Here is a 107,480-nt window from a genome sequence, read left to right as displayed (position 1 = left end):
CAAGTCCTTTGGAGCGGTTTGAGGTCTAGAATGTGAGAATGGAGGGGTAGCTCAGCAACAGGAACTATCTTGGCAGAGGCTCACACCATCTCTCTGCCTCCATCTGCTTGGGCAGTCACCGCAAAAGAATTGGCAAAGGCTTGGAGGTCTGGCAGGACCATGGAGTTTCCAGACTCAGTGGGTATGTAGAAGCTCACAAGCTCTGGGCTAGCTTAAGAACGAGTTTTAGGGGGCCATTGTGGGAAGATTGTTTAGGAAATCCCTCTCCCCAATCTCTTTCTAGAATTCAGCACATGAAATACTCATATCTTAGAAATAATAGCCAATGTTTAAATACCAATTTTTATGTAACAGACACTGTGTTCAATGCTTTACAATTCTCATATCATTTGATCCTTACCACCTCCCTGGGAGGGAAGTCCTATTATTATTATCCCCATTTTACAGATAAGGAAACATGTACAGAGGTGATGTTAAGTGGCTTGAGTTTGACCTTTATCACAGATTTTCCTTTTCCTTGTGATTGTTAATGAAAAAATTAAAATATGAGATGTCCCAAAAGTTGATCTCAAAGAAGATATCATAGAAGCATGGCAAAGCCAATGTTTACAGAGCAGATTTGAGGGGCAGTTTTGCAGAGAGGGAAGTGGTACTATAATATGGGATTAAGTTCCCAGAGGTAGACAGGAAATAGGGGAAAGGGGCTGGTGTCCAACCTATTGCCAATACAGGCTAGAGAAAGAAAAGAAAGAGACTGTGTTGGCCAAAGGCTGGGAATCTAAGAGAGACTGAATATTTACAAAATGTTTTCTAATAACTGCTCTATGGGAGCAGGGAAAGTGTCATCATTCTCATTTTAAAGAAAAAGAAACTAAGGTTAAATAAATGTCTTACACAGGATCCCACAGAAGAGGACTATCACTCTTCCCATGACATCATGATAGAAAATGAATTCTCATCCAAGTGATGCTCTGATGCAGGCAACATTTTTTCTGAACATCCTTGAGAGCCTTACAAAATCCTAGATCCCTGCAAGCAGGGTAAAGGAGTAGAAAACATTATTTCTTCTTGAGAACTTTGGAATCAAGGGCTATATTATAAAGAAAAAGACCATAAAAACAATAAAATGGCAGTGAACAGAAGAAGGAAGTGGCACACCATTCCAATATCTTTGCTAAGAAAATTCCAAATGGGATCTGACATGACTAAAATGACCTAACAACAATACTTGCTGATTCTGGAGCAACTAGGTGGCTCAGAGGAGATCTGAGTTCAAATCTAGCCTCAGACACTTAATAGCTGTGTTGTTCTGTGACACCTTCTCTGTGTTCTTCATCTGTAAAATGAGGGCATGCTAGAGAAGGAAATGGCAAAATATTTCAATATCTTTGCCAAGAAAATTCCATGTATATCTATATCTTTACAGAGATCTATCTATAGCTATATAGATATCTCTGTATCTATCTATCTATACATTGTTTATATACATACATATTGTATTCAATGTCATTGGTTTCCTTTGCAACTTATATATTTTATTATATGCATTTAAAGATGTTATTCTAAGAAAAGATTCATAGGCTTCATCAGATTGTCACCAAAGGGGTACATGACAAAAGTAAAGGTTAAGAGCTCCTTCCATCTCATTAACCTCCCTTGTGACTCCCAAAGGAGGAGCATGTTTTTCCTTCAGAACAAATTATAATGAACTATAATTTGCTGACCTGGGCACCTTGGGCTGAGATTATTGGTTTATTGTATCACCATAGGCTAATTCTCAGTCAACCAGGAAGCCTTCTTATAAGCTGGTAGGCTTCCAATAATCAGTTTTATCCTACTTTCTCTCTCTCTTCTCCCAATGAAAAAGAAAATTCCTAAAGATAAGAACAGGGTAGTTGTGACCTAAAAAAAATAGTTCCCTTGCCCTAACAGGATTCATTTCCAAAGTTCACATTAGACAATTCCTATCATGACATAGCCTTAGAGCTTATACCAGCATTGGATGAACTTGGAGGAGTCAGAGTGAAGGAAAGCTTAACCCACAGAAGCTTTTATAGTAGCAAGGACAAGTCTATGCCACTTATCTCCTCAAAATCAGGACATCTTGTAATGTACCCTAAAAAGACATCCAATGCTTCCAAAAGTTCTCCTGCTGGAACTGAGGATTTAGGAGCTGTTTCTGATTTAAAAAATCACCATTTTCATTTTTCAGTGCAGTTTTCCAAAGTCAATACTCACAAGCCGCTATGAGAGGAAATAGTGCCTCTGGACTTTGAAAGAAATGGATCTGTGTCATTTCATTATTCAATTAGGCAGAAGAATGCTCACTGGTGTGTCTAGACCAGGAAGATATATGAGTGAGGCCGTCTTACATTGTCATTATCATTCTTCGGAATCTAAAGAGGCAATGGAACTTTAAAACAGGTCAATGAACTGGGAATCAAAAAAGACTTGGGTCCTAATGCTAGCTCTGTGTGACTCTGGGTAAGTCATTTACCTCTATTAACTTCAGTTTCCTTATCTGTCAAAGGGCAATATTAGTGCTTGCATAACTCACATGGATATCATGGTGGTCAAATGAATAAAGGTCTTCAGAAACACTAGAAAACTGTATTATAACAACAGTCAAGGAACATTTTTAGAAGACTCAATACTTCAAAGTATTTATATTCACTATCTCCTTTGATCTTCAAAACAACCCCATGAGGTGGCTAGGTGGTGCAGTAGATAGAGCACCACCCCTAGGGTCAGGAGAACCTGAGTTCAAATTCGGCTTCAGACACTTAATAATTACTTAGCTATGTGACCTTGGGCAAGCCACTTAACCCCATTTGCCTTGCAAAAACCTAAAAAAAGACAAAAAAAACCAATCCCATGAGGCACATCAGGTATTATTATCCTCATTTAACAGATGAGGTACAGAGGGGGTTCTGAAACAGGACATGTAGCTTGATTTTCTGACATTACCCAGTGTTCTTCCTATTATATCAAGCTCATATATAATTTTGGGTCAGTAAACAGGCAATTAGAGCAGACTCACAGTGGAGGGCGCATTTGAAGTTCCCTTACCGTTACCAGTTATTTATGAAAGACTTTTGACAATTGATTGAACACTTATCAATAACCAATGATTGATGATATTGAGAGTGTGGTACTGTGGAGAGAGAGCAGGATTTAGATCTAGCTTAGACTTGGGTTTGAATCTTGCTTCTAACATTTAGAAATGAAGAAACTAAGACTGAGGGAGATAGAGCATAGACCGTTATCACGGTCTCATAGCTAGGAAGGGGCAAAGCTAGGAACTATACCTAGCTCCTCTGAGAACTGGGAATGCTTTGTAACACTTTATTATTGTCTCGCTGCTAGCTGACTCTCAGATTGTAATTTAATGCAATGATCTGTAAATAATAGGTAGCTACATGGATAGCTAGCATTTATGATTTCATTTGAGCTTCACAATAACTCTGTGAGGTAGGTACTATTTTTATTCCCACTTTACAGAGGAGGAAAATGTGTTATAAAGAGGTTAAGTGACTTGTTATATGCCACATAGCTATTAAGGATTAAATGGGGAATTTGAACTCAGGTCTGCTTGACTTCAGTTCAGCACATAATTCAGTGTGTCACTTAGCTTCCATATATGATATCCTTCCAGATGTAGATCATTCATCAAACAATAAATTTTTATTGGGTACCTGCTACGTGCATATAGAACATGATATTCATAATAAGGTACTCTGCTTACCATTGAAGAGCTGGTCTATAATTAAGACCTCATATTCATACAGACTTGCAAAGTGTTTTACATTTTATCCTCACAACAACCCTATGAGATAGATGATTTTATTACTATGTCCATTTTACAGATGATGAAGAGACTCAGAGAGTTTGAGTTGTTTTTCTAAGGTCTCAAAGCTAGCATATTCTGAGAACTCAAGGTCAAGACCATCCTGACTCCAAGTCTCTTTCCCTCCCTCCCTCCCTCCCCCAATTCCACATTGCCCTTAAGAGAAAACAATAGGACCAAGTTACAGTTTATGTGACTGTGACTGGTCCATGACCATAATATCATCATTTTGATCCTCTTTGAGAATGAAAGATAGCAATCAACCAACCAACTAACCAACCAATCAAGAGAAGTTAATATCTGACTGATGGTGGGTATTTGTTGATTTACTCTCTCTCTCTCTCTCTCTCTCTCTCTCTCTCTCTCTCTCTCTCTCTCTCTCTCTCTCTGTGTGTGTGTAGAAGAGAAAGTGCTACAGAATAGCTTTCATGAGAATATCTTTATCCTTTTACCTCCAAGTCTAGTTCACATTTTAATTGACCCGAGGATGGGAGAAATGCTCCTGAAGGCAGTGTTTCCTTCCATCAGTTTCATCTCCTGACTCCATAGATGGCCTCATGCTATTCTTCTTCCCGCCCTGGTATGTATCCCACTAATGACCATGAAGATGGTTATCGTGATCTCCCTTATTCCTCACTTTGGCCAAATTACACATAGTTTTCTCTTTCGTTTGATAATTCTGCCTTATTATTTTTCAGAATTCCCCCCACTTCATTTCCTGAATGCATTTCTGGTCCTAAGTTGCCCAGGGCTATATCTCCATGAGAAAGGGCTAAACTCTTCTCTGGTTCAAGGAGAGAGGATGTTGTGTCTGTCCTATCTTAGTGTTTGTTTTATGTGACCAACAGCGATGAAATCTTTTTCCATCCACCCTTAGGCTGTGACCTTGGGAGAAGGGCTTAACGTTTTGCATGTTTGCCTCACCTGCCAGGTTTTGACATAATATTCTCCATAGTCAATAAGTGACAACTTGCCGTATGCTTCAGGGATATGGGCAGAGGATGAACCAGCACTGATTTAGCACCAGAATTCACAGCACTCAGTTTTTACTAGCTCTGCTCTGGCTGACTCTGTTCTTTCCTTTTTTAAAAACTGACTTCTTGGATTTGGGGTTCTCCTTGCTTAGCTAGAACTAAGCTTGCTTGTTCCACCCCTGTTTTATTTGATTTCCTGGGACTCTTCCTGGCAATGGTGATGCAGTAGATAGAGTGCTAGAGTGAGGAAGGCATGCTGAAATCCAGTTTCAAACATCCTGATTCAATTCAGAAAACATTTATTAAGCAGTCAAGCACTGTTCTAAGTGTTGGGCATAGAAAAAATGACAAAAGACTGTTCCTGGGTGAGTCATTAAGCCTGTTTGCCATAGTTTCCTCTTCTGTGAAGATAATAATAGCATCTACCCCAGGGTCAGGGTAAGGATCAAATGAAATAATAATTATAAAATGTTTAACAGATTTCAAATATGAGTTGTGGTAATGATAATAATGATTATAATTTCCTAGACTTTTAGGAAATGTAGATGGATGGTTCTGCATTTCCTTCAGAGGAAAAGGCAATACCTTTTTCTTTTCTTTTTTTGGTTTTTGCAAGGCAGTGGGGTCAAGTGATTTATCCAAGATCATACAGGTAGGTAATTATTAAGTATCTGGGGCCCAATTTGAATTCAGACCTTCCTGACTCTAAGGGCCAGTGTTCTATTCCCCTGTGACACCTGACTGCCCCACCTCCCTATCTTCTACATGAAGAGAAGTCATAGAAATAACATTGCAAATATAGATTGGATGCAGATTGGGCAAAACCTTAAATTCCACGATAAGGGAGGAAGGAAATATAGTGCGAGGCACTATTATGCCAAGTGCTTTGCAATATTATTTTGAAAATAAAACCGCCTTTTATTTTCACAACAAACTCAAGAAGTAGACACCATTATCACTCCCATTTTTACAGCTGAGTAATCTGAGGAAGGCAAAGATTAAATGACTTGTTCAGGGACCTATGATTAGTAAGTGTCTGAGGCTGAATTTGAACTCAGGTTTTCTTGATTCCAGAGACAGTTAAATGACACAGGGGAAAGAGAATAAGACCTAGAGTCAGGAAGACCGGAGTTCAAATCTAGTCTCAGACTCATACCAGCTATGTGACCCTGGACAAGTCACTTAATCTCTATTTGCTTTAATCCATTAGAGAAGAAAATGACAGCCAGCATGTTAACTTTGCTAAGAAAACTGCAAGGACAGTATAGTCCACGGGATCACGAAGAGTTGGACACAAGTGAATTGACTGAACAAGTTCCTTATTCTAACCTGTGCTCTATCCTAGTGAAGGAGGGGTTTGTGTCTTATCTGAGACAATGGAGAGGCATCCAAGGTTCCTGAAGAGGATAGGAATATAGTTAATAGAGAATGAAGAGTTCATGTATGGAGTGGAAAAAATGCTTTATGAAAGGCAAGGAAAAAAGTGGAAGAGAAAGAGGTAAATCTTAACTTGTCTCAAGAAGATGGAGAATGGATAAATCATGAATCTGACAAAGAAAAAAAAAAGCAAACACTGAATAAGCACTGGCTATTTAGAGGTGGGCAATCAATATGTTGTTTTTTATGAACTCTTTGAGAAATAGACATTTTTTTCTCCAAGAAATTATGAAGTGTATTTATAGGCAGTATCCCTTTTAGTAAGGAGTACTGAAGTGGTTACATGTGCTAAGCTGACCATCAATAGGGAAGGAAGAGTGCCATCATCATCATATATAGTGAGTTTAAAAGACACACAATTTGCCAACCCTGATGACCTGCATTTGTTCTTGTCCAATAATGTGGACATAGATATTATTGCCAGAAACAAGCTAGAAAACATTGCTGGAGATTATGAAGACCTTAGGTCCATGGGTGCCAGTAAAAAAAAAAAAATCTCTGCTGCTAATTGAAAGTAATAGTAAAGAAAAAGCAAGTTTGTAAAGTTGATTAAGATTTTGTCTTGTTTTTGTCCATGATCCCTTTTGGGACTTTTCTTGGCAAATCTCTCTCTCTCTCTCTCTCTCTCTCTCTCTCTCTCTCTCTCTCTGTGTGTGTGTGTGTGTGTATGTGAGAGAGAGAGAGAGAGAGAGAGAGAGGTGAACAATGCCCCACTTCAGTGGCAGAAACATGAGTTTCCTAAGCCATGTTTCCCCTAGCCTCACAAGTTCCCTTGGCATGTGGTCATGCATGTTCTCTGGTTATGGATGCTCTTTGTCCATTTACCTATTGATGGAGGGGCAACTAGTGACTGTATATTTATTAATCAGGGGTTTTCAACCTTTTTTATCTTGTGGATCCCTTTAGTTATTAAAAAAAAGCCCATTGTCTCCCCAAAATGTGTTATAATTCATATTATTAATGCCTGGGATTATAAAGGAAAAGAACTTTATTGAAATATAGTCGTCAAAATATTTTAAAAGATTTTTGAATCCCATACTCAGAACTGCTTCTTTAAATGTATTTTACATTTGGACTAAAGTATTCTCTGGTTGAAGTAGTAAAAGAAAACGCATTAACAGGGACTTCTGATCTATGTTCTTCAGTGAATGCTGACCTGCAAAGTCATGAAGCCATTCCTTGAAGCTGGGGTAGCCTTCTGGCAATCAGCATGTGAAAGGATCCCTGGACACTACAGGAATGCAGGTGACATAATGGATAAGAGTACTGGACTTGGAGTAAGGAAGACCTGAGTTCAAATACTGCCTGAGAGACTTTCTAGCTTACTAGTATGAGAAGTAGTATCTACATCCTTGCCCCTTGCGAGTTAGATTAGTTCTTTCCTGAAATATTTTGAAATCACTCTGGAGACTCAATTGATTTAATTGGCTGGAGGACTAAAGGCTCAAGCTGTTGACTACATTTCCTAGTTTCTTGAGTATAAAACAGTCACAAGGAGGCTTGGTTACTGTTCTGAAGCTTGGAGTCTAGATCACTCAGGGTAAATTCGATCATGGAGACATGGCTCGTGCCTATACAGTGACACTGGAAGGGTTTATTTTGCATGAGTGTCCAACCATTTAGCTCTTCTGGGCAGTATAGCCCAAGAAAAACTTGTCAAGGGCTGCATATAGAATTTTATATTTATATATGGCTACAATATAGCCCATATTAACAATGAGTACAATAATAAAATGTGATAATGCCACATGAGTAGGTTTTGAGGACCAATGTTTGGGCTTTGATGACATGATGAACAGACTTAATAAATAGGGTTATTCATGCAGCATTATATATTAAGGAGAAAAATGCCCACAAAAATCCAGAAACTAGATGTAGGTAGCATTTTAGTGAGGATAAATGCTAGGGGCAAAAAAAGAAAGGGTATTTCAATTTAGATGACTTCAGGCTACTTAATCAGGAGGATAAAGGTGGGGGGGGTTCCTTAATCTTTTTCTGGAAATTCTGAAATTCTCAGAATAATGCTTTTCAACTCATAGGATTACAAAGAAAACCAATTATAGAGAAATGCAGTTATCAAATTATTTTTAAAAACAAGTTTATGGATTCTATGTTAAGAATACCTGAAAATAAATGAAATGTTTGGGAATTAGGGCAAAACTGACAAGTACATATGTTAGTTATAGGAAATTTCAAACTATCTATAGTAATTTGTTTTCTGCCCAAAGCAGTAGAATGCATTATTGAGTCACCTTATAGATAGGGTGACTTTAAAAGTAGAAGTGACTGGGAAAATTGCTATTTTATGCATGATTCTGACCAATAAGGATGTGGTTGCTAAAGTAAAAATAATAGGAGTCTTGGCAGAGATGTATCACTTCATCTTAGAGGGATGGGACCAGTCTATGAAGTGGATGGGAAAATGATAATGAGTTAAGAGTAAGGAGAAAATAGTAATGAATGATAGGGAAAAATCCAAAGAATTATACTCGTTTTTACTTCATTTTTCTCTATGGATAATAATAGTGGGCCTGGGATATGGGAGAAAATATGGTTAATATAGAGTTGAAAACACAATTAAATTACACAAAGTTAAAAAAAAGAGTATAAGTTACCCTTAATGAATTCAAGTCATCAGACATGGATGAACAACATCTCTGGATCCTGAAAGTACTAGCAGATTTGAATGCTGAATCATGCTCAATGATCATTGAAGAATATTGTAAAATGGGAGATGTGTTATGTCCCAATTTTCTTTAAAAAATAAAAAAGAGAGAAATCTTTAAAGTATGGAACTTAACTTTGATTACTGAAAAAATTCTAGAACATATTAAAGGTATAGTTTGAGAACATTTAGAAAAACTAATGATTACTAAGGATCACTATGACTTCACCAGGACTAGTCATGTTTAAAGAACCAGGAGAATACTGTACATAACAGCAATATTATAGTGATGATTAACTGTGAACTCCAACAAAGACCACGATGAAAAATGTTATCCATTTCCAGAGAAATAACTGATTAACTCTGAGTGAAGATTGAAGAACACTTTTCTTTCCATTTTCTTTTTCTTGATTTTTTTTTGTTTTCTTTTGCAACATTGCTAATATGGAAATACATTTTGCTGGGCCATATATATAATTAAAATCATATTGTTTTTCTTTTTGAGGGGTGGGGGAAAGGGTAGAAGGGAGAAAGATAATTTGAAACTCAAAATTTTAAAAAATGTAATTAGAAATATTTAACTAACTAAATAAGATAGAATTTTGGGTTTTTTTGACGAGGCAATGGGGTTAAGTGACTTGCCCAAGGTCACATAGCTAGGTAATTATTAAATGTCTGAGGTCAAATTTGAACTCGGGTCCTCCTGATTCTGGGACTGGTGTGGTATCCACTGTGTCACCTAGCTGCCCCTTCAATAAGATATATTTTTTTTAAAAGAGTAGGTATTATCAAATAACCTTATTTGCTTTCTTTATAGGGTGAACAAGATTTGACTCATTTTAGAGCAAAGCGAAGTCTCAGAATTCATTGTGTCTGGGCTGAAATAAGAGTCATTAATGGGTTAACTTGGAGGGTGGTCTCTAATGAACACAGATCAGGGAAATTTGACCCTGAGTTGTTCAATATATTTGAGTTATGACTTGGGTGAGTCCATAGTGGATAGCCTTATGAAGTTTGCAGATGACCCAAAATGTAAGCACAACTAATATGAATGATAGGGTTTTGAGGTCAAAAAATTTTTGCAGCTAAGAATTATGAATTGGATTTAGTAAGAAAGAATTCATTATGGCTAAACAAAGTCTTCCACTTTAGTTAAAAATAACTGAACAAATGCAGGATGAGGAAGCATGACTGGAAAGTACTTGCCATAGGGGCAGCTAGGTGGTGCAGTGGGTAGAGCACTGGCCTTGGAGTCAGGAGGACCCGAGTTCAAATGTGACCTCAGGAACTTAATGATTACCTAGCTGTGTGGCCTTGGGCAAGTCACTTAACCCCATTACTTTGCCAAAAAGAAAGTACTTGCTATGGCAAAAAAATAAGGGGCTTTAGTTGACTGAAATATAACACTGGTCAGAAATGTGATATGAAGTTAAAAAAGTGAATGCTACCTTAGATTGCATTAATACAGTGCTCAAAAAGGGGAGCCAATAGTTTCACTCTAGTTTTCCCTGCTATCACATTTGAAATTTTAAGTTCTGTTTTGTGTCATATTTTAGGACAGAGGCTGACAAACAGGGATGTGATTAATAAAGAGTAATCAAGATGCCATGACCTTTTTTGAATGGATTATTACCTCTATAGCCTTCCCAACAATAATTTGGATTCTGCCCCTAAATCTCTTGGCTTTGATAAGTGAGCTTTTGTTTTACCTTGCTGTGGTTCAGGCTTCCACTTGACTTCCCACTCTGTTCTGGACCTACCCCAGTGTTGTCTTTCCCTATTTATGGGTTGTCTTTCTCTATTTGAATGTGAACTCTTTGAGAGATCTTCTCCCCTCCCCCCTCCCTTCCCCCTCCCCTGCCCCTCCCTCTTTCTCCCCCTCCCCTTTCTCCTCCTCTCCTCCCCCTCCCCCTCCCCTCTCCCTCCCCTCCTTCTCCTTACCCACTCCCTCCCCTCCCCTTCCTTCTCCCTCCTCCTCCCCCCTCCCACCCTCTCCCTCTCCTCTCCTCTCTTCTCCATTCCCCCTCCTCTGTTTTTCACTTTTCCAATAGCAGCTAGCTCAAAGAATATAAGGACATCTAACAAAACTCTCTCATCTTATTGATGAGGGAACTAAGAAACAGAATCAAAAATCAAACAGGTGGCAAGTACATGAAGTAGAATTTGAATCCAGGTCCTTTGATTTCAGTGCTCTTTCCATGGAATCACTACTGAATTAAGGTCTAACATAAACATCTCCTCATGTAATGTTTCCTTAGTAAGTATTTAAGGATCTACTGATCAGAACATAATAGGTTTTCTATGAGTATGTATTAGTTGAACTCTGGGTAGCTGAAGATGAGATGAGCTGCCTCAGTTGTTTGGCTGGACTGGAGAATTCCAATTTGCTGTAGATTTTTAATCACTGACTTTCTTCTGTCTCCCATCATTGCAGTTGGGAGCCCACCATGAAGCCTCAAGCATGAAAAAGGATATAGTTGTTTTGGGAAAAAAAATGTATGTGAGCTGGAAAGGAAATGTTTTCATGAGCTACTGAAAACCTTTTTTCACCGGCTACAACAAGAACTTAAATGTCTTGCAGCAGAAACCATTGGGCATTTAATACACTCAAGATTTCAATGTGGGGGAAATAGACTTATTAAAGATAAGTAGAACAAGTTCTCATTGATACTTTGAAGCAGAGCTCCTGGGTTCCTGGAAACATGGATATTTCAGAAAAATGAAGCTAGTTATGGAGAAAGTGAAGGAGGTGAGCAGCTGCAAGCCAAGTTGCCTCTGGTAGTGAGGCTGTGAAATACGAATAGCCATCATTGGGAAAACAGTGAGGACATTTCACTATTCATTCTCAAAGGGGCCGGGCCAGGGCATGTATGTGAGGATTGGGGACTAGGTGAAGGAGTTCTTGGAGTTTTGTAGAAAAGTTGTGATGGCAAGACACTTTAGTTTGGGCAGTTGGGATAGCAATTTCTGAGGGAGCTCAAAGCTTCAAAATGTTTCATAGGGTATCATATTTTTCCAATCTAATGAAGGAAGAACATAAAGACCACATCACCTCTTCTATACTCTTTAACCATGTTGTTGTTATTAATATTGCGATGCTCTAGCATTCATATTGCACTTTTAAGATTTGCAGAACACTTTATATATGTTGTCTCATTTGATCCAACAACCTTGCTTGGTAGGACCCAGTATGATCCCCGTTTTACATAAAGCTGAGAAAAACTACTTGCTTAGGGTCACACAGTGGAATTTTGAGTGTAAATCTGAATCCAAATCTAGTATTTTAGCTATTGTACTATCTAGTTGTCAAACCCTCTTCTTGATTGTGGTATGGTTCTACAAGTCCTTTGGAAATGGCTTCTTCATCCCTGCTCTTCCCTTCCCCATTCACCATCAGCAAACATTTATTCAGTGCTTTCTAGGTGTAAGGCACAGTACTAGATGCTGGGGGTGGGGTTGGAGGACAGAGGAGGGAAAGATACAGAGGCACCAGACAGACAGACATGTATTCCATCTTTGGTTAACAAGTTGGTGTGCCAGATCCCTGGTGGATTCATCCTGTAGAAATCAGACCCCATTAGCCTTCTCCCTCACCCTTATTCATGGGCTTCACTAGTCTTGTCAATCTTGTCATTCCTGGAAGTGATGTTCCAGCATCTGTCTGATTGCCGGTGGGAATCCAGATGTGCTCACTAAACAGGAAGAACTCATTTTTAAAAATCCAATCGAGTTCTTAATGAGATGCAATTTGCCATAAAACGCAATTAGTACCTGCTAATTTCTTTGCACACAATTGCTTTCAAGTATGCATCCCCATCTTCACACAAAATCTCATTAATCACATCAAAAGATCTCTCTCCCCATGTGGGTTTTACTTTAGCATATTTAAAAATAGTCTGAAGCTTAGGAATAGAAACTAGATCTGTTGTTTCATTGATATAGGGAATTGCTCAAAATAAGATTCCCTTCATCAGTGCAGGGCAGACCCTTTTTTTTCCTTACATACCAGTTTGGAGATTTGCCCTGGTCACTGATTTGTAAATCATTAGCCTAGAGTGACATTGTCTACATGTGTGAAGGGTGGGATTTGAACTCAGTTTTCATTAGTTCAGAGGCAGCTCTCTATTCACTAAGATGTACTGCCTCTCTTAAGAAATGAAAGAAACCAAAATTTAAACTCTATCTTTACTATAGTGAGGGCAATTGAAAGTATGAAAATAAAACTATATTATTTCTTGTCTTCTTTCTCCTCCTTTAGAATGTTTTCAGCATGAATATAATAAACCAGATTTCACACTGCTGATAGATTTATGGTTTTTACCTCAGTCAGCAATTTAATAATAACATTAATGGTGAAAGAAGTATGTTAGAAATAAACATTGGGTAGATCACAGACAATAATATTCATTTATTCATTTTAAGATCTCTTCCAGCTCTAAAATCTAGGGTTTTATAGAATTCTCCTGTCATTCTCTGGTTGGAGGCTTCCCTCCTGACATAGAAGACCTGAGCATACTTTGGAGATTTCTCATTTATCTGACCCATTGCCTAAAACCCAGGTAGAATCTGGGAGCTTCCAAACCTTGTCCTCCTACAAAAGACCCCTTTAATATGCACTCAGGATTACAAGACTCTAAAATGGACAAGCTACGGTCATACAGAAAGGACCTACACCCAATCCCCAAAAAGTCCACAAATGATTCATTCTTTCCTTTCGGTGAGAGGAGGGAGAGGCTTCTTTCTTTGCTCTCTCTCCTTGGGATGTGAAGCATCCATGAGCATACCAGCACTGTCTTGGGTGGGCTCTCAGAAAGGGTGGGGGATGGATTTTGCATTGGATTCTCCTAACATTTCACTCCCTTGCCACATGGCTCTTCTAACAGTTCAATTTCTGAATGATATCAATGGCTTGCTTTTTCGTTGGCTTCAAGAAACTAATAAAAGAATTAGGCCTGAACAAGTAAGCCATGATTTCTCAGTCTCAGTTTCTTCATCTGTAGATGGGATAATAATTTTTGTTGTTCAGTTGTTCAGTAATATCTGACTCCTCATGACCCTCTGAGTTTTCTTGGCAAAAATACTAGAGTGGTTTTCCATTTCTTTTTCCGATTCTTTTTACAGATGAGGAAACTTAGTCAAATGGGACTTGCCCAAGGTCACAAACTGTTGTCTGAGACATGAGTCTTCCTGACTCTAGGTCCAGAACTCTATTGACTATCCAGGATAATATTAGTACCTTATTTATAGGGTGGTTTTGAGGATTAGATCAGATAACATTTTTAAAGTGCTTTTCAAACCTTCCAACTCTATATAAATGCAAGTTACTATTATTCTTTGTGGCTATGTTCCCTACTTTTTCTTTCTGAGGTTGTTGGATCTGGTTTTCTCCTCTTTCCATAGACCACAGAAGAGAAAGGAACCATCCAGGTCTTCCTTGGACAAATCTCTCCCCTCAGGGGAAGAGTTTGTAACTAGGAGGGAGGATTTTCCATAGCTCTGGCAAAAGCACTAAGAATTGAAGTAGTTAATGAGCATCTACTGTGTGAACAATAGGTCTTGTGAGAATATGAGGAAAGATTTGTCAAGTTTTCTTTTTTAGAAGATATTTCAATAAAAAATTTTCTTATGATATTTTATTAAGAAGTTGATATGAGTGATAGATCGGATTATGTGGTACTCATGTGGGATGCAGACATTCTCAGGACAAGAGACCAGTTTTCTATCTTTGAATAAGGTGATAGAAGATGATTTTTTTTTTCTGCATGTGGTAATTGGGTAATGATATTATGTAGCAACCAAAAGGATTCATGATCAAACAGGAAGCCTTCCCTGATATATTTTAGTCTTTATATGCCCATCATTATCAAAGAATAAACAGAATGAGGATGGAGGTGGGGGCAAAGACACTTGCAACCAAAAAGTTAATAGTCCCTGCCCATACAAGGCACATGAGATGAGGATGGGCCAGTTCTTGGGAATGGGAAACTCACATTTTACTTACAAACATTCCATTTCCACTTAACTTCTGAGAGGAAATATATTTTTCTGTAAAATGAAGTCTACTTATTTAGGAATTCTCCAGAGGGTAGATTCAATAGCTCCCAAAGGGAGAATCCTCTCGTCTTTGGGCAATAGAGTTATGATCATGGCTTTGGGAGGTGGAATCTCAAAGGAGGAGATCTTCTCTCTGACTCCCAGTTTCTTTATCTCCTTACTAGAGTGCAGGGGAAGCAAGCCAAGTGTCTGGAGCCCTTAATTAAGAACACAGTCTTTGCAATAGACATGATGGATACGTTTGCTCTCATTCTCGTCTCATTCAGATCATGTGAAAATTGAAGACATGTGGGGTGTAAGAGGAGATCAAATAGCACCTTAAAAATCCCAGTGTGGCTCACCCAAGCCCAGACCCAAGGCAGCTGCTCCTGCCCCATGAACTGATTACCTCCTGGTGCTGTGTACGGTGGACCACTCTTCTACTAGGCTGCGGCTGGCCATCCCCCTTTTCATTGCAAATTGCCCCTAAGAGCAGACACATACCCATATGTCGGCATAAAAGCCCCGTATTAAAGTCATGTAATGACTGTATGCGGCTTGTTATGATTAGGCCAGTAGTGAGCTGTTCTCCAGAGATTTAAACTCCAGTGGAAAAGACCCTTGGGGGCAATTTGGGAAAGCTAGGAAATGCTCTTCAAATCTTCCATTAGGTTAGGGATGAAAAGCCAGCCATGGAGTTGACCAATATTTATGGTTTGCTGATGTGTTCTGTTATCTGATGGTAAGTTCAGTCAGTGGGGATGGAGAGAAAACTGAGGGGAAGAATTAAAAGGAGAGCAGCAGAGAGACTTTGAAAGTACAGAAAGGAATGGTCCCTATCAAAGTCTTTAATAAGGGAATTTATTTATTTTTGTTGAATTTGTCTTAGACACAGTTGCTTGGGAAAAAAAAATTATGTGGATCTCTTTTCCCCTTTCCAAGATTTAACAGCATTCTCTAATAACTTCTTTTTAAAAATTTTGCTTTTTTCATTATATTCATCTTCAAATACATTTGTATCTCTCACCCCACTATTCAAAGAACTAGCCCTAGCAACAAAAAAATTAAAAAAAACCAAAGTAGTTCAGAAAAATCTAACCAAGACAACTGAGGCTGTTTCATGACAGTGTTTCATACCTATGGTCCTTGCAGCTCTGCAAAGGAAGAAATCACATTTTTTGCCTTCTTTTTTTGGGACCAAGTTGGGTTATTAGAATCATACCAAATTCAGGGTTTTTGCTGGGGTTTTTTAAATTTACATTGTCATAGTTGTATAAACTCTTTGCCTTGATCTTTTTACTTTAAGCTGAATCAGTTCATTTAAGTCCTCCTATGCTTCTCTATACTCATTGTTTCTTCCAACATAATAATATTCTATTAAATTAATGTATTACATTTCTTCCTTTTTTTAGCCATTCTCCAAACAGTAGAAATCTACTGTGCTTCTAGTTCTTTACTGTTATTAAAAATGCTGTTATAAATATTTTGAAGCACATAAAGCCTTCCTTTCTATATCTGATTCCTTTTTTAATTAATTAATTTTAGTTTTAATTTATGGAATAAAACAAACATTTCCATCATATAGTATAATAAAAGGATGATTACTCATAAAACTGCAAATCATTATACATAACTTGCTATTCCTTTCAAATATAATAAAGTTATCACTAAATTTTTCATTTTCCTCCATTTTTCTTCCCCCATCCCCATACTAGAGATGGTTATCATTAGACAAATAGGCATATATATATATATATATATATATATATAATTATCATGTAAAATTCTTTTTTTTCCTTTTCCCCTCAACCCTCCAACCTAGAGATGGCTACCATTGAACACAAATAGATATATAATCGTAAATTCATTTTATAGATACATCTATTTATTCCTTGGGGAATTTGTCTACCAGTGATCTCTGGGTAAAAAGGAATGGACATTTTTGTTACTTCCTCAGCATAATTCCAAATTGCTAACTAGAATAATTAGACTGATTTATATCTTCCCTTCTTTACTTTTCAAAGAGGACTAGTTGCCTGGATACAGTTTCTTAAAATGTATTTTTTCATTATATTACTTAAAAATCGTTCTAGGCAGGTTTCCTTTGTAATTCCTCACAGCACTTTATAGTAATGGTTAACAGATTGAACCTGAAGTCAGAAAGACCTGAGTTCAAATGTGACCTCAGACACTGACTAACTATGCGACCCTGGACAAGTCATTTAACCATGATTGTCTTATATCCAGGCCATCTCTAATTGTCCTGATTTATATCTGGCTACTGGACTCAGATGACCCAGGAAGAGAAAGTGAGGCTGGTGACTTTGCATAGTACTTTCTCACTCAGTCCAATTCATGTTTATGTCATAGCATCATCTCCCTGATGTCATGGCTTTCTTCAACAAGGAAGGACAAACACCATCATCATATTTTACTAGGTGATCTTATCAGCTCCCTTGGACTCAATTATCATCTGTAGGCTGATGATTCACAAACCATTTTATCCACTTTTGACTTTTCCATGCTCTCATCTCCAAATTTTAGATCCAACTTTAGACATTTAGATACCCCATCTACATCTTCAAATCAATATGTCCCAAACTGAATTCATCCTTCTTTCTCTATACTTTCCCTTCTTTCTAATTTCCTGTTAGTATAAAGTGTCACCATCCTCCCAATCTCTTGAGCTTGTGACCTAGACTTCATCTTCCATTCCCTTCTCTCCTTCAATCCTTACATCCAGTCTCTCATCAAGGCTCATCAATTTTTACCTTTGTAATATCTCTCCATTGATTATTTTCAATTCATCCTTTATATATTTTGTTTGAATAACTTCCCTATTATCCTTTCCATTAGACTGAAAGCTTCTTGAGAGTAGGACTATAATTTTTGCCTTTATTTACATATATTTCCAGAGCTTAGCACAATGCCTGTATAGTGGGCACTTTTTTTTGAGCAGTTAGATGGTACAATAGGTAGAGTGCCTAGTCTAGAATGAAGAGGATCTGAGTTCAAATGTGACCTCAGATACTTACTGTGTGACCTTAAGCAAGTCACTTAACCTCTGTTTCCTCAACTGTAAAAATGGGGATAATTTCAGCATCTACCTTTTTGGTTGACATGAGGGTTAAATGAAATCGTATTTTTAACGTGATTAGCATAGTGCCTGAGTAGGAGCTTAATAAATTCTTATTCCTCTCCCTAACTTTGCAGACCAGGAGGTGACAATCCTTGGTTGATTAAGTGACATAGACAAAATAACCTACTGAGGCAGAGGCAAGATTTGAACCATGATCTGGTGATGCTCTCTGCATACCCTTCATTCAGTTACACCATATCTGCAAAAGTTGTGACTAAGTATGGCACCAACTCTTATTCTGATTAATGTATTAATTTTAAATAAAATTGAATTATTTCAAAGAAGGAGAGAAAGGGAATAAGCAATTATATAGTCCTATTATGTATTAGGTACTATACTAAGTCTTCTACAAATATTATCTCATTTGACTCTCACAACAAACCTGAGAGTTCAGAGCTATGATTATCCTTTTTTTTTTTTTTACTGATGAAGAAATAGTGGCAACACTTAAATGATTTGCCCGGGATCATGCAGTTAATAAGTATCTAAGACCAGATACTATTTACTGTGCTACCTGACTTGGTGGGGAAGCTGGTTCAATGGATAGAGTATTAGGTCTGGAGTCAGGAAGAACTGAGCTCATAAAAGGACATCAAATACTTACTACCTGTATGACCTTAGACACATCACTTAATCTCTACCTCAGTTTCCTCATCTATAAAAATGAGGATCATCACAATACCTACCTTCCAGGAATGTTGTGAGAGTCAAATGAGATAATAATATTATAAAGAATTTTTCAAACTGTAAAACTTTATATGGACAGTAGATATTGTCAATGGAACCAAGTCAGTTTGATAGACACTTTGGAAGGGAGTTGATGAATTGATGTGACATCATATCTACAATCTTAAGTCAAGGGACTCTAAATTCTTTCCTATAAATTGCCTGCTGTCCTACCCTTCCTCATCAAATCCTTTCCCCCCCAAATACCCTGGGACATAGGTCTTACACATAGAGACCAACTGCAACCCCCAAAAGAGGATGGATGGAAATGGTAATAATGAGAGACAAATTTTGTTTCCCTGATAGATTTGTGGAAGGTTGGCTTTGACTGGAGGTCTTAGGAAACTCTCCCTTGGTTTAGGTCTGTGTGTGGCATTGAGAGAGATTTTTCTATATTCTCTTTTAAATTCTACAATTGACCTCAGTGGGGAACAGAAAAATGATGTACTCAGGCAACTGGCCTGAACCAAGCAGCTGTTAAGAAAAGTCTATCTCTCTGTCTCTCTTGTTTTGGAAAAAAAGAAAATTCCTTTGAATTTCATTCTTTATACCAGCAAGAAGGTAGTTTACTTGTCTTTCTGTCTCTAATTCTTTTTCAACATTGCTACCAGATTTATTGTTCTTTATCATTCTTCCATAAAGATCTGATCATATCATTTCTTTACTCAGAACCCTGTAATCCTCCCTGCCACCCAAACTTCTTAGCCTGACCTCCACAAAGCAACTTCTCATTCTTTTCTCCATTTTTCTCCCCAGATACATCACATTCTGAACTTTAGGAGCTGGTTCTCTTCTCCAGAATCTCCCAGGTATGCATGTGTGTGATCTTGCTTTATTTGAATCCACATAACATCTTGTGAATCTATGTATCATATTTTATTTTGCATTTCAATTACTTTGTCCATTCAATTAAACTCAACAGTGTTTATGAAGCAGGTACTCTGTGCAAAACATTGGGGTGGGGCTGAAGCCTAAATAGTGTATAATCTTTACTCTCATGTTATTGTAAGATCTGGATCTTATCTCTCTTAGTAACGCCTTGAGGGCAGGGGCTGCCATGTTTTATCCAGTTCCCCTTATCCAGCCCCAGAGCTTTGAAAGTACTGTATAAATTTCCACTTTATAGATGGTATCTCATTTTATTCTGACAATAAATTTGTGAAGCAGATAAGTTGTGGTGTGCTGATAAATGTTTTACAATTAGCTCTCTGAAAAAAAAAACAAACAAACAACCCCAAAACAAGCCAGGGCATAGTTGTAAGCTTTTTTTTTTTTTTAAGTTTCTGCAAGGCAGTGAGGTTAAGAGGCTTGCCCAAGACCACACAGCTAAGTGATTATTAAGTGTCTGAGGTCACATTTGAACTCAGGTCCTACTGACTCCAGGGCAGGTGTTCTATCCACTGTGCCACCTAGCTGTCCCAGCTCCTTATTTTCTCCATCATTTTCTTTCTTTTTTTAAGAAAACATTTTTATTTTCTTTTTTTAAAATTTTCTTTTTAATTTATCAGAAAAAACCCCCAAGCATTTTCATAGCAAGGTATAATTAAAAAAACAATTGTGCATGAAACTGCAAATCTACTATGTACAATGTGCTATTCCTTTCAAATATAAAACAAAATTATTTTGTAATTTTTTCTTTCTTCCTTTCTCTCCCCCATCTCCATCACTTTCTTAAATTCAGACAAGTGACAAAGCAATCAATTAAGGCATGATTTGTAGAGTTTGCTGAATTTCCAACATAAATCTCCCACAAAAAAATTTAATAACCGACTTCCTGGTCTGGGTCTAGTGTGCCCCTACTTTAAAATAGATATTGTTAGCACCATTTTATGCATGAGAAACTTGAGACCCATATTAAACCACTAACCCCAAATTATCTGACTAATAAACAATGAAGCCAAAACCCCAGCCCAAATCTTTGAATACAAGTCCAATGATTTTGGGGTTTTGTTCTTTCCTACTAGAGCATACTGTTCCTGGTGAGATGAATCAAAAGAAAAGAATGAAATCTTTAATTGTAAGACATCAATAATGATAAAATTCTCTAACTGTGATTTCTGAGCAACATAATGAAAAGGCACTTGTTAATATGACAAGCCTTTGGGGATACAGATAGAAATGTAAGATAGGCCCTGATATTTAAGTAACTTGGGTTCTCATAGGAGTAGACAAGGCCTCTAGGTCATTGAGTTTTAAGTCAGATGGAAAGACCTTAAGGTCCTTATTGTGCAGTGACAAAGCAGGTGTTGACATGTCTTCTTTTAAAATCATTTGCATTTCTGTCTCTTATGTTGAACCATTTGACAGGACCATTTGCTAAGGTTTTTAGGAATGAAAACTTTCTTTTCTAGAAAAGTTGTGGGGCTTGTAGCCCTTGCAGAGATGAGGACCCATGTCCCCAAGAGTTGTTTCTTTGGAAGATGACCATTAGAGATGGGCTGGAAGCAGAATCAGGAGTCTGGGAGGGGCTACTGTTCCCACAGCTCTTGGGATTAGCCTTCTGGACTGTCCCTCTCCATATTTGAGGGAAGATGGCAGTGGAGATACTATCAAGGATATGACTTGCCCTTCATAAACTGTCTCCTGCCTCTCCTATGGGGTGCCTTGCTGGTTTAGCTAGCCTTTTTTGGTAGCAATTGGTTGGAACTTACCCATCTGCAGTCCCATGATGATTATGTCATTCATACATGCATAATTGCACCCCCCTTATACAAATATAATATGGCTCTTAAACCTGCTGCTCTGTGACACTGGTGTCTCTCTCATTTCCCAGTTCCTGTGACACAGCTATGGCCCCTTCATGGTTCTCCATCAAGTGTAGCATAGATGTCCACGGGCATCTGCCAAACCACCAAGCACTCACCCCATATGCATACATACGCACCCTCATGCTGGTATGTGCGGATGATCACTTGGCAGGCGTGCAGATGCCCATGGACATCCAGTGCATGGGGACACATCTGTTTTCAGCAGAGCATTCACAATATCAGATGTTTTACTGATAGGAACCTCCCTTTTTTAATAAAACAGAAATGAGACATGGAAATAAAGGTAACCACATTTTAAATGTTTATGGAAGATAAAGGTTTAACCACAAGTCTTTCATCAAATGGAGGACAGTAGAAAAAAGTTTAGAAAATGCTCTTTGGCTGCTGTTGACTGTGCGGTGAAACCTTACAGAGTCTCACCTCATATACTATATGGGCCCTCTGGGCAGCTGGAAATATTTAGCAATGTGTCTAAATATTGGTGTTCAGCAATGGCTGTCCATGATCAGGTCTGTTTCTATAGCGAAGGAAAGATTTGTTCAGATGGAAAGACCCAGCTCAAGTGTGAAGTGGTAAATGATGCCCAAGGGTATAGAACTATCTGAAATGATGCCTTCTGTTAGTGAGAAGGATCAGCCTTCTGACTATTTGCCCGATGCCTTTGTTGGAAATAGCAGTACCTGAAGAAGGGAACGTGCCAATGTCCTTTTGTGTCCCCTCATTTTTCTGCTGCTGTAATGTGAGCTGGAGTCTCCAGATGGGAAACCTACTTAAATCTCTTCTGGAGGGGGACAACAAGACAAGTGCTCCATAATATTTCCATTTTCTTTGGAGAGCTTTGTCTTTGAAAGAAGTTTTTCTGGGGTTTACACATAATGAGTCTTTAAGTGCCAAAAGGAGAAAAATATTCAAGTGTGGCCTGTCTCCCTCACTCAATCATGGCAGCCTGACTTCCCCCCCTCCCAACTTGCCCCTCCCCCCCATTATCCAGATACCAAGTATGAATAACACCAATACCGCCTGCCATTTTGAAGGCATTCTACTGCCAAGGAACTGAAGTATATGCCCAGGCTGGCCATCTCAACTTCCTCAAGTAAGTTGTAGAAGCAAGTGAGGGATGGATAGGCCTTTCCTACCATGTTACAGATGGAAAATGAACAATAGCAACAGTTGGAAAAACAGAAGCACAGAGAAGGAAAGTTTTCTTAAGATCAAACAAAAGAGGGAAAAGAGAAGCAAGAAGCATTTGCCCCAGAGAGAGAAATGGAGTTTTTGTGGTTTCAGTTTCAGGCTATTGAATTTAATTTGATCATCAGAGAGAAGAAAAGGTAGAATCATAGCCTTTTGCAGCTTGAGGCACAAAGAGATGTGGTGATTTCCCCAAGGTCACATAGTGAGTAAATGGCAAAGCAGATTTTAAAATCCAGGTCTTCTGATTGCCAGGCCATTTTTGTGTTCTCATACACTATTCTGCCTCCCCAAGTTTAAAGATAGATTATTTTCCCTTCCCAGGATTGTGTTTTTCCCCCCTCCTCTTTGAGATCTTTTTAACAGGTCATAGCTCTTTGGAGAAGTAAGTTTCCCAACCAAACCAACCCTTCATCTTGCCAATAAAAAAAGGACCATGTGCATGGACTTATCTTTATTCCAATCAACTGTAGTGTCTCCCAAAGCATATAAAGTTTAGGATGTAGTGAGAAATCAAGTTAAATGATGTGGCCTGCAGTTTATAGTTTTGCATTTTCATTTTGGGGCCCTCTGAGGACATCTGATCTCGTGCTTGAGTAGTGATATTACTTCATCTCTAATGGCCTGAGACTTGTGCTTTTATCAAGCAGAAAACATTGTGGGGGAAGGGCAGGGAAGAGCCCCTGTGGGAGGGCACTTACACCATGGAGACTTTGTACCCCTTGGATCTTCCGAGGTGGGTCACAGAATCGGCATTCAATGAAAACTTGTGGAATGAGTGAATGAATGAGTGAGTGTGTGAGTGAATTGAGATTATCTTGACAGCTGCTGTCATTGGAAACTAGGTTTTTTTGATGAACTGGTCTTTTTTTTAATTTTTTGGCTGGTGGGGGGGCATTTATCTGGAATATGAGTGGTTGGGGTATCCTGGCTCCCTTATGGACTGTGCCCTTGCTGAATATACACGAAATGCTTCTTACTCAGTTAAGACAATGAAACTGGAGGTATTTCCTAGACTCACAAAACTTTTTAGGCTATCAAATAAATGGGAACATTTGGCTTGATCCGCAGCCTAAATCCCTAATAAAGCTTCCCCAAACCCAGCTGTTTGGCACACAGTTCCCTGCAGAAACAATATCCAGGTTTCTTAGGCAAAGAATGTAAGAACATATACAGATCCATGAAAAATACACTCCTTATCCTCACCCTGGTTCAGCTCCAGGTTTTTGCTTCTGATCGAATCACCAAGAGACAGCTTGTCTGTGAAAGGTCATGGCTAGCCATCCAAGAAATTAACCTCATGAGGTTCAGGATGTTAGGAACCATCTGTAGTGTTGAAAGCACATTGGATCAGCAATCAGAAGACTTGAGTTTTAGTTCTCTCTTTGCTATTTACTAGCTATGTGACTTTGAACAAGTCACCATCTCTATGAACCTCGATTTCCTCTTATTTGAAAAGAAGACCAATAGTTAAAGCATTTATTTAATTAGCATTTACCAGTCACTGAGGTTACCAGGACAAAAATTAGTCAATCAGTCTGTCAACAAACATTTATTAAGTAGTTGATATGTTCCAGGAACCATGCAAATGCTAGGGAAACAAAGGCAAAAAATATAGACAAAAAGTCCCTGTCCTCAGAGAGCTTATGTTCTATAGAGATTAGATGATTTCTAAGGTCTTATCCAGTTAAAAATCTGTCATACCTATCTGACAGGGTGATTGTGAGGATAGCGACAATTCAGACCTCTAATGGCACCTTGTAAAGTATAAAAAGTTCAAGACACAGCTTCTGGATAATTGATCATTTTATTAATTATGGCTAGCAAATAATTAATAAAATAATGATCATTTGGCCATCTCTCATGAACCAAAGATGGAAAATGGCATCCTATTGATCCTTATATGCTTTTGGAAGACTGGGCATTCCCAGCAAATGTCAACCATCTCTAATTGGTTAACAAATAATGAAAAGACTGTTGTTACTGTTTGTTCTTCCTTCTCGAAGAAGACCATGATATCAGGGAAGAGATGCCATGTCAAGTGGGTGAACTGGATTTGAGTGAGGGGGTGCTGGGCTAAATCGCCAGTCTCACTTTCTCCTCCAGGGTCATCTGGGTCCAGTGGCCAGATATGAATCAGGACGACTGGAGATGGTCTTGAATACTAGGCAATCAAGGTTAAGTGGTCTGAATAAATATTACAATAAGAAGTGGACCTATTCTAAAGAGGAGGTGACTTTTGACTTTTACTCCCAGACCACTACCAGCCTGGGAAAGCTAGACAGAGGATTTATCTTTCACCTAAACCAGAGTAGAAAACAATGAATTTCCAGTTGGGTGAAGTCTGATAAGATTGAAGAGAAAGTTAAACCAATCCAATTATTAGCTGTATTCTTTTGGGACTGATTTGATCTAGGAAAGAATGAAGAATAGGTTATTAATATATTGTTGTTTTTTGTCCTTTTTTCTCAAAGAATACCATGACATCAGGGAAGTCATTCTGACAAATTGGTGAATTGGATTTGAATGAGGGGGTATTGTCCAAAGTTATTAGCCTCACTTTCTCTTCCAGAGCCTGAATCAGAATGAATGGAGATAGTCCTAGATTTGAGGCAATCAGGGTTAAGTGACTTGCCCAAAGTCACATAGCTAGCAAGTGTCAAGTGTCTGAGGCTGGATTTGAACTCTCATCCTCCTGACTCCAGACTGGTGCTCTATCCACTGTGCCACCTAGCTGGGCATATGTATATTAATAAATATACATAGGTATATTAATATAAGTGATGCAAGGAGAGGGAATATATATATATATATATACATATATATATATACATATATATATATATATATATATATATCTTTACTTAATCTTTGTCTCCTCTTTGGGATCATCCATAATAATCATCATATAAACATAAAGTAGGTGTTTTAAGAAAGTTTTCTTAATGATTGAACATAAAGTGATGTGAGTATGAGGCATTCTTGTTGTTTCTGTAACTCTTCTTGTGAACATTATATTCCCCAGTTCTCTCATACCCTTAAATTTCATTTTATTTCTAGACCAAGTAATTTTTTAGGCCAATGAGTTTTTTTAAAAGTTTTTTTTCAAGACAATGGAGTTAAATGATTTGCCCAAGGTCACACAGCTAGGTAATTATTAAGTATCTGAGGTGGGATTTGAACTCAGATCCTCCTGACTCCAGGGCTGGTGCTCTATTCACTGCACCACCTGAGGCCAATGAGTTTTATATATTAACTCTCCAGTATAAGCTTTGAGTTGTTTGAAGTTCATCATTCTCAGTCTTTAAGAGGGAAGTGAAGACCCTTATCCTAGAGCCTAGAATTTGGGTAATTAGCTTTTTTCAATCTCTTCATTCCCTTTGCAGGTCTGTAAATTGTGATTTTGATCCCTCAGATTTTGTCTATTCATATTTGAAAAGGCCCACTCATTGTAGGCTAACCTTATTGACATGAGTACCATCCATTACCCCCTCATTTATTTTCATTTCCAGATGGAAGATTCCTTGACTTTTCTCCAAGAGCATTTCCCCCCTATATTGGGACTAACACAACTCAGAACTACTCTTATCAATTATTCACATAAGATGATGACTGTAGATCTGTAAAGGACCCTAGAAAGTCATTTAGTCCAGTTGTGTCATACTCAAATGGGAAAAGAATTCTGCTAGAACTTCAAATTAAAATTATCTGTGTTGCATTGTATTTTTGTTTATTTACTTAAAATATTTCCCAATTATATTTTAATCTGATTCTGACTGCATTTGGGCAGTTTTGCAGGCAATTTGTGGGTCGTGAAATTGAAACCTCTTATCTTGCCCAACATCTAATTTCAAAGAAGAGTAAACAGGTTTGGCTTGCTCAAATTCCTACAAATAATATACAGCAGAATAAAAAATGAAGCCAGATCATACAATTCCAAATCCACCACTTCTTCCATTATACTATGTTAGGTCTGTGATTTTGTCACCACCATCCCCCCATGACTTACAACTTTTCAATTCACTTCATGGGTCACTAACCTACTCCCCAAGTACCTATCATGGAACCAGTTCTAACAATCCTCCCTCAGATGCTTCCCTTATTACTATTAAATGCTTCACACAGAATTGCCACCAAAGGTTCACATTTAGAGTCTCTCCTTGCCTTCATTTCCCCATTTGTTGGCAGATCCACATAGCCTGTTTCTTTCTTTCTACTTTTGTCTCTCCCCTTTCCATCCATCTCTCTCCCCTTCCCCATGTTCCTTCCTCCCCACCCTTTCCTTCTCAACCCTAACCCCATTCTACTTCATGGTTCCAGGAGTGGGCATACTCTGTCCCAAACATGTCACTGGGCCAGATTTTACTACTAGGAAGTCAAATAGTCCATCCCCAGCATCAGAAGAACACTTGGGTCCTCTCTTCTGGCCTAAGGGAATAATTTATTAGCTTGGACAGCTGAATGAACTCTCTTCTGTATCTTGTCTTCCCAGCTGTCTGTCTTCCTCTGGGATTTGCAACCCATGGAAAAGAGGCACCAAACACACCCTTCCCTGGAATCCCCCTGGTCATTTTATTTTCCCTCTTCTGGACCTTCTTCAGCTCCATTATGTCTCCCTAGAGGTGTGGCCATCAGGGCCAGAGACAGTGATCCAAGCATAGACACAACATGCGTTTATTTTTACAAGACAACTAGAGTGTTTTCCATTTGGGTTGTGAAACAGATCAGCCCTTTCCTCTAATTTACTTACCATTTTTGGTTGGGTTAGTAGAAAGTGCTATTGTCTAGTCCTTACTAGCTGTGTGACATTGGGAAGGTCCCTTTGGTTTCTGAGACTTCATTTTCTCACCTATAAAAATAATAAATAGTAGCCTTGACCTCACTGTGAAGATCCAATGAGATAAAACATGAAAAGTGCTATGCAATTAGCTGTCATGATCAAAGATGAGTGCTGGAAAGCATCTCAGAGGTCATTTCATTCTATTGCCTCATTTTTCAGATGAAGACCATAGAAAGCATGTTTCATATCCAGGTCCTCTGACTCCAGATTCACTCCACTCACTTCTGTATCACATTGACACCAAACGTGGACTTATGGCTTGTCACTGTTCTCAAAGGCTGACTCTGAGAATCTAGTGCAGTGTAAATATTGTCTAATGTTGGTAGCCTGCTGAGTTGTGGCGGATACTTAATCTGTAGAGATCTAGGATTCCGTGACTAAGAAATTAGTAAGTGCAGAAACCTAATAGCTAACCAGAGACCAGGTCTGTAATAAATGTAATAAGGTTTAATTGTTTCTATTTGTAATTTGAAATGATCTGGCTAGATGGCTGGCACTTAGGCTGGGGGCCAGGTCTCCTTCTTTATTTAATATATGTTTGGTACCAGCTGCTGAGGGAGCCTTCCTGTCTGTATTATTCATATGATATTGGCCTATGGTTTCCAGTGTCAAATATTTGGAATTTCTTTTCTCAGATCCTGTACAAGTGAACATAATCCCCAGGCAGGAAAGTTGATTCAGAGTTATGGCAGTGGCCCACCTCGTTGGAGCCTTTCAGCTTAAATCAAAGAATGCAGAAGGATAGCATCACCACTAACATTGTCCTGGGGTCAACATCATCCCAGCAAGGGCACATTGCCAACAAAGGAGTCAGTGGAGAAGTTCTCGTCTAAATTCTGACCAGTGAACAGATGAAGTGAGAAGAAAACAGGGATGGTTCAGCTGGAACAGAGGAGGGGGTCCTCCAAAGAGGGTAGGATGATGAATAGTTTTCTAGAAGTCTAGGAATGACAGAGTGGGAAGCAGGGCTACTATTCACCTTCTAAATCACCCTGCCTTGCTTTTTTCTTTTCCCCACTAATTAACTGAAAGATTATCAAGAGATACTTCCCCAGATCTTGGGCTCTGGGTCTCAATTTCTTGTGTGACCTTGGGCAAGTCACTTAATCTTGTTTGCTTCAGTTTCCTCATTTGTAAAACAGACTGGAAAAGAAAATGTCAAATCACTTCAGTGTCTTAGCCAAGAAAACCACAACATGAGCTCACAAAGAGTCAGACATGCCTGAAATGACTCAACAACAACCACAAATCTCAAATTCAGTACCCAAAGTCTACAAAAGTAGGAGTAAACTTAGTTTACTCAAAAAAGGTACCATATATAAAAGTGCTTTGCAATCCATTAGATCTATATGCTAGCTAGTATTATTATTATCTTAGATTCAGAACTGAAAGACATCTCATAGTTTCAACCCCTCATCTTTTCATTTTACAGATGAGGAACTGAGTGCCAGAGAAATTGTGACCTGTCCAAATAGGGAAAGAGTTTGGAGAATAGGAGATATGTGTCATGATGTTAATTTGCATTTTTATAGCTTTTTATTTTTTTAAAAAAAATTGATATCTTTTATTACCTAATAATCACTAAAATTTATCTAGTAGTTTAATATTTGAAAAATTCTTTAAAAATATACTATTATCCTTGATATAGTAGTTCTATGAAGTAAGGGCTATTTTTATCCTCATTTTATAGATAAGGAAATAGATTAGGAGAGATTATTAGATTAATAGATTAGGTGACCTTCTTAGAATCACAAGAAGAGTCAGTATCTGAGACTGGATTTGAACCCAAATCTTACTGATTCTAATCCCAGTGCCCTCTCCTCTGGATCACCCAGCTGTATCACCTCCTTTCCCATTTTTTCAATATATTCCTAGTTACTACTACACCCGAAGATCCCTTATCAAAAAAGAATTCAAAAAGGAAAGAAAAAAATGCTAAAAGAGAAAAAAGATGGAAAAAATACTCTGGGGAAATTAACTAGCACACTAGTCAAGACTGAATTTTGCAGTAGTATTTTGCATTTTACAAAGTATTTTCCTTGTAATCATGAGTATTATTCCCTTTGTTCAAATGAGAAATTTGAGGCCTAAAGATGTCAAAACTTGATGTATAAAGTAAAACGTAAAAATTATATAAATGCACATCTAAATGTATGTGTGATATTTATATTTGTGTATTTATGAATTTTATATATTTTAAATATATTTGATAAGCTATATATTTATAAGAATATATTTAACTGTATGAACTATATCTATATAAATTTATCTAAAAAGCACCACAGGCAATTCTTTATTTTAAGGCTTCAGATTCCTTATATGAACAAAGGGAATATATATTTGTTTATATATATATCTACATATATATATACATATATAGACACATAGATTACAGACATAATATATATCACAGACATAATATATATATAACATATAAATGTAAATTTTATTATATACATACACATAAATATACATTATATACAAGTGTCAGAGCCAGACATAACCTTGAGTTTTCTGATGCTGAGTCCTATGCTCTTATACTATACTGTATCACATCTGGGTATGCTAAGATTTGGCATAGAATACATGTGAGATACCATTTTCCTCAAATTTAGGCCAACCCTCCAGAACTCTTTCCATCTACTTATTTTGGAGTCCATAGGCCACTGAGATCTATGTCTTCTTTTTGTTTCAGAGACCCTTTTTTTCTTCTCCTTGGAAACTTAGTAAATCATGACTACAGTTGAGAATGTCCATCCCACAGAGCAGATCCTTTAGACACACACAGTCTGAGCACTAGTTGCTTGTTTGACTCCAATCTAAAGAACTTTCCATTTTAGGTTATAGATTGCTCCAGTTGGATGCCCTTCTAATCATCCTTAACTGGTAGGGGAAAGGACATTTTATTCCAATAGGAATGATGGAACCAAAGGTGGAGGTAGGAACTGGACCTGTGATTTCTTTGATGAAGGAGGCTCGCATAAAGGATGTCCTCTACCAATGCTAAGTCAATATTTTGTTAGTAATTATAGTTTTAGATACCCATCACAAAGCCAGTGTGTTTAAAACCTAGGTCTTTCTGGATTTAAGACCTATTTTTTTACTACAATTCACTACAAAACTACACTATCAGGGATGAAATTCCTGCACTGAAAAGAGTGAGGCAGAATGTGAGTTTTATGTCCAAGAGACTTTCAAGGGAAAAAAAAAAGTAGCCTCAAGGTTTAGACATAGCAATTATAGCAGACATGTACTTACTTGGAGGAAGGAGACAGAGCTAGAGGGACTTTGATCTAATTGGAAAGTCATAAAACAGAGAAGCATCGCCTTCCCATGATGAAGTGACCTAGAACAGGACAACCTAAGCTACTTAGTCTCACAATCTAGGACCAGAATTCCCACTGTGCAACCCTAGGCTTAGGATGGCTCCTGAACATCAAGGGTTAATGGGCTTGCCTCTTATGTCCCTGTTCACCTGGTATCTGTATTTTACAAGCTCTCCTTCCTCTCAGCTCCTACTCCTTCCCTCCCCCTCCCCTTCTTCCAAACCCTTCAGGTGAGGAGAGACTTGAGAAGAGCCCTGGAGTTGGCTGAAACCAGATACTTCCTTCCTGCCAGGATTAGAGTCCTACAGTCAATATCATGTCATTGTGACATGGAAGCAGCCTTGTGTTTACAAAATTAACAAATGGGCTTCAAGTTAAACACAGGCAATTTGTGAGACAGAATTTCTTTTTTTCTTCTTTTTTTTCCCCTAAAGTTGACCAGACTCAAGGGATCATTTGCAGGTGATTGGGGTTGTTTGGCATTTCTGGATAGATGGTCTTTAACATCATGTCATTTTTAATTGCTCTTTGTGGGACAATCAACTCCCCCAATCATCCAGCTTGCCCCTGCACCAACAGTCTTACATCTTAACTTTTCCCTCTATTGCCTTAACTATCTGCCATCATGCTTCTGATCTGTTGTTAGGAAGTGGAAAAGAAAGTTTGTGTTAAAATATGCTACATTCCATGTGCTCAGAGTTTACATCAAGAAAAGTCAGTGCTTTTTTTTTCTTGAGAGGATCCAATCAGCCATTTACGTGTTGATGGAAAACACTCCAGTTGTTGTTTCTGGTGATGAGAAAGGAATGTTATTTTTCTCCTTCAAGGGAAAAGTGAAAAATTCACTAGGTCAGACATATGCTTCCTCTTCATCAAGGTTCATAACCTTTTTGTATCATGAATCCCTTTGTTAGGTCTGGTGAAAGCTCCAGATAGACCTCCTTCTCAGAATCATGCTTTTAAATAATTGAAGGAAATATTAAATTGCAATTAGAGATGAGTAAAAATAAAGATGTACTTTTTCCTCATACAACTTTATAGTGTACCCCTGTACTCCAGAGTAAGAATCTGGGCTCTCCATATTGGATACTCTATTAGAATGTAAACTTCTCAAGGGAAAGGGCTGTTTTGTTTTTATTTATATTCCTAGAATTTTGCAGAGGCAGGTAGGTGGCACAGAAAATAGAATACCCTGGAATCTGGAGGACTTAAGTTCAAATTTTGCCTCAGACACTTGATACTTACAACTGTGAGAACCTGGTCAAGTCACTTAAACCTGATTGCTTCACATCTAGGATCATCTCCAATCATCCTGACCTATATCTGGCCACTAGACCCAGGTGGCTCCAGAGGAGAAAGTGAGGCTGGTGACTTAGCATGGTTCCCCCTCCCTCAAATCCAATTCAAGTGCATGTTGTGGCATCATCTCTCTGATGTCATGGCCTTCTTCAAGAACAAAGGACAAACATCATCATCAGAACTTTGCATAGTGTCTGGCAACATAATAGGAGCTTAATAAATATTTGGTGACTAGACTTAACATGATGTTGACCTTCTGACTAATGAGAAGTGTCAAAATGATTGACGGAGTTTTGCACTTTTCATGCATGTTTGATAACCATGATGGGATCAGAATGCCCAGATACTTGATCATATTTACTTGGTATTATGCAGGCCCAGCTTGAGATTTGAGAGTTTATGACAATGTTTTAAAAGGAGCCTCTATTCCAAAGGAATCATGATGAAAAAAATGGTACCCACTCCAGAGAGAAATGATGAACTCTTAAGTGCAAATTGAAGTATAATTTTCTTACTTTATTTTTCTTGCTTTTCTGAGAAATATGGTCAATATGGAAATCTGCTTTGTATCATTTCACATATATAATTGGTATCATATTGCTTACCTTCTCAGTGGGTATGGGGGGTGGGAAGGAGGGAGATTGGAACTCAAAAAATTGTTCAGCAATACTAAAAATAATTAAATAATAAATTAAACATTTAAATATATTCATGCATATATACGTACACATATGTGTAAATATATATATATATATGTACATATATACATCTGTGTGTGTGTGTGTGTGTGTGTGTGTGTGTCTTTATTGGGTGAGGACAACTTTCTTTTTGTTTGAACTAAATCAAACTTCTCATGCTACTTAAAAGATTGAAAACATCTTGATGGAGTAGACAGACCAGTTTGTCTTCTCAAAAAAATGGGCCTTTTGTAGAAAATAGCCCTATTGTAGATTTCCACATATATTCCAAATATATTTCAGTTCCTTTGCTTGCTAATTTAAAACATTTCATATTATGTCATGCAGTAGCATGTTCCATGCCCCTATTTAATGCAATTCAATTCAATTCAGCTTAATTCAAAAAACTTTTATTAAGCTCCCTAGACGTTTTGTTGGACACTAGGGATACCCAGAGAAAGTGAAATAATACTTGCCCTCAAGAAGTTTACATCCTACTAGGGGAATATGACTTGTAAACTGAGAAATAAATACAAAATGTATGCAGTGTAGTTTCTCAGAGGGTGGGTGGGTATAATAGATAGTGGTATACTGAAACTGGACTTGGGGAAAACAGTAAAATGAGGGAGATGGACCAGACAGACTCTTATGGTCCTCCAATCCTATGAACCAAAAGGCATCAGGGAATATCTGCCTCTCAGAAGTAGGGCCAGAAGTTCCCAAGGTTGAAAGTGTAGAGGAAGAACACTTCAGGAATGGGGTGATAGACTTTACAAAGACTTGGAGGTGGGATATGGAATGTCATCTACAGAGAATAGCAAGCAGCCCAGTTTGACTAAAACAGTCAGTTCTACATGATGGCCAAACAACTTATTGAAATATGAGAAGTTCAGGTTGTGTTTTCTTAGATTTTCAAAATACTCATTATTTCCCAGATCATTCTCCTTCCCCCTCCAAATGACTGATCGTATGAATAACCAATAAACCAGTCAACAAATATTTACAGAACACCTTTTCAATGTGCAATGTGCTATTTGAGTCATCCATTAGATTCAGTCAGGTGAACGGATTGGTTGTTCAGGTGGTTGTGGGATGCAGACTCAATGGGCATTAGTAATTACTGTACCACCCCTAATTACAGATACAGGCTCAAACTGAGTTCTTTTCCTCCAACTAGAAATTAATCTGGAAAATCTGGTGGGGCAATTATCATACTTGTTGAAACAAGCAGGAGGGGGTGGAGGGAGAATGCCACATATACCCAGGAGTAGGAGGTAGGGACATAGTAACAACTCTTTTGTACCCTAGAAACAGAGGATGTCTAATTAAACTCAGCTCATATGTGGACTATTTGTTTTTGAAAGGGAATGGTGACTACTTTTCTAAATGACATTGATTGTATCTCAGTCCTTTAGCTGTGAATTGATGCTGCTACTTGATGGCAGGGTCATATTTTAAGAGGTACACATAGAAAACAACCCCCCTCCAAAAAAAATCCCCAAACCACAACACTAAAAAAACACGTCCTTTAAACATCATGTTGGTGTTGAGAAAACTGATCTGTCAGATACGCTTGTCATATACACATATTTTATAACCCAATGTGTTCGGGCAAGAATTTTGGCACGACTTTCCAACAGCTATCTTGAACTTTTCTTGACACTTGCAATGGCACGTAATATGGTGGGGGTGTAATTCTTAGGAGAAGCTTAACCCTTTTCTTCAGGGTCTTTGAAGACCCTCTCTTAAGGAATCATTGCCTAGGGATGAAACAGGAGGAAGGAAGGCAGGTGGCATGGACCTGAGCTGTGACTGGGCAGCCATAGGTTCAGTTTCACAAATGGCCTTTTGGTTGTAGCTATTGGGAAATTATTTCTCTGTGGTTAAAACAACTTGTGATCAAGGATCAGGAAAATTCACTAGTTTGCAGAATCCAGTTAATTTCATTTGAATTCAGTGTTTTTATTCATTGATGCATTTATTTGATTAGGTGCCAGGCCCATATGTCAACAAAGAAAAATAATGTCCTGTCCTTGGTTTCCTATGGGGAGGGAGAACAAGTACATTAAAAAGTGAATTCATACATACAAAGTATATGCTTCTTGGAGCTGGGGAGAGGAGGGATCAGGATAAACTTCCTAGAGAACCCTACAATTGAGCTGAGCTTTGAAGGAAGCTAGATATTCTACCCTGTGGAGGTGAGAAGTGAGTGTTAGGGTAAGTCAGCCCTCACTGTGTCAGTTCAGGGCACAGAGAAATCCCAAGCAGGGTCCCTCCTCAATTTCTTGGGTTTGATTTAAGGAGAAAATACTAATGAAAGAAATCTTAGAGAGCCACAGAGGCAATAACACCATCAACTCTCATACTGAATATAATGATGGCCAAGATGACAATAAGTTCTGTAGGTGATCAGGAAGGGGAGAGAATACTATTGGCAGGAATTATTATGGAAGGTTCATGGAAGATCTAAGATTTGAATGGGTCTCAAAGGAATTTGACAAAGAGGAGGTGAGGAGAAGAAAATTTCAAAAGAGCCCCAAGGTGGCCATAAAATAAAAATGTAGTCCCTCCTACTACCCCACCCCCATACTTTTCTCCCTGTTCCCAAAGCTACAAAGATGGAGTTGAGTTTGGAAAATTCTCTTCCCTCTTCCACAGAGGTCCCTTAGGCTACAGGATTTCCTGTTATGATCTTCCTTCTCTATGGCTGCTGATGTTTTTCTTACAACATATCTTTTTACTGATGGTCACAAATGATGCTCATGATCTAAATAATGTTGATAAAAACTGCCAACATTCATTGTGCTCTTGTATAAAAAGGGACCTTTGAGAGGACAGTATGGTTTGTTCTCTGCCCCAGTGTTCTTCTGTTCCCTGACCCTATAAGGCATAAGGAATAAGGTAGTCAAAGTAAAGTTTTCTGTTGTAGTTTGGGGTTGGCCCTACCTCACTCCTCATTCTTGATCATCTCTTCCTTGGATAGTCATTTCTCTCTAGAATTTTCTGTTACTTATGGGAACAAACCACCATTGCTGTGTCCTCATCCAGGTCACACCTTCTAATGCTGTCTCCCAAGGTTGGACCATTTTCTCCTCTTACTCTATAACTTTCACTTGGCAATCTCACCAGCTACAATGGGGTCAATGATCTTTTCTGTGAAGATGATTCTCATATATATATATATATATATATATCCAGTCCTAATCTCTTCCCTGAACTTCAGAAGAAATCAAACAATCAATAAATATTTATTAAACACAGTGTCAGAGGCAAATAAGACAGTTCCTGCCCTTAAGGAGCTTATTATTTAATAGGGGAGCCAACATGCAAACAACTATTTAAAAAAGCATGTTATATACTGGATAAACAGGCAATAATTAAGACAGAAGGTACTACAATTAAGTAGGGTTGGAGGTTTCCTGTGGAATATAGGATTTGAATGAGATTTAAATGAAGCTAGGGAGATCAATATTCTAAGTGTAGGACACAGGGGCTAGGCATAGAGGATGCCAGGAGCTGAAAGATGAACTGCCTTGGTTTTGGAAAAGCCAAGAGGCTAAATGTCACTGGATGGAAGAGTTTGTGTTGGGGAGTAAGATATGAGAAAACTAGAAAGGTAGGAGAGGGCTAGGTTATGAAGGATTTGAATGCCAAACAGAGTATTTTGCATTTACTCCTAGAATCAAAAGGAAACCACTATATTGAGTAGGGGATTAACATAGAACTCATTCTATTCCCTCAGCTTAAGCCTTACTGTTAAGGTCACCATCATCATCCTGGGTAGCTAAACTCACATACATATATTTATAACTACCTCCCTCTTCTCTTCTTTGGCCTCACATAGCACCAAGTAGCTGCAAGTACACTGCTCTCCAAGATTCTAGAAGTTAACCACATATAGAATGAATTTGGATGCAGGAGATTTAGGAAATGCCCAATTTGATTATTAGTTCTCTATTGCTGTTTCCCCTTAATCAAGCAAAGTAGTGACTACCTGATGTTCTTAATATCTGAGATGGAAGAACCAGAACTCCGAGCCAGCTCTGGTCCTGGAACTCAAAACAGAGAAGAGATTCCAGATCTAGATGGACTTAGGAGAAGACCAAAAGTTCCTGCTACAGTTAATATTCAACTCTCTTCTGGACCTCCTACCTCATCTGACCACAACTAACTTCTCACAGCAGAATATGAGCGGATTTAGCAGCCAGTCCCTACAAGGCACTATCTTGTTACCATCAATTCTGGGTCCCTTCCTCTTTAACCCTGAATTTCTATGTGATTCCCTGTACCCTCTCAGCTGCAAATGCATCTCTCTCCTCATATAGACTAACTGTCCTTTCTCCCCCCACCAAGAAGAGCACAGATACACTATAAATGCTCTTGACTATCTCTCTTAGACAATCAGTAGTCAAGGCAATTCAGAAGTGATGCTGAAGGAAGTGGGAACCAAACCTAAGATTAAATTCAAATCTGGCCTCAGAAATTTACTAGCTATGGAACTCTGAACAAATCACATAACTTCTGTTTGCCTCAGTTTCCTTATTTGAAAAATAATAGCACCTACTTCCTTGAGTTGTTGTGAGAATCAAATGAGATAATTAAAAAGTGCGCAGTGATGCATAGTAGGCACTATCTAAATGTTAGTTGCTATTATTATTACTTTTGTTATTATTATTATTATTATTATTAAACACCTAGGAATTTAGAAAGAATATCTTTATACTGTACTCCATCATCTCCTAATAAAAACACAACTTGCATGTTGAATACTGCTTATCCCATTCCATAAAACCTCTATCCCCTTCCTCCAGGAGATCTTTGTTCTTTCCAACTTATTTCTGATGAACTAGAGAAGTCTATATAATAAGGACATAAGTAAACATAAGTAAACCTTCATTCTGTCTCCAGCAGGGCAGTTTGGCATAGAAGGTCCTGTAGGACTTAAATTAGTAAGATGCAGTTCTGAATCACATCTATAACACTAATTAGTTCAATGACCTCCCCTGAGACTTGGTTTCCTTATTTGTAAAAGTGGACATGGTCAAACCCACAGTATCTATCTTACAAAAGAGTTGGGAAATTCAAATTTGTTAAAATTTGATAAAACTCTGAAGTGTTTTTAAATATCTCCTATTATTTTCTCTGACAAACCCCCAAATTCTAACCATATAATCACAAAGGAATAAAATATGATTCCTTGCACTTTTCTGATGTATTTCAGTGTCTCTTTGATTTTTTTTTTACTATATTTATCATTTTCTTTATGTGGAGAGCTCCAAGTGACAAACTTCAGAGTCACCCTCCCCCCCGCCCAGCTCAGCCTCTTTTATAATCTTAAAGAATTAATTCAGGAGACTCAGAGATTAAACATCTTGCCCAGTGTCTCACAGCTAAATGTGTGAGCTTCTGCTTTTGCTAACTTTGAGGCCATCTCTTTATGTAATACATCTTGCTGCCTGCAATCTCTCTTTTCCCTATAATAATCTAGCAGTTTGGGGTATTGTAGGTGTGTAGGATCAATGTCATACTGGGGACTATTTTGTGATCATCAGGATCATATCTGGAGGATAATGAGTCCATTTTCAAAGATGAAGGGTCTTAAAGGTGTTTCCAGGGCAGCAAGAGAACATAGGCTAGGATGCATGGGGATGTTTTGAGCCTGGAAAGAGGAGAGATGGACCTGAGGGAAGGGTGGTATCACTTTCCTTGGGGAATAGTGCATTTCTCCCCTGGATAGGTGGTGTTCAGGCCTCTTTAGGGAATAGAGGGATAGACTAGGCCATCCCTCCATCAATCCTCAGTTCTTTCTAGCCTGTGCAGGCTCACAGACACTAGACTGTGACCGCATTAGGAAGCGAAGGCAATTGAAAGGTTAGCATGGCTGAATGCTTTGAGGAAAGCTGCCTGCTGACATGAGGCCTAGACAGACTGTCAGCGTGGAAATCACACGGTGACAGCTTCCTTCAACCTCCGGGCCACTCAGCCTGTCAAGGCAACCTGACAGGCCCGGACTAATAAGGTAAACAAAGGATTTAGGGCATCATTAGAAGAATGTTGGAATTCTTTTTTCCACCGTTCTCCTATTCATCCCCTGCCCCAGAGTCAGTTCAAGGCCCAGTGGAGGCAGCAAGTCTCAGCTTTTAAAGCTTTCCATGGAGAGAAGGGAGGGGGCCTTTGGAGGAGACCCAGCCACTAAGCTCAGAGTGGTGTCTGACATCTTGTCTCCAGGTCAAGCTCTTGGCAGCCTCACTGAAATTCAAAGAAGTCTGGGCATCATCTTTCTATGACCCACTCAAATTGCAATCTACAGAATAAAGCATCAACTCTCTCCTTCCTCCCTGCAGCGTTCAAAGCCCTCCACATCATGGCACCAAGTTTTTCCAACTTTATTCTTTACTTCTTCCCAACTCTCCACATCTATCTCTGCAAAAGCTCTTGAAATACCTTTCACTCTTCCACTTTTCAATCTTTGCTCATATTGCCCTCCCACCCCATCCCAATGCTCCTGTCTCTTCCCCTTTCCAAATCTAGCCATCTTTCAAAAAAGTATTTTAGATTTCCTCTTCCATGAAGCCTTCCCTGACCATTCCACCTGAAAGTAGTTTTTACCTTCCCTGAATTCCAATAGCCTAGGTGGCTTGTGAGGCAGTGTAGTGGATGGAGCACTGACTTTGGAGTCAGGAGGATGGGAGTTTGAATCCAAACTCTGATTGCCTCACAGCCAGTTGTCCTGATTCTTATCTGACCATTGCACTCAGATGGTTCTGGAGGAGGAAGTGAGCCTGGTGACTTACCACAGCACCCCCTCACTCAAATCTAATTCATATACTTGTCATGGCATCACTTCCTTGAAAATGAAGGATAAAAAAACAGTCTTAATATCTGTGCTGAGCATATAATGCCTTTTGATATATTTAGTATGAAAGGATGAATGTGAATGTGAATCACCTGTTTTACATGTATGTAATAGGGAGTGGTTTGACTAGTCCCTACAGGATTTACTTTTTTAAAATATATTTTTTTCAATGAACAAAAGTAGATTGTCTCTCCTTTACAACCCCCTTTCCACTGAAAGAGGAAAGAAAAGAAAAACAAAATCCTCATAATTAATATGTACATTCGAGGAAAACAAATTCTTCCATTGACCATGTCAAAAAAATGAGAGATCTTGGCATACTAAAGCATCAGTCATCTGGATTCACAGTTGGTCATTGTGTCAATCCCTATTTAAAGGGTTACACATTATCTGAATAGACTTAATACTAAGGTTCCCAGTAACAACTATAGCTAGCTTTTATATAGTACTTTAAGGTACTATAAAATACCTTACAAATATTTCACCTGATCTTACCCAAACCCTGGGAGATGAGTGCTTTTATCAATACCATTTTACAAATGATAAAACTGAGTCAGACAAAGATTAAATAACTAGCCCAGGTAAACACAGTAAGTGTCTGAGAACAGATATGAATTCAAGTCTTCTTGATTCCAGGTCCAACACTTTATCAGCTGCACCACCTAACTGCCTTCTTGGTTTAGCCATCACCTGCTGTAAACTACTGCTATTCAGATCCAGGCAGGAAAAAATAATGTGAGGTCTTAGACCTTACATTGTAGCAAAAAAAAAAACCACAACAAAACAAAAAACAAAAGAATGTCCTTAAAATAGGAAGCATTATGAAATCAAGAAAATATCAAAGAAAATACAGCACAAAATGCAGTTAACCTTATTATTGTTCCAAAGCACCATTCTCCTATGTGTCCAATGTCTAGTCTTTGCTTCTATTCTTCAAGATACCCAGTTTTGTGAATTGAACAAAGACAAAGATAACATCTAAGACTTTTCAAAAATGAATACACTATAATGTGTCCTGGTGTTGCCAAACTTTCACTCATGAATTCATGAGTCCAGGATTCATTCAGTTGAACACATTTTTACATCATTTCCCTAGCAAGGCAAGAGGAAGATAGTTATGTCCGGGCAAAACTCATATATCTTTACAACACTCTGCTGAGGGAAAGCAAAACTCCTGTCAATGTCAACTCTGTGATATGAAGAGATGGACCATCAGAGGTGTTTCCTCCAGTCCATTAGGAGCACTGAATCTATAATCCTGTGATCTTCCAGTAACCATTGCCTCCTAGAGTTTTTTTTTTAATTCCTGACAAAATACACTTATCCAGTCAGAAGCCATGCTAGGGTAACAACATCAATTGCTAAGTTACTTCCATGAGTCTTTTAAAAAGTTGATATTTCCTGTTTTTATATCTAATCCCCCCCCCCCCCATCATTCTTCTCTCCACTATTCAGTGTGTCACCCATTGTAAGAAGCAATTTAAAAAGCAATTCTGTCATGCTGTCATAATAATTGAGTCTAACTATACATGCAGTACTACATATCCATAGTCTTCCACTTTCTGATGAAGGGAGAAAAGTACATTTTCTTATCTTTCTTTGGTCTTTATAATTGTACAATATTAAGTTTCTTTCTCTTTTCTTCTTTCCTTCCTTCCACTGAGATATCATGTATATTGTTTTCCTACCTGTATCTACTTAATTTTGAATCAGTTCACATAACCCTTCCTATCCCTGGCAGAGTAGATAGAGTATGGGGCCACATAGCAGGGTGATCCTTGGGTGTCTGAGACCGGATTTGGCCCTGGGTGCTCCTGGCTCAAGGGCCAATGCTCTGTCCACCACCCAGCCACCCCTACTATTATTACTATTTTATTTTATTTTGGCTCTTTTTTCTTTTTTTTGGTTTTTGCAGGGCAGTGGGGTTTGGGTGGCTTGCATATCACACGGCTGGGTGATTGTTGGGTGTACGGGGCCAGATGTGGGCTCCGGTGCTCGTGGCTCCAGGGCTGGTGCCCCGTCCATTGCTACACCTGGCCATACCTACAATTATTACTATTATTTTTTTTAATTCTTTCCCCTTTACTTTATCACTGAAGCAAGTCTATATTTATGGGGGTATCTTGTTCACTCTTAAACAAGAATATTTTAATAATGTAAAAATAACATTAATTGTACAAAATGAGAATAAATATTAAATTAAAAAAAGAGTAGATAGACCCTAACTCAGAGAGACCTAGAATCTCTGAGGAGAATATGATCTGGTCTCCAGACCATATCCAGACTTCCTTGAAGAGATCAGGAAGGAGTTTAAAAATCAATTGGAAGATTTGGGAGAGACAGTTAACAAATCATTGGAAAATACAACTAGACAAATGTAAAAAAAATAATTTTCTCAAAACCTTAATTGATCAAATGGAAAACTCTTTCAAAAATAGAATTGACCAATTGGAAAAGGAGTTGCAAGAGGTAAATAAAGAAAATTCTTCTCTAAAAAAAAGAATGGAGTCTGTGGAAACTAATGACTTCATGAGACATCAAGAGGCTGTTAAACAAAACCCCAAAATCAAAAAAAATAGAAGAAAATGTAATATACCTCATCAGCAAAACCATTGATCTTGAGAAATGATCAAGAAGGGGCAACCTGAGAATGATAGGTCTTCCTGAAAACACTGAAGAGAGAAAAAAAGCCTGGACTTAATATTATAGGATTTAGTGGTGGAAAACTGCCCTGATATCATGGAACCAGAGGGCAAAATTGTTATTGAAAGAATACAACGATCCTCTCTGGAAAGAGATCCTAAAATGAAAACACCAAGGAATGTTGTGGCCAAATTCCAGAACTATTGGATAAAAGAGAAAAATCCAGCAAGCAGCCAGAAAAAAAAAAAACCAATTTAGATACCAAGGAGCCAAAGTAAGAATTACACAGGACCTGGCTGCATCAACATTAAAGGATTGAAGGGCCTGGAATGAGATATTCTGAAGGGCAAGAGAGTTTGGAGTACAGCCAAGAATCCACTACCCAGCAAAGCTGAGCCTTCTCTTCCAGGGGAAAATATGGACATTTAATGAAATGGGAGACTTCCAACATTTCCTGATGAAAAGACTAGAGCTTAATAGAAAATTTGAACATCAAATAGGAGACTCAAGAGAGACATGAAAAGGTAACAGAAAAAAGGGGGTAAAGGGAAAAAAAGCTACTTTCCAATAAGATAAAACTGGCTATACACCCACTTGGGAAAAAGGTTCTCATAACTTTTGAGAATTGTAACTATTAGAGAGAATATACTTAGCCAGAAGTGATGGACACTCATGACTTTTCTGTGACTCAGAATGATTTAAAAACAACACCTCCTTCAAAAGTGGAACACTAAGGAGACGGGAAGAGGGAGGAGATTGAATGGAGTAAATCTTAGTACATTAAGAGGTACAAAAGATTTATGGTGATAGAGGGGAAGAAGGGAGAAACTAAGAACCCTGTGAATCTTCTTTTCATCAGACTTGGCTTAAAGTTAACTTACACAAACACAGTTAAGTTAAGAAACTTATCTTACCTTTCAAGTATTAAAAGGGGAAAAGGGGAGGGAGGAGATGAGGAGGGGGAGAAAAAGGGGAACTAACAGAAGGAAGGGAGGGAAGAAGGAGAAAAGGGAAAGGGTAAAGAAAGGGGAGGGGGTTGACATAGGAGGGCAAACACACTGAAGGTGGAAATATCCAGAAACAAAATACTGGGGAATACGGATAAAGGAAAAAAAAAGGAGTGGAAATACAAACAGAGGGAAGATAGCATGGAGGGCAATAAAGAGTTAGTAATAACTTTGGCTGTGAATGGGATTTCTCTCTCATAATATTCAACTTGGATCAATGTATTCCAGGGAAACATTATAGACACTGGCAGACTGCCTTCTGTCGGGGGGGGTAGAAGGAAGATTGGGGAGAAAAATGTAAAACTATAAATAAAATCTTAATAAATAAATGAATAAGTAAACAAAAAAAGAAATTATTGTTACAAATAAAATTGGAAGAAATAAAGAAGTTAGAACTAAAGGGAAAGCTACCTGAATGCCTTCCTTTGAGAGATAACCATAGGAGTTGGCAGAGTTGGATTCATCATATGGACAAAGGAAGTACTATAATTTAATGAGCTATTTGGTCATTTTTCCTTTTAATAGAGGGTGTGTGCCATGTCAGGGTAGTCCACATGGTACTATCTAGATGTGACCTGTAGAAGGCACAAATAGAAAACTCTAGACTCTCCTTCCACTCAGACTTCTCCAAAGAAGACTTTGCTTCTTGACAGGAAAGGAGATAGATACTGGAGCCACAAGAACGACCACTCCAATATCCACAGAGTTAGGGAGAATCAGGATTACATCTATTCATCCTCTTTGGATATTATTAGTCTAGAGGTGCCCCCTAGTTATATATCCAAGTGCCCTAAGTCATATGTCAACTCTCTTCTCATCAAGTGCCAGTTATACACATTACACATAACAAAGAGTAACTAAAATCAATCATTGAAGCTATTAACAAACAAAAATCAAAGAAACTGTACAGATGAGAATATATTAGATTATTCACAGAGTCAATGAACTTTCCCCCTGGAAGTAAGATATAGCAGATCAATCAAGAGAATGTGTTATAGATTTATCCATTAATATCTGTTATAAAGAATGAAGAAGCTGAGAAAATTCTACAAAGAATCTGAAAAGATTGTTGTTCAAACTAAGTTAAAATTGAGCAAGTATTTATCAAATGATTATGATGTGCCAACCACTGTGCAAGGCCCTGGAGATACAAAGTAAGGCAAAAAAGAGTCTCATGGAGCTCACATTCACTCTAAAGGGCAAGACTATATGTAAATAGCTAGGTACATCCAAATCTATGCAGTGGTTGGGAGATAATCAAGAGGGATCCCTGGAGGGATTCAGTAAGGCTTCCTGCAGCAAGTCTTCCTGTAGTTTCCTTAAGCTGAGTTTTGAAGGAATATAGGGAAACTAAGACGTAGTAGAGAATTTCAGGAATGGAGGAAAGCCATTGAAAAGACAAAGAGATTGTAAATAAAATGCTGTTTTCAAGAAATTGTAAGTAGGCTAGAATAGGTAAGTTATAGAATGAATGAATTAAAGAGTAAGAAAATTAAAATATAGTTAAGGGTCATGTTTTGGAAAGCTTTAATGCCAATAGAAGACTTTGTATCTGACCCTGGATAGCATAGTAAGTTTGTGATGTGATGTGATGTATGTGTATGTGTATGTGTATGTGATAGGGGTAGTGGTGGGAATCACTGTGAAGGGTGCAAGTATAAGGAGGTGGGTATATATGAGTCCAGGAAGAATATTGGTGATAATTTGACTACTCCATTGTGAAGAAAGACATAGGAGAGGGCAAATAAAAATATACTATAATGGAAAGTCTTGTATTAAGAAATGAAAGTGTTCAAAGACTTAGAGACTACTTGGATTAGTAATAAATATTATTATTTATCATGAGAACTTGATTTTTAAAAAGGATTCAGCCAGAATGCTAGATGTGGCAAGTACTTAATGTTACCAAAAAAAAGTTATCTTAACAAAATATATTAGACTGAAAATGATGTTATGTTATGGTAATTATTTCCTACCCACTATTTTCTACTCAACTTTGTCTGGACTCATTTAGTCTATCAGTCAGCAAGTATTTTTTATGTGTCTACTATAACTCAATGTACATATATATATATATATACATACATATATATGTATATATATACTGTACTATATACAGTACTATTACTGTGCTAAGTATGGGAACTAGAAAAAATACACAAAAAAAGACAGTCTTTGACCAAAGAGCTTACATTCTAATAGAGTCAGTACCAGTGAGAAGTTATTGAGTGAGGCAGAGGATAAAAGATCTCCTGCCTAGAAGGTTGGTACTTGAACTAAGAGCAAGGAAGTCAGAAGTTAAAGTCAGAGAACACTCTAGGAAGGGGGGAAACCATCAGGAAAAAAGCAGCATTTGGAGTGGGAATGTTGTTTGGAAAACCTAGCAAGAAGGTGAGTGCCACTGCATTGCAGAGGACATGGAAAGGAGTAAAGTGTTAGAAAACTGGAAAGATTGGGGAAGGAGCAGGCTGGGAAGGGCTTTAAATCTCAAAAGAAGGATTTGATATTTGATCCAGGAGGTTAATGGGGAACTAGTGGAATTTATTGAATAAGGTGGGGGAGGGTGATATAGTCAGACCTGGGCTTTAGAAAAATCACTTTGGCAGCTTAGTGGGGGAGGCATTGGAGTGAGAAAAAACTTGAGGCAGGGAGACCCACCAGAAAGTTACTGCCAAGTTTCAGTGAGAAGTGATGAGGACTGTATCAGGATGCATAAGTTGATGGAAGGTGGAGTATATAATGTTTATTCTCCAGCTCAAATGCTAGAATCCTTTATTGGTTTTTGAAGCCATTGGAGTCTTTCCTTCTAAAGTCACTTTTTTTGGTTTGTTTTTGTTTTTGCAAGGCAACGGGGTTAAGTGACTTGTCCAAGGTCACACAGTAAGGTAATTATTAAGTGCTGAGGCTGTATTTGAACTCAGGTCTTCCTGACTCCAAGGCCTGTGCTCTATCCACTGGGACACCTAGCTGCCCCATAAAGTCACTTTCAATCAACTTTCTCTCTGTGTCTTTGATATGCCTATTTATTTACATATTGTATCACTCAATAGAAGGCAGTCTTTTTTTTCCCTTCATTTTTGTAAGGCAATGGGGTTAAATGACTTTGTCCAAGGTCACACAGCTAGGTAATTATTAAGTGCTATGGTCAGATTTGAATTCAGAACCTCATGACTCCAGGGCTGGTGCTCTATCCACTGTGCAACCCAGCTGCCCCTCAATTTTCTTTTTTTAAAAAAAATCTACAGGATAGTACTAGCACATTAATTAAGACCTTAATAAATATTTGTTGACTGACATTATACGCAATTGATAATCCAGCAATACTAACCTACTTCATCACACACATCACTCTACCTCCTGTCTTCATGACTTTGTACTGCCTGTCCCCTATATATCAAATGCTTTCTCTCCACACCTTTAAGAATATCTGGTTTCCTTTTTAAAATTGGAAATATGCCCCACCTCAGGCAAGCACAGAAAACCCAGATTTTTCACTGAGTCAATCCATAATATGTATAAAAGAATAAATTATGTACCAAAAGTCCCTAATCAAACTGGAAGTAGTAAAATGCTTTGAATTATTATATGAACTGAGATGACCTAGGCAGAAAGCATAGGAAATAATCACCAGCCTCACTTTCTTCTTTAGAGTCATCTGGGCCCAATGACAGATATGAATCAGGACAAATGGAGATGACCCTATATATGAAGCTATTAGGGTTAAGTGACTTCCCAAAGTCACACAGCTAGTAAAGTGTCTGAGGCCAAATTTGAACTCAGTTCCTCCTGACTTCAGGACTGATGTTTTATCCACTGGACCATTTAGTTGTCCATAGTGTTTATTAAATTCTTGATACTGTGTGGTCAAAATATTCATTAGTTAGAGCAAAGGTTAGAATCAACTCCAAATTGGAAGAAAGGATAAAAATGAGATTACACTGTGTGCAGTTATAATAACTCCAACACAAGTTGGAGTTTATTTAACTATTGTCTTTTAACAATGGGAAATACATAAACATTTAAGCATTGACTATGCACAGAGATAGCTCAGTATAGGTGAAGGAATAGCTAACTGTAATGAGAATCAGAAAGTCTTAGTTTCCAATGCTTCCTTTAATCCTAATGAGTCATTGCAGTCATGGGCAAGTCTTAACCTCTATTTAAAATGGAGATAATAGTACCTCTGGCACCTATATCACAAAGTTATTATGAACTTTAAATGATATAATACATATAAATGCTTTGCAAACTTTAGGTCACTTTTGAGAGTACCTTTGTGACTCAGTGGATAGAGTACTGGCTCTGGAGTAAGGAAGACTTGAGTTCAAATGTAATCCCAGACATATAAATCTTACCTAGTTGTGTGACCTTAGGCAAGTCATATAATCCTATTGCCTTGCAAAAACACCCCCCAAACCCCCAAAACTGTAAGTCATTTTTTTAAATGTCAATTTTTATAATTACTATTTCTTTGAGAAGTTACAAGATGGAAAATAGTTGCCACAGTGAAGAGGTCGAAAGAACCCTGAAACTATATTAGCAAGTATATACTTGATCATTTTACAAATCAAAGAAACATATTGATCAAAGACAGCATCAGTTTGGAATATGTTAAAATGATACTAACTCAAAAAGCAGCAAACTTAAAAGGTAGGGAAAACTAGCCTCTGGAAAGCTTGCTATGAGACCTAACTAGTAACATTTCCCCCCACCCCTGTCGAAGTTAGTATAGATTAAATTGACAGAATGTTAACTCACAAGATAAACAGATTTGCCAACCTTGCCATAGTGCTGTATTCACATCTATGAATGTAGTGGAACTGTTACATTTAGCTCTTAACTGCTAATGTACTATATAAGGAAATAGAAATGCCATTTTAGAAGATGAAGTGGGTAAGAGCAGCTGGACATGACCAGAAATATCCTAAAGAAATTCAAGCTAGAAGTGAAACAATTTTGAAATCACTTGGGGATCTATTTACAAAAAAAAAAAATCAACAAAACCACTAGTGGTATTTTTACCTCCCCCTGGAAGGAAAAAAAAAAAGGTGACTTGAGAAGATATCAGTAATCACTGACCTTTAGTTCTACCCTTTTCTTTTTTTATAAAATCTTTATGAAAATGAATTATAAACATATCATAGGTACCCTTGAAGAAAATATGAAAAGTAAAAAGGCAAGCTTTCACAAATTGCTTTCTACATCAGTCCATATTTATAGCCACATAAATGAATGAAAGGTGCAGAGAATGAAAGATTCCAATGTTTCTTTAATAGAGTAAAATGCAGCCTGAAAACCTCTCCTCCAACAAAGAATCTTCCATGCATTTGCTGATGATACAAAAACCCTTTTAGTTGAAAACACAGAGATAATTTTGCTTAAAAAGTCTCTGGGAACTTTTTCAAGCAAAATTAAAAGCAGAGAGAAAGGTACCACCACTGTCAAAGAGTCCTAAGCAGAATTCAGATTGGAGTGAGATTCATTATAGATTCTCAATCTGAGATTTATGAATGTAACAAAAAATTTTAATAACAATTTCAATACAATTGCTTTTCTTTGTAACTCCACGTATTTCATTTTATGTAGCTAAGAAGGGGTCCATAGATTTCCCTGGACTGCCAAAGTGATTCATTACTCAAAAAATCAAAAACTGTAACTTTTTGGATTCTTTCAGCATTCCAGGTTGCAGAGAATACGGTACTGAGTTTTAAAACTAATAAGTATCTTTATACAATGAGATTTCTTTAGTGTGTTTTACAAAAGAGGATCAGTCCAGTAAAGTGTATCTTTTAATACCCACATTCTCTTGTTGTTATATGATGTTATAACATAGAATATCATTATGTCTAAAGAATCAAAATTATAGATGACTACATAATAACTAGAATATAATGCTTTAGAATTGTTTTGAAAGATTTTATTTACTTTGAATTTTACAATTTCCCCCCAATCTTGCTTCCCTCTCTCCATCCCCACTATCTCCCCAAACTTATCAAACAGGATAAAGTGGGAACAAATGATACTGATAGAAGGAACCTAGCTTGCATTCCTGAAGATTATTAAGTCTTAAGGACAAGAAACTGATGGTCGTTGGGACAGAGGTGATATTTTCATCACTGCTATTCACTGAAAACAAAGAATTAAGAATGGGAGGACATATTTAGTTTATGAACAGATAGTTAAGAAGATGGCATATGAAAGAAGAATTTGAATTTCTGGACAATGACTTAACATGGAATGATAGGGTCTTGTCAAGTTAAAAAAGTATATCTAATTTGATTTGATGATAATGTATTTTACTAAAATCTCTAGAATAATCAAAAGGACTTTGAACTGAAAAACAAGGGACATCACAGGTGCTCACACATATACATACAAAAGCACGAATCATGAAAACTTAGCTAGGTGAACTCAAGATGCTAAACAATGAGGTGAATTTGACCTATTATGTTTCACAGATTTGGAGGATAAGACTATAATTAGAGCATGGTTCTAGAAGGGTGTGATTCACATAAAAAGCAAGGTAAGTGAGGAGGAGTTGGAGAGAGAATACAGTATGCTTTCTTTTTTAAAGCATGGAGATTTTAATTTTTTCCCCAGTTCTAAATTTTCTTTCCTCTCCTTCATCCATTGAAAAGGTAAGAAAAAAAAAGTCCCACAGTGCATATACACAAACAAACATATATTGATGCTTACAGATTTTTGTATATAGTCATGCAAAACAAGTTTCATAAAAGCTACATTTAAAAAAAACAGGAAAGAGAAAGAAAGAAAGAAAGAAAGAAAGAAAGAAAGAAAGAAAGAAAAATGTTCAAACTGTACTCTGAGTTCATTACTTCTCTATCTGGAGACAGATAGCATGCTTCATCATGATTTCTTTAGAATTATGATGGGACATAGGGTTGATCAGAGTCACAAAGTCTTTCAAAGTTGCTTATCTTTCAATTTTGTTATTACTGTGTACAATATTCTCCTGGTTCTGCTCACTTCATGCTGTTATTCTTGATTTGTTTTAGTTACATCTGACTCTCTGTTATCCCATTTGGGGTTTTCTTGGCAAAGATACTGGAGTAGTTGGCCATTTCTTTCTCCAGATCATTTTACTGAGGCAAAGAGAGTTAAGTAACTTTCCCAGGGTCACACAGTAAGACCAGATTTTGTCTGAGGCTGGATTTGAACTTAGGTTCCCCCTTAACTCCAGGGCTATTGCTCTATTCACTGTACCATCTAGCTGTCCTCATTTTACAATAAATCATGTAAATCTTCCCAGGTTTTTCTGAACACATCTCCATAATTTCTTACAGCACAATAATATTCCATTACAATCATATACCACCAATTGATAGGCATTCCCTCAGTTTCCATTCTTTGCCAATACACAAAAAGTTGCTATATATATATTTGTACATATGGTTTCTTTTTTATTTCATTTATCTATTTGATCTATAAACCTAGCAATAGTATTGCTGAATCAAAGGGAAGCACAATTTAATAACTTTGAGGACATAATTCTAAATTGCTTACCATAATGGTTGAACTCTATCATAGCTCCACCAATAGTTTATTAATGTATATTTTTTCCCATATCTCCTCTAGTTTTTGCCTTTTTTCCCTTTTTGTCATCTTGACCAATCTGATGAGTATGAGGTATTACATCAGATTTGTTTTAATTTGTATTTACCTAATTGTTAGTGATTCAAAGAATTTTTCCCTATGACTATTAATACCATTAATACCTTTTATTTCTTCCTTTCAAAACTGTCTATCCATATCCTTAGACCATTTATAAATAAGGGAAATGACTTTTATTTATATAGTTTTGACTTAATTTACCTATATATTTTAGAAATGAGACTTTCATTAGTAAAACTTGCTGCAACAAACTTTCCCCCAGTTCCTTCTTATTTTAAAAGCATTAGTTTTGCTTATGCAAAAGTTAATTTTATTTAATCAAAATCATCCATTTTTATCACATGTGAACCTCTTTACTGCTTGTTTGGTCATGAACTCTACCCCTATCCATAATTTCTTCCATACTCCATTAATTTGCTTATGATATCATTCCTTATGTCCAAATCATGTTCCCATTTTGATCTTATCTTGATCTGTGGTATGCAATGTTGGTCTTTGCCTAGTTTCTGAAAGACTGGGTTATAAATTTCCCAACAGTTTTTGTCAAATAGTAAGTTCTTGCCCCAGTAGCTAGTATATGTGGGTTCATTAAATACCAGGTTACTGTGCTCATTTTTATTGTATATACAGACATTCATATGTACATGTATGTATATACATACAGACATATAGATGTATATGCATATATGCTAATTTGTTCTACTAATCAGCCTATTTATTACCCAGTATCACATAGCAGTTTTTTTTTTAGGATTTTGCAAGGCAATGGGGCTAAGTGGCTTGCCCAAGGCCACACAGCTAGAAAATTATTATTAAGTGTCTGAGACTGGATTTGAACCCATGTACTCCTGACTCCAAGGCTGGTACTTTATCCACTACGCCACATAACAGTTTTGTAGTATAGTTTGGGACCTAGTATTGCTAGAGCCTCTTCCTTCACATTTTTTCATTGATTCCTTTGATTATTTTGACCTTTTGTATTCTTCCATATGAATTTTTCTATTTTTTCTAGTTCTGTAAAATAATTATTTTTTGCTTTGATAGATTCAGCACTGAATCAGTAATTAATTTAGGCAATATTGCCACTTTGTTTTATATATATATATATATTTTTTTTTTTTCTACCCATGAATAAAATTGCTTCAATTATCTATATCTTAATTTATATGAAGAGTATTTTTTAATTGTGTTCACATAGCTCGTATAGCTTTGGTAGGTAGACTATCAGGTATTTTATACTATCTCCATTTATTTAAATTTAATTACTCTTTTTCTAATTTCCTATTGAGTTTTATTGGTAACAGAGAAATGCTGATAATTATGTGGATTTATTTTATATTCTTAAATTTTGCTAAAGTTATTAAATGTTTTGATTAACTTTTTAGTTGACTTTCTAGGGTTGCTTAAGTAAACCATCATTTCATCTGCAAAAAAAAGTGATAGTTTAGTTTCTTCATTGGCTATGCTTTTCCCTTAAATTTCTTTTTCTTTTCTTATTGCTATAGTTAGCATTTCTAGTACAATATTGAATAATAATGTGATAATGGAGTCTTTATTTCACCCTTGATGTTATTAGAAAGACTTTTAGTTTATCCCCATTACATTATCCCTTTCTTTTTAAAAATTAATTTAGCCTATACATTATCAATTGTGTATTTTCTTAAAAAAAACTCCTACTTTTACTTCTTAGTTCACTCTTTTTAACTTCATTTTTATTAATTGTCCTTTGGTTTTCAGAGTTTTTTTTGGTGTTCTATGAGATTTAGATTTGTTGGGGTTTTTAGGGTTTGATGGGGGTTTTTTACTGTTGTACCCAATTTGTTGATCTCTCTCTCTCTCTCTCTCTCTCTCTCTCTCTCTCTCTCTTTCTCAATATAAATATTAGTGATATAAAATTTTCACTAAGTACCACTTTTCTCTACCCTGAAATTTTGAACCCACACCAGGTAAAGAACAATAGAATTGCCAGATGGCACTGGTTCATGCTGTCAACATGGTTCAGGGGTTCTGGGGGTCTTTTTCTGTTCTATTGTTTCTTGCATGAATGACTTGGGGATCATTTTCAGCCTCTAGGTGCTAGAATGTTCCCCAGTATTATCACTGTACTATAATCCTGGTCAGGCCCTACCCCAGTGTCTATAGACCTCTATGTCTATCTTTCTAAGTTGTCCTAGTCTAAAAAAATGGTTAAAAGGGATTTTTTCTTGACTTTTTCAATCAGAATTCAATCTGCCTTATTTAGGTCATTGTAGAAGAAGTTTGCTGGGTGAGCTGGGTAAAAATGTTGACACTGCATCCTCTTGACTCCTAGAATACATTATACATTAAGAACATGTTCTTATGTGAGGAAATTGGGACACTGTGGAAGAAGTAGGTGGAAAGTGTCTTGCTAAGAATGAACAGGATCAGAAATAGAAGTAATAGAGCCATCAGAGCATACTTTAAGCTTCTTGACCAAAAAGATAACATATAAACACAGACATTAATACGTATATGCTTACATATATAATACATGTATACAAACCCACATGTGTATATTACACACATATGGAATTTAGGAATCAGGGAAATGAAGGGGAAAAGTACATAGTGCCTATAATTTTTTGGGGGGGTGTAGGGTGTGTTCAATGAAGATTAGTACCTCTACTGTGAGGGCTGTGGAACCCTTTACAGGCCTGCTTTTCACCTTTGATGCCCACCAAGAAGCTGTAGTATACACAGCAGCCATACCCGGTAGTAGATGGGCTAAACCAGGATGAGATATCTGAGGGAATCTAAAACTCATTGATAAGTTGTTGGGGGTGTCTACCCCAAGTATGTGAAGTCTTCCACTGGTGGAATGGGCAGATGAGAACACTTCATTCCAACAGCCATGAAGCCAGATGAAGCAGGTACTGTGGATGGAGTGCTTACATGCTTGTTTAGACGTTGACAATACTAAAGTCATCCACTGCCTCTAGAGCTATCACCAGTTGTCTATACTCTGCCTTGCCACTGGATCATAATGACTATGGAAGAGAGAGTGAGGTTGATAACTTCATGTAACTCTGCCTCACTTAAATCCAATTTAGGCACAAATCAAAGGACATCATTCCTATTTCAAAGTGATGAAGCAGCAGGTACAGATATACTGGGAGCTGTAGTCACAACCCTGCACATAGGCAGCCCAGACCATAGGGCCATTTCCCCACCGAAAACAGCAGTGAAATTCGGCTGCACCCTGGGTGACTGAGTAACCCTTTTAAGGATCACACTGCTCACCTCTTGGTGTGAGGAAGGGGCTAGAAAAGGTGCCCTAAAAAACTGTCTGTTTACCCAACTCTGGTCTAATTACTGTAGTAGGTAGGGATCCCACAGTGTGGTCAAGACACCAAAAAACCTACAAAAGTTTCTTCAAAGAATTTTCTGCTCACCTTTGGAACATGGAATGTGCATATATTCATAGACAATTCAAGATCTAATAGACCTGAAAAAAGGAACAGTTCTTGTTGCAAGAGTACACAACAGATCTCATATCTAAATAGCAGCCCTGAATGAAACAAGGCTGGCGAAAGAAGGCCATCTTTTTGATGTCAGAGCTGGATACACATTTTTTCTAGAGTGGTTGCAGTGAAGAGGAGGGCCATGAAGCTGGGGTAGATTTTGTAATCAAAACTAATCTAGTTAACAAGCTTGAATGCCTACCAAAAAGAGGGAACTACAGGCTCATGACAATGAAATTGCAAATGCCACATCACTATCATCAGTGTCTATGTTACCACCATGACAAACCTTGATGAAGTCAAAGAAAAATTTTATGAAGACAGAGATCTTATCATTCATATACCAAAAGAGTACAAACTTATAATTCTGGTTGACTTTAATGCTAGAGTAGGCTCAGACTATCAGACATAGCAGGGAGTCCTTGGGATGAATAGAGTTTGAAATAGCAACAGTAATGGTCACCTTCTATTGGATACTTATGCATCTCATGACTTCTCATCACAAACACAGTCTTCTGTTTATCTAAACACAATAAAACTTCCTGGATGTACCCTCATAGCAAACAATGGCATATAATAGACTATGTGATTGTAAGGAGAAGAGAGACAGGATGTAAGAATGACAAAGGCAATGTGTGGTGCAGAGTGCTGGATTGATCACAGACTCATCATTTCAAAGCTAAACATTTATATTCAACTGAAATGGTGACCCCAAAGCAAAATGACTACTAGAAGAAGTAATGTTAAGAGATTAAAATGTCTCTCTGAGTGGGAATAGTTTATTGCTAACTTGGAAGGGAAAACTGAGCCAATACACAATTGGCAACAGTGGAGCAGAAAAAGAATGAGCAGCTTTCAGAGATTTGCTGTACAGCACCGCATTTGCTCATCTGTGCCAGAACACTTGCAAACACCAAGACTGGTTTGATGAAAATGATGGGGAAATATAGAAGCTGTTAATGAAAAATGAGGACTCTCTAGAGTTTACCAGCAAAATAGTGCCTCCATTTCTAAGAAGGCCGCATTTAATTCCATCAAAAGTAAAGTACAAGTGAAGCTTAGAGAGAGATGAAGGACTCTTGGTTCAGTAAGAAGGCAGAAGAAATTCAGTTTTATGCAGATAATAATGAACCAAAGTGCTTTTATGATGCCCTGAAGACTATTTATGAGCCAAAGACCTATGATACAACTCAGTTACTGAGGTCTGGGGGAGTCACATTGATTAGTGATAGGGACATGATCCTAGAGAGATGGGCTGAACACTTCCATAGTATTCTTAATATCAATCAATGCAGAAACCATTGACTGTTTACTTCAAGTTGAAGTCAACTAGTCCCTAGCTGAAGTTCCAACTGAAGAAGAGGTTTTTAAATGCCACTGGACTCTTTTCAAGTGGCAAAGAAACCAGTGCTGTGATCTATAAGGTGGAGCAGTCCATTGCTCATCCAAAAGTTTACTGAAATTTTCCAGGTTTTATGGAAGAAGAGCTTATCCCCCAACAATTCAAGGATGCCTCCATCATCCATTTCTATCGAGGTAAAGGGAATAGATTGCCCTGTAACAATGAAAGGGGTATTTCTCTTTTAGTCATTGTTGGTAAGATTCTAGCCAGAGTCCTTCTCAATAGGTTGATCCTTCAGCTAGAAGATGGTCACTTCCCTGGGACTCATATGGCTTCATAAAGAATTGAGGAACAGCTGATATGGAAAAATGCCAGGAGAAGAACAGAGGTGTGTAATGCAACATTTGTAGATCTGACCAAGGCCTTTGAAAATTATGGCCTTATGGAAAATTATGTTAAAGTTTGCTTGCCTGAAGAAGTTCAGCAATATTTTCCACCAATTTCATGACTGTGTACTCTCCCAGGTTCTGGATAATGGACAATGCTCTTGAGATCTTCTCACCAATGGAATGAAATAAGGATATGTCCTTGCTTCCATGCTTTTTAACATGATGTTTTCAGCCATGTTATCAAATGACTTCACTGAGGATGAACACAGCATCAAGGTCAGTTATTGTACTGATGATAAATTCTTCAGTTTGAAAAGGCTGCTAGCCAAGACCAAAGTGAAAGAGGTATTGGTATCTGATCTTACAGATGACTGGTTGTATACTCAGAACAGCTTCTGAGGCTGAGATGCAACAAAGAATGGATCAATTATCTGCTGCTTGTGCTAATTTTGACCTAATAACACCAAGAAAATACTGCCTCCATCAGCCAGTACCACTCCATCCATGTGTGGAACCATTGTTTTGAGTACCGTGGATAAGTTCACTTACTTTGTTAGTGTCCTTTCCAGGGAGATACAAATTGACAATGAGCTAGCTCATTATTTGGGAGGTTCCAAAAGAAAACATGGGAGAGAAGAGGTATTAGAAATGCTACCAAATTGAAGGTCTACAGAGCCACTGTGCCGACCTCATTGCTGTATGCCTGTGAAACCTGAATGCTCTAACAGTGCCATGTCTAAACTGAATTGCTTCCTTTTAAATTGTCTTAGGAAGATTCTGAAGATCATCTGGCAAGAGAAGATACCAGACACTGAGATCCTTTCTTGAACTAAACTGCCAAGATCTCTCTTAAGAACTTTAGAATGGGAGCATGGAAGACATTGGTACAGGACTGCCCAGTATGGCATGCCCTTATCAGCAATGGTGCTACGCTGTATGAATAAGGCAGAATTGAAGCAGTTCAAAGAAGACGTGACATAGATAAGTTTACAACAAGCATCCCAGGTGTTCTCATGGATTATTTGTGTCCAACCTGTGGTAGAGCATTCCGAATTCATATTGGTCTGTTTGGCTACAGATGGACACATGGTGATTTGTTAAACATAGTGATGTCATTTTGGTCTTCTTTGATAATAAAGGACAAGAACCAGCCAAGCAAGCAACTATTTGTCAGGCATCATGCAAATCATTTTTTTTAGGTTTTTGCAAGGCAAATGGGGTTAAGTGACTTGCCCAAGGCCACACAGCTAGGTTATTATTAAGTGTCTGAGGTCGGATTTGAAATCAGGTACTCCTGACTCCAGGGCCCGTGCTCTATCCACTGTGCCACCTAGATGCCCTCAAATCATTTTTTTTAAACAAATGTCTTCTCATATGATCCTCACAACAATTCTGGGAGGTAGATGCTATGGTTACTTCCATTTTACACTTAAAGAAATGGAGGCAAATAGAGTTAAGTGGCTCACTCAGGGTCATGAAGCTAGTAAACATCTGAGGCTAGATTTGATCTCAGCTCTTACTGATTTTAAGAGTAGTACTCTACCCATTATATTCTCATCTAGTCTGGCACAGAGGCCCAATAGAGAAGTGAAGAGAAGTAGGGGCAAGGATGAACTTTGATTATTCAGACTTCTAGAACAGTTTTTCTGACAAAAATGGAGGGTTTTAATCTTTACAACCAATGTTTCAGACAAAGGATTCATTTCTAAAATATACAGAGAACTGAGTCATATTTTTTTTTTTAAAAAGCCATTCCTCAGTTGGCAAATGGTAAAGGATATGCAAAGGCAATTTACAGATGAGGAGATCAAAGCAATCCATAGTCATATGAAAAATTGCTCTATATAATTACTTATTAAAGAAATGCAAATTAAAGCTTCTCTGACGGACCACCTCACACCTCTCAGATTGGCCAATATGACCAGAAAGGATAATGATCATTGTTGGGAGGGTTGTGGGAAATCTGGGACACTATTACACTGTTGGTGTAGCTGTGAACTCATCCAACCTTTTGGGAGAGAAATTTGGATCTATGCCCAAAGGGCAACAAAAATGTGCATACCCTTTGATCCAGCAATACCACTACTAGGTCTATACCCTGAAGAGATGATGAAAAAGGGTAAAAACATCACTTGTACAAAAATATTCATAGCAACCCTGTTTGTGATGGCAAAGAATTGGAAATCAAGTAAATGTTCTCAATTGGGGAATGGTTTAGCAAACTGTGGTATATGTATGTCACGGAACACTATTGTTCTATTAGAAACCAGAAGGGGTGGGAATTCAGGGAAGCCTGGAGGGATTTGCATGAACTGATGCTGAGTGAGATGAACAGAATCATAAAAACACTGTACACCCTAACAGCAACCTGGGGGGTGATGATCAACCTTGATGGACTTGCGCATTCCATCAGTGCAACAATCAGGGACAATTTTGGGCTGTCTGCAATGGAGAATACCATCTGTATCCAGATAAAGAACCTTGGAGTTTGAACAAAGTTCAAGTACTATTCCCTTTAATTTAGGAAAAAACCAGATATCTTATTGTCTGATCTTGTTATCTCTTATACTTTATGTTTCTTCCTTAAGAATACGATTTCTCTTTCATCACACTCAATTTGGATCAATGTACAACATGGAAACAATGTAAAGTCTGACAAATTGCTTTCTGTTGGGGGGTGGGGGGAGGGAAGTAAGATGGGGGAAAATTGCAAAAATCAAAATAAATAAAATCTCTAATTAAAAAATGGAAGGTTTTAAAATTTGCCTCAAATACAATTTCCTTCAAAAAGTACAGGGATCAATAAGGAGGGAAGACTTTCTTGGTTTGTTTCTCATTCACAAGGAAAATCTGGAATGCTGGGTAGAAATGATTAGAACTTTGAGAAAAAGTAATCCATTTTAGGTAGCCATACTTTTCTTATTTTATATTTGCAAAGATGAAGCATAGTTTATATTTATCCACACTAAAATTTCACCCTATTCAAATTAGTGCTGCTGGGATCTTTTTGTATCATGACTCTATTATAAAATGCATTAGCTAGCTTTCAACATTCCATATCATTTGAAAATTTGGCCAGTAGAGCATCTATACTTTCATCCAAGTAATTGATAAAATTATTAAATAGTACAGGATCAAGATGGTAACAGAGACAACTTTTCAAGTTAACATTTAACTAGTAGTGACAATTGCATACATATATTCAACCAGTTTAGAAGTCACTAATTGTACTATTATCTAGCTCTGCCAAGGGTCATTTGAATATTTATAATATCTTTGAGATCTATTTGTGGTCAAACATTAATTAAATGTCCCCTAAAAAGTTACAAAATTTATTGAATTTTGAGTCCCACTTGCCTTTGCCCTGTCAATGCCAGATCAATACAGTTGCAGGCTAGAGATTATCTGTCCCTGATCTAGACCATGGATCTTTTGATCATTTCCATAAAAAGATCATGAGAGAAATTATGTAATGCTTTGTTAACAGCTAGGCAAACTGCCTATAGTATTCCCCTGATCTACCATGTCAAAAGAAGGAAATTAAGTCATAAATGATCAACTCTTAATAGAGCAATACTGGATATTTTCCCCTTAGATGTTCACCAGCCATTCTTCTAATAATTTATTCCAGAACTCTTCTGGGAGTCCAAGTCAAATTAACTGGACTATAAAGTGACACTGCTTTCCCTTTTGGAATATCAGGACATGTGCTCTTTTCCATTCCTAAGTTATGAATTTCCAATCCATGTCTACATATCTGGCAGAAGGTTGAAATTAGCAGGATATCTCTCCCCCTCCCCATTCTCTCTGCCATTTAAATAGAGAAGACTCTACTTCTGCCTGAATTTATGGAGATCACCCAGCTTTCCTTAACCTGCCCAACTTTTCCAAAGGGAAACATTTTGCTTCAATGCCTGAGCCTGACCCAAATCTTCCACCTGGTGTGCATTCTCTTGTGGTTTCAATGCCAGATCACATCTTTGTTAGGGTTGCTGCTCTTTATGCCTTTCCCGTCTAAACAGGAAAAAATGAGTAAAAAATAAAAATGAATGCAATTAAATCTTATGAAATAAAAAACCTAAGGATTAAGATCCTTCATCAAAGCAAGTTGAAGAATCATTAGAGTGAATGGAAGACATTCCAAAGCATAATTTAAATTGCATATTTCCTTTTTCTTTTATAATATTTATTCACTTTGAACTTAAAGGCAAAGAAAAAAAGAACATTTCCATGTATATAGCACAATATGAAAAGAGAATTCAATATATTTTCATTTCACACTGTTTACCTTCTTTGAAAAACTGTAATAAACACTAAACATCCTTTCAAAGATACACTGCTTTTTCCTTCTGTTTTCTTTAGTTCAATGCTGTGTACTTTTTATTTTTTGCTCTCTCCTTTCTTGCTCCACCCTAAAGATTACCATTTGACACTAATATTATGTGTGTGTATGTATGTATATAAAATTAATTCTTTCTCTGGATGTGGATAGATAGCATCTTCCTTAATATGTCCTTTGTAGTTGATTTGAGTATTTATATTACTCAAAGTGATTTTATCATTCAAAATTGTTCTTTGAACAATATTGCTATTACTGCATATGATGATGTATTCGTTCTGCTCATTTCACTCTTCATTATTTAATGCAAGTCTTTCTTCAAATTTTGTAGCTTAAAAATGCAGAAAAAATGTATTGTCTCTAGGAATAAACTTAACCAGGACACAAATACATATATCTGTTTGTATGTATGTATGTATGTGTGCATATACATATGTATACATAGACATAGAATCTTTGGCATTTACTTTAAATTATCAAGCTTATAGCTTTCTTTCTCCCATTTCCCTCACTCACTAGGAAAAAATAAAGGAAGGAAGGAAGGAAGGAAGGAAGGAAGGAAGGAAGGAAGGAAAGATTGGTAGAAGGAAAGAAGAGAGGTAGGAAAGAAAGGAGAAGGGAAAAGGGAGAGAGGGGGAGAGGAGGATGGAAAGAAAGAAAGGAAGAAAGAAAGAAAGAAAAAGAAAGAAAGAAAGAAAAGAAAGAAAGAAAGAAAAAAGAAGGAAGTAGAGAAAGGAAAAAGAAGAAACTAAAGAATCTTTGAATTATATATAATCATAGTCAGGCAAAGCAAATTCTCACATTGATCACATCCAAAAATTCATTTATCATTCTGCAAACTAGTCCATAATCTCTCAGTCAAGAGTTGGGGACTATTTTTCTTCATTAATTCTCTGGAATCATGTTTAATTTTTTTGTTGATTAGACTTCTTAAACCTCTCAGAATTTATTTTTATTTTTATTTAACTGAAGTTATGGTATAATTGTTCTACTAATTCTGCTTACTTAATTCTGCTTCAGTTTAGATAAGTCTTCTCAGGTCTTTCTGATATGATCTCTTAAATTTAGCAAGATATTTTCTCTCTACTTTGATATGGTTAATATAAATTTTAAGTTTATTTAAATTTAAAATTATTTAAATTTATTAAAATCATTTAAATAAAAATGATTTACAATTAAATTTAAATCATTACAAATGAACATATATTAATATAATTTGCTATATAATAAACATAATAAAGTAATGAATGGAAGAATATAATTCATTTAAAGGATAGGAAAAATTGAAGGAACTACTAGGAAAACAGCAAAATAATATTCAGAATAAATGAAGTCAAAGAAAAAAAATCAAGACCTAATAAAAATATAGTTGAAGAACAAATCCAGGTGGAATCAGAACTGGAAAACAAATGATGACCATGGAGGATAAAATAGCAGGTTTGTAAGACAAAGGAAGAAGTAAACATGAAATTAACTGATGTATCAGAAGACATTGGAAAGGAAGAAAATGTAGGTATCACATTCAAGATACTAATTAAAGAAAATTTTCAAGTATTGAAAAGGGCAAGATCAGGTGATAGCTTTCAAATGGGAGAAAACACAGGATTACAGCAAGGAAAAATTCCAACTACAATGTTTAGAGGCATATAATTGTTCAACTACAGCATTTCAAAGTCAAAAAGCAAGAAGGGCATATTTGAATTGAATCTTGAAGAAGACCAGAGATATCAAAAGGTTCATGATATGGAATAGAAATTAATTCTATGCTTTGGTTTGTCTGTAACCAAAGTGCAATGGAACAGAGACAGAAAATAGCCTGTTCAGTGTGAGAAATAGCATGTATTCTAGTACAACCAATTCACTGAGTGTGTAAAGGATAGTAAAGTATGGGAAGTCTAGAAAGAGCAAAGGTGTATGGTAATGTAAAATACTTCACATGAAAAGAGAAGAGTTTAAGTTTGATCCTAGAAAGAATAAGGGAACTTTTAAAACTGAGTGACATATGTCAGATTTAGTTTATATATAGATTATATAGTTTATAGTTTAATGCACTATGGCAGTTATGTGATAGAGAGGGGCTTTCTGGGAGTGATGTTGTAATATCAGTTCATTAATACCTTTCAATGACACTTGTTCCATAGATGATCTGTCTGAGTGAAGGAAGAACTTGCTAATGTTTGTCCCCTGTTGTGTGCTTCCCCAGATTCCCATCTTGAAGCAAAGTATGAAGTATACATGGCCAAAGGAACATGCTAAGGACTTCAGTTCCCATACCTTCATACTTGGGGTCCTACTTTTGAGTTATCTTCATTATTCTTCTTTAAGATTTGTAACAGGTGAATTTAGAGCCTCATAGTTGGTTATAGAAGTGAAATGGTGCAAGGCAAAGTCCCATAGCAAAAGTCTTGAAGATTTTACCCTGAGGGACCTGTATCTATATGGTCTTCTCTAGCTTCTTTATATACACATATAATTCTATAGTAGAAGTTCTTAAATTGGTATGGATGTTCATGAACATGGATTAGGAAAAAAATCACATCTTTATTTTTCATTAACTTCCAACTGAAATCTAGCATTTTCCCATTACTTAAGAACATGATTTTGAGAAAGAGTATAGAGACTTCACTGGATTGCCAAAAAAGTCTATGATATTGAATACATATAACAATTTCTGCAAATAATAGGGGTGAAGCTTTTTTTTGTAGCATTCAGGAATATACATGTACATTCAATATATTCTATCATGTAACATATAAACCCTCTATTTTTTGCAAGGCAATAGGGTTAAGTGACTTCCCTAAGGTCACATGGCAAGGTAATTATTAAGTGTCTGAGGCCAGATTTGAACTCAGGTCCTCCTGACCCCAGGGCTGATGCTCTATCCACTGTACCACCTGGCTGCCCCCTAAACCCTCTACTCTTTAGATAGAATTTACTATATATATATATACACACTTCTTTTAGTTATATCACATATGTGACCAGACTCATGACTGTGTTGTTACCTCTTCATTTGGGCTATCATCACTTCCCCCCATATCTCTAAGGCTTAGTTATACTATACAGCACATAGAGGACATATACACATACATACATTTTCCCATTCCAAGATAATTTAGAAGTTACATGGCAAAGGTATGTTTCACCAGGACTGGGAGTTGGAAAAAAGCCCTGGCCACAGCACAGCACAGCCCAGACTAGACCAGGGATCACTGGGAATAGTTTGAAGGGGTGATGAGAGAACTCTGCTACACCAGAATGTGTGTAGAGTGAGGAGCACCAGCTGCAGAACCTGCAGCAAGAATTGGGGGGAAACTAGCCTTCAACTCCAGAGTACATCCCACAAGATTGTAAGGGGGTCAGGGGAGATTGCAGAAATCTTTCTGCTCTCCCTGGGGCAGGACTTTGCTGTTTGTCCATACTCAGATCCAGGTTGCAAGTTGGGCTTCCATACTAAGATAGCAGGGAAACTTTTCACAGCTCCAGGACAGAGTGGAGTGCCTGTGGTCATGTACATATCAAAGCATAGGCAAGAAAGCATAAGACCTTGGAGGAATAAAGGTCCCAGTGAGGTGTCCCCCCCAAAAAACCCCAAAGCCTTGGAAGTGCTGTAAATTAGTCTTGGGCTGAGGAAATGAGTAAACAACAGAAAAAGAAGAATCTGACCATAGAAAATTACTTTGGTCCCATAGAAGATCCAAACACATACTCATATGAAGACAAAATTGAAGCTTCCATATCCAAAACCTCCAAGAGAAATAGAAAATGGCCTCAGACTATGGATGAACTCAAAAAAGACTTTGAAAAGCAATTAAGGAAGGTGGAGGAAAAATTGGGAGGATAAATGAGAGCTTTGCAGATAAATCATGAAAACCAATTGAGCAGCATGGTGAAAGAAATACAAAAAATACTGAAGAAAATATGTTAAAAACCAGTTTAGGCCAAATAAAAAAAAAGCAAAACAAAAGGCAAATGAGGAGAATGCCTTAAAAAACAGAATTGGCCAGCTGGAAAAGGTGATTAAAAAAGCTCTCTGAAGAAAATAACTCCTTCAAATGCAGAATGGAACTAAAGGAAGCTGTTGACTTTGTGAGAAATCAGGAAGAAATAAAACTCTTCCAAAAAATCCAAAAATTAGAAGACAATGTGAAATATCTCATTGGAAAAACAACTGACCTCAAAAACAGATCCAGAAGAGATAATTTAAAAATTATTGGTCTACCTGAAAGTCATGACCAGGAAAAGAGCCTAGACTTCATTTTCAAGAAATAATACATACAGCAAAGTTGCCCTGAGATCCTAGAAGCAGAGGGTAAAATAGAAATTGAGGGAATTCATCAGTTACCTACTGAGATTCCAAAAGAAAAACTTCCAGGAATATTATAGTCAAATCCCAAAACTCCCAAGTCAAAGAGAAAATACTAAAAGCTGCCAGAAACATAATTCAACTACTGTAGCTCCATAGTCAGGATTACACAGGATCTAGCAGCATCTACATTAAGGGTTTGTAGGGATTGGAATATGATATTCTGGAAGGCAAAAGATTTTGGTTTACAACAGAGAATCAACTACCCAGCAAAACTCAATATCCTCTTTCAAGGGAAAAGATGGACTTTCAATGAAACAAGGGACTTCCAAACTTTCCTATCGAAACAGCCAGAGCTGAACAGAAAGTTTGATCTTCAAGTACAGGATTCTGGTGAACCAAAAGAGGGGGTAGACAAGAAGGACTAACTATGAGGAACTTAATGATATAAACTGTTTGTATTCCTGCATGGGAGGAAGATATTGATAACTCATATGAACTTCCTCATTTATTAGAGCTGTTAGAAGGAGCATATATATAGACAGGACACAGGAAGGAACAGAATATAATGGCATAATATAGTAAAAAGATGGAATCAGTGGGTGATAAAGGAAGTACTGGGAGGAAGAGAAAGGAGAGGAAGAAGGAGCTAAGGTATTTCACATAAGAGTCAAGAAAAAGCTTTTTCAGTGGAGTGGAATGGGGGAAGGCAAAGGGGAATGAGTGAGCCTTCATTCTCATAAGAAATGATTCAGAGAAGAAATAACATACACACTTAAAAGGGTATAGAAATCTATCTTACCCTAGGGAAAAATGAGAAGAAATGGTTGTTATAAGGGGGGGAATGGGGGAGGGAAGGGGGGATAAGTGCTAGAAGAGAGGGAAGATTGTGGGAGAGGGTACTCAGATACAACACACTTTTGGACAGTGCCAGCATGAAAGGAGAGAGAGAGAGAATAGAATAAATGAGAGTGGAGAAGAATAGAGTGGAGGGAATATAGCTAATAATAGCAACTGTGGGAAAAATATTGAAGCAACTTCTCTGGTAGATTTATGACAAAGAAGACAACTCACCCCAGAGCTAGAGCCATTGGAATCTGAACACAGACTGAAGTACATTTTTTTTCTCTCTCTCACTATTCTTTAGGTTTCTCATCATCTTTGGGGAGGAGGGTTTATGTTTACTCTTAGGAAAAAATTATTGTAATAATATAGAATAAATAACACCCCCCCCCCAAAAGAAACCAGGAGGGATGGGAATTCAGGGAAGCCTGGAAGGATTTGCATGAACTGATGCTGAGTGAGATGAGCAGAACCAGAAGAACATTATATACCCAACAGCAACATGGGGGTGATGATCAATCTTAATGGACTTGCTCATCCCATCAGTGCAACAATCAGGAACAATTTTGGGGGTATATGTGATGGAGAATACCATCTGTATTCAGAGAAAGAATTGTGGAGTTTGAACAAAGACCGAAGATGTTTACCTTTAATTAAAAAAATAATCTTATTATGCAATTTTGCTATCTCTTATACTTTATTATTTTTCCTTAAGGATATAATTTCTCTCTCATCACATTCAGCTTAGATCAATGTATACCCTGGAAACAATGTAAAGACTAACAGACTGCCTTCTGTGGAGGGTGGGGGGAGGGAAGTGAGATTAGGGGAAAAATTGTAAAATTCAAAATAAATAAATGAATAGATTTTTTAAAAAATCCCTGCTTTCTGGAGTCCAATATCTTCTTCCCATGCCTCCTCCCCACTCCCTACTCCTAGGTGTTTTTTAGCTTTTTCTCCATTCAGTTCACTCAAGCTCCCATTCTAAGTTGGCACACCTAACAAGGAATGACCTTTTTCATTTGCAGGGCTAAGACGACAAGCATAAATTATTTCTTTGCCATTATTTAAAATGACTAATGTTCTGTTAGCCTTTTAGGAGGTAATTTAGAAGTCATTTATCTTCATGGGTATAAGTAAGATTGAACTTCCGCTCCAGGCAGGGCACACTTTTTTTTTTAAGAAAGAAATTGGCTAATGATCTGAATGCAGCCTTGGTCTATGAATGAAACCACCATTTTCTAGTTGCTTTATAATTTCTTCTGTAAATACTTCAGCAGAGGAATCACATTTGTGTGGAAAGAGAATTCACAGAAGGTTTTCTGGAAAAGAAAGCCTTTCTTCATAACCTTATAAATGCTATATGTTTCCTTAATGGGATAGGAACTTTAAAAAAAATCAATACTATTGGGTGTGTAGATTGGTTTCTTTTATAGCAAAATTCCATTTGTTTGACAAATATTTATTAAATGAATGTATTAGGGACTGGGGGTGGGGTGGGGACAGGGAGATGAAAGAGATACAGTTTATGCCCCCAAAGGACTTTATCACTTAGAAGGGTGAAAAAATATATGCAAAGAAGAATGAATTTGTGATTTCACCAGCACAGGGAGTTTCTGTTGTGAAAATTTTTTCCATCAACTCATATAAGTGCTAGAAAGTTGGCTGAGATAATTCAAGGCCACATAAAGTTAACTAATATTTATTAAGTAGTTACTATGTGCTAGGTACCATGTCAAATGTTTGAAATACAAATACAAATAGGGAAACAAACCAGAGTTTTCCCTGCCCCCAAGAAGCTTTCATTATTATGCAGAAAGAAAATATTTAAAAGAAAACTAAAAGGTAGGGAAGGACAGAGAATATACCTGAACAGGAATGCAATGGAGAAAGAAGTCTGGAGAGTTAGGGTCACGTGGTTTCTAAGTAACAAGGCAGGATATGAATCCAAATCTTCCCATCTCCAAGTCTGAGCTTTATTCCCTATTCTCTGCTATCTATGTATACTAATAGCTATATTGAATATTAGATTGTGAAATGCATTTAAGAGCAATTCCAAAAATATTTTCTTATTTTAGATGAGCATAGATAACTCCCAACTGAAGATAAAGCATGGTCAGGACCCATGGGTTCAAGACACAACCCAAGTTGGTTATCTTTTCTGAGTCTTGATTTCCATGTTTGTGAAATGGAGCTAAGACTATTTGCTTACCCTCCTGAATGTTGTAACCTCTGTAACCTTTAAAAAGCTATAGAAGTGATTTCATTTTATTATCATAACTTCTATATGGAGGAGATGGCATTTGAGCTGGGCCTTGTGGATTCCAACAGGTTGAAAAGGTTAAGAAGGGACTTTCCAGACACCAACATTTGGGAGAACAAAGGTGCAGGAAATCAAGAATTATTTTTTGGAGATAGGAAGTATTTAGTCTGCAATACAGAACAGAGAGGAAGAGTCATATGAGATAAATGGTAGATAGAAGGGTAAGTTGATGTTAGGCAAAAGAGGGCTTTGAATGCCAGGCTAAAAAGTTTAGGCTTGCTCAGAAAAAATTGATGCTATAGAAGAATTTATCTGAGGAGGAGAGGAACTGTATTAGAATTGTGTTTTAGAGACATTGATAGTTAAACTTTCTTTAGTTAGAACCCCCTCAAATTTGGAGTTTATGAAGTTTGTCTTTTGTAATTTGAGCTCAGCAAATTAAAGTAATTTCTGGAGGTGTTTTCTACAAATGGATTTTTTCCAGATAACTGAAACTCATCCCTTTAAATCACTATTTTTAAAAATTTTACTTTAATCATTTACCCTGTAAAACCTCCCTGCCTTCTCAAAAAGATCATATACACTGAGACTTCAAAAGATCTATTATTTCATCACCATGTATGCTTGCAAAGTATTCATTTCTCTGAATGACATAGAATAGGTACACAATAAATTACTTGTTCCCTATGATTTGTAGCTGGAAGGGACCTTAGAAATCTTAGAAGACAGGTAGGAGGTACAATATGTGATGGAATGTTGGACTTAGAGTCAGGACAAAACTGAGTTCAAATCCTGCCTCTGACACTATGTCACTATGTCACTATACTTCTTTCAGACTCAGTTTTTTTGTGAAATGGGGATTAATAATAGTGTCTAATGAACAGGGTTAGGAAGTATTAAATGAGGAAAACATAAAAAATTCTGTGATTTTTAATATTTAATAAATGCTAAATCCAGTGTATTCTAATTCCCTCATTTTATAGATGAGAATACCGAGACTCAAAGAAGGTCACACACACACACACATACACACACACACACACACACACACACACACACACACACACACATATATATATATATATAATGTGTGTACATATATATATGTATATATATATATATATATACATATATATATATAATACGTGATAACATCAGAATTTAAAATTCGGTCCCTAAAGGTGAAGGAATCAAAGTCCAGCAAGATGAACTTCTTTGCCCACACTAATCCTATGCGGAAGGTAACATAAATGTCATTCCCATTTAGAACAAGAGGACACAGAACTCAGAGTTGTTGATTTGCCCATGGTCACCCAGCTAATGTCAGAGCCAAGACTCCAATCCAATAGTTCTGACTCAGGGTTTCCGAGCCCTCCTCCATGTCCCACTTTTCTTCACCTCTCATGGATTGTGAGATGTTAGAACTAGAAGTGTGGTGCAGAGCACTGGTCCTGGAGTCAGGAGAACATGAGTTCAAATTTGACTTCAGACATACTTATTGTGTGACCTTGGAGAAGTCATTTAATATTAATTGCCTCCCATCCAGGACCATCTCCAGTTGTCCTGATTCATCTCTGGCCCCTGGACTCAGAAGGTTCCAGAGGAGAAAGTGAGGCTGGTGACTTAGCAAAGTACCCCCTCACTCAAATCCAATTCAGCAACAGCAAGAGTAAAGAACTGGCATGAGACCTTTAAAAGCTCTTATTTTACAAATGAGGAAACTGAGACAAAAATAGGCTAAAGGTCACATAGATAATAAGGAGCAGGACTGGGATTGGAACCCGGACCTTCCATCTCCTCTTCATTTCTAGACTGCATTGGTAAGTTCATTGGTACTTAATGCGGTGTGGGGGGGTGTAGGATACTCAGCACCAGCCAGCCCTTCCATAGATACCCCAGAAGTCTGAATTCTAAGATCTTCTGGACCCTTTTGGAGTTCCATTGGGGAAGCTCTACTGTTCAATGCCTTTAGGTGGTCCTTGGCCCTCTAGAAAGTTTAAAGATCCAAGTGGGGTCCCTACATGTTATTTGAAGGGCTGACAATAGGTTTAGAACATCCATTTGAATCTGCTTGCTCAGCAAGTTTCCTCCCTGCCTGACTTTCCAACTGTAAGTAAAAGAGCTGTTTCCCAGGTGACGTGACCTGAGCAAGGGGTAAGCCCAGTTCCCACAGGTGCCTGTATCCTGACTCTCATGTGTGAAGGAGACTGGGAGAAAAGTGATGAGAGCCGATCTCCCTGCTCCCTGAAACAGGAAGGGAACTGGCTAGATTGACTTGATAAGGAGCTATCACAAAACAAGTCCACTAACACTGAGGCTTTTATCACCACCCGTCATCTGAGTTCAGACAGTCTCATGAATAATGCATCATCCAGTGATTTCCTTCCTCATTTTGTTTGCCAGAGGCACATATGGATTTAGGAAAAAAATCAATGTATCTGAGCCATGTTGTGATAACATTTATTTAAAGTGATCTGGGGATAGGACTCACATATGTTTATACAGTCCAATTGTATACTTAATACATTTAAAAGACAGGAATCAAAAACTTAGGGTTCACAGGATTCCAAGGTAGAAGGGAAATTAGAGGACAGCAAATTCCTCCTCCTCATATTACAGATGAGGAAACTGAGGCACTGAGAAGGAAGTGATGCAGTTAGTTCAGGCTTTGCCATTTATTAATTATGTGACCTTGAGCATGACATCTCAGCTTTCTGGGCTTGAGTTTCTTTATTGATAAGATGGGAATATAAGACATATATTATCTTCTTAATAGAGTTTCTGTGGGGAATTTACTTCAATAAAACAATGCAGTGGAAATGGATTTGGAGCAGGAGATGTGGTTCAATCTCAACTCTTACTAACCATAGGACTTTGGGCAAATCACTCAATGTCACATTTCCTCATCTGCAAAATGAGGGAGATGAATAGGATGACTTCTGATGTCTCTTCTGAATCTAAACCTACGAACTTATGAACACTTCTCTAGACAAGTCACTCAATTCCTGGAGGTCTCAGCTTCCTCATCTGTAAAATGTGGGGGTTGGATTGGATGACTTTTGATGTCTCTTCTGGATCTAAACCTATGAACCCATGGACACTTCCATGATCCATTTATGGATCTGTATGCTGTACTTGGGGGGGGGGGGATTAAAAAAACCATTTCTTACCCTCAAAGAGTTTAAATTCTACTAGATCAAAGGAGACATTGTTTCACCTATTTCTAAATATCTAAACATCCAGATGTTTGGAAAGCACCAAGCAACACATAAATGTAAAATTTCTGAGAAATAGTAGTAATGATGAGGTAAAGGAGGAAAATCTTGGATTTCTCTAGCCCTTTAAAGTTAACAGAGTAATTTTTTCCTTAAAGCAAGTATGGATAATATTGTCTCCATCTCAGAAAACAGAAGATTCAGAGAAGTTTCAGTGATTTATTTATGGTCACATAAACCAGAAGGTGGCAGGTGATATAGTGCATTGAATGCTGGATATGGAGTCAAAGAACCTGAGTTCAAATCCAAACTGTTACTTGTTGCCTTTGTGACTTTGAATAAGTCACTTAATTTTGTGGTTCAGTTATTTCAGTCTGTCTTTCTCCTGATGATCTCATTTGGGATTTTCTTGGCAAAGGTATTGGAATAGTTTGTCATTTCCTTCTCCAGTTCATTTTATAGATGAGGAAACTGAGACAACAGGGTTAAGTGACTTGTCCAGAATTATACAAGTAAGTATCTGAGATCAGATTTGAACTCAGGTCTTCCTGACTCCAGGCCCAGATCATTATCCACTGCACTGTCACTTAATCTTACTAGTAAAATGAAAGGGTTGTACCATAAACTGATCTAGGAGGTACTTTTAATCTATAAATTTATGACTTCAAGTGAGATTTTTCCCCCCAATACCTCTCCTGCCTATTTGTAGTCAGGTTGTAGACTGACCAATTATACTTCCATGTTTTCAAATCTAGGGGAAGAGACACTATGGGGCTTGGTAGTGGATACAACTTCTAGGTCTTGTGACTGGGATGGATCAAACACTTATTTATATTATTCAGAGTGGGACACTCTTCCAAACACTTTCCTCATTTGCAACATAAGATTAACAACCATACTTGCCTCTCATGTTTGACCAGGATCTGTTGTTTGTCCTTCATACTCGAAGATCATAACATCAGGGAGGTAATGCCATAACAAGCATGTGAATGAGATTTGAATGAAGGGGTACTGTGCCTCACTTTCTCCTCTAGAGGTCATCTGGGTCCAATGGCCAGATATGAATCAGGACACCTGGAGTTGGTGCTGATTCGAGGCAATCAGAGTTAAGTGACTTGCCCAAGGTCACACCTGAAGCCGAATTTGAGCTCAGGTCCTGCTGACTTTAGGACCAGTGCTTTAACCATTATACCACCTAGCTGTCATTGTTCAGGAAATAATGAAATATTATCAACAAAGCCCTTCGTAAGACTTAACTCCAATTTAAAATGTGACAAAAATAAATTAAATTTTAAAAAAAGACTTAAAGAGCTATAAAAGACTGGAAGCCAAACTTTTCTGACTCAAAGGCCAGTGTTCTATCTACTGTACCACTTAGCTGCCCCTGTCCCTGTGCTTTTGCACTGGCTATCCCATTCCTGGTATGGATGGCTTTGGAGAAGATCATTTCAGAAAGACTGATATTGGCAGAAGTCAGATTGCAAAGGTGAGAAGCTGGTGGGAATCAAAGGCAATGAGAGTAGATGGCTCTTTCATCTGCCTTAATTGACATCTTCAGCCTTCTGAGGATAATGGGGGCAGGAGTTGGCAAAGTCTATGCTTGATGAGGTTGGGTAAGGGCACTTCCTAAGAAGGAGTCTGGGGAAACAAGACTGGGATTAGATGACTTCCTTTTCTTGGCAATATTTGCCAAAGTAAGAATCATACAGGACAACTTGGTGTCACGGATAACAGACTGGCCTTTGAGTCAGAAAACCTTGGCTTCCAGTCTTGTCTCTGGCATGTACGGGATATGTGATCCTGGGCAATACTTTAAAACTCATTGTCTTTTAGGCAAATCTCTAAGACTAAATTGCAGAGCAGCTGGGGGTCTGTGAGGGAAAGGGAAAAAAAGAGGAGGGGAAAGAGGGAAGGATGGAAAGAAAGAAAGTGTGAGAGACAGACAGAGAGGCAAACAGAGATAGAAAGAGCTAGAGAGAAGAGAGAGAGAGACAGAGAATATTAGACTTAGAAGCAGATTTCTATTATGACTCTATATTGGATCCTTCCAAATGAAGGTCACTGATTGAAGGTCATAGGAGAAAACTAACATTTGTGGGGCAGAGTATTATGTGGGGAAATTTTTATCACTTTTTATTTTTTATTTGTTCTAACATTTTCCCTTCCTTTTGATTAATCTTATTTTTAATCAATAGCTTTTATTTTACTTAAATCTCATTTCTGACTCTATTCCTACCTCTTCTCTTAAATCAAAGAGTAAAAGAGAAAAGGAAAGAAATGGTTCAGCAAAAAACTATATCTGACAATGTATGCAATATTCCACATCTATAATCCTCCACCTTTGTGGAGGGAGGCTGATTTTCTCAACTCTTCTCCAGGCCCACATTTACTCTTCTTGTACCAGAAGGCTAATAGACCTGGATTCTGAGTTTATCTCCATGGTAATAAGTTTGTTGGAAGGTTTTTATTTCCTTTTTTAATTGGTAAGAATTGCAAATGCTTATAGAAAGAGAGGAAGGAGTAAGTGAAGAGGGAAAAATTGCATTCTCCTTTCTAAAGCCTTCTCTGACTTCCCCAGTCCATTACACTCTCTCCTTCCTGTGAGTTCCTAATCTAATGATCATCCATCCAGCTCATTTGGCACTTACCACACATATATTATTATTGGTGTTTGACAGAGCAGGAGGGGAGCTCATTTCCCTAATCAGATTGGAAGGTATCTTCTTGAGGCAAGGGCTCTGCTTCAGCCTTTATATCACCATAGTGACTAGCAGGGGGCTCTCAACACAGTGGGTGCAGGTGTTTTGTTAATAATTCAGTCAATAATCACTGACTTATCTATTTACTATATAGAAGGCACGTTTAAGACCTGGATATACAGATACAAGTGAAGAGATAAGCAATCTCTGTCTTCAAGAAGCTTACATTCCAATGAAGGAAAGCAAAGCACAACAGGGGAGTTGAAAAGCTGGAGTAGTCCAGAGAATGAGAGATGGATGGCAGGTCTAGACTTTTCCCCAAAATGATGGTTCTGGGGGAAAATTGCCAATGGGAGAAGGACTTTGCAGAAGCAGAGTCAGTGAGAAGTGATGGCAAAGTCTGGAGAATGAGTATGGAAAGTATTTGTTGGCTGACTTAACACAGTTTACAAAATTATTGTTCAACAAAAGACAAGTCTTTGGAATGTGTCATATTTTCTTTGATGAATTTAAAAGGAAAAGTACAAAAGAATAGGGAGAAAGTGAGTATGTGGGGGGGCAGGGGAGAGAAATAGTGGTGTGGAGAGAAATAGTGTCAAGTACCTGTCTAATCTGGTGTTGTCTCAGTCAAAGTGAGACCTTTTAAAGATCTTAGCTTAAAAAATGCCATGTTTTCCTGGAGTCATCACTAGTCATCCTGATCCAGATCTGGTGACAGGACCCAGATGATTCTAGAGGAGAAAGTGAGACAGGTGACTATGCACAGTTTCCCCTCACTTAAATCCAAGATCTTTGCAAGTCATGACATTTCATCCTCAGCAATTATATCTGACCATATATGTAACATTCTGTACCCACATGTTTTTTTTTTAAATGGAGGCTAGAAGAGGGATTTTTAAGGTCATATTTTTTAGCAAATTCAAAGATATAGAATAGAGTAGATATTACCTCTACTCACAAACAAATCATTTCCACCTACCTGGCACCTTTCTGGCATTAGTAAGCTGTAAATAAAAGCTAGCTATGTAGTTCTAAGTAGGTTAATCATATCTCCTTATTTAGATTGTAAACTCCTGTACAATAAGGACCAAGATTCAAAATCTTTGTATCCCCCAAACAAATGATAATAAGCTCAAGGCTCACAGGTTTAGAGCTGGAGGGAACCTTAGAAACAAGGGAAATATTGAACAATCAGCCCTTTGAAAATGCAGGACTTACTTTATTGATTGATAAATCATTATTTAAATACCATCTAAGATCTGGAAATATCTAAACAAATGATACACTTTTTTCATTGTTCATTTCTGGCACTGAATGGAGCCCCAAGGAATGGCTAAATAAAATATGGTACACATGAATGTAATAGAATATTATGGTCAGACAGGACAATAATATAAGATCAGAGAAGCCTGGGTAACCTTCGATGTAATGATGCAGAGTAAAGTAGAACCAAGCATGCATTGACATTTTGTTGTACAGTTGTTTCAGACTCTGTGACCACATTTGCAATTTTTTTTTGCAGAAATAATGGATTGGTTTGCCATTTCCTTTTCCATCTCAAATAAGGAAACTGAAACAAATCGAGTTGTGACTTGCCAGGATCCCATAACTGGTGAGTGTCTGATTCCAAGCCTGCTCTATCCACTAGACCACCTAGCTGCCTTGAAGGCATCGACTACAACAATGTAAATGGAAAGAACAATCATCACAAACCTATTACAGAGAACAAAGCAACCCAGAGGAGAGTTACAATACTTCTTACTTCTTTACAATGATAAGAATCTACAAATTTGAAACATTACTATAAAATGTCAGATATATTATCAGTTTATAGATTGGTTTGATCAATTTTTCCCCATTCTTTTTTCTTTAAAAAATTCTTTGTTATGAAGACTAATTTTTGAGGGATAATAGTATGAAAAAAGAAATCAATGATTTTTAATAAGAAAATATATGTTATATAACATATTTCATATACATATGCACACACACACACATATATATATATATATATTTATATTTTAAATGTATAGATGATCAAGGTAAAGATTTAAGAAATATCAAAACTTAAGTGTAATTTTTGTTTTCCTGGAATTTTTTTTAACCATAGAAAATGTTAGAAATTTGAAAAATCCAGTTTTATCAATGTCATCTCCTGAGTATAATGACATAATTTGGGACCTCTTCCTGTGCTCCACAGCTGCCTAATCCTGAATAATCTCACCCTTGTGGAGTTTATTTAAAAACTCTTGAATGCTTTTCCATTTCTGACTCTGGCATTTAACAAGATGGGTTCCAACAGTTCTCCTTCTCATCATTTTCTAATTGGAACTCTTTCTCTTCTTAGGAAGAAACACTTAACACCAGCTCTTTCCTGAGTGCCTACTGTGAGTCTGACTTCAAATTAAGTTTAAACCAAAAGTCTTTCTCTCCTTACCTTTGAGGAAATTCCTCTTCCCCCCGCCCCCAGTTCAATTGAAGAGACTCAAGCACATACTGGAACCAATGAGAGAAGAATGAAAAAGGGAAGAATAAACAAGAGTTGAAATGTGGGACTGGTACTATATGTGTCATAGATCTTGCTATCAATGAAACATGTTTCATGGACCAATTCTGCTTCTATAATGCACAGATACAATTTTAAATGCAAGATGAATAGCTTCCCTTCTTACTTATCAGAGGCAGCTGGGTAGCAGAGCTGTTAGAGTCAAGTGTCAGGAAGATTTAAGTTCAAATTTGACCTGGGAGATTTATTTAGCTGTGGGGTCTCAGTTTTTTTTTCCTGTAAAATGAACTGGAGAAGAAGATGTATCTTTGCCAAGGAAAACTCAAATGGAGTCAAGAAAAGTTGGACATGCTGAAATGACTCAGCAACAAGAGTGACATTGAGTAAGTCACATTTATCTAAGTTATCTCCTCTTTAAAATATGTGTAAAATAGCAGATGTTTCACAAGGTCATTGTAAGGATCAAAAAGATAATATAAACAAAATGCTTTGGAAACATTCAAACAATACATGAATGCTAATTATCATCATCATCATTATTTTTAGAGATGGAAGACTGTGAGTATAGAGGATACAATTTATAGTAACAAAAGAGTGTATCTCTTTTTTCATTCCTTATAAAAAGGACAGGTATAAAACTATATTAGCAGGGGATGGAGCCAAGATGGCAATATGAAGGCAGGAATTCCTGAAAACTCGTTCCCCCAAACTCCGAAAGTCATCAAATTATGACTCTAGTCAAAATTTAGAGGGGCAGAACTTATAGAAATACTGATTGAAACAATTTCCCAGTTTAAGACAACTTAGAAGTTTTGCAGGAAAGGTGTGTTTCACCAGGGCCAGGGGTTGGAAAAAGCTACTGTGAGCACAGCTGCAGTCGCAGCCGCAGGACAGTGCAGCTGAGCAGATTGCTGGAGTGCCTGGGTCCATGGCAGAAGGGTGGTTTCCAGACCATCTGGCCGGAATCACTGGGAACAGCTTAAAGGGTTGGTGAGAAAACTCTGCTGCACCAGAGTGAGTACAGAGCAAGCACTTGCATCAGAGTAGCCCTGTGGTGAGAACGTGCAGTGGGAATCAGCAGAGCTATCCAGCACATCCAGAGTTCTCAACCCAGATGGTAAGGGGGTTGGGGGACTCAGCAGTTTGACCACACTCAAATCCAGGTTGCAATTTGGGCTCAGAGCATCTCATAAAGACCTTGGAGGAATTAAGGCCCCTGTAGGTTGTCCCTAAATCTCCCCAAAGCTTTAGGAGTGTGGTAAGTCATAGGCTTAGGAAATGAGCAAACAACAGAAAAAGAAGTATCTGACCATAGAAAATTACTTTGGTCCCATGGAAAATTCAAAAGATGACAAATTCGAAGCCTCTGTACCCAAAACCTCGACAAGAAATAGAAAATGGACTCAGGCTATGGAAGAGCTCAAAAGAGACTTTGAAAAGCAATTAAGGGAGGTAGAAGAAAAATTGGGAGGAAAAAATGAGAGCATTTCAGATAAAACATGAAAACAAATCAACAGCTTGCTGAAAGAAATACAAAAAAATACTGAAGAAAATATGTTAAAAACCAATTTAGGCCAAATGAACACAAAAGGCAAATGAGGAGAAGAATGCCTTAAAAAGAAGAATTGGTCAGCTGGAAAAGGAGATAAAAAAGCTCTCTGAAGAAAATAACTCCTTCAAATGCAGAATGGAACTAAAGGAAATCGATGACATTGTAAGAACTCAGAAAGAAATAAAACTCTTCCAAAAAATCCAAAAATTAGAAGAAAATGTGAAATATCTCATTGGAAAAGCAACTAACCTCAAAAACAGATCCAGAAGAGATAATTTAAAAATTATTGGACTACCTGAAAGTCATAACCAGGAAAAGAGCCTAGACTTAATTTTTCAAGAAACAATATAGCAAAATTGCCCCAAGATCCTAGAAGCAGAGGGTTAAATAGAAATTGGGGGAATTCACCAGTCACTTCCTGAAAGAAGTCCCAAAAGAAAAACTTCCAGGAATATTATAACCCAATTCTAAAACTCCCAAGTCAAAGAGAAAATACTAAAAGCTGCCAAAAACAAACAATTTAAATACCATTGCTCTGTAGTCAGGATTACATAGGATGTGGCAGCGTCTATGTGAAAGGCTCATAGGGATTGGAATATGATATTCTGGAAGGCAAAAGATCTTGGTTTACAATTGAGAATCTTTTTTGGGTAGTTACCCAGCAAAACTGAGTATCCTCTTTCAGGGGAAAAAAATGGACTTTCAATGAAACAGGGAACTTTCAAACTTTCCTTTTTAAACAACCAGAGCTGAACAGAAAGTTTGATCTCCAAGTACAGGACTCAGGTGAACCATAGAAGGGGTGGACAAGAAGGACTAACTATGAGGAATTTAATGATGTTGAACTGTTTGTATTCCTTCATGGGAAGAAGATACTGATAACTCATGAATTTTCTCATTTATAAGAGCAGTTAGAAGGAGCATATACATATAGACAAAGCATAGGAAGGAGCTTATTATAATGGTATAAGGAGTTAATGGATGGTAAAAGAAAGTACTGGGATGAAGAGAAAGGAAAGGAAGAAGGAGCTAAGATTTTTCACATAAGAGTAAAGAGAAAGCTTTTTCAGTGGAGTGGAGCAGGGGAAGGAGAGGGGGAATGAGTGAGCCTTCATTCTCATCAGAAATGGCTGAGAGAAGAAATAACATACACACTTAATAGGGCATAGAAAACTCTATTACCCTAGAGAAAAATGAGAAGAAAGGGATGGGAAAAGGGGAAATGGGGGGAAGGAAGGGGGGGATAGGCGATAGAAGAGAAAGAAGATAGTGGGAGAGGGCATTCAGATACAACACACTTTTGAACAGGGCCAGGATGAAAGGAGAGAGAAATAGAATAAATGAGAGTGGGAAGGAATAGAGTGGAGAGAAATATAGCTAGTTATAGCAACTGTGGGAAAAATATTGAAGCAACTTCTTTGGTAGACTTATGATAAAGAAGACAACTCATTCCAGAGACAGAGCAATGGAATCTGAACAGACTGAAGTACATATTTTTCCTCTCTCACTATTCTTGAGGTTTCTCATCTGTTTTTTTTTTTGGGGGGGGGAATTTATGTTTGCTCTCACAAGATTATTGTAATAATATAAAATAAATAAATCAAAAAAGATATAGCAGTAAAAAAAACTATATTGACAAATGATTGGTAATATGGAACCCAAAGGTTTTCAAGTAATTTAAAAATAGATAACGCATAGATATAAGCTTAAATATATCGTGTATTTAATTTTCTATGTACATGTTGTGTCTCACCCCAGTAGAATATAATCTCTTTACAAGAACTGATTTTTAAAAAAAATTTGTTTTCAATACTTACCGTAGTGCTTTATACATTATTGTTGTTATGCTAAGTTGTTTCAGTCACATCTAAATCTCTGTGCCCATTTGGGATCTTCTTGGCAAAGACACTGGTTTACCATTTCCTTCTCCAGCTCATTTTACAAATGAGGAAACTGAGGCAAACAGGATCAAGAGATTTGCCCAGGATCACATAGCTAGCAAGTATCTGAGACAGACTGGAACTCATAAAGATGAGTCTTTTTCATTCCCAGTATAGTGGTCTATCTACTGTGCCACTAAAATAAAAAAAAGTGCTGGTTGGAGTTAAATGAATTGAATGTTGCCACAAGTAAGTCTCTTGCCTTTTGTTATCTTAGTTACATTCTACAGGACTCTGATGCAGCAATAGAGTCAGAAGTAGGCTCAACTAAACCCATCCAGAATAACTGTTAGGTGTTGTCTGATTTCATAGGCTTATCTTATTTGTACTTCATCGCTGGGAGACATACTTCATATAGGCTCAGTAACCCCATATAGTACAATACAAAGCACCATTAATAACACCATGATCATCATAACTGGGACAAAAGGGAGGACCAAATCACCTAGAAGGAATTTTTTTAATGTAATAAAACTTTTGTAATAGCCTATTGGTTGATCTCCCCCTGCATCAAATTTTTCTTCACCATAACCCATATTCTACTTAGTTATCAAAAAGATCTTCCTAAAGCTCAAGTATGACCATGTCACACTCCCTTCCTCCCAATTCAATAGTCCCTTGTGACTCCCTGTGTCTTCTAGGATCACATATAAAATCCTCTGGTGTTCAAAGCTCTTCATAAACTGCCCTTTCTACCTTTCCATCTTCTTACATCCTACCTTCCCTACACCCTTTTGTGATCTAGTGTCTGACAATCTTTGTTTTTCCTTGAACAAGACATTCTGTTTCCTAACCTTGCATTTTCACTGATATTGCCTATGTCTGGTATGTCCTTCCTCCTCACCTCTACCTCCTGCCTCCCTCTGTGTCTTTCAGGTGCCATCTAAAATCCCATCTTCAGTAGGAAGACTTGTCCAATCTCCCCTAAAGTTAGTGCTTTCTATTCAATTTATTTTGTACCCATCTTTGTATATCATTACTTGCATGTTGTATTCTCCATTAGATTGGGAGCTCCCTGAGGGTAGGTATTATTTTTTAACTCTTTGAGTCCATGGTACTTAGTGCAGTATCTAACACATTAATTCACTTGACCAAACACTATGGCACAGAAAGTCACCCACATATCCAGAACTCAATTCATCTCTCTTCTGTAGGGTCACTTCATTTGCTGTACATTCTCTGTCCACCTTTACCACATTGCCAAGTGGTAGTTAGACTCTGAAACCATCAACCAAAGAAATGACAAATACTAGTCCCCTTCCTACTCTCTTGTAACCTTAAATATTCTGAGAAAAAAGTCAGTGCATTCAATGGCTCCATAGTCTGAATACTCCTCTAATCAGCAGGAGCATTCAAGAGAAATCTTTCCTTGTTTGTGGCACCATCTGCACTGCCCTCTACTATATCAGAGTAACAGTAATGGCAATTAGCTTCTATGTAATGCTTGAAGGCTTACAACGTATTTGTCATGCCATCTCCAGTCTTTACAACACTTCTGTGAGGTAGAAGCTATCATTATGTTCATTTTCCAGATGAAGAAATTGAGGCTCAGAGAGATTAAAGAATTTGCTCAAAGTCACAGAGTTAGTAATTGATTGAGATAGGATTCAAACTCTGATCTTCTCTGGTCCAAATTGAGTGTTCTATTTACTGCATCACCATATAGCTGCCATCATCCTCTAGGAGAAATTCATCATCAAGGAAAAATGCATTGTCCAAGGCTGGGTTCTTAAACTGGGGCAGATGAATTTATTTTAAATGTATGTGATAACTTTATATCAATTTAATTGGTTTCCTTTGCAATTCTATTATTTAATTTTATGTATTTGAAAGCATTCTTTTGAGAAGGGGTCCACAGGCTTTCATGGATTGCCAATTGGGCCCTATATATAAATATAAATATATATATATATACATATATGTATATATGTATATATATGAAAGTTGAGATCCTCTGATCCTGTCTGGGATACAGAAAACCTGCATTTTAGCTACACCTCTACCAGCCTCATCACAGGCATGAGGCATTTCATTGTGCCTCAGTTTCCCCATTCTAAAGCAATAATACCATATCTACCTCATGGGTTTGTTGTAAACATAAAATTAAGACAATAGATGAGAGAGTGCTTTGAAAAAAAGTCAGAAGTGCCCTATAAATTCAAGAAATTCTTATTATTTATTTGTTGGAAAGGGTTAGTCTCTTCCCCGCCCCTTCCAACATTCTCATTTTCACTACACTTTCCATCACTCGTCAACTTGTGGTCCCTGTGACTTTTTTGTTAATGAGGGCCTGGTGACAGATTGGGAACAACAGTGATCAGGGCAAAATGTGAATTAAGTGAAATTTACCTTCTTTTTGCCTTGCCTTTCTTTTTAAAATTGCTCTCTTTTCCTCCTGCTCACCCACCCCTGTTTTAATCCCAGTCCAGCATCACCCTTTTCATGATGCCATAATTTCCCCTTGACCATTCAGAATAGTTATGATCAACTGCTCTCCATTAAAGCATTTGAAATATAATAGTTTCTTTTTTTAGGGAAATTAGAGAATCTCTAAGAGTGAGATTTCAAGGATCAGGCAAAGTAGGAGAGAGATTTGGAGAAAAAGAACCTTTCTCAGTGTCCTTCAGAAGCAGTTGGTTTCCTACTTAATGATCAGGTCAACCCTGACCAGAAGTTTTATTGTATTTCAAAAAAAAAATCACAAGATTCAAAGTTAGAAGTCAGTTTGGAGATTATGTAGTCCAAATCCTCACTTTTTTTTTTTAAAAAAGAAAATAACGCCCAGAGAGAAATGACTTGATAAAGTCACATAGCCTATTTCCCTCTATACCATATTGACCTTCTAGAGAAACAGTGAATAGGCATTGGGTACCTAACTTTTGGATCTCTTTCCTGACTTGTTGGCATTGAATTAAGGGAGGAAGGAAAGAGGAGTGTTGATTGTTCTTTTTTATAGTAGGTATAAAATTAGAATTTACCTGCTATCATTTATTTCAAATTTGTTCCTTGGTGAGTAATGCATTAATAGATCATTCTTTTGCAAATGTACAGTTGGACAATGTGAGTTTTGTATTTTTAAAACTAGAAAAATGGTTGGTTCCCCCCCCACCATCCCCACATCCCAGGTGTGTATTTATGTCTTGATGAATGACCCCAAAGTAGATTAGTTTCAGAAAACCTTTAGTGCCAAAGGCCCAAGAATTGCATCTGGAAATATAGTCTAATTATTAAAGCTCTTGGGTGGAGGGGACTAGAGTCTTGGGTTGGGCCCCCACTTGAGTCTCCTCATATTTTCAGTTTCAACTCTTATGGGCATTTTACCTATATTTGTGGCACTTGAAATCATGTTATTTCCATTGTATCTGCTCCCTGAGGCAGTTTTAGCAAAATGCAATGACTTAAAAACCCCAAGAAACCAATAAAATTTGGTCCAGGGAGAGTATAAGCCTTACCTCCTCCCTGTCCCCTGAGGGAGGTCAAGAGGAATAACGAGGTAATGTTCAAAAGGCCCTTTGAAGTGCTCCGATAAAGAGTTCCATACAGCTTCAGAGTGTCCTGATTGGGGCTAGGAATTTCCCTATAACCCCTAGTTCTCCTTAGCTTTACCTTCAAGAACAACATGGTACTATAGCAACACATATGAATGGGTCTCCCTTTCCCTCCTTTCTTTATCTCCCTACCCCCAAAATAGGCTTTTCCTTTGCAGTCCTCTAAATAACGACTTTCTTTGTTTTAGGGGAGGGAGCTGGATTGGGAATTGCATTTTGAAAATGACGTTTATAAAATTGGACAAGAGTGAAAAATTGTGACAAGTGAGGCAAAAGATGACTTGTGATAATGGTGTGCCTGCTGGATGCTTCACGGAGTTTGTCAAGTCCCAAGGCAAAGACAGAAATTCATCTTCATTTGAATCACATAAATTGGTCCTTTGTGTCCCATATGCTGTGGCAAAGGGCAGTAATCCTGAAAGGGTTAAAAATGAAACTCCCCCCCACTCTGTTCCCCCCAGGCATAGTCCTCTATGGCACAGGGTAGAGAAAAAAAAGGCACTTATGTAAAGTAGCAACAGGATTTGACTTCAACTTTTTTGTTGATTTTTTTTTTTTAAGTGCTGGATCCATGAAGTTGCTCAAGAATGAAAGAGGAGACATTGAAGCATGAAGGGATGATATTAGGGTATGGTGAAAACCCTACTAGATTTGGGGATCTGAGTTCCCATGCCAATCCTGAACCACAAAATCTGTGTGATTAATTCATATACACTTTTGGTCTCATTTTATTCCTCTGTAAAATGAGGGGCTGGACTAGATGACATCTAAAATCCTTTTTCTACACTAAATCTATGATCTCATAATACTTTAACCTTGGACAGCTCACCTCACCTTACCTCTCTCTCTCTAGGTCTCAGTTTCCAGATCTGTAAAATAAGGGGACTGAATTAGATGATTTCCAAAGTCTCTTCTATTCTAAATATGATGCCATGCTTGCATAACTTTAGGCAGGCCATTTCCCTCTCTCTGGGTCTCAGTTTCCTCATCTGTAAAATGAAAGGGGGAACGAGATGACCTCCAAGGTTCCTTTTGATAATATCATCTCATAACCTTAAGGTAGCTTGCTTCACCTCTCCATTCAACACACATTAAATCCTATGAAATTAATTGATTTTCTCCATAATCTTGATTGCTTTCTCATATACATAAAAATAATCCCTTTTTAAGGCAACAAATGAAGGATTCTTTTTTAATTCATGCATCCAAGTTAATTTGACATCCTTCATACCAGAAATAGATTCTGGTTCCAATGTCAATGGGGAAAAGTGAATATACTTAGAGTATAAAAGATCCCTTTCTGAGTAGAGGGGAAATAACTCCTGAACATACAGTTAATGATGTCCAAAATAGGCTTGTGAAGTGAGCAAGGCCTGGAGATTAGAAGGTTAGAGAAGGAAATAATGCTTTTCTTGTCCTGGGCTGTAGTGGCAGAAGGAGAGCAACAGCTGGAAGGCATATGCTAAGTGTTAGATGGCCCACTCCTTCCCTGTTCAGACAGAAGGAAATCCTGCCCAGTCCGGGAAAGAGCGGAGAAATTGTCACTGGGGACTGAGCTGTCTGGGTGTCTCTGGGAAATCAAAGCCTGGGGCAGCAAGGAGACTTGCGGTGACCGCTTCCTGCTCTCCTTGCTGCTGGAAGCTGGGGGTTCCAAGCCTTCCCCTCGCTGCTTTTCCCTTCTTTGACTTTCCTTTCAGAGTAGGAGGTGTCAACTCTAGTGATGCTATCTTCAGAACAACTGAGGAAGCCCAAGGTTTATTTTGTATCAGACTTCAAAACTCTTATTAACCCCCCCCTTCTCTGGTAGTGCCAGGACAGGCTGACATTGGTTGGTTGTCCGGTTACCGGAATCCATCTTTCCATCTCAGCGAGAGAGCAGAGATGACTTGGGCTTCCTTCTTCCTCCTTTTATTTTTTCTTGGTTTTCCTTTTCCTGCCAAAGTTTTCCAAAGCTCCCCTCAAACAGGAGGAGATGGCCCCCAGGTCTCCTCCTGGCAGGAAGGGGGGAGGTCCAGGACATACCAGAGAGATGCAGGCAGTTTTGGCCACTCTCCCCCATCACTAGTGGAATACCCAGCACCGATGTCTGTTAATTAGTCAGAAGGCACACTCCTCATCAGCCCTGTGGATTTGACAACCCAGAATTCAATGAAGTGTTTATGTGACAGATATGTGGGAGGGATTTCAGATATAATCACCATCAATCTGGCTGCAGCCAAAATAAATTCTGTGAAAAGTAAAACAAACTGTTGCACAGACAAAGTAGGCCTTAGGGGTCTCCAGCAATAATCTGTGTTTTCTTATTTAGCTGTGTCTAATATTTCTGTTCATTGGGAGTGCAGATAGGATCTCAGCATACACAGCTCTAAGGCTGCAGCTGACAGCAGTCAACACATGCTCCTGCTGTGTCGGGAGAGAAGGAAGGGGATGTCGCATATTTACATTTTAATTCTTATTTCAAATAAACTGGGTTGGACCCAGCCATTGGGGCACAGGGAGGGGGTAGAGCTGTAGAGCTGAGTGTTTGTTTCACATTCTTCCCTGTCAACCGGATGGATTTGGGGGTAAGGTGAGGGGCTGGCAGGGTTTTAGAAAGAAGGACTAAAGAAGACACAGTTTACTGCTCTGGACCAGAGAGAGAGAAATTCTTAGCTGGAGTTTTTTTGGGGAGGAAAAGTCTGAGAGGTCTTTTTGGTCATACATGTGAAAGTCTTCTAAAAGGCTACCATCCTTTCTCTTTTTCTTGGTTTATATTTTATTAGCAAGACATTGCTGGATTGTAGCCAGTCTGAGATGTGAAGTAAGGAAAAATCTGAGTTTGAATACTAACTCTTACACCTACTAGCTGGATGCATGATGCTGGATCAATCCCATCATTTTTCAGAATCTGTTTCCTTTGCTTTAAAAGGCACACACTCCAATGCGTGCGTGCACGCGCGCGCGCACACACGCACACACACACACACACACACACACACACACCTCACATTGTGGCTAGGAAGAAATAATTTTATAAGCTTTAAGGTTTATAAAAGAAGGCTTATAAAGAAGACCTGTGACACTAAGCAAGTCAAATAGTTGCAATTCATGGTCTCCATATCACCCACCTCCCAAAAAATAACACTATGCATTTATTTTTCTAATGTGTGTATGAGTGTATATGTGGGTATATGTGCATATGTATGTATTGTTTCCCCCAAATAGAATAGAAATTCTCTGAGGGTAGAAATTGTTTCATCTTTTTGTCTTTGAATCACCCAAGTTCTACACTGTGACCTGTACATAATTGGCACTTGATAAATTATTTGTTGATTAATTGAAGCCATATAACTTCTTGATCACCTAGGTGGCACAGTGAATAGAAGCACTGGACTTGGAAGTAGGAAGACTCATCTTGATGAGTTCAAATGTGGCTTCAGATACTAGCTGTGAGACCCTGAACAAATCATTTAACTGTTTGCCTTCGTTTCCTCATCTGTAAAATAAGCTTGAGAAGGAAATGACAAACCACTCCAGTATCTTTGCCAAGAGAACTTCAAAATGGTGTCACGAAAATTTGTACATGACCAAACAACACCAACCTCTTGTTTCAGTTTCTTCATCTGTAAAATGGGGATATTAAAAGAATCTTTCTTCTAAAGTTGTTCTGAGATTGAATATATTTGCAAACTTAAAAGAGTTATTTAATGCTAGCTAACTCTCCTTAGAATATTGCATGATTCTGAGCTATTATTATGCCTCAGGAGTTAATATCTTTCCTCAACACTGGGTAAGTCATTCCCTGCAGTCTATGTTCCCATAGTGGAGAGTTTGGGAATCCTAGACCCCTTCTTTCTTATCTCTCTTAGGAAAGGACCACTAGGACCCAGTGTGCTCATTTCTCTTTGGCACATCTCATTGCACCACCCAGTACCAAGAAATTGCATTCACTTCTACATGTATTTGGTAGATAATGGATCAATTCATGCCCCTGGAGACCTCGCAACACTATGAAGTAAACATCTGATCTAACCTGGTGAGTTGGGACAGACTGAGTCCTGTTCCTCACCCAAAAAGCTTAATGAAGACTTCCTATATTCCTGGATCATTTAACAAATAAATTGTCCAAAAGAGGATTCACAAAAAAGAATCTCTTTTGGGGGATGGGCTATTACCTTATCAGAAAAGTAATTCCATAAGTTATGTTATTTTCAATAAATTTCCCCTTCACTTTATGTTTTTAAAACGAACCATTATAACATCAGAGAATCTGAAAACTCAGAAAGGACTTTGGAATCTATCAAATTTATTCCTTTCAAATGGTGAACTAGTTGTGGAGAAGTGAAATGGCTTGACTGAGGTCACATAACTGAGCTGGAATTTGAACCCAAGCCCTGTGATCCCATATCCAATCTTCTTTCCTACCACAACTTGCCATGTTAGTGGCAACTGTTCTGTGTAGTGGTTGGCATTCATTGAAGTCGATGCAAATCTCTGGCATGAAAATACATCTAGGGGTGTCTGTTTTGCAAAGGAAATCCACTCATTCCTTCTATTTCATGCTTCTTTGATCAGATAAAGCCCCATTTTGTGCTAAGTTTTAAGCTAAGTATGCGAGATTCCAACCAAGAATAACAAAGGTCAATCCACAGGTTGCCGGAGCATCATAAACATTTAAAATGCATTCAGACAGTGTGATGATATTAATAGGGAGACACATATCCAATTTCAGGCTACAAAGCAAACCCCACAGTGGGATATGGAAATTCTGGCTGTGCTAAAGTTAGCTTAAATTCAGAGAAAAAAAGAGAAACTTGAGTAAAGTATAGACACAAGTAGAAAGCCATGTTCATACAGTGCAAAAACCATCTCCAGTGATGCATAATCTTTGTGCTCTGATCTGAATTAGAAACTGATGTCAGAAAGAACCAGACTGACCCAAGAATTGTGAATTCAGTAGCTGTATGTAGACAATGAGCTGCTATTTGTTGTCTTTGACTGTCCTGACTCACCACTCATGACAATGGACTCTGATATTTTTTTTTCCCTCAGCAATAGAAATGTGTTGTCAATTTTGGATTCTTCCTCCAGTGTTTCACTGTGGTGTGGAAGTGAATTGAGGTTTTCAAAGACTACACAAACTCGAAGGTAGGTTCACTCTACCAATCTGCAGAGGCCTTGAGTGAGGATCCAGTGATGATTCTATCATTTCAGAGTCAATATAATGATGAAGTTCACTATCCGGCTGGCTATAAAGTTAATCAGTCAATCAGTTAATAAGCATTTTTCCAGGCACTGTCTTAAGCTCTGGGGATGCAAAGAAAGGTGAGAAGTGGAGAAAAGAGGGGAGGGAGGGAGGGAAAGAGAGGGGGAGAGAGAGAGAGAGAGAGAGAGAGAGAGAGAGAGAGAGAGAGAGAGAGAGAAGGGGGAGAAAGAGGAGGAGGAAAGGAGAGAAAAAAGGAGAGAGGTCAAAAGAAGGGAAAGGAAGGAAAGGAAAAATAGAATGAAAAAATTTCTGTTGCCATTGAGCATATATTTTAAAAGAGGAGACAACATGCTCATATTTAGACTTCGAATTTTTTGTGTGTGGGGGGTCACAAAAATTTTCAAAGACCATTTATGATTGAGTCAAAGTGCATTGGGGATCTATGGTGCTTAAGGGATTACTCATACTTATCCTTCAGTATTAAAAGAAGGGACATATTTCAATGAATTACTTTACTTCCACTCATCTGTGTAACCACTGAAATTTATGATATATATATATATATACATACATATATATATATATACATACATATATCTTTTTATAAGGCAATGAGGTTAAGTGACTTGCCCAAGATCACACCGCTAGGTAATTATTAAGTGCCTGAGGTCAAATTTGAACTCAGGTCCTCCTGACTCCAGGGCTGGTGTTCTATCCACTGCACCACCTAGCTGCCCAAAATATATGATATATTTAACCAGACTGAGAGTGAAGCTAACGGGTCTGAAATTCAATTTTCAATCTTGGCTTCCTGACTCTGTCTTTTGTTCAGGAAATGTTATTAAAGTGTTATTTCTGCACACATGTACATGACTTTGTTGGCTTTTTGTATTCTTATTTTTTTACAAGCCCCATTTGGTAAACAGCAGTCTAATGATAGCCATATTTTTAATAGTAGAGATGGCAGATTACTTTAACATTCCAATGGATCATATTCTCTCATCAGGGAGATGTTTCCTCCCATTATGTAAAGTGAAACCCAACCATACATGCTTAATATTTTATAAATAATAAAAATATCATTTTGATAAAATACCTGTATCTATGAACAACAAATAAGAACAAATCTTTCCATAATATCACATGTAATAATATATCAATCAATAATAAAACAATTAACATTTATTAAGTGGCTAATATTTTCCAGGAACCATGCTAATTATTGCCAAAAAGAGGCAAAAGACAGTCCCCATCCTCCTGGAATTTACAATCTAATAAAGGAGAAAACATGCAAACAAATATGTATATATATATATATGTATATACAAAACAAGCTATAATAGGAATAGGAAATAATTAACAGAGGGGAGACCTAGAATAAAAGAAGTTGAGAAAAGTTTCAAATAAAAGACAAAGTTTTTGTTGAGACTTAATAGAAGGAGATGGGCCAGAGGAGGAAAAGTATGCCAGGAATGAGAAAAAAAATACCTGGAAACAAATTATGGATTCTTTTGTTTGTGGAACAGCCAAAAACCAATGTCATTGGATTAAAGAGTATATTTTAGAGAGTAAGGTATCAGAAGACTGGAAATGTAGGAGGAGCTTAGGTTATGAAGGTATTGGAATGCCAAAAAGATCATTTTTCTATTTGATCCCAAGATCCAATATTAAATATAATGGGAAAAAATTAGAAGCCTTTCCAACAAGATCAGGGGAAAACCAAGAATGTCCATATCACCACTATTGCTTAATCAGAACAATAAATACTACTTATAGCAATAAGATAAGAAAAAAGAAATTGAGGGAATAAAGGCAAAAAAAAGGAAACAAAAGTTATTATCTTTGCAGATGTTATGATAGAGTACAGAGAACTCTAGAGATTTAACCTAATTAATTAAATAATAGCTAAGAAAATTGCAGGATATAAAATTAATTCATGTAGATCATTCCTGTATGAGAGAGAGAGAGAGAGAGAGAGAGAGAGAGAGAGAGAGAGAGAGAGAGAGAGGAGAAAAGTCCATTTAAAAAATTTACAGGGTGGCTAGGTGGTGCAGTGGATAGAGCACCAGCCCTGGAGTCAGGAGTACCTGAGTTCAAATCAGGCCTCAAACACTTACTAATTACCTAGCTGTGTGGCCTTGGGCAAGCCACTTAACCCCGTCTGCCTTGCAAAAACCTAAAAAAAATTTACAGAAGCTATAAAAAATTTGAGAGTTTATCTACTGATAGTCATCCAGAACTATATTAATTTCAGTATAAAATATTCTTTGAAAAACCACCAACCTGAATAATTGGAGAAACATTAATTGCTCATGAGTAGATCAAACCATATGATAAAAATTACAATGCAACATAACAATTCACTTATTCTGTTTTTGTTTAATAAAGTACCAAAGAAATATTTTAGAAAGCTAGAAAAAATAATGAGAAAATTGATATGAAGTAACAAAAGGTTAGGAATCTCTAGAGGAATAATGAAAAAAGATAGAAAAGAAGGGTGTCAGTATGTCTCAAACTGGTTATAAAAAGAGAGAGAAACTGATCAGTGGAATACATTAGGTATACAATGTATGGAAACAAAAAAAGCAACCCCCAAATACTGTAAGGACTCATTATTGACAAAAACTGACTGGAAAACTAGACAGCAATCTGGCAGAGATTTGGTTTATACCGATATCTCACATATCATATCAAATTAAATTCCAAATTAAATTCCAAATGAATATATAAACTAGATATAAACAGTCACATTGGAAATAATTTAGTGGAGTTAAGGAAGAAATTGCCTGTCAGATCTGTGGTTAGGGGTAGATTTCATCACCAAACAAGTGACAGAGAATGTGTCACACAAAATAAAATGGAAAGGTTTTTATATACAAACAAAAATAATAAACAGATAATTAGGAAAACTTATTTGCAGCAAGTTTTTCTTACAAAGATTTCATATCTTTTATAACTAGGGAACTGATACAGATTTATAAGATTAAGAACCACTGAGACAGCTAGGTGGCACAGTGGATAGAACACCAGCCCTGGAGTCAGGAGTAGCTGAGTTCAAATCCGGCCTCAGACACTTAATAATTACCTAGCTGTGTGGCCTTGGGCAAGCTACTTAACCCCATTCCCTTGCCAAAAAAAAAAAAGAACCACTAGTAAATAAATAAATGGTCATATGATAGGAAGTTTATAAAAAAAGAAATCTAAGCTATTAATAATCATATAAAAATCTCTAAATTATTGCTAATTAGAGGAATACAAATTAAAGCAATGCTGAGGTTTTAGCTCTCACCTATCTCACTGAAAGAAATGACAAAAGAAGAAAATGACAAATGTGGGGAAGCAGGTACACTAGTGCATTGTTTGTGGAACTGTGAATTGACATAAAAATTTATAACAATGAAATATGTAACAGATATGTAACTGGAGAAAAATGTGCAATTATATCCAAAAAATTAATAAAGCATTCATATGTTTTGACAGTACTATGTTAATGTTAGGCCTATATGCAAAGAAATAAAAGAAAGTGGAAAAGGACAGATATGTACAAAAATAGTTATAACAGTTCTTTTCTTAATAGCACTAAAACTGGGAAACTGAGTGCATCACTCTTTTGGAGAATGGCTAAAAAAATTGTAATATATGAATGGAATATAATATCATCATACCATAAAATGAAGAATTTGGACAATTTCAGAGAAAACTAAGGAACTTTTCATGAAATAGATATAGATATAGAATAATAAAGAAAAAGAACATTGAAAGATTTCAGACCTCTGATAAATACAAATGATAAAGCATAAAATAGAAGAGTGGAGATAAACACAACACTTAACTTCTTCCAGAGTGGTGATGATCTTAAGTTATAGAAAGATACATATTGAATATTTCTGTACATGACCAATATGGGAATTTGTTTAACTGGACCATGCCTGTATGTAACAAGGATTTTATTTTCTGTTTTTTTTAAATTGTGCTCAATTAGGAGAAACTAGTGGGAGGGGTAGATTAATAAAAAAGGGAAAAAGTAGTTGAAAAATAAGTTTGAGTAGCAGTGTCATCTAACATGCCATATTTTGAGAAACCATGTATCAAAGAATCAAACCCATTCAACCCCACTAATATTCATTTTATGTTTTCATAAGTTATAAATATATATGTATTTGATTTATGTTAATAAAATTACAATAATTTTTTTAAAAAATCCTCTACTATACCTGCCTATTTGTGATATTCTTGAACACATCCTCCTGTAACTTTACCATAAGTCTGATTAGCTAACTAAGACCCTTTCTCCCATTTTCTTGACACTACAAGGATACCAATGGAAGGTATAGGTGATCCATCAGTGCCATAGGATCAGTCCATTTTTCACCTGGTCATTTATTTTTTTTTTTGAAGATATCCTTCTCACACCATTTATGTACAAGTCCTTTTTTTTACTGTGTTATTGCCTTCTCATGTCTTTTAGTAGACCCACAACTTCAACTCTTCAGTGGTGTGCCAGTCTGTGGCTCAAGCCATTTCATATTAATGTGATGGGCCTTTGTTTTAGTTAGAAGATTGAGCTCATTAAAAGAACCTCACAATTTCCTTAAAGTAATCCAGCCTTAACTGTCCTTGCTGTTCAGTTCTAATCCCATATATATATGATTAGCATACATACATTTATGCTAATGGAAAAATTCACACACATATGTCCCTATATATGTATTTACACACACACACATATATGTAATGGGCAGTTAGGTGTTACAGTAGTTAGAGTGCTGAGCTCAGTCAGGAAGGATATACATATTTACACATATGTAGAGATAGAAAGAAAAACTCTAAAGTTTGTATTTTCAACTATATAAAATAATCTAGAGATGTATGATTGAAAAAAAAGGAAGTAGTCCCTTCTTGCTATTCAATGCTAATTCTAATATTGACACTGATATAGATGGAGAGTTCCATAGGCAGTCTGTCCATTCAACTTCTCTTAATAGTCTGAAGATGTAAGAATGGAAAAGGAAGTGAGGACATTATATATCAAGAGTAAAGTCTAATAGATGGCGAGCATACATGTTTTGGAATATAGACACAAAATTTTGAGACCTAGAGAAAGGATGTCATTAAGATCTTGGCCACCATGCAATGGGAGAATGTGGATATAAGGGACAGGCAAGTATGGGTTTCTTTCTGCTTCTCTTGAGGAAATACCCAGTCATTCAACAAGCATTTGCTTTGTACCCGCTACTATTCAAAGTATTAGAGACACAGAAAGATCAATGTCCTTGTGCCCTAAAGGAGTTCACAGACTGACTGGGGAGACAATCAGGAGTTCAACAAGTCTATTAGAATTTGATGTGTAAGAACCATGTTATAATTGTAAGTGAAAATTAATTACAGTCAAAATCAAAGTGTTTTATGTCCTATGTCCTATGAAGGCTTTGGAATAGAAGAATAATGAAAAATTGAGGCTACATTCTAACCCATTAAATCTAATTATCTAATTGGGCAGAAGAAAACAGATAAATAAATAAATTAGAGCACAATTAAAAAGCATTATGGTCACTATAATAAAATAAGACAAAACATTACATCAGGGAGGTACATCAGAAAGAATTCTGAACTTGAATTCCAAAGCCCTAGTTCATATTCTAACTCTGCTACATGCTACTTATAAGACATTGAACGCATCACATACTTGGACCTCAATTTTCTCATCTGTAAAATAAGGGAGTTAAACTGTATAACTTTTAAGGTCGTCTCTAAATTGAGGTCTATGAACCCATTTGTGCATGAAGCAGTTGATGGTCCGGTCAGGGGGAGATTATAGAATAAGACTTCCTAGAAGGGCAGTGTTTTGAACTATATAAAGAATCTGATCCTGAGACTGAATCCTTACTGAAGTCCATCCTGGGGAATCTAGATTCTCTTTGGAGACCAGCCAGCTGACCTTGCTCTTATCCTCTGGGCTTTTTCCTTTACTAATTTCTAAATCTTTTGCTATCTCTAGCCTCTAGTATCAATTTTGGACTTTCTCTCATGCGTGCTATCTATCTTCCCTTTCAAAACACACACACAGAGTGCCCACACTGGAAATGTCTCAGTGCTCTGACCTAACCACTGGCAATTGTGGTAGTCTGGTTACTAATTAACTTGTTTATTAATAAGATACCTTATGTAGTGGACATTGATTTGGAAAGGTGACTACAATATAAATATGCATATACATATGGTAAAGACAGGAAATTGATTATCTGTTAATCTGTTGATAATGCCCTGTTCTCATTGGCAAGGGTAGTGAAACTATGAAATTTGAATCCTGCAACTGAATGTATTATGTGAAGAAGTGGCAAAGCTCTCTCTCTCTTGACAAAATGAAACCAAGAAGAGGGTATAAGGACTTGATCCAAAATATACAGCAGAGGACTGTTGGAGGCAACAATTATAATGGGCTAATTGTCAGTACTGAGTCTTAAGACTTCTGGAAGAAAGGAAGTTTCTCTCCTTCCCACTTTCCAATTAAATGGAAAAGAATAAAATGTATAGATAGGAAAAGGTGACTAACCATGCATCTACAATTGATGCATATTCTTATTTTCTCATTGATATAAATTATTTATGGTTTATGTATGCATGGTAGACAGTCTTTTATTTCTTTTTTTTTTTTACTTTTTTGCAAGGCAATGGGGGTAATTTGGCTAAGATTGTATAGTTAGGTAATTATTAAGTGTCCCAGTCCCAATTTGAATTCAGCTTCTCCTGACTCCAGGGCCAGTGGCCTATCCATTGTGCCATCCAGATGCCCCTATGAGAGACATTCTTACTGAAAATTTGGAAAAGAAAGAAATTCCCTTTTATGGTCATTTTTTTGCACTACACTGCATCATACAACTGCCTAAGTGATATAGAAAATAAGAACCTATTGTTTATGCACACATATATACACAAATACATATTGCAAGTATGTATCTGAGGAGTGATTCTTCAGAAAGACTGAAAATAATTTAAGTAAAGATCATTTATTTTTCTTCTCTATTTTCTCATACTTCAGATGATGGTAACATGGCTACTTGTAGTACTTTTTGAGCTGTGCTACAGGACTATTATACCCCCAAAACATTCCCATTAATCCTGATATAATGATGGAAATTTTTACCAAGAATAACTCATTTGTATAAAGGCTCTATATCCCTAGGAAACTCTTATTGAAATAAAAATGTCAATTTTTTTATTTTATTTTTTTTGTCAAGGCAAATGGGGTTAAGTGGCTTGCCCAAGTCCACACAACTAGGTAATTATTAAGTGTCTGAGGCCGGATTTGGACTCAGGTATTCCTGACTCCAGGGCCAGTGCTCTATCCACTACACCACCTAGCTGCCCCCCAAATGTCAATTTTTGATAACACATTCCACACAATACTGCCTACTGATCCTGTAACATGAATTGACTGAATCCTGAAGAAAAGAGAAACAGAACTTCTAAGTTTTGATGAGGAGTGAAAATCAGGAGAGGTGCAGAATATAAGATGCTTCTTGGGGAGGGGGTGTGGCTAACAGTGGGAGCAACAAGGTGAAACCCTGGACCAGCAAAACCTGAATGAGACTCAGTTATCTAAGGAGTCAGTGATAAAAGAGTGAACAGGATGAAGTGTGGTGGAGAATAGGAGGCAAGAGGTAGCCATTGATGATAATCATCACCTATTTTTCTATTTTGTTCAGGCTTGGTCCTGTAGATAGATCTCCATTTAATTTTTCCAGAAAAGGTCTGCAGCTGACCTGTGTAGAGGCAGTTTATGATGTATGGTTCCAGATGTGAGTGGGAAGCTATAGTACATATTTTGAGGTTTGTCTATGGAGAGTTCTTAAACCTCAGATGTGAATGTCTAAAGAAACTTTGAACCAGAGTCTGGGTGCAGGGGAGGGGTTTCTGACAGGAGGGTCACAAAAGTTCAAGGCTTGTTCTTTGCTGGCAAGTTTGGTAGAAAGTTAAAGCACAAACCTTATGACATTCAGTTCCATTTTAAGAGCTTCATGTTTACGAAATATGACTTGATGTCAGATATATGAGTTGGTAACTTTTGTGAAAATATGTAATAAATCTCACCTTTTTCCCCCTGAATTCTGAAAATTTTTTTCTACAGCTCAAGAATAACATGAGTGTAATTAAATAGCTCTTGAACACCTCAGAACAAAGTTGTGACAGATTTTCATAATTAAGGTGTCGTGGTTATGCAAAGCATTATCCTAGTGTCTAGAAGCACTCTCAGAGGTATTTCTGGGGAAAAGCCAAATAAGACTCACTTTTACACTGTCTTGATTTTAACTTTAAAATTGGAAAAAATTGTCCATATTTTAGTGAGATAATTATCTTGCAGTTGAAAACTTTATAAGCCATTGCTGGGCTAATTAGGAACAATGGGCAGATGCTGAAAATGGAGCAAATTTAGGCTGACTGAAATGAAAAAATTCTAACAAGAAGAGCTATGTGGAAGAATGGGTTACCCAGGGAGGTAGTGAATTCCTTTTTTTTTGGAGGTCACAGAGCAAAGCTATGTTGGACAATTTAATTGATATGTCATAGGGTTTGACAAGTGAATTGGATTAGGCTGAGTTCATATATAGAGTATCCACAAAATGTGGCCAATAGGGTCCCTTCTATAAAAAGTTCTATATCAGGTAGAGGAAAACAGTCTCTTTCCTTCTCCTTGGAAAATATGCATGACAAAAATTTAAGAGGTTTACCCAAAGAAATATATATATATATATATATATATATATATACACATATATATATATTAAAGACACATATATAATAGGGTACTCCTTTAGACTTCACAAAGTTGAAGGTCAGAAAGGGCAAAAATACAGAACTAAAATGAAAAGTACAAAGGGCCTGCATTTTAGAAATAGAATATTTATATAATTGTACATATGCACTCATATACATAGATATATATCTGATTTATATAGGACATAAATATGGGTATATATATGTATTTATTCATTCAATAAACATTTCTTAAATAGCTATTACGTATAAAAGCATTGTGCTAAGAGCTAAGGCTAGAAAAAGTGGCGAAAGACCCTCCATGTCCCTCAAAAAGCTTATATTCTAATGGGGAAGATAGAATTCAAATAAATATATACAAAGCAAATAACATATAGGATAAATAGAAAATAATTAAAAGAGGAAAAGCATTAGAAGAGAGGGATCATGCACATATATATGTGTGTGTGTATGTGTGTGTGTGATATATCATGTAAATGATATAAAGCATATTATATGTTAGAATATAGCAGCTTATATAGACACATATATTTCTTATGCCTACATGGAGACCATTGAGACAATGAACTTATCCCTAGCATAGGTTGCTTCAAAACATTTGTCTCTCCTATGGCTCTGGCATAGCCAGGTTTAGGTTCTAAGAGTATCTGTTCAGGGAATAGGTAATAAATAGTAGTAATAATGTTGCTGCGGCTGCTAACACCCCCCATGTGCTAGATGACTGTTCCTTTTTTTATTTTATTTATTTTGAGTTTCATCTCCAAGTATAGGTGACTGTTCTAAGCTTTACAAATATTTCTACAAATATTGTCTCATTTGATCCTCACAACAACTCTGGAGGCAGGTACTTTTGTTATCCTATTTTACAGAGCAAACTGAAGAACAGAGAAATGAAATACTTTGCCCAGGTAAAACTAGTAAGTCTCTGACACTCAGGATTTTATGACCCTAGGCCCAGGACTCTATCCTTTGTATCAGTTAGGTTCCTCAAAGTCTAATTCTCTAATTATTATCTGCAGTTTTAAAATTATAATAAAATATAGCAAAAACATGTAGAATATAATAAATGACCAAAAAGTCATTGTTTTTTATTATCATCATGTGCAAACAATTCTAAACAATATCAGTGAAAATACTCCTCCCTGTAAAAAACCATTTATTTGCCTAGGTTCTAAACAATTGCTTCATGAACAGTCCAAGCCCAGGCAGCTACAAAACTTGTTTTAAAAGTAAGTTCATAAGGGTTCTGAATCATTCAAGCTCACTTCAGTCAATGTTCACATCTTCAATCACTTCGATTCTACATATTTCTGTCAATAAACAATGAATTTGAAATAAATGATGATAGCACAGTGATCCCAAAACAAAGAAACCAAACCTGAATTACATCAATCCTGTCCTTTATACCACAGCAGTTTTTATTTTTGTTTAAAGAGAAACTGAAGGTATAGTTTTATGTTTGTTTTGTAGTTTGTGATTTGTTTTTAAGTCCAAATTTTAGCTTATACATGAGATATCTTACAAATCTGAGAAATTATCTTTAAAATGGAAATGTATTCTTTTTTAAACTGTTAATTGCTTTAAAATTAAAAAAAATAAGTGGTATACTTTAGGAGTTGCTTAAATTATACCTTTTGTAGATATGTCAGGTTTTATAAAATTCATGTGTAAATAGATTTTTATGAATCTCAACCAACCATAGCCTTATGTATAAGACTCTTCTTAACTATTTGTATATCTATAACTTCAGATTAAAAAAATTTCAAAACTTAAACTAACAAAAGATGTCCTTTCATCAATTATGATCAGTGGTGGATTGACAAGTCTGTTTATTTTGTTTATTAAACATGAATATGTGAGTATTATTTTGGGGGGGGTGTTGCAAGGCAATGGGGTTAAAGTGACCTGCCCAAGGTCACACAGCTAGGTAATTATTAAGTTTCTTAGCTTACATTTGAACTCAGATCCTCCTGACTTCAAGATCAGTGTTCTATCCATGTGAATATCACAGTTTTTTTGTTTTTGTTTTTTAGGTTTTTGCAAGGCAATGGGGCTAAGCGGTTTGCCTAAGGTCACATAGCTAGGTAATTATTAAGTATCTGAGGCTGGATTTGAACTCGGGTCCTCCTGACTCCAGGGCCAGTGCTCTATCCACTGCACAACCCCATGAGTATCATTTTTGATAAAATTATTGACAAATAAAAAAGTTAAGACTCAAAAACAGAAATCATATTAGTATTCCTTACTCTGACAGACCATTATGTAGTCATAATTTTTCCCTTTTTTCAAAAATATCTTGAAATAACATAGAAGTACTAGTCTGTTACTTTTTCTCTTTTTTCTACTGTAATATTTGTGTTTTTTAAAATTGGAATGACTATATATATATGTATACAATTCAATAAAACGGTATTTCTTTGGCTATTAATGTTATTCATTATTTTATATCATTATTGTTCAATTCAAATGAATAGTTATTCATTTCATGATAATGATAGTTTTGCCATATAAAAGGAGTGATGTTAAAAATGATCTACTCTGAGTATTAAATTCATTAAGGACACCGCTATGTCTATATAATACCCAACAAAGAAGTATAACTGGGATAAGAACTATACGTAGAGATGTAATCCTTCTCTGAGCAAAGCCACTTCTGTACTAAAAAGAACTATAAAACAAAAGCAGTTTTATCTCTCTAACTTCCTGTCTAGAGGTGACTTACTTCATATGCAAGTTTCTGAGGGAATCAAAGAGGCAAGATTTCTGTCAATCTTAAAATGATGATTGTCGACCTTACTGAAAAGTATGCTGTAACACTCCAGCTAAGAAGAACACTATCACCTAGCCAAGTCAGTCTGGAGGTGGTGAAAACTGCAATTGCCCATCAAAGAGTCAGCCAAGGGAGTACAGTAGATTAGTTAATCCAGTAGAGACAGTATCCTCTATGAAGAGCTCAGTGGCACAGCAATCTGTCCTGTCCAGTCCAGTCTGGCAACAGGTGTCCCAGTAGCTGAATTATTTCCCCAGTTCAGTCTGGCAGCAACAGAGACTGATGAAGAGTTAGTTAAGCATATGAGTAACCTGCTTCACTCAGTCCAATAGAACATTGATTGATTCCAACAAGATGTTGCAAACCTAGCTGAGTCTTCCATCTAGCAAAGATATTATGCTCTTTGGGGACAAATCGAGATGAGCAGCTAAACAGTGTCCTACAGAAAATGTTGTGAAGATCCTCCAGAGAAAGGAGGGTATGGAGGTCCCACAGTTCCAGAGATGTGAGTTGCCTTGGTTAGACACAATCTCCACGTGTGCCTCGTTATCTACCCATACTTCCCACCCCTTAAATTGAGTGAGAGTATATTTGTATGGGAGTATGCACCAATTTGGGGAGAAATGCTTTTACCTACTATTCTGCTATTTGAGTAAATACCTATGCTAAAGTACTGGATGTCATTACTGGTTAATGGTTGAGGAAAAGCCTACTGGTAGGGGCTCTGGAACTACACTGCTGAGAGATTATCCACCCACTCTAAATCCTTGAGATTTCTTTTGAAGATCCAGTTTACCAATGGGAGTAAGTTAAGAAGGGGATATTGCAATAAAATAGCCCTTTATATTCTTTATATTTCCTCAAAGATAATATAATTTTCTTTGATGGCCTGAAAAGCTTTTACTTTAGATTTGAATTATCTGATGAATCATACTGATGGATTCCCTGGTTAGCTAAGACATTTCTTGGACTTTCTTTAGTCTTTTCACTATAGAATACTTCTGGAAGTGGTATTAGATTGCAATCTCTACAAGGGCAGTGACTAATTTCCCTGTTGTCTTTGGATCCCATCACCTAACATAGAGCCTGGCTTTAATAAATGCTTGTTGTTTGATTATCTTTATTCAATCAGAATAGCTCTTGAATTTATCTCCCCCCCCCCCACCTCTTATAGGAAAAAGTCCTATGTCCTCCTTGACCTTGCTGTAATTCATTGAGTCCTAGACATGTGGTCTTAGTATGAGAGATACAATTCTTTATAGCATTTTCCTCTTTTTGCATAGAATCAAAAAGATATAACATGTAAGAAGACATTTTTTTCATGCAGGTTAATTTCTTCAGTTTTTCCTAGACATTCTGTCTGGGTTACTCTAAGACAGTACATGGGCCAATCAAGACTCATGATTTCTAGAGAAAACAAGGTCAGTTTGTTTAGTATTCTATGTGTCATAGAAGACAGAGAATCAGACTTGAAATCAGGAAGACTTGACTTTGAATTCTGTCTCAAATTCTGGCTATATTACCCTGGACAAGTCACTTAACCTTTCTCAATCTCAGTATTCTCATGTATAAAATGGGAATAATAATAGAACTTATGTTCTAGGATTGTTATGATAATAAAGAGCTATCTAAATGCTTTTCATCATCACCATCATTCTCTAGTCACTTCTTTGAGTGCAGGAAATACAATTCAATCCTTACTCTGTATCCATTAGTGATCATCCTCCAAAATCCACCCTTTCATTCCTATCATGATGAAGAAGTGGTCTGTATCTTTGACAAAGCCAAATCAATCTTCTTATTGAACCCTCTATCTCACTCCCTTGGAGCTTCACCAGAATATTGCCCTGTACTAGGACCCGCAATCTCTCTCTAATATTCAATAGTTCCCTATCTAATGGTTCTTTTAATTTTTTTTCCAGTATTTAAGTGATATATTCAGACATTCCATTTTCTAGTCTAGACTCTTCCTCACAGTACCTAGATGTGGGCTCAGGATCTGATATGGATAGAAATTCCTATAACTCATACTTACCTGATTAGTGTCCTCTCACTGGCAGTATCTTCAGAAGCCTGCTTCTCTTCATGGCTAATGTTCTACCAGAGGTATGGCTTTTTTTTTTATAGGAATGTAAAGGCCAGATGCAGAGTAAAGCTTAATCCTGATCCCTGTCTTATCTTCTCTGCCCATTCACCTCTGACCTCAAGCCCTCCAGTTATCATTTCTAGTGTCACATCCCTATACATTTCTTTTGGTTCTCTGTAGGATTTTTCCCTCTCTCCAGGAAGAACTCCTTGGAAGCACAGAGCTGTGGTTGTCAGGGAGGCAAAGATATATTATCCATCTGTTACAGAACGGAACAAAAACACAAAAACAATTCCTGCCCTTCAGGAACTTATAAATTAATGGAGAAGACAAAATTGAAATAAAAAGGCACATATGTAACTGAAGCAAAGTAAAACGAATGGCAGCCTAAAGAAGGATCAAATGACTAGAGAAGCTAGGAAGAAGACCTTCTGTAGAGGGTGTGATTGGAACTTGGGCTTCAAAGAAGCTAGGGATGACAAGAGGCAAAGGTAAGGAAGGACAGTATTTCAGATCTGGAGCCCAACAGTTTGAGACACAGAACTTTATTCAATGAATAGCATAGTAAGCCAGCAAAACAGGACCACAGTTTGTAAATGGAGTGAAAATGTGAAAAGACAGGGGAGATAAGTAGAAACCAGGTTGTGAAGAACTTTAAATGTCTAACAGGAATTTATATTTGATTCTGAATATAATAAAGAGTCCCCAGAATTTACTAAATAAGGGGGTGACATTATGCACTAGTAAATTTACTTGGATAGCTTGCCCAAGGGGATTCAAGGAAGATAGATTTATTAAAAAGCCTTTGTAATAATAACAATAACTTTTACATGAAGAACTTTGCTAAGTGCTTTATAAATATTAACTCGTTTTATATTCACAAATAATCTTGTGTGGTAAGTGTGATTATTATACCCATTTTACGATGAGATAACAGAGACAAACAGATATTAAGTGATTTGCCCAGGTTCATAAAGCTAAAAAAGTCTGAGGCAAGAGGTTTTCCTGACTCCGGGTAATAGGCAATTATGGCCCGTACTAGAATGATAACCATATGAATAGTGAGAAAGGGATATACATGTGATATTTTATAAAGATAAGGACAAGATTTGGGGTGTTTGAGAGCAAGGAATTAAGGATGATGCCAAGGTTATAAGCCTCAGTGAATGGGGAGAACAGTACCATCCCCAGTAATAAAGAAACAGGGAAAAGAGTATGGTTTGAGGGGAAAGATAATGAACTCTGTTTTGGACAAATTGAATTTGAGATGTTTTAGGGCCGTCAGTTAAAAACATCTAGTTGGTGGTAGAAGATATAGGATTATTTCTAAACATAGAAATTTATAAAGCTAGAAATATTCTGCTTAAAGATGATAAATGAATCTATGGCAATTGATAAGATCACTAATGGGATTAATAAAGAAAGAAAAAAAGAAAAGAGGACCCAAGACACAATTTTTGAGATCAATCTCAATTATAGAATATAACAAGGATAAAAATACAGCAAAAATTAAAAAGGCATATGAAATAAGGAGAGGCTATAAGAGAGTAGTATCTCAAAAATCCAGATAGGATAGAGTATTAGGGGAAAATGATCAACTGTGTCAAATGCTATAGTAAAGTCAGGCAAAAAAGGATCTAGCAAAGTCCAGTAGATTAGAGAATTTTGAAGAGAAAATATTCTGAAAATGATTAGGTAAGAAGTCAGGTTGCAATAGATTTAAAAGAAAAAAAAGAGGAGATGGGGGCATAATGATCAAGCATAATGATCTTTTCCAAAGATTATAGCTAGTATAAGGAGTAAGAGCAAGTGATGGTTTTTTGGCAAGGGAAAATATGGACATATTTCAAAAAAAAAGAACAAGTGAATAGAGAAAGATCAATTATTAGAGAGAAATTGGAGATTTTTGACATGGGGGAACATATTTTTGGTAAAAATAAAAAGGTATGGGATCAAGAGTTCAAGTTAGAGTGTTTGGTTTTGTCAAGGTCATGGGCCATTTCATCAGTGACAGAAGTGAAAGAAGAGATGGTAGAAGATGGAGTAAAAAAGATGTGAGAAGAGAAGGGAAGAAGAAGCTCTTGGCATATGGCTTTAATTTTTTGTTGTTGAAATATGAGGCAAGGCCTTCAGTTGAGAGAGTAGGGTTGAGGAGTGCTATAGAAGGTTTGATGAGAGATGAGATAGTTTCAAACAACTTCTGTGGAGAAGTAATGAACTGATTAAGAAGGAAAAAAAAAACTGGGTTGTCTTGCTGCCATGGGTCCAGTTGAAATTAGAAAGCATAAATGTACATCTTATCATCATGGTTTCATGATTTTCTCCAACTTGATTCAGGAGCTATTGAGTAAGAACAGGGAAAGTGGATGATGAAAGTAATTCAGGATTTGTGTTTGGCAAGGCACAGCCACAGTTAAGATAAGTGTCCTAGATATTTGAGAAGGAAGGATAGCAGAAATTTGAACTGGTTAGTCAGGGAATCAAAACTGGGAAGAGTAGAGAGTATAGCCAGTGCAGAGATGATGGCTTGAGAAATTAATGAGACATAGAGGCATTGGATACCCTGTTGAGAATTAAAAAAGCAGGTTAATAGTTAAAAACAAAGAAAAAGAGGGAATGATAACAGATTATGTTCATATAGAGGAATTTTGGAGTTCATTAACATGGAAATGAAACACATGTAGGTGATGGCAAGAGCAAGGGTATGACCATATATATGTGTAATTAAGGTGAGGTGGAGGAACAGGTCAAGGAAATTATACAAATTGAGGAACCAGAAGTTAGATTATTTAAGGGAATATATATATATATATATATATATATATATATTTCTGATATATATGCAGGAGTTGGAGTAGAGAGAAAGACAATAAACTCATTGAAGCCACTAACTCATTGAGAAAAGAACGTTTTTACAAATGCAAAGGGAAGTATCACTTCTACCAGAAATGAATGGAAAATAGTATTTCAGATCGTTTTGAAAGATATGTAATATTTTGATAGGTGGAGAGGGAAGGAGAATCATTCCAGGCAGAGCTCAATATAAACTGATTGGTAATGCTGATAATGAAATAAAACATATATTATTTCTTTGATATTGCTGTCAATCTTAAATTTTTATATCTATATTTCCATCCAATTTTGCAGGGGTTAAAGGGGAAATGAAAAAAATCTTACTATTCCTCAATACATTTTAGACAGAGGGTAGGCTAGAAATAGAAGAGAAAATCATAGATACATTTTTAAGTGTTACCCAAGAGGACTGAGATATTGGGGAGGATTGAGATATTGGGGAGGACTAGGATATTGGGGAGGACTGGGATATTGGGGAGGACAGGAATATTGGGGAGGACTCAATATAGTAGAACAAGTGGCAATAGAACAGCACAAATCACACAGCTTAGTAAAGGATGGGTAAAATCTTAATCAAATGACAAATTGACTGAAAATCAGAATGGACTAAAAAGAAAATAATGAAATAGTAAGAAATGATGAAACAAAATCAAAAGACTGAAAAATATAAGAATAGAAGGTTGATATTGTTGTTAAATCATTTGAGTCATGTCTGACTCTGTGAACTCATTTGGGGCTTTCTTTTTTATTTGGGGTTTTCTTGGCAAAGATGCTAGAATAGTTTTCCATTTTATTCTCCAGTTTACAGAAGAGGAAACTGAGAAAACAGGGTTAAGTGACTTGCCTAGAGTCTGTTGATTCTTGGATAATCTCTTTTGAATTTATTTTCTAATATGTAAGGTATATGCTATTAAAAATAACTTATTTGGGGGTGGCCAGCTGGTGCAGTGAATAGAGCACTGGCCCTGAAGTCAGGAGTATCTGAATTCAAATCCGGCCTCAGACACTTAATAATTACCTAGCTGTGTGGCCTTGGGCAAGCCACTTAACCCCATTGCCTTACAAAAGCCTAAAAAGAAACTGATTTGGAAAACAAATTGAGAAGAAATTATCTAAAATTCATTAAACTGCTAAAGTGATGTTTTTAAAAAAGGACATATGCCATGTTTCAATGACCTGTGTTTTGGGACTGAGAGGAAAAGAATAAGGGCATTGGAATAGATCAGAATGAATTTAAATATAGATACTTAAATATCACTAGTATTAAGGTTCCTCCTCTCTGACTACTTCTTTTTCTATAAGGATGGAGCAGGGTCAAAAAGAGCAATAAGGAAAAGGATACAAAACTGAGGGAAACACCCAAATAGCAGTCAAAACTGTTAATACGAAAGGAATGAATTCACCCAGATATTGGAAGAGAGCAATGGAACAGAATAAAAAGCAGAACCCAACAATATGTTGTTTATAAGAAACATACTTAGAAGATAGAGTTCCACACAAATTAAAATAAAGGGCTGCAGCAAAATCTATTATGCTTCTGGAAAACTTTAAAAAGAAGCAGGGATGGTAATCATGATCTTACACAAGGTAAGAATAAAAAACAAACTTGATTAAAAGAGATAAACAGAAAAATTACATTATGCTCAAAAGTACCATAGACAATGAATTAATACATTATTTTTAAATGATATATAAGATCTAAACACTGAGGAAAAATTATTCAATTTACAGGCAAATACAGTAAAACTTTTAAGTTGGGGACCTCGATGTTCCCAACTTTTAAATCTAGACAAATTTAACAAAAATATAAAAAAAAAGGATAAGTTTAAGGCATGAATCAAATTTAAGAAATTTAGAGATGTTCCATTTCTGATGTTATTAAATCAAAATTGAGATTATATATATTTATATATATATATATTTTTTTCTAAGTAGTATGTGGCATTAAAAACTATCTTAACAAATACAGAAAAGCAGAAAATTTAAATAATTCATTACTGACCAATCCTTTACTGACAAATCAACAAAATTATATTCATACTATAAAAGGCTTTTGAAGAAAGCATTAGATTAGGCACTAGATAACTGGTTACTAAAGACTTTGTAGGGGTGGCTAGGTGGCGCAGTAGATAGAGCACCGGCCTTGGAGTCAGGAGTACCTGGGTTCAAATCTGACCTCAGACATTTAATAATAACCTAACCATGTGACCTTGGACAAGCCACTTAACACCATTGCCTTGAAAAACTAAAAAAACAAAACAAAACAGACTTTGTAGGTCAAAGAATACAACCAATTAGAAACAGAGAATTTCAGAAAAGAAAATAACAAT

The 107,480-nt window shown here is 37.0% G+C and overlaps 1 long non-coding RNA gene across 1 annotated transcript; it reads left to right on the top strand.

The window, feature by feature from the left end:
• Nucleotides 1–4,253: 4,253 nt before the first annotated feature.
• LOC141513883 (uncharacterized) lies at nucleotides 4,254–76,397 on the top strand. Its single transcript, XR_012475901.1, has 6 exons — nucleotides 4,254–4,427; nucleotides 6,167–6,419; nucleotides 7,404–7,503; nucleotides 19,578–19,630; nucleotides 75,458–75,547; nucleotides 76,283–76,397. It is a non-coding gene; the product is annotated as an uncharacterized LOC141513883 (long non-coding RNA).
• The last annotated feature ends 31,083 nt before the right edge of the window (nucleotides 76,398–107,480 follow it).

Source organism: Macrotis lagotis, chromosome 1 (assembly GCF_037893015.1).
Source record: "Macrotis lagotis isolate mMagLag1 chromosome 1, bilby.v1.9.chrom.fasta, whole genome shotgun sequence".
Lineage (NCBI taxonomy): Eukaryota > Metazoa > Chordata > Mammalia > Peramelemorphia > Peramelidae > Macrotis > Macrotis lagotis.
This window is presented reverse-complemented; position numbering and strand designations above follow the sequence as displayed.